This window comes from Podarcis muralis, chromosome 5 (assembly GCF_964188315.1).
Source record: "Podarcis muralis chromosome 5, rPodMur119.hap1.1, whole genome shotgun sequence".
Lineage (NCBI taxonomy): Eukaryota > Metazoa > Chordata > Lepidosauria > Squamata > Lacertidae > Podarcis > Podarcis muralis.
In genome coordinates this window covers 45730861-45872688 of record NC_135659.1, presented here as the reverse complement: position 1 = coordinate 45872688, position 141828 = coordinate 45730861, and the positions used below count along the sequence as shown (strand labels likewise).

General features: G+C 43.0%; 6 protein-coding genes across 13 annotated transcripts; 3 read left to right on the top strand and 3 right to left on the bottom strand.

Annotated features, from left to right (window-relative positions):
• Positions 1-290: 290 nt before the first annotated feature.
• SCP2 (sterol carrier protein 2) lies at positions 291-30250 on the top strand. Its single transcript, XM_028733456.2, has 16 exons — positions 291-411; positions 2252-2309; positions 3867-3938; positions 4571-4702; positions 4959-5023; positions 7044-7170; positions 7940-8003; positions 9126-9212; positions 10804-10954; positions 12193-12340; positions 16149-16256; positions 20409-20562; positions 24126-24219; positions 26578-26707; positions 28078-28157; positions 29213-30250. Exons 1-16 carry the CDS (start codon positions 355-357, stop codon positions 29306-29308), a joined length of 1623 nt encoding a protein of 540 aa, XP_028589289.2. The 5' UTR covers positions 291-354; the 3' UTR covers positions 29309-30250.
• A 4580-nt stretch (positions 30251-34830) lies between these two features.
• Positions 34831-60474, top strand: PODN (podocan). Of its 4 annotated transcripts, none has more exons than XM_028733454.2 (12): positions 34831-34976; positions 35821-35979; positions 38847-39115; positions 40199-40292; positions 42893-42957; positions 45784-45893; positions 47337-47493; positions 49147-49262; positions 50101-50758; positions 54880-55028; positions 56319-56533; positions 59797-60474. In XM_028733454.2, the coding sequence occupies exons 3-11, from the start codon at positions 38852-38854 to the stop codon at positions 56494-56496; spliced, it is 1791 nt and encodes a 596-aa protein (XP_028589287.2). In that variant the 5' UTR covers positions 34831-34976; positions 35821-35979; positions 38847-38851; the 3' UTR covers positions 56497-56533; positions 59797-60474. The 4 variants fall into 4 exon arrangements, with proteins under 4 accessions (XP_028589287.2, XP_028589288.2, XP_077784852.1 ...); XM_077928725.1 differs by having other exon boundaries at positions 34857-34976; positions 35750-35979; XM_028733455.2 differs by lacking the exon at positions 35821-35979 and having other exon boundaries at positions 34844-34976.
• A 7558-nt stretch (positions 60475-68032) lies between these two features.
• SLC1A7 (solute carrier family 1 member 7) lies at positions 68033-108365 on the bottom strand. The gene is made up of 11 exons (XM_028733452.2): positions 107881-108365; positions 106500-106579; positions 94425-94640; positions 88075-88117; positions 87674-87893; positions 81993-82092; positions 80255-80488; positions 78356-78550; positions 76409-76543; positions 72707-72806; positions 68033-71662 (listed from the first exon to the last, which is right to left on the bottom strand). Exons 1-11 carry the CDS (start codon positions 108019-108021, stop codon positions 71426-71428), a joined length of 1701 nt encoding a protein of 566 aa, XP_028589285.1. The 5' UTR covers positions 108022-108365; the 3' UTR covers positions 68033-71425.
• Positions 108366-110565: 2200 nt separating this feature from the next.
• On the top strand, positions 110566-126533 carry CPT2 (carnitine palmitoyltransferase 2). Of its 3 annotated transcripts, XM_028733446.2 has the most exons (5): positions 110566-111132; positions 113698-113778; positions 115651-115757; positions 121888-123192; positions 124379-126533. In XM_028733446.2, exons 1-5 carry the CDS (start codon positions 110957-110959, stop codon positions 124708-124710), a joined length of 2001 nt encoding a protein of 666 aa, XP_028589279.2. In that variant the 5' UTR covers positions 110566-110956; the 3' UTR covers positions 124711-126533. The 3 variants fall into 3 exon arrangements, with proteins under 3 accessions (XP_028589279.2, XP_028589281.2, XP_077784848.1); XM_028733448.2 differs by lacking the exons at positions 110566-111132; positions 113698-113778 and adding an exon at positions 118718-118967; XM_077928722.1 differs by lacking the exons at positions 110566-111132; positions 113698-113778; positions 115651-115757 and adding an exon at positions 121344-121496.
• Positions 126534-126789: 256 nt separating this feature from the next.
• On the bottom strand, positions 126790-135786 carry CZIB (CXXC motif containing zinc binding protein). Of its 3 annotated transcripts, XM_028733451.2 has the most exons (8): positions 135590-135784; positions 135408-135491; positions 134286-134342; positions 133424-133505; positions 131523-131554; positions 130462-130539; positions 128210-128275; positions 126790-127220 (listed from the first exon to the last, which is right to left on the bottom strand). In XM_028733451.2, the coding sequence occupies exons 1-8, from the start codon at positions 135593-135595 to the stop codon at positions 127143-127145; spliced, it is 483 nt and encodes a 160-aa protein (XP_028589284.2). In that variant the 5' UTR covers positions 135596-135784; the 3' UTR covers positions 126790-127142. The 3 variants fall into 3 exon arrangements, with proteins under 3 accessions (XP_028589284.2, XP_077784849.1, XP_077784850.1); XM_077928723.1 differs by lacking the exon at positions 135408-135491 and having other exon boundaries at positions 135590-135786; XM_077928724.1 differs by lacking the exon at positions 135408-135491 and having other exon boundaries at positions 135558-135784.
• A 1810-nt stretch (positions 135787-137596) lies between these two features.
• MAGOH (mago homolog, exon junction complex subunit) lies at positions 137597-141290 on the bottom strand. Its single transcript, XM_028733450.2, has 5 exons — positions 141124-141290; positions 139833-139891; positions 139043-139153; positions 138589-138671; positions 137597-137822 (listed from the first exon to the last, which is right to left on the bottom strand). The coding sequence occupies exons 1-5, from the start codon at positions 141248-141250 to the stop codon at positions 137723-137725; spliced, it is 480 nt and encodes a 159-aa protein (XP_028589283.1). The 5' UTR covers positions 141251-141290; the 3' UTR covers positions 137597-137722.
• Positions 141291-141828: the final 538 nt, after the last annotated feature.

The window sequence follows — 141828 nt, the reverse complement described above, 5'->3', positions numbered from 1 at the left end:
TAAAGTGGTGCCTCAGGTTAAGAACAGTTTCAGGTTAAGAACGGACCTCCAGAACGAATTAAGTTCTTAACCCGAGGTACCACTGTATGTGCAACCACTAATTTTCATCTTTCGTCCTGCACGATTGGTGCTTGTCGATTCAGAGAGACTGTTGCTTTAAGAGCGCGGGGGGGGGGCGGGGGGCGGGCGGAGCGATAATCTCAACGCGGCCCCGCCCCTGCCGTCGACCTTTGGCTGGAACCTCCCCCCCTTCAGTCCAACAACCCGTGCGCGAGTGCCAGGGAAGAGAAAGAGGACTCGCGCTCGTCTTGTGGGCTTGCAGTTGGGGGCGCAGGGCGATCCTGAGCAACGGCGATGGCTCCGTCCCGGTTAGGAAGGAGGGTGTTTGTGGTGGGAGTCGGCATGACTAAGGTACTGGATGGGTTGCTCTGTTGAGAAAGGAGTCGGGGGGGGGGGATGGGATGAGAGCGCTTAGAGTTGCTCCCCTTTTCAGGCTGCACCTCATTTCCATCCCTCCCAAGAAACTGCGTGGTCTGCATGGCTTCCAACCCCCTCTTTTAGCCTTGCAATAACCCTGCAAGGTAGGTGGGGTCGGCCCCGCACGGGACCCCCCCAGCAATACTAGCCACCGGCCCCTTTGATAGCTGTGTGGCTGGAAGAAATTCAACAGGTAGAGTCTTCCCAGCGCTGCCACCCCTGTCTTGGGAAAGACTAATTAAAAGGGAGGGAAATTATGACAGTGCGAGTGACAATTTTCCCCTTGCTTTCAGTTGGAAACCAGAAGGTTCACTGGAGGAAAAAGAATGCTGTGAATGTTAGTTGACAAGGCAGGGATCCACTGAAATAAATGCAAGCCGACAAACAAAGCAAGGAAAGGCTCATTGGAGGGAATGGGTATAGGTATAGGCTCTGTTGACAGGGGGCAAGGGGAAATTATGGGGAACAATAGTCAGAGTCCCCAAAAGACCAGAATGTGTATATGATAGTTGCTTATACTAAATTAACCAAATTCATACATGGCTTTTGCCACACGTATAGTGCCTGATATCCAACTAAATCATACTAAAGCCTACGCATTGTAACCCACAGAAATAAATTGACTCTATTTTAGTGGGTATGCTCTGAATATGGCTAACATTAGGGATTGTCCACTACAGTATCTGGAATGAGACATAAAACATCTCTGTCTCTCTTTGTCACTGACTTTTAATAAAGTCTGAGATACTTCTAATTTTATTTTGCTGCTTTATTGTCTGACTTGATCGTTTTCAATGCTATTTCCATGGAGTGTTTGGTGTAGGTATATATGCATGCGGGTCGGTGGGTATATATTATTTGTGCGAATTTGTTACTGTAGCTGCCTTGATGCAAAGTGGAAAAAAGTGATAGAATTACTGTAACTGCAACAATACATAAATAAATAAAACCACTTCAGAAAGATTTTATTAGAAGATTAATATGGAAGAGACTAGAGCAGGCTTCCTCAACCTCGACCCTCCAGATGTTTTTGGCCTACAACTCCCATGATCCCTCGCTAGCAGGACCAGTGGTCAGGGATGATGGGAATTGTAGTCTCAAAGCATCTGGAGGGCCGAGGTTGAAGTAGCCTGGACTAGAGACTGGATCTGAAGGGCCCCTTCTGCATGAACAGTTGAAGTTTCTGCTCACAGGCATAATATTTAGCTCCAGACCTCTCTCCTTTGCTCTAAGCATTCATATGATTCCTCATTCTAAATCTTACCTATTGGTCTGGCATGTGTCAGGCTAGCATGTAAAAAATAAGGAATGTCACAACCTCTTGGAAAATAAGTTGATAGCTTATGCAATAGCTGAGGAAGGACCTTTGGGACTGTTAGCTACTTGTGGCACAGACCTGCATTCTTGTTACGTTGTAAAGTGCCAGGTATTTTAATGGCATTACTAACTAGTGCATCAAAAGATAAACAAAAATGCTTGACAGAGAGATCCTGTCTTCCTTCTAGTACCACAATTTTTTTCTTTAGCAAAACTTCAGGAATTTTTAACATATAATTTGTTTGCACCACTATATATTGCTGAATTTGTGTAATGGCAAGTGGCTATATTAAAACATAATAAGATCTGAAAAGGCATTTACCATGTGCATGTATAGTGTGTACTTCCTTGTCCTTTCACTCTCTACAGAATTTGTGTGATTAGAAGTTATATGAGTACGGATGAGAAGAAAATAGACTTGCTTTTTTTAATTAAAAAAATTGTTTCTTTATAACAGTTTGAAAAGCCTGGGTCTCGTGAAAATTTTGATTACCCCGACATGGCTAAAGAAGCAGGTTGGTTCATCATAATGGGGTCTGGCTCACAACTTATACTGCACTGGGGGAAGGGGGCAGTGCCCTAGAGAAAACTGAGTACTTTGAGGGGTCTGGAGATAGCATGGCTCAGCTGCTGTGCCAGTACATCGCAATGCTGCTGTGAGAGCAGTTGCAACAGCCCTTGGCAAGGGGCCATAGGCCTAGGAAGGCCTATTGCTTGGCCAATTGTTGCTACCAGTTAAGGAGCTTTGCCAGGTGTGTCTGGGTGTTGTCAGGGTTTGGCAGCGTAGGATAACATCAGGGAGGTGGGGAGGATTGCCCTGGCTAGAGTAGCATAAATGTTTATGTAAAACAATCTGTTTTTTAACTTTCTTGAAAACTCACTTTAAGTGTGCGCCGGTGTCTGCAACGATGAACCCAAGTCATTAGAGTATTGGTGGGGAACCTACCCCTCCCCCAGTCCCGTGAAAGCTAGTTAGGCCTGCTAGGCCTCTGCTGCTGTTAATTTACATACTGCCCTTCACAGAACAGTTTGCAACATAAAAAATACAAATTTGGTCTGCTAAACTGTTTTGGCCAAACCACACTCAGCTGCCCTACACTTTATATCAGGTGTAGAGCAGCCGGAAGGGGGTTTGCAATCACCACTGGTCAGCTGATCAATGGCGCCTGCAAAGCCCTATGTATGACGCTTTGCAAGCGCCAACAGAGCTGATCGCTGTGGCTTGCATAGAGTTTGCAGTGCTTTGCAAGGCCCAACAATCAGTTGACCGTCAGGGTTTGCATATCACTATTTGTTGCTCTAATGATTAGACTAGAGCTTTCCAAACTTTTCATGTTTTTGGACACGCTTTTTAGACATGCGTCATGTCGCAACACAGTAGTTCAGTTTTGCTAGCAAACCGGTGGTTAAACTAACCCCTTTCCAGCCCAGGGTGTTGCTGAGGGAGCGTTCACACCACATACAGCAGCCGACACACTAATGTGCCGCGACACAGTTTGGAAAGCTCTGGATTAGACTATAACTTCAGATTTGTTTAAGAAATAAATTCATTTATTTCAAGAAAAGAAACCCTACAAGACTTGAGCATTGCAGTGTGAAAGGCCAAGGGCTGATTATAATCTGCTGCTCTGTGGGGAAACCCCTGCAAGCACTTCCCAGCTGTCTGTGAACATGCATACAGTAATAAGTGACCTGAAGTTACACAGGTGCAGCTGCCTATCTTTGGCAGTGGTTTCTGTAATTCCAACAGTTTGGCAAAACCTTTGCCAGTTACTATGGTGTTAAGTGAGCTGTATCCATATACACCTAACTCCAATGACTTGGTAACCCTATGAATGTGTTCTTTGAGGCAGTTGGGGCTATTTCAAAGAACATCAGGTACTTTATCTTGCCTGCACTGGCCTAAGTCTTGTAAAATGTAATCCATTTAGGAGTACAGAAGTGTACTTGCAATCCATTTGCTTTTTAAACGTACCTCTTGAAATGGAGTCCATCAGTGTTTTGATTTCTTATTTAAATACCCACTGAAAGATTTAGGTAAGATTTCGTAACTATTTTTTTCAAATGTTCAGGTCAGAAGGCTCTTGCTGATGCAGGTGTCCCTTATTCTTCTGTGGAGCAGGCATGTGTGGGCTATGTTTATGGTAAGTATTGCTACTGTTAAGACCTCAAGGCTTCTCTTCCTGGGCTTCATCTTCCACTCTTAATGTCTGCTTGTTAACCTAATGCATCACTGGGTTAGCAGTTTTTCGGTCCTGGCATTAACTGCTAGCTGTGGCATTTAAACTGCTCTGAGATTGGATGGTGGGGACAGGATTTGACAAATTTATATAACCATATTGGCATTTCTAAGTGTCTTGTAGGGGTAAGATTCTAGTTTTCTCAACTTCATTGCCTGGTGATAAAATAGGAAAGGCAAGAATTTTAGTTTTAAATGGCATAAAATACGTGGAAATCAATTTAACCCTATACCTTTTGATTTGTAACTGCATAGTCAGCTGATTATGAAAAGCTTGCCTGAGAAAATGTACTTGCTTATGGGCTCTTGAACACTAAATGGATGTACGGTATTGTTAAATATTAAAAACAGAATGAGTGGCCCTCTAGGGTTTTAGTCTGGAGTCTTCTCAGCCTTACCTGGAGATACCTAGGATTGAATTTTCCTGCCATAGTGCTAAGAAGTTTGGAGTACTTTAACAGCTTCAGAAGGAGGATAGAGAATGCAATGCTCCTCTGGCCAGTTGTGTGATTCTGCATCTTCTTTTTCATTATAAAGGTGATTCAACCTGTGGTCAGCGAGCCATTTATCATAGTTTGGGGCTAACGGGTATTCCTATTATGAATGTGAACAACAACTGCTCTACCGGATCAACTGCTTTGTTCATGGCCAGACAATTGGTCCAGGGAGGTGAGTTCTGTTTTAGTTCCTACTGCAAATGCATATGGACTTTGTGTTATCAGTTCCATCATTGACTATAGGAAATTTAAAAACCAGCTTTTAGCATGCTGTGGAATATTTTCAGCCAAATGTTTGAAAAGCTTGGCTGCAGGTCCAGGCCTCCTGCCTGGATTCAAGTGTATAATATAAAATAATGGGTTTTGTTTGTTGTCTTTTTAAAAAAAACACATCTAAAGTGTAAAGTATTCAATAACTTGTATTTAAGGTATGGCTAACTGTGTCCTGGCTCTTGGATTTGAGAAGATGGCAAGAGGGTCCCTTTCATCTCAAGTAAGTATCGAAGCAATTTTAATGCATTGAAACCAAAGTCAATTTTGCCTGGCATATTTGGGAAACAGATAGGATCATTCCAACTCTCCTTATTCAAATACATCATTTGCAAAATGAAGAAGGAGAAGAAGAAGAAAGTTGTGTCTGTAATGATGTACTATCTACACAAGGTATTTACATAAAAAAACATTTACTAAGAAATTAAGAGGTTTCTCAATATCCATTTCCTTTTGGCACTGGGCAAACTCACTGTAGCAGAAGGAATACAGGCAGGATTTTTCTCCACTCTTGAAACTGAATGTAATTCTGCTTGTAACCTTCACCCCACCATTTACAGCTGTGAATGCTGTAGGCCCTGCTGAGTGGTGCTTTTGTGCCAGAAGGGCAGAATAGAATTTTAAAATAAAATAAGTAAATATTGTAAGCTGCTCCCCCGAGTAGCTTTTTTGTACTTGTAAAGTGCCATACAGTACTTCGTGAAGGAACTTGACAATCATGTCATAACTACTATTTAGAAACACATTTACAAAGAGCATAACAAAGTATTGCATGTAGTGGTTCTTAACGGCAAGATGCAACATGTGGCGAAATGGGTTTGTGAGTAGTAATACTTACTATTCTAATGTTCCTTCCTATAGCATTGCCCAATCTCAGAGCCTTCTCACCGATTCCTTCAGCTTTCTTCTCATTCTCTAACAACCCTTATATTCAAAGCCACAGCTCCCCACCCCCGTCAAACGTGTGTGATATCTACCGTTTCCACAAAGCACATAGCTAAACAACGGAATTTGCCCCACAGGAGGTAGTGCTGGCCAACAATTTGGATGACTTTAAGAGAGGTTTAGAGGAATTCATGGAGGATAGGACTATCAATGGCTACTAGGCATGGTGTGCATGCTGTACCTCCGCTGTTTGAGGCGGTGTGCCTCTGAATACCAGTTGCTGGAAACCACAGAAGGGGAGAGTGATCTCGCACTCAACTCCTGCTTGTGGACCTCCAATGAGCCACTGCGGGGATGCTGGACTAGATGGGCCTTTGACCTGATCCAGAAGGGTGCTTTGTACAGTGGTACCTTGGGTTAACGGGACGCGGGTGGCGCTGTGGGTTAAACACAGAGCCTAGGACTTGCCAATAAGAAGGTCAGCGGTTCGAATCCTTGCAACGGGGTGAGCTCCCGTTGCTCGGTCCCTGCTCCTGCCAACCTAGCAGTTCGAAGGCAAGTCAAAGTGCAAGTAGATAAATAGGCACCACTCCGGTGGGAAAGTAAACGGTGTTTCCGTGCGCTGCTCTGGTTCGCCAGAAGCGGCTTTGTCATGCTGGCCACATGACCCGGAAGCTGTACGCCAGCACCCTGGGCCAATAAAGCGAGATGAGCGCCGCAACCCCAGTCGATCACGACTGGACCTTTACCTTTTCTACCTCGGGTTAAGAACTTAATTCGTTCTGGAAGTCTGTTCTTAACCTGAAACTGTTCTTAACCTGAGGTACCACTTTAGCTAATGGGGCCTCCTGCTGCCGCCGCACCATTTCTGTTCTCATCCTGAAGCAAAGTTCTTAACCCGAGGTACTATTTCTGGGTTAGTGGAGTCTGTAACATGAAGCTTCTGTAACCTGAAGCATCTGTAACCCAAGGTACCACTGTATGTGTGTGTGTAGTGAAACCTTTCATAAATCTCTTGTTCTATTCTTGAGGCCCATGCCATTTTTTAAGCAGATTTTTGTTCGTAAGGTTTTTTGGGTTTTTTAAAGGGTGAAAATTATAAATAGAGGCCACTCTACAAACCCTGAACTTGCAGGAAACTTGGGAAATTTGGTTTGTAGTGTAGTCTCATGCAGCTTGGGTGGTCCCAGTGTTTCAAGCAAATTGGTTCTGTACATTCAGAAGGAAGGCTTTGAAAATGATGCATCGAAAATGCTAGACATTGAGGGGGTTCTTGCAGTATTTTCTCCCTCTCTTGGGTGATCTTGATGTACAGGTGCTGTGGTGTGAAAAATGTACAATTTGTCTTTCAATTTCAGTTCATGGACAGGGTGAATCCCATGGACAAGCATATGGAAGTGATGATAAGCAAATACAATCTCGCAGCAGCACCAGTTGCCCCACAGCTTTTTGGAAATGCTGGCAAAGAACACATGGAGAAATACGGTATTACTTATGTTTGTCAACTATATTACCATTGCAAGAAAACACATTCAATAACCTCCTTCCTGTTTTAATTAATGATGTGTTGGATGATTGTCTGAAGACCTGTGTGTAGAAATAATTGACTCCCAGAACAGCTTTTGAGACTATACATTTTAAGGAGTTTCATACCACTTCATACAGTCATGGCTTCCTCATAAAGAATTCCAGGAAGTGTAGTTTGTGACAGGTGCTGAGAGTTGTTAGGAGATTCATATCCCTCTCACAGAGGTACAATTTTAAGAGTGGTTTAACAGTAAATCCTTCTAAGGGAACTCTGGGAATTGTAGCTCTCTGACGGAATTTGGGGTCTTCTGAGAACTCTCAGCACCCTTTAACAAACTTCAGTTCCCATAATTCTTTGGAGGAAGAAGACATGGCTGTTTAAAGTGGTATGGTACTGCTTTAAATGTATAGTATGGTCTTCCCTCCTGCAATTTTTTTCCAGTGGTAGCAACAGCAATCTTTGCTGCCTGCTATATCTTTTGCTTTTGTTCTGTTGGCTATTACTTGCTTTTCATACAATATAGCTCCTGCAAATCTGTAACTGCTAAATTAAGCACCCTGTGAGCTGGAATTGAGTCAAAAGCAGCTTCTGAGATAAGCATTTAATAGGAAGCTTTTATACTAGGTCTATGAACATTTTGAAGTATGGGGTTATAATTTATCTAAGTAATATTGTCCTTACCCCCCCCCCAAGCTTTTTGACTGGTTTGTCTCTCTCTCTCTTAAGGATCAAAACAAGAACATTTCGCAAAAATTGCATGGAAGAATCATAAACATTCAACTAACAATCCGTAAGTACACTATTTGTGCAGAATTCTGGGGAGAACATAGATTTAGGGTTCCATCCAACTCATTTCTACCTGCAGTAAGCCACTAAAATTAATGGAGCTTAAGTTAGTCCTGTCCATTAATTTCATATAGTCTATTCCAAGTATCATGAATGTTAGGTAACAATACCAAGAAAAGATTTTGCATGATAGGAAAATGTGAAACTTCAAAAGATTCCAGTTTTAAAGATAGACCAATTATCTCCACATCACTGAAAAGCATAAATTTAGGAAGTTTTTATGTATAAAAATAAAAATTAAGAAATAAAAATTATTATTATTATTATTATTATTATTATTATTATTATTATTATTGGCTAGCTATATCCCATTATAGCTAAGTTTCACAGCAGCAGCAGCAGCAGTTCAGGCCATAGCTGTCAACATTTCCCTTTTTTTAAGGGAAATTCCCTTATTCCGAATAGGATTCCTCTGAAGAAAAGGGAAAAGTTGACAGCTGTGGTTCAGGCACCCTCCACCATGCCTATATGCACCTCCAGCTGAGAGTTCCCTGCCAACGGCTATTGCTGTTGAGGGGAGAGGAAGCTGCCGCTCATCTTTTGTGCCGAGATTCAGGTTTGACCTGCTGAATTACTATGACCTTCTGGAATGTGTAACTAAGTTCTAGATTCCAAGTTTGTTTTTCCCCCTTTACCTTTCCTATCATATCTCTTTCGATTGTAGGCCATAGGGTAGGGGCCGTCTTATTTCTGATCTTGTAATGAGTTCCAGGAGCCTTTTTCCTTCCTGAAAAATACTTAAATGATGTAGAGAAGCAGTGGCACACAGTAAACAAGAGTCAGAGAACAATTAACTCAGGTGGGCCATAGCCTCCATGCATGGCTCGGGTGTGCCTATAGACTCTTGTATATGGGAGAGGGAGGAAAACTCTTTGTCCATCATGCATAATGTTATGTTGGACGAGGTGGACCTTAGCTTGATGTGCAAAGTAGTTCCTATGTTATCACACACTGTTCACACAAGGCTGTTGTATTGTAAAATAAATAAATAAAAGGTGCCAATTTCTCTGTATTGAGGAGTATTGTATTAATTGAGATGGAATTTCCCCTTGTATTTTCCCCTTAGGAATTCTCAGTTTCAAAAGGAGTACAGTTTGGATGAAGTGTTGCAGTCACGTAAAGTTTTTGATTACTTAACAATACTACAGTGTTGGTAAGAATGGCATGTTAATAGTGTTGCACCCCTCTCAACTTCTTAATCTTATTCTGCTAGTTTGTAGTATTATTTTTTGAAAATACTTTTTCTCACTGTATCTAGCCATAGATCAAAATAGGTGCTAGGTCTTCTTAAGGAAAAATATGTGATTCCTTTTATCCCTGTGCAGTTCTTTCTTTTGTTAAGGATTCAGTGCTCTCAGGAGTAATATTTCTGAGCTCCCTATGGTCTGTTAAACTGGAAATCCTGGAGATGGTACCTGGGACATTCTGTACGCAAGAAATGGGATTGATGGCTCATCTCCACATGCCGTCCCTAAGGGCCTTATCCATGCATTGCTTGTGTGTGTGGCATAAATGTATAGAGAATGGAGCAGGACACACAGCAAGCCCTTCTCCTGATGGGGCATTTCTCTCTCTTCCCCACCCTACACCTGTGCATTGTGCACGATTGTGGTAGAGAAGAAAGAGTAATGTGTGAGCTCTTGCTCATGAGTAGAGGTGCCACATGTTGGGGGCATCCAGTTGTGCAGTAAAGAGGGGGGCAGGGTGAAGGCTTATGTTATAGGGAGCCCTTCTGGTCTGCAAAGAAGTACTGATTTCCGCAACACATGAAGTGGCCCTTTCTCTGGAGATGAAAAAGGGAGCTTCTGCTTGAGCTGCCTGCCTAAATTTCAGTTCACTAACATTATGGAATGCCATTCCATTCAACTTTTCGTTGACTTAGGAAAGCTCGCTATAACATAATTGTCTTTGTCCCTGAAGCTTTTTGAAATACCGTATTTTTCGTTCTATAGGGCGCACACAACCATAGGATGCACCTAGTTTTAGAGGGGGAGAACAAGAAAAAAAAATTCTCTCCCTCTTTGCACAGCGCCCCTTCAGTGAAGCAGCAGGAGAAACGGAGCCCCTTCCATTTCTCCTCCCGCTTCGCTGAAGGGGTGCTGTGCAGAGAGGGAAAGCTGTGCAGCGCCTCTCCAGCAAAGCGAAGCCAGGAGAGCAAGAGGGATCGGTGCGCACCGATCCCTCTTGCTCTCCTGGCTTCAGCGAAAGCAACGCAAAGCCTCCGGAGCACAACGGGAGCACTCCTACTGCGCTTCGGAGGCTTCGCGTTGCTATCGCTGAAGCCATGGAGCCTGCATTTGCTCCATAAGATGCACACACATTTCCCCTTAATTTTTGGAGGGGGAAAAGTGCGTCTTATAGAGCGAAAAATACGGTAATGACTTTTATAGCACATGTATATAAAATACATTGGATTGTATCAACTAAGCCTACCCACAGTAGACCCACTGTAACCAATAAAGTTAGTTATCTGTATTGATTTCAGTGTGTCTACTTGCAGTATGATTTGGTCTTCGACAACCCCATTGCTTTGTCTTGTGTGGATTCAAGTGTGATCGCTTCTATGATCAGTTTGATCTTCAGTGATGCTGTTAATCTTCTTTGGACCAGTAATTGACTTTTCTTTTGCTCTTAATGGGTGATTCAATTTGCATTGTGAATTATAATTGCCCCTCCCCCCTCTTCTGGATGTGAAATTCAGTATATATTGATTAAGTGACTCTCAAACTCTGCATCTCTTTTAGCCCAACATCTGATGGGGCAGCAGCAGCAGTGCTGGCTAGTGAAGAGTTTGTGAGGAAGAATGGGTTGGAGTCGAGAGCCGTTGAAATTGTGGCCCAGGAGATGATGACTGATCTTCCAAGCACATTTGTAGAGAACAGCCTCATTAAAGCGGTAGGCTTGCTATTCTAACGTATGCAGTGGCACTTGCTTTCAGTTACTGTGTTCTGCATTTGAGGAGACTTAGAAGTGGCGAGAAAGGCGCTTGCAATTGGTGCACAGATAATGGTAGTCCTGGTAGCCACAAGGCACTTGCGTGTGATCTCTGCGGTAGTGGGGTTGGTTGGTTGGCATCTTTCTGTCTCGAGAGACAATGAAGTGCGTCTCCAGGGGTGAAGTCAAACTGTTGCATTTGCAGCACCCAAGTGACCTCCCCCTAGTGCATGGGTAGGCAAACTAAGGCCTGGAGGCCGGATGCGGCCCAATCGCCTTCTAAATCCGGCCCGCAGGCGGTCCAGGAATCAGCGTGTTTTTACATGAGTAGAATGTGTCCTTTTATTTAAAATGCACCTCTAGGTTATTTGTGGGGCCTGCCTGGTGTTTTTACATGAGTAGAATGTGTGCTTTTATTTAAAATGCATCTCTGGTTTATTTGTGGGGCATAGGAATTCGTTCATTCCCCCCCCCCAAAAAAATATAGTCCAGCCCCCCACAAGGTCTGAGGGACAGTGGACCAGCCCCCTGCTGAAAAAGTTTGCTGACCCCTGCCCTAGTTCATGCCTGAGCAATGTGTATGGAGGTTCTAGACAACAAGACCCCTCTCTTGGCCTTGTTGATGTGGTCCAAAGGAAAGCAGAGCTCCACCAGCTTGACTGCAGGAGTTCCATCCACCTGTCTTAGGGTTTGCACTCCGGATTTTTGTAGGCTTTACTCCTTAGCTTTTTCTTCTCTTGAAGATGTCCTGCAAGGCAGCAGAGCTTTAGGGTCAGAGTTTTCTTTTTCGTATGGCCTAGCTTCCCAGGTTGACAAGCCCCATCTGCCCCTCGCTTCCCTCTACAGCACGTGCAGAAACCACCTTCTTGTCTCGTCCGCTCAATCTACCCAAGCCTCTCTTTGCATGCAGGTGCCATTTCTAATTCACCGAGGGTTTGAGACCCACTGGCTAAAAAGAATAGTTTATTTATTGCTACATTCATATCCCATCTTTCTGCCAAGCATCTTTATGTGGCACACATGGCTTTTGCAGCATCCCTTGATTGGAAAATACTGACATTTTGTATTTGTGCAGGCCATTTATTATAATGATGGGATATGTCCTGGATTTTCAGAATTTGCGAAGCAATAACTTTGACAGGAGTTGAGCGAATAAGAACTATCAGTTCAAATACAAGTCTGTTATATTTTGTTAATAGGTTGGCTTTGATATGACAAAGGAGGCTGCAAAAAGATGTTATTCAAAAGCAGGCCTGAAACCAGAAGATGTGGACGTGATAGAACTTCATGACTGTTTCTCTGCTAATGAATTAATAACTTACGAAGCTCTGGGACTTTGTCCTGAAGGTATTCTTTAAATATTAACATTGGGCACAATCCAGCCTACAGTTTAATTCACTTAAGTCCCCAGTTAACTCCTCAAAGCTGACCTCTGCAGGAAAGGTAAGTCGACAGAAGCATACAGCCTGAGGCCCTGCCCACATGCTTCCTGAAGTTGGGCTTATTTCTCTTTCTTACTCATTTCTTTCCAGTTGTGAATAATGTGTAGCTTTAGCAATGGAGAGTATTGAGCACTGGGCTTTTCCCCAGGGTCTTTATTGAGACTAGGGAATTTTGCTTCTCTTAGTGTCTCATTTTTCCAGACTTAAATTTAGTTCTCCACATTTTGCAGCAATTAGTGACTTTTTTTTAATCCTCATTAAAATTCACCAGTATTTCAGTGCAAATCTCTCCTAATAAACCTGTTTTCTATGTTGTTTTGACTACTGTAGAAATATTTTTGCAAACGATTTCACTTAATATAATGCATTTTTGTGTTACTTTCACAGTACGTTTTTATGCACACTTTCCCTTTTTGTAACAAATGTTGCTTGGCAAACTGCATAGCAAAATTCAGAGGTGTGAATTTCAAAAGATAGCTGTGCTGCAGTTTGCATATTGTTTTGGAAAGTGAGAATTCAATAGTTGAGATTTTAAATGAGGCCTGGATCAAATTGCTCCCCCAACCCTAATTAGGACAAGTTCTATTCAACTTTTTAAAAATGCTATTTAGTTCGCAATGGCCAGTCCTCTAGCTAAGCTTGCAGAGGATACAAAATGACTCAGGATAGAAAAATCCCAAACTCTCCAGACTTGGATGAACAGGCAACAAAATGGCAAATGAGATTCTATGTAAGTAAATGCAAAGCATTGTGTACACACAGGGGCAAAAATCCTAATTTGATTTATAGCATGGATTTTGAACCTTCTGAGATAGAGGTCCACAATCTCTCGTGGGAAATCTTTGTGGGGCTGACAGGCTGCTTGCGTGGGCATCAGAAAGCAACCTTTGCAACTTACCGTATTTTTCGCTCCATAACACACGTTTTTTTCCTCCTAGAAAGTAAGGGGAAATGTCTGTGCGTGTTACGGAGCGAATGCTTCCCTCCTCCGTGGTTTCCAGCGGGAGAAGAGCCGCTGAATGGGGAGGAGAGAGGGACAGAGTGCCTGCTTCTTTAAAGGAGCAAAGCAAGAGGGGAGAGGGGAGAGGAGCCGCTTACACAAGTGTAAGCGGCTCCTGTCCGGTTGGCTCCTTTAAAGCAAGAAGGTTCTGCTTCTCTCCCTCCTCCCCACTCAGCGGCTCTTCTCCCGCTTTGCTGGAAATAGCAGGAAAGATTTTCAGCTCGCTAAGGGGGGGGGGGAGGGAGAGAAGCAGAGCCTGCTTGCTTTAAAGGAGCAAAGCGGGAGAGGAGCCGCTTACACGAGTGTAAGCGGCTCCTGTCCGGTTGGCTCCTTTAAAGCAAGCTGGCTCTCTGTATCTCTCTCCTCCCGCTTTGCTGGAAATAGCAGGAAAGATTTTCAGTCTCCTCCCGCTTTGCTTTTCAGCTCGCTAAGGGCGGGGGAGGGGGGAAGGAGGGAGAGAAGCAGAACCTGCTTGCTTTAAAGGAGCCTACCGGACAGGAGCCGCTTACACGAGTGCTCTCTGTCCCTCCAGCTGGAGGCTCTCTGTCCCTCCAGCAAAGTTTTTCAGCTCGCTAAGGAGGGAGAGAAGCAGAACCTGCTTGCTTTAAAGGAGCCTACCGGACAGGAGCCGCTTACACGAGTGCTCTCTGTCCCTCCAGCTGGAGGCTCTCTGTCCCTCCAGCAAAGTTTTTCAGCTCGCTAAGGAGGGAGAGAAGCAGAACCTGCTTGCTTTAAAGGAGCCTACCGGACAGGAGCCGCTTACACGAGTGCTCTCTGTCCCTCCAGCTGGAGGCTCTCTGTCTCTCCAGCAAAGTTTTTCAGCTCGCTAAGGGGGGGGGGGGAGGGAGAGAAGCAGCGCCTGCTCCATGCGTGTTCCTTGTCCCTTGAGTCCTTTTCCTTCCCTCCCCACTTAAAACGTGGTTACAAAGCACAGATCCACATGGATCCTCAGGATTTTTGCACTGGGTCACCCCAAATTCACCATCAGATCACATAGCATGTCCATGGCTACAGTTTGCACCAAAAAAATCACGCACCCACTGTTGCCTGGGGCTGCAGTGGTGCAAAAACATGGTTACAAACATGGATCCACATGGATCCTCAGGATTTTTGCATTGGGCTACCCCAAACTCACCGTCAGATCACATGTCTGTGGCCACAGCATGAACCACAAAAATCATACACCCGCTGTTTCGTTTAGAATATTTTTTTTCTTGTTTTCCTCCTCTAAAAACTACATGCGTGTTATGGTCGGGTGCATGTTATCGAGCGAAAAATACGGTATATGCACTGTGCTAGTATGGTGTTCAGGACAGAGTAGTGAATTTGGACTAGGGAGACACGATTAAGCATAAACACACACCTGCCATTCGCAGAATTATTCCTGCCTGTCACGTTCAATATGACCTGCACATACTTAGGTCTATGGTCAACAATCCCTTATTGTTTACCAAAAACAATTCTGAATGTTATTCCTCTTCATGCCACTAGGGGGGGGGTACGTAGTCATAATAAAGGAGAACGCTTGGAATCCAACAGAAAAGGCTACATAAGTATGATCTGCATCTATTTTTCTTAGCAAAGCTTCAAGTATCTTTTAGTCAGTGACTCATCAGTGGTTCCCCCTCCCCTTTAAGTTGGGGTGGTAGCATCCAATATGGCTCAGATATTTTCTATACATACCAATATAGAAACACCCCTTTTTTCCCCCTCTGTTGGTGGTGAGTTATCTTAAAATGGTTGGCTTTGTAATCCTCTGCCAGCCATTAATCCTTTCTCCCTGCATTCTGTGGAGTCTGTCAGTTTGGTCTTTTCAGTGTCTGGGAATTGTTGAGAAATGGCACTTCGTTCAGTGCACATGTCACTTTGTTCTCTGTGTTTTGCGTAGGTTGTTGTTGATGTGGCATATTGTATAGGCAATGCTAATCCCAGCCAAAGACCCTCAGTTTTGCATCCTTGACAAATGCCTTGTGATTGTTTTCCCCAGCGCAAAGCTGCTTTGGGAGTGGATCACCTGGAGCAGAGCCAGTTTGGACTGAAGGGATGCTGAACCTTTTTCCTGCCTCTTCCTCCTCCGTCCCAGTTTTCTCCCTGCAGGGTTTTTAATTGTGACAGGCAGGCAAAGGGTTGAGAACTTTCCCAAAGCTTCTGCTTCTCAGAAAGGCTTCCATAGACTTAGCTGTAACATTTCTCGGAAATAATATTTTTTGCTGGAAGGTTTATTTCCAAGAAGAGCTTGGTGGCAGGATCACAGGCTATATGCTTCAAATTAAAGCCATTATGCCATAGTGCCTAATGAAGTCCTCTCATCTCCCCACTATTACATTGTATTAACTGCAAGTGTCAGATTTATTGATCTTAATGCAAACTTTTGTGCCTCCTAGGATTTTTCTTAAAGCAAAAAAACCCCCCAAAAGCAAAAACGTAAGTTGCGTTAGAACAGTGAATTGAAGTGTGGCTTGACATCTGATCATATGTGTTGGACAAGTTTATGTAAGAACATAAAACGAGCCTGCTGGATCAGACCAGTGGCCCATCCAGTTCAGCGCCAGATGCTTATGGGAAGCCTGTGTGCTAAGAGAGGAGCTCAACAACTTATATTGATGAATAGGGCGAGTCTCATAATCCTTTCAACTAGATAACATCTATGTGTACCTAGGGGATTTAATTTAAGATGCACGTATTATTAATCTATCCTCTCTCTCTCTTTTAGGAGGAGCTGGTGAGCTGATTGACCGAGGAGACAATACCTATGGTGGAAAATGGGTCATAAATCCGAGTGGCGGTTTGATTTCAAAAGGGCACCCACTGGGTGCCACAGGTAACTCAATGTAATATTTTTATCTAGTGCTTTTAGTATTTGCATATGGGAAACATGTTTGTGTGTTACTTTGAGCCAGGTTTTTATTAGTCCACCTTTTACTTGATTTAGAACAGTTGCCAGTAACTACTGGATTTGCTGATCTGCCATTTTGACAAGGCTGAATTGCAGAGACTTTGTTGCCTGCCATAGTCTCCAGTTATTCCTGAACTTCAGTCCTATATTCTGTAACCTGGGAGTAAATCCCAGTGGGATTTCACTTGTGAGCAGGCATGGATCAAACTGCACTCTTAAAGCACAGGGCCGGTAAATCCTCCTTTGGGTGGAGTCCAACGTAATGCTAAGTGAAAATTCCATCAATGCAATGATTTCTGCTTCTCTAGTGGATTTGCAGAGGGGCACACATTGAGGGCAAGGAAGTCCCCTGCACAAATGGGAATCCCTGCACTGACGAGAGGCAGTAATTGAATACCAACCTTTGTTTCTCCCTCTCCTGCTTTCATGGGTACAAGCATCTGCTTCTAGTAGGGAGGCAGGTTGAGTGTCTTGCCCTGGCAACTTGTGGACCAGATGACCTCCTTTGGACTGGGAGTGCTGCACAGGCTTCTGAATTATTCAGCTTTGTTCCATGCTTTAACACTTCATAAAAGGTAAAGGGACCACTGACCATTGGGTCCAGTTGCAGACGGCTCTGGGGTTGCGGCGCTCATCTCGCTTTATTGGCCAAGGGAGCTGGCGTACAGCTTCCGGGTCATGTGGCCAACATGACTAAGCCACTTCTGGTGAACCAGAGCAGCACACGGAAACGCCATTTACCTTCCCACCAGAGCGGTACCTATTTATCTATTTGCACTTTGACGTGCTTTCAAACTGCTAGGTTGGCAGGAGCAGGGACCGAGCAACAGGAGCTCACCCCATCTTGGGGATTTGAACCGCCGACCTTCTGATCGGCAAGCCCTAGGCTCTATGGTTTATCCCACTGCGCCACCTGTGTCCCTTCATACATTAGCATTAATCCTAGCTGAGTGTCACTGAGAAATGCATCATGTCTCTTTCTGTCACAAGTCCACCCATGGAATGGCAGAGGAAAAAAACATTTCGCACATCCGTGTTTGATGTGTTCATCCTAAACAGAGACTGATCTGCTTGCCAAAATTTTAGCATTTTGAAGCTCTTGCAAACTCTTCATCAAAACTGTGATGCTTTTTAGCAGATTTAAGCTGCCATTGTTTCAGGGAGAAAATCAGACAGTGGCCCAACTAGTTCAGTATTGTCTACACTGACTGAGAAGTCCACAGCTGGTTTATTAGTAAAGCACAGCCCATAATAGGAACTCAGAATGAACTGAAACATTGCAGATAATTTGTGACTTTTTGCATGAGTTTTAGCACAATGCTGATGTTTCTCCAGTTTCCATCCTATTCACCCTATTCATGGACATCATGGATGGATAAAGTTGTGCTTATTCTAGAGTTAATCCTGTTTTAAAGATTGCTGTAAGATATGATTTGATTTTGTCTTGGAAAAACTTTCAAGACTTGGGACTCCTGTCGATTTAACTTAGATTGTTTATCATTTCTTCCACCTATTTTTGGCCTATTTTTGCAGTCATGAGCCCTGTGGAATGCTGTTCCTCAGGGTGGCTCACCAGGCACCAACACGGATATCCTTTTGGCCACAGGCAAAGATGCTGCTTTCCCCCCAGGCATTTGAGTATTTTGTTTATCTTTACAGCGGTTGGTGGGGTATATATTCATCCTTTTGAGGGCTGTCTCTTGTGGTTAGACCTGTGGTTAGACCTGAGATAGAAGGGTTGTTGTTATGGCCTGATTACTGTGCTTTGCTTTTAATTAACTTGATTTTCATATATTGCATATTTTTCTATTATTTGTAAGTTACTTTGAGACAGTGGTGTAAAGTGACTAACAACCTTAAACAGTGATAATAAAAATTGTAAAAATAATACTGGAAACTTTTTTTTTTAAGAAAGCCAAGTTCTTAAAATTTAATAGGAAGTTGTAGAAAGGTCTAAAGTAGAAATGTCAAATTTTGCTCCCCTCCCCATTACTACAATAGCTTAAATTTGGACATGGATTCTTTGGACTCTTGTGCTATAGTAGATTGCTGTCTACCTCCTCAATAAGCAATGCGGCCCTCTAATTTACTATCTGTTCTTTCAAAAGTGGTGGCAGGAATTTATCAGTTAATTTATCAGCCCTTTAAAATATTGAACCATACATTTGAACTAGTTCGTTATGATCTCTGGCATGGAACAATTTTTTTCTGTGCATCCTTACTGGGCCTCCTTGTAATCTGAACATTGAGGGCTAGAGTGTTAAGGGTGCCAAGGATTCTGCTGGTGTGCAGAAAGTTGGACTTCAGCCCTGCAGTTCTGTGCAAACAAGGGTTTGACAGAAGTTGCATGATTGTTTGGGCTGACTTCAGCATTGATCCTGGAGGGAGATCACTCTTTGGTCAGAGTGATGCAATCTCCTATGCTGTAGAAACTTTGTCACTCCACAGCTTTTTAGTGCTTAGTCTGTGTGCAGGAGGTGATCTTCCTCCACCTTCTTGAGCTAGTCTGTTGGCAACATCCTGAGAGCTAAGAGCTGCCCCCTGAGAGATGGGACGTACAGCACACAGTAGCATCTTGGCTGCTTTGTCATTATGGTTTGGTTTCTAGCCTTTATAGTCGATATCCTCCACTTGTGTAGTTGAAGGGTGGGGAACTGTGACCCTCTAGATGTTGTTGGATCCCAACTCTCATGGGAGTTGAAGTCCACTAACATCTGGAGGGCCACAGGTTTCCTATTCCTGATGTTCTAGAAAGAGATCACATCCTGGCCAGGAGTAGAGCTTGGATGTCTTCAAGAAGCGATGGCCTAGTTTGTGAGCTACTATGAGAAGGCAGACTTGCTTTGGGTGTTCTAATAATTTCATTCTGGCTCCATGGGTGGTTCTTGGAAGGCAGTTATTTTATTTCCTCATTTGTCTTGGGAGAGGTGACTGTCTTACATCCTGCAAGGCGAACTTGAAAACCTCTGGACTGACATTGGCGTAGCCTTGACTCTCTAATGGATTGCAGTGGAAATTGAGCAGGCGCTGTGACACAGAATAGGATTTAGGAGGTTAGAAGGGCTATCTGTGACACGTAGGAGGACTCTAAATGGACTGCACATATCCTAAACGTAGATCAAATTCAAGTCTTGTGTTTACAAAACAAACCTTTAAATGGGAAAATACATTGCAGCACTATTAACTGTGAAGGGGAGTACATGTTCAGCTGCTTGGCTTTTCCTGCCATTAGCAATTGATGGTGTGTTTTGCCATATAAAGGTAAAGGTAAAGGTACCCCTGCCCGTACAGGCCAGTCTTGACAGACTCTGGGGTTGTGCGCCCATCTCACTTAAGAATCCAACCTAAGGAGACTGACAGGACGTCTTAGGAAAACAATGTATTAGCTAGATTATATTCACTAGAGTTGCTTCAGTGTCATGAAAAATGCTTTCTAAAGAATACCTCAACTCCAAGCCTGCTGTGAGTCAGAAGGCTTGCTTTCTGAGGAAAACTTTTAGAGGAAACTTTAAGCCATACAGAGGCTTTATTCAGAGTCTGTTTTTTCACTGGTGGTGGTGGTGGTGGTGATTTTTATTATGCCTTCTTTTGTGGTTGTGTGTCTGAAATAAGCTGTTCTGAAATATGTGGCAAGAAGAGGCATCTATCTTAAAATTTTGAAGTTACTAAAAACTTGTTTGAAGCATTTTCTAAGACTTCCATCTGATGCACATTTAAGCTAGCAATGAAGCTCATTGAACAAAACAAGCTTACTTCTGAATAAATATGTACAGGCATGGCCTTGAGCTCCAATATTTTAATAAACAGGAAAAATATACTACGATCCAGCCTCACATGAAATTTGGGACGGCATTTTGTTTCCCAGTCACTCGGTATATATTGAAACATTTACTGTTTAAAGGCTCGTGTTAATAGCTGTTGTTTTAATGTATCTTTTAAGCATAAAGGATTCATTCTGATTGCTCAAACATTTGACCCACTTCCTTTTGCTTCCTCTCGGCTGGGCGTAATGAAACAGCATAGCATGATGCTCTTATAATACAGCTTGATCTACATTCTCTGCATTTGATGCATTAGGTCTGGCTCAGTGTGCTGAACTCTGCTGGCAACTAAGAGGAGAAGCCGGAAAGAGGCAGGTTCCCTGTGCAAAGGTTGCTTTGCAGCATAACTTGGGCCTTGGAGGTGCTGTGGTCATAACTCTGTACAGAATGGGCTTTCCTGAGGCTGCAAGGTGAGCTTTTAATTTTTGTGTGTGTGCACCCTCTTTTCCAGACCTATTATTTGTAATCTTACTCAGCTTATCTCATTTACTTTGAATATAGAATCGTATCCAGACAACTGCCATACAGAACTAAATAGTTTGAAATCCCATGTTCTGTTGCATGATATTAGTGGCTTATTTCTGCATATGTGTTCTGCTTTAATACCAAATTAATTAAACAAGGAGAAAGTTGGGGGTCCTTTTGTTTCTTTATAGCAGGCAGGATATTGCTTGTAAATACAAATCTGTGGCTCAGCATTTTATTTTTTTAGGGCTAGCTACTCTGGTTTCTTCAGCCACTGGAAACTTTAATTGTGGTTTTGGTTATGGATAGAATTGCTGTGTCTTAATCATGTTCTCTGAAGTCTGGTTCCATGTTGAAACAAGAAAACAAAAACTTAAAAGTAAACAACAGTTAAAGGAATGTGCAGAGCTGGCAGTTTCAAAACGATTTAGAAAACTAAAAACAGGCAGTGGAGACGAGGGCTATAAACTGTGCATGCTTTTTTTTTAAAAAAAATTTCTCAATACTTCTGCATACATAGTAAGGAAATTGACTTGCAAATTACTCACAGTTCACTGCCTGTGGGTTTCTATTTTATTTGGCTGCTGAGAAGATTCAAATAACATCCTAAAGGTTCCACATTAAAAGCCATTAAAATTAGATTGCAGGAAATATACCTAAGCTTCATAAATTCTTTTGTAGATTTTCTTGCCGATAGTGAAGCAAGTCACAGGTGTTTGTTGCGTACTTTTACACTGCAACCTGGATTTTCCTCCTTCTGTCTTCCAACTTGGGTTTTGTGGAGATTCAGTGGGATCTTGGAAATGTTTTTCAAGTCAAGTGAGAGCCACCCACGCTAGAAGATAAACTTCTTTAGAGACGTTTAATTCATATGAGCAAGAGTAAGAAACACTGATTGATTGCTATCAAATTAATGAAAGGTTTCTTTGAGCGGAGGCTGTTTGGGTTTGGCTGTTTCAGGGTTGTAAAGCCCTAACGTGTGGGAGTAATTGCCAATCTTCAGCTGGCCTCTCCTAAGGACTCACATTTGCACCTTTGTACACACTTCTGCACACTCACATGCACATTCATGCATGCACTCTAGTCTCCATTTTCATCTATAGATCTCTCGCTTTCAAAACTGGGTTTAACAATACTCATAACACTGGATTTGCAGCCTTTCGTTCCACAGAAGTGCTTTGCTTCTTTGCATTTTAGAACAGATGAACTTTCTCTTCAGCCCTCTGAATTGTTAGTGCTGGAATCCATACTAATAATTCTATTTATTGATTCACAAATGCTTCTCTTTTATAGCACAAATGTTGGAAGGCATGTTGGAATATAGGCTTGGCTACTCTATAGTTCATAGCAGGCTGCCTGAATAAGAACTGGCCTATGATACAAAATCAGTTCTTTTGATGCCCTATAATTTGTTTGTTTAGAAAACTTACACTCCACCCTTCTAATACATTTGCATTTTCCACCTTAACAACAATTAAAAACAAAAACAATTCCTTGAAATAAATAAAACAGCTTGGAAACGGAACCAAGCTTAGCAGATAAAAACATTCCAAAATGAGGGTTTACGGTAAATAAACAAATCTACCAGAAATCTCCTTACTACAACAGGAAAATTTTAATTTTAAAACGACACTTGACCATCTAAGGTATTCCACAGTCTGGGCAATCAGCTACCAAGGTCTACTGGAAAAGCAAGCATGGAAGGGTTAAAAGAATGGCTGGGGAGCAGTTATAAGTTGGGACTTGAAAACGAAAGATGTAGCATAGTGCCAGGATATTTCCTTGAAAGGTATGACGAAAACACTGAAAAGGTTGACCTACACATATAATGATGCTCACAGATTTGGATGGCTTTAAAAGAGGAGGAGGACAAATTTATGGTAGCTAAGGCTGTGTTCTTCCACTGTCAAAGGTAACATGCATTTGAATACCTGTTGCTAAGATTCACAGTTGTGGAGAATGCTGTTGCAGTAAGGTCCTGTTTTTAGGCTTCCCATGGTCCTCTTTTTGGCCACTGAGAGAACAGGTTCGGGCCATTAGCCTGATCTATCATGACTGCTTTTATGTTTTGAGGCCACTATCTCCACGAGTAATGTTCTGGATTTTAAATAGTCCTGGGATCATATAATTGCTGAAGGCTCTTCATCATAGCACAATATATGGTGTTTCTCACGCTGAACTAGAAAAATGAACCTTTAAACGTTTGATGCATTTAGATTGTTTCCCAACATATATAATGCAATCTATCCTAAGTTCTTGATATATTCCCCAAGGGTTTAGGATAGATTGCATTTTCTCATCACAGCAATCCACTGAGGAAGATGAGGCTCAGAGATGGTGATTTGCCAAATGTGAATTTCAGACATCTAAATCAAGTGCTTTTTCAGAAGATAAAGTCAGTTAGATTTTGCTTGTATTGTAGCTGCCTCTGGCTATCTAATTGCAAAATCATGTTGTTAGATCTTCCCTGATTATGCAGCTTGGTTATGCAACTGAAGCTGGGAGTTAATAGCGGGTAATTAGGTGAGAGGTGACTTTGTTCCAGAGTTTCATTGTACACTTGCCATAATTACTGTTTACTGTTAAAGTTACTATGCTGAGATTGATTACCTCTAGTAATTAGTCTAATCAATATGGAAAATTGGATTTCGCTTATGTGGTGTGAACAGACAGAATTGTGTGTCCCCACACCCAATATTGGTGTACAGTGGTGCCTCGCAAGATGAAATTAATCCGTTCCGTGAGTCTCTTCGTCTTGCGGTTTTTCGTCTTGCGAAGCACGGCTATTAGCGGCTTAGCGGCTATTAACGGCTTAGCGGCTTAGCGGCTTAGTGGCTATTAACGGCTTAGCGACTTTAAGAAAAAGGAAACAAACTCGCAAGCACTCGCAAAACGTTTTGTCTTGCGAAGCAAGCCCATAGGGAAATTCGTCTTGCGGAACGACTCAAAAAACGGAAAACCCTTTCGTCTAGCGAGTTTTTTGTCTTGTGAGGCATTCGTCTTGCGGGGCACCACTGTATTATTTTTTTCTCCAAAAAAGCAAAATACTCGTATTAGGGTGAAAGGAATATGCAAAATGCCTCTCTCATCTGTGTTTCTAGTGAGTGCAAGGGCAATCACTTGAGAAATACCTCCCCATCCTTCTGAATTACAAGGATGACAGAAGCTCAGTTCCTTTTAATGTCCTCTCCCCCCCCCCCAATGGCATTCTGGAGGAGTTTCAAAAACCCCAGCAGAATTTGATTATGTGACCCTTATTTGTTTGCATGTGGGCAATATTCTTAAAAATATCAATGGAGTCATGGTTACCCCCTTACCACACTTCTTAGGTCATTTTAATTGTCTACCCACTTTATCACAGAGACATCTATGGTTCTTCAATTTGAAATAGTTGAAAGAGATGACATTCCCATGCTTACACATGGGTACACAAAATACACTTTGGGGTGTGCGCTACAGTCACTCAGGCAAGTTTAACAAATCTTTATGCGACTTTCTCCCATTTCAGGAATAGGCAAATCCAAGCTATTCCCACCAGGGCAGCTGTGGATGGGTTTAAGGCAGATTTTGTCTTCAAAGAAATTGAAAAGAAACTTCAAGAGGTATGTAAAGTAAAAAAACATGTTTACGGAATAATTTTGCAAAGTTGCAGTTCATGTTTTGGCAAGGACTAATGGTAAAACATGCAAACAATTACTTTCCTTGAAACAAACTTGTTTGCCAATTATTGTTCCGGTTAGAAGTCAAATTAATAGTCAATTTGAACATTTTTATTTCCAATGATTCCTTGCCCCCTTACCCACAAAAAAGAAGGTTGTCCAAAGCAGGGCACAATTCTGTCTCCTAAGACAACAACATAGTGATTTTGTATTTAGTTAGATAATAGCTGACTGAGGCCTCTGACGTACAACTTGAACTTTACAGCTTTTTATAAAAAAATTCAGCTGTTGCAACTTGTGCAATAGCAGGCATCATACTAAAATAACCCTTTGTGGGATTGTCACTAATCAATTTTGAAAGTATAAGTTTGGGAGGTATGGGAATTGGGTTATATGTGGAGAATTCAACTTTTGCCATGGGAGGGGCCCCACATAAAAGCATTTAGCCTACCCCTGCAGGCAGCCTCTTCACACACACACACACACACACACACACACACACACACACACAGCATCTACAAAGAATCCCTCCTATTTTGCATATGCACATCCTGCTGCCATGAGAAGTATTTGACATGGTTGCATAGCTGCTGGATCCAGCTCCCCATCTTCCTACAGGCTATACGAAAGGCAGACTCCACCATGCACAAGAGCTGGGGGTAAGCTGTGTCCTCTGGCAGGCATTATGCGTTGACATAAAACCATTCTTCACATTCTTATCTGTTATCCCTATTGTACTTTCCCCCCAGAGATTAAGCTTGCAAAGTGCTATGTCAGGTATTTTGTCCATTATGAACTGGCCCTAGCAAATGGTTGCTCTGCAGATGGTAGTGAAGTTTCTCGTGGGTTCTCTAAGTTAGATTTCTCAAAACTCTAGTTAGAATTCCAGTCCTGAGGCAGCAGCTTTATATAATGGTGGAGTCGCTTCTGCATCCATAGCTCAGTTGCTTACACCAGCCAGAGTGGAAGGGCAGACAAATCCTACCAGCCTTAAAGCTGGTGCCATGAATGCGTCTGATACCATCAGGCGATGATGGCAGTGGGGCAAATGAGGATCCAGCAGATCTCGGGCTGGCTCAGCCTCTCCGCTGGGGCAAAGGGGGCTTGGATTGCAGCCTCAGCATGTCAGCAGCAATTCAAACTTAATTTCAGAGAGTTTGGTTGCTATTCTTTTTGTTCAAGCTCTGAACTCCCCTCTCCCCATAGCATATAAAAGAAAACAAGTATTAAGAGACCTCTGCGCTTAATTTCTCCTATACTTAATTTCCACTGGTTTTGTAAGAGAAGCCCAACATTTAAAGTGCCACTTTGCATTGAAAAATGCTTTAAAACACTGGCCTCAAGTTGCTGGCATGTGTCAGTGTTTCCCTAGTTAATTTTCCAATTTATCTGGGGTATGCCAGCAATCTGATATGAACAGCTTGGGGGAAAGATTACATGGATTTTCCTAGGCTTAGAATTCAAATACTGGGAAAGCCTGCGATTTTTCCAATAATAGAAGGAGGGGGAAAACACTCAATAAGCAGTGTATGTAATGCTGTTTTTTCAATCTTGGCACTTGGTAGAGCTTGTATACATTGCTTACGCCATCGCTCTGCATATCAAAAACCTGTAACGAAGAAGAAGGGTTCTAAACCAACCTTCTCCGCTTGCATTCTCTGCCTTCATTGATTTAGCCTTATTCTTGCCTGAGCATGAAATCTGGAGTTGGGAAATTAAGCAAAATAAATTGCTACCTGAGTGGTTTCAAGTTTAGCATAGAGGTCATAATCCAGATAACCAAATGATGCTTCATGTGTTGCCTCAGAGGTGAATCCTGTTACGTTCCATGGGGCTTGCTTCCTAGGGTAGGAGTAGCCCATGTGGTGCTTTCCAGATGTTGGACTGCAAATGTAATCATCTTTGCCTATTGGCCATGCTGATGGGAGTTGTAGTCCGACAACATCTGGAGGGCACCATTTTGCCTACAACTGCACTCGAAATCTGCAGGGGGTTGCACTGTCCGTCTGCATTCCCTGCTGAGGTTTTGTTTTTGAGGGGGAGGTGGGGCTAACAGCATCTCTGAAACAAGGCTTTTCAGGAGGCTTCCATGGTACAGCATGCGGTGGGGGGACGACTAGGCTGCAGTTCAAGGACACAGAAACTAAAGTCCTTCTGGGCCTTCAGACCATAAAAGAGCACATGGGGCAGTCCAAGCATGCAAACATTTAGCATGGTGTGGAAATACTTGATGCATTCTGTAAGTTGAAAATGCTGTTTGTTTTTCGTCTGTGATATATTATTGTTTCATGCTGATTGCAGGAAGGGGAACAGTATGTCAAGAAAATTGGTGGTATATTTGCCTTCAAAGTAAAAGAGGGCCCTGGAGGTAAAGAAGCAACTTGGGTAGTTGATGTGAAAAATGGTAAAGGCTGTGTGGATTTCGACTCAGGTCAGTACTGCTTTTGCCACCACAAAATATTAATATTTTATTGCAATGTAAGGTAATACTACTTTAAGTACTGTAGGTTTGGTTGCAAAATAGGAACATGTTTAATTAAAGAGTGGCACGTGAGTAACAACTGTATATTAATTGTGCAAAAATAATCATTTGAAAAGAGCCAATACTGCTGTAGGGAAAGAAATATGTACTGCATTTTTTTTATTGGACTTTGGATTGGGCCCCATTTATCAGGCGAAGATAAATGGCAACTTGCCCTTGGAAATAGATCAGTTGTGTTGCTCGAAAATGACATTGGCAAGATAGCATCTGTTCAAAGAACTCTCTGCAATCCATAAATGTTTATGCAATACATGTGGTTAAAGAGCAGCAAGAACAAGGTCTGCCTGTTCTATTAAATGCCAGTAAGGCTGCATTCCTATGTACACTTAACTAGGAAATTAATCCCATTTTGCAATCATGGAATCCTGTGGCTGATACTGCTGTTAAACTAGTAATGAAAAGGTTTGAAGCGTGTTCTGGTTACTGCTGCAGATGAAACTGATATTGACACTCCTATCTCCACAGCATTGCGAGATTTCAGTGGGTTCCAGGCACTTACCCCAGGGCCCATTTTCCCTTTGGTCTTTATGTTATATGGTTTATTTACACATATATACAACTTAGTCTAGACTGTGGGAAAACAGCACTTTCACATGCCAAAGGGCTCCTGTACCTCCCATTGCTGCAGCCTTGGATTCCAAGAAGCTCCAACCATCATTCAGTCAAACCTTGATTAATTCTAACTTTCTGAACCAAAGAGTTACAGGTGACTTGCACCCACAAACTCTGGCATCCAGAACCTATAACAATGTAATGGTTTAGACCCAGAGTGTCCCTTCAGCAAGCTCCTTCTGTTCACAGGTGAGACAGAGGCTTAGTAAGACCAAAGCCGGTTGAGTTTTGCATCCTGTTTTCCACCGTGGCCAAGCAGATGCCCATGAAAAGCTCACAAGCAGGACGTCAGGGCTTTTCAGAGCAGTTTTTCAGGATATACAGGTGTCTGCAGGGTAGTGGAGAAATATGAGAGAATTGTGTTTTTCTCCCTCCCCACTTCCTCCAGCAGGAGGGTCCCATGAGTGGAGTTTCTGGATCCAAGTCAATGACAATATTTAAATGAGTTGAATTTTACAACTTGGCTTCTGTGGCTATGAATTGGCAGTATCAGCAATGTATGAAGCTAAGAGTGACTTCCTTGATAAGGGGAGCGGATCTGCATTAAGGCTTCTCTGTTAGAAAGCAAAATAACCTTGAAATAGTCCTTTAAAAATAAATAAATTTCCTGACCGTTTTGTTTCAAGTCATCTGTCCACTTTTCACAGATAAGAAAGCTGACTGCACAATTACAATGGCTGACGCCGATTTGCTGGCTCTGATGACTGGCAAGATGAATCCGCAGACAGTAAGTGAAATTCAGAGGAAGTGCTATTATCCTTCTAGTTTAATTGTTCTGCAGGCTTATTTTATAGCAGAAAACTAATGAGAACAACCTGTGTTCCTTTTCCTCCCAAGTTCTTTAGGCTGAATGATGGTTGACTTAATTCACCACCTGTTCACATCAGAATTGCTGCAGATGGGTAAACACAGGCTATTTTCATTAAAAGTGTTTCCAAAGCATTTGGCAAAGCACTTAGCTGGCACTCACTTTTGTGCAGATGGAAATGTTCCTTTTTGAAAAGGCTTTTTTATTATTAGTTGGCTTGATTTACAACATTGTTTCTTCAGTATGAACAAACAGAAAATTCTCCTCTGAGGTCACTAATGCCAGTGATAGAACTCTGTGTGATTTCTGTCCAATAATGAAAACTGGTGGCAGTCAACATGGTGCCCTCTAGATCTTGGTGGACTTAAGTCCCATCATCCATGATTATTGGCCATGCTGGCTGGGGCTGATGGGAGTTGGAGTCCAACAACACCTGGAGGGCGCCATTTTGAACAGTGGAAGGGTTTCATCAGGTGTAGACAAACTAACAGCTTTTTCTCATTGGCTGCATTCATTCACACCTCATGGTAAGCCAAGTTTTGTTTGTGGGTTACTGATTGTGGTTTTTTTTGGAGAAGCAAACTATGAGCACTGGTTTGCATGTCAGAGTTGGCCAAGGCCTGTAACTCAATTGCAATTCAAGTGTTCAATAGTGCACCACTAGTTCACAGTAAGGGCATTGTTTATGTTCTACAATGACATGCAGAAGGGGTCATTGTGTATCTCAAAGTCATGTAGTCATCACAGATGACTATATGCAATTCTATATGCATTTGATCTTTTTCTCCTTTTTCATATATGTTGTCTGTGGAAGGTTTTGCACGCATTTAGAGAAGGCAGTCTAAAATTTAAAATATTTTATGGCAGTCTCTCAGATTACTTGGATTTGAACTCGGAAGAAGTGATCCAAGGAGGAAAAATAAGAAGCATTTACTTGGAAAATGTAATTCAATCTCTTTTTAAATTTCTTCTAGGCTTTCTTTCAAGGCAAATTGAAGATTTCTGGGAACATGGGCATGGCTATGAAGCTACAGAACCTACAGCTTCAACCAGTCAAAGCTAAACTTTGAACCACCGACTTCAAGATGCAATTTAGATGTGAACAACGTGTTTAATATATATATATATAAACTAAGCAGGAACTAGATGTTGGAAGTAGCATGGGACAGGTTTTCTGAATAGGTGTGATCAACTCTAGCTTTCCTGAGGCCTCTGTTCAATGGAAATTTTGGCACTGTGTTCCATAAATCAGCCTAAACGATCGCAAAGTGAATAAAATATCAGTGGTTGGCATAGCCTTAGACTGTTTATAATAGTTAACACCAACATGATGTATAACAAGCCCTGATTTTATCTCACCTGAAACCATTCCCCCCCAAAAAAAAATCTAAATCAAGGGATCAGCCTCCCATAAATTCTTGTGAAGTTTAAAAAGTAGGAAGATTGATAGAGAATATCACCTGTTTGGTGAAACAATTCTTAAACAATTTCATTTTTATCTTAAGAATACTTCCATAGCAGCTCAAAGAAATACTTTTTTACTTTGGCTGGGATCCAGAGAACTATTTTAGGTAGGCCCTAGGGCTTGGACATACTCAAGTGAGGTTCTTTCTTTCTTTCTTTCTTTGAGTAACAGGCACACACACATGCCTGTCATATCAGACTGCTTTTGAAACACTACCTGGTTTCGAAGGTGGTGGTATTGTGGGTGAATGCTGTAGAAACAGAACTCCAAAACTCCCATAGGTAAGGAGAACTAGTTATATTGATTTCTTTGGATCCTAGCCTTCATTGAATAGAATTTCTAAATTCCCATATGAAGGGTTGTTTTATCATATTGGAAATCAGATGGTTCGCATTAATTGCAATAACATTTAATTGTAGTGCTTTCTCCGTAACATATGCTTACAAGGGTAAAGGGTAGCACTTTTTAAGCACTTGTTTGGTTTTAACTGTGCTATACAGAGTTCTGGAAACTGATGATTCTTTAATAAATTCATATATAAATACTATTCATTTTTAAGTCATTCTGTTTGGCAGTAATGTGTTCTGATCTGAAAGCTTCCATACTAAATTTAAATCGATTCTTTAGTTTGAGCTGGTTTTTTGGGCAATTTTTATTTGATTATAACCGAGTGCACATTACATAGAAGTTGCATGGTTAAGATCAGATGACACTGGAATGTATGCAACATTTGGTTCAACAGACTGTTACTTTCGTGTTAGCATGGAAAGCCACTGCAGTGCTTTGTAGATTATGCAGGCCTCTGTGTTACAGTTCATGGAGTAGGCTGTTCAAAACTGAAACTGCATTGTAGGCCAGTGAAACGAGTTGCTTTCCCATCTATTCTGCTCTAAACAGCAGCCCAGGGTCAGAAGTCAAATGCGTCTCTTAAATGTTATTCCACATTGAAATACCTCTGGAATCCCTAAGCATTTCTACATTCTGTGCTTTAGTAATCCTCTTGCCAAAAACATTTCCCTGCTGCTGCTCTGACAGGTGTGATGTGTATATATATCCTTTTTTAAATGCCTTTGTGTTGTATAATTATGAGAATCTTGGAAAAAGAGAAACTGTACTCAGTAGTAGACTATATATTATGGTAAATTGGAAACAGATGTGTATCAACAGAATATGTGAGCATCCTGTTTGAGCAGAAAAATACCTGTCTTCATGTTAGGTAGCGAATGTAATGGACTCAGGAACCAGCTGTTTAGCATAGTTTAAATTGTATTTTTAGGCACCTGATAGCCATGTTCCATCTAAAGACACATGAACTTGAGACTAGGAAATGATTGAGTCTCCTCCTCTGTAATTTAATGGAAACATGGCTGGTTTTGTCACACAAATTCATATGTTATGATTCTGGCATCTGTATATCAGTGCAGAACTTGGTGTGACAAAAGTAAGTAAGAAGTAAGACCATGGCTGTAGGATGCTGCTTAATGCATTACAGAACTAAGATGGCCATTTTTCTTAGGTTAAATTTGACCACACATTTTTGACCCTGGTAAATAACAATGGTGTCTTTATACCAACTGAAGTCAGATTCACATGAAGCTTGTGCCTCACATCTTTATTTCATTTTCTAGCCTCCTAAAATGATAATAGTGATGGGAACCCAACATGATGAAGTTCATGTGCCTCTAAGCGCAAGCTTCAGGTTCCAAAATTTTAAGCTAGCAAAAGATCATTTTGATAATAATTTAACTTATAATTCAGTACAGCCCGCTCCTGCTTGGATTTTCTGTTATGCTCTGGTGGAATTAAAATTTGCTTAACTTGATATCCCCTTTAAATTATTATGAGATAGAGTTGAATACATGGGTATTATCAGCATAATTCTAGATTCTTTAAAAAAATATAGCTCTACCCTACCCTCTGGCATAGCTGCTTCCACGCAGCTAGCAAAGTACTAAAACATTAGTATTAATTTGCATCCTTGGGTGTCTTCCCTATAAAGAATGGTGTGAAACAGGGCTATGTTCTCAGCTCAACTCTTTATGTTCTTCTCCCTGTTGCTCTCCTATGTCTTCAGCTTGACTGAAGATGATGTGTACCTCTATTCTGTTAAACCTGGTATGTCCTCCATTCCAAGACAAAAGTGTGGAGACAAAAGTGTGGCGGGTTCTTGTCCAAGAGATGTTGTTTACAGATCATGCAGCCTTGACAGAAGGAAGCTCCAAGGAGGTGCATCAACTGTTTTGCCCAAGCCTGCATGGAGTTCAGCCTCACCATCAGCCTGACAAAGATGAACATTCTGGGTCAGGATGTCACCAGCACTCCATGCATTATCATGGATGACCACACATTTGAGATTTTGTTGTCCTGGGCTCCACCAGGACACCAACCTCTCCATCGATACTGAGTTGGACAAGCATACTGGATAGGCAGCTACAGCAATGGCTTGCCTCTCCAGAAGGGTATGGGAGAATGTGATGCCAATATCCAAAACCAAGATGAAGGTCTACCATACTTCCATGTTGAGCACACTGATTTATGGAAGTGAAATGTCGGGAGCTTACTCTTAGCAATGCCTCAATGCCTTTCATATGCACTGCATCAGGAAGATTTTGGGCATCACAGGGTCTCAAACAAAGATACCCTTTCCCAAGCCGACATTCCCACCATGTTATCCGATGTCAGCTCAGACACAATACTGTACTGTACTTTGCAGTGAAAGCAGCCAATGTGGTTGGGCAACAGTGATTAAGTAGTAAGAGACTAAATATGAAGGTGTATGTACAGGCTTTGAGGTGCTTGGAATCTCTGAAGAGCAGACTGAAGCTCTTGACAATCTAAACCTATGTTCACATTAAGCAGAGAAAACGTAAGGAACCACTCACTGAGGTGCTTTCTACCTATATATTTTGAGAGGAAGAAACTGCATTTAAAGCTGGTAGAGCTTTTTTTTTTTAATTCTGGCAAAACAAATTCTTGTAGATTTTTCTGATGGGGAGACCTTACTATGTCAAAGTCTAAAAGCTTCAATTATAAGCTTTCTTTTCCTTTCAACATGTATGCTGATATGGTCACCAATATTTGAGTAAAAGAATCTTTTTAGTGAAAAGCTATTCTTTCTGGTTGTGATAAAAGTGCCAACTTGGGTGTTAAAGCTACTCATTCAACAGGGACAAGTAAGATTTCCACATGTGGAAGACAAACACTGAAAACAAATCCCATGTAGTCTGGAACCAATTTGTGTAATCCTTCACAAACACAAACAGATGTGCCACTTGTCCAGGCGGCACTAGAGTTTAGCTTGAAGTCTCTGTAACTTGTGAAAAGTGGCAGCTTAAAATGCTGGACACCTTTGGCCTTGGTTGCGCCACAGCTTGGCATTCTGTTCTAAAGGTGTTGTAAAGGTGGTCAGTGTTGGTACAACGACTGTGGTAGAAGACCCATTCTCAGCCTCAGAAAAATACCATTATTCAATCTGCCAAATAACCATCTTCCTCTCTTAATCCTATGTGGTAGAGACTTATGCACAGCAACCGATTATTGCCCACTTCACACATTAGGAAAGACTAATTCTTTGCCTAACACATTTTTTGCAGCTCTGTAATGTGTCTTCCTTCCACACAATAAATCAGATGTAGTCATTTGCCCAGGAACTCAGCCAATTCCACACTAGCGCACTTCAAGCATTCTGCAATCCGTTGGAAGAGAGGTTTCAGAGCCCATTTGGTACTTCTTGAGGTAGTGATATCGTCCCTGTTATAAACTTGTAAGACCTGTTGCCATGGAAGAAGCAAAAGTATGCAGCACAGAATTGTAATGGGCAAAAAACTTCAAACACTTTATGTATGCAAAATGAGAGGTGTGTTTCAAAAACAAAAAAACCCAAGTAAACTAGGTGCTGTTGACTCAAAACTGACCGTCAAAATACAGTGGAACCTCTGTTTTCGAACTTAATCTGTTCTGAAAGACAGTTCAACTTCCGAAACGTAAACTGAAAACTCAATACGGAAGCCTCAATACAATAGGGAAACTTAAAACAGAAGCTGTGGCGCAAGTATGGCTTCAGAAAATCGTTCAAAAACTGGAGCAGTTCTGCGTTTTCGGCATTCAAAAGCTGAAACGTTTGACTAAGGAGATGTTCAACAACCAAGGTTCCACAGTATTAAATAATGGATGTAGGAAGCAGATAGAAATTTTGCTGTTCAAAATAAGGACAGTAGAATCCCAGAATAATCTTTATACCCTTTAAAGCCTGGGCTAGAACTTTGTGTAAGATGAGATGCTTAAAGGAGGAAGCAAGGCTGGCCCACAACATTTTACTGCCTGAGGTAAAACAGAAATCATATAATGGCCCTGCCACCACTCCTTCCACACTTACATTATGCTCCTCGCTTTCTAGGCACAGGTCTGAGCACACACACCCCCAGCGCTTTCCCCACAAAAGCCTGCTCTTTAATGCTAAATCGGAACAAATGGCAATTCAGGTTTCCCAAAGTAAGTGCTCAGATGCAGCACTTTGCACCATGGACCTGTGCCTAGAAACATAGCACAAAATAAAGTATGGATGAGCCCTTAGTTTGCCCATATTGAGGTGTGGGCAAGAGGAAGCTTAAAAATGCTGCTTGGGTTCAAAAAGTTTGAGAAATGCTTTTAAAGCAAATGCCAACTGAGGGCATCTTTTTCATGCACTAGTATGATTAAGTCAGGTGTGGGGAACTGGCTAAGGCTATACTATTCCAAATGTTTCCCTGTTTTGATTTAAGGCAGTGATGGCCCAACTTGGCCCTCCAGCTGTTTTGGGACTACAATTCCCATCATCCCTGACCACTGGTCCTGTTAGCTAGGGATGATGGGAGTTGTAGTCCCAAAACATCTGGAGGGCCGAGTTTGGCCATCACTGATTTAAGGCCTCCAAACTCACCATACATACTGTGTGTGTGTGTGTTTTCTGATACTGCTGTTGCATGTGTGGTCCTGAGGTCATAGAGTTCAGAATAAACCTTAGATCTGAGTCAGTTTGCACCAAGCAGCCAGTTTGCTTTATACAAATATGCACTTCCCTCACACCAGCTTTTGGGAATAGCTTAATGGTCCAGAGGTGGATCCATTCCAGTTAAAGTAAGCCAAGATTTTGGGGGTGGGGAAGGTGGAGGGAGAGGAAACAATAAGACTTTAGTCTGAGCAAATGCTCATGTGAATTGGGAAAGGAAGACTGAGGAATTTTTGATGCCCAGCAAGAACCCAAAGGGGAGTGGTTTCCTGCAGGCTTCTCACAGGTATGTTAAGGTTACAAAAGGGGAAATTATTTGTAGTGCATGGTGTCTTTTAATGCATGCCATTTCTGTGAAAGAAATTTCTTTCCCATTTAAATTTGCATGGTCTCTGGAAGTGCTGCTGTGACTGCGGCTCACAAATCATGTTACGTTACAGAGAAAACGTAGCTCTCCCATGGAAAAAATGACAATGTGGAGATAGTGCTTGCTGCTGATTATGGTATCCCAAAGAAAAAGTGGCAGAAACAGGATTGGAGGGAAATGTCTCACTGAGGGGAATCCCAAGTTGCCTGAAGTCTCACATAATAAAGACCTGTCAGTATACTGAAAACCCAAAGGAAAGGGATAGGAATGAATGAATGACATCTGTTCCCTTTTTAAAATTCAAAAACAAAGAGAAAGTATTGCGACACCTTAAAAACTAGCAAGAATATTATTTTATTCAGGCAACCCAAGTTGGGTAGCCACCAAAATGTAGAATCCAGAATTTGTCAGGCAAAAATGTCAAACAGGAGGCAGGACTGTCGAGAAAACACACACACTTTTAAACCCTTTGCTCTGTCTGCCTCATGTATAGATTACTGCTCCTTCTCCTTTACCTTGTTATTCCTGTGAGTTGTGCTGATAAAAAGTGACTGGAAGTTTAATCTTTGTCCAAGCCACTGAATACATACAGCTATTAATTTCTCCCTCCTCTTCTGCCTCCTGCCCCCTCTTCCACTCTCTTCTCTTACATTTTCCCATATGGTGACTTTGGAAAATTCCTCTCTGCATAGGAAAGGACAGGAAATTCTCTTTGGGAGAGAGAGTTGCCTATTCCTCTCTCCCCCCCCCTCTCCCTTTCTAGTTCTGCTGATCACATCTGGAAAGGATCTGACTTGGGAAAGGGGGAAAGTGTTCGGCGCTTCGAGTGTGTAATTGACATGGCATGAGCAAGCGGAGCCTTTGGGGGGGCAACAAGAGAAACGCTTTTCTCCAGACACTCATCACCACCAGCTAAACAGAGGTGAGTTTTTGTTTTCTGCACTTTTTACTCTCTGACAATAGCATGACAACTTGGAGGGCAGAGAACAGCTTCTTTGGTTTTTTGTTTTTGCCGCGGCTGCTTGAAAACTCATTATGCACACCTAAACATGCATAACCTGCTAATTGGAGGGTGTAACAGTGCCTCACAGCAAGAGAGCCACAGGCACTGTGCATGTCTAATTGCTTTTTCTGGAAAACAACCCCTGAACCTTCCAAGCACTGCTGGGCACATAATTCACCACCGGTGCTGCAGATGCAGGGCTTTGGGAGGCAGAGATGCTATTCTGGACCTCAAAACAAAACCAGTATGTTCTGGCTTCTTAAGCAGAAGAAACTTTATACATCTCTCTCGCTGTACTTTGCTGAGACAGGCGCAGGATTTGAGCCAAACTTTGGTGGGCTCTCTGCAGAGACTTGGGAGATGAAGCCAAAGTGAGACAACAAACCTAGGATAAGTTTATGTAACAACTTAAAGAGGAGGGGGGAAACCCATCTTAAGGCTTTCTTCAAACTGCAAAAGAAATCAGAATAGCTTGCTGGGTTTGTCAGTCTTGCCAGCAGATGTTTTTTTTATCCCAAGTGTCTTTCTTTGGTACCGGAGTAGTGACTGCTACAAAAGCTCAAGACAGATGGATGTCAGTGGCATGGGTTCCTTCTAGCTTCATAGTGGAGTGGACCAGGCAAAACTCTGCCAAAAGGAAAATTGAATAATCTTTGTATGACTTTATACTCCAATAAAGCACACCTGAGGTCAAATGAGATGCTCCCACTTTGAAGTGAGTGCAATTGCCATTAAATACTCATCTGACACATTCAGAAATTTACAAATTTGCTGCAGCATACACAGCATGTCAGGAAGATATGCAGTAGTGGGTGTTGCAGTCCCAGAAAAGGAAGTCATTTAAGGTTTGATGATAGAAACTGGATTGTGGACAACAAACAGCTTGGATCTGGTTCGTGAAACTTAGCCAGAACAAAATCCTCCTCTTTGGGGATATTCTGCAGACAATGGTTTAACTATTTGCTCTGTCACATGCTTACTGAGTTGTTATGGGCAAAAGCCTCTCTCTCTCTCTCTCTGAAAATGGAGAAAACAATAAACAGGGAAGTAACATGCAATTGTTTTGGTGGCATAGAATCACAGAATTGGAAGGGACCCTGAGGGTCCTCTAGTCCAACCCCCTGCAATGCAGGAATCTCAATTAAAACATATGTGACAGATGGCCATCTGTTGCACATGGTTATATAAAGTTACAAGCTGAATTACAGTAAGCCATGAGAATCAGAAGGTTGTATGAAAGGACTTACAGAAGAGCTGGGTTTTAAGGAAGGATTGGAAAGAAACGAGAGGCACCACCACCCAGGTGTTGGAACAGGAGGAGCTAAGTTTGCAGGCAGCAGGGATGTATTAGGAATGTCAGTGAAAAAGAAAGATAATGCAGTGGTGTAGAGGCAAGGGCAAGGAGTTTGTGCTGGACCTGGGAACAGACAGGATGTTATTGTAACGATTTAAGGAGTTGGGGACACGTGGCCAGAGTAATGAGAGGTGAATGATTTTGGGAACCAAGTGCAGGATACAGGTGAAGGGACCAAGGTGAGGCAATGCAAGACCAAATATAAGGATGCAGTAGCCTAGTCAAGAAAGATGCAGATCAGAGTGATTGCAAGGGAACAGATAGGATGCAATGCTGCAACAGGTGATGCAGCACAACAAAAGCGGGTTTAGGGCAGCGTGACTGGTTCTGCCACACTGGGCTCTGAGCCTAGGGGGCGCTGCAGGGTGTTGCTATGATGTGGATTGAGCAGAACGGAAGGTGAGGGGGTGCGTTCCGAATTTTAGCCTTACACAGGGTACTGCTGAAATTTGAAAGACCAAAGTCTGTTGCTGCAACACGCCGTGTCTGTGGCTTGAGTATAGAGAACAAAGGCAACAGGTCCGTTCAACTGGGTGGATGGCAACTTTGTCAATTGATAAGGAAAGAATACAAGGAGAAGAGAAAATGGAAAGAAATGTGAGAATTTCAGTCTTGGACATACTGAGCTTCAAATGAGGAGGGTGTCAGTTGTCAAATCCTAGTGTTGCAGCTATAAGAAAACCTGCAGCTGTCAACATTTTACCTTTTGCACAGCTGCTAAGGTAAAGAAGCTTTTGTTTTTTCTTTCTGGTGACCCCACTTGGGAAAGGAAGAAAGCTAAGCATCTTCTTGTATTTGCAAATCGTCCTATGTCGACCTGTGACTTAGCACCAGGTTGGAGAATCTTTTCAGCCCAGCCCTGAGGTCCCCAACTCCTGACGGCATCTGCAAAGCTGAACTGAGAAGGGAGATCCAAGCAAAGGTTGAAGTCCTGCTTGGATCAGCTAGACTGGAGTTCCCATTCCAAAACTCCTAAACTCCAGAGTGTCACCATGGTTTGGTAGCTCCTCCGTGGAAAGAATCTCAGTGGGGCTTGCATTTGGTGTCAAATTTCAAAAGCATTAAATACAAGCTCCACTTGCCAAGGGACAATCAGAAGTGCATTTTAAGACTTCTGACTGTTTCTTTGCAGGTGCAGTTGTATGTTGTCATATATGGGGGTGTGTGGAGTGGGCATGGCTTGGTGAAATGGCCTCACAGGCCAAATCAGAACCCACCGACCCCCAGGCATGATGGAGCCAATGGACTGGAGGTCCCTTTCCAGTGACTTAGCAATTAAGCCACACTTCCAAGCATTTAATCTTCAGGGTCTGGTAGTAAATGAATTGTCAGATGTCCATATTCCTTTGTGCCATTGTAGAGGTTCAAGCCTACCTTTAAAAAGAGCTGCTATTAACTGATCCCCAACTCACTGATGTTTCCTTGATTTCAGTGGAAATGTACTTAAAGTTCGGGTCCCTGTTCCCTGTGCTATGGCTCTTGGCACTTAGCTCCAGCAGGATTCAAGCTCGGAAGAATGCAGACAGCAATGAGTTCCCAGAAGATTCATCGGAACTAATCGACCCAGAACGTAATTCCTTGGCTCCAGATTGTCCTAAAAAATGCACTTGCAGTCCAGAAGGAATTGTGGATTGTGGAGGATTTTCACTGAAAGAATTTCCCATAGATGTACCAGAACTGACAAGCCACCTTTCCTTACAGGTATTGTAAAACTAAACATGGACTGCAAACTGTTTGTGGGATCAGGCCCACAGTTTTCTTGTAGCTGTTCATAATGATGTTTGTACAATACAGGGCCTAAAGCAAAGGTATCAAGTCTGGCTAAGGGAAAAGGTATTATGAAAATATTGATTTGTGGCCTATTTGTGGAAGAGTGCAGTGTGAGCTAAGGCATTCTTAGCTTATTGTACTAGTCATACAGGGTGCTTCCAGATAGCTTGTTTACTACACATTCATCCTGGTTTGTTTGCAGGGAGACTAGATGACAGCTATTTAATGAACATTCATTCTGACTTATTTGCAGGAGGTTAGATAATGCAGCATCAAAGCAAGTGCTATCAGACATTTCCCAGTGTATTTTCCCATCACTTTTATAGTCGCAAAAAGTCCAATCTTTTGGGGAGACGGGGTTGCTGTGCAAGTCCTCCACATCCTCAATTTAACGTCATGTGAGTGTTGCTGTTGTCAGGCTGCAGGATTCAGTCTGGAAGTGCCCCTAGACACAGCTATATTATCAGTGAGGATGCAAAATTCTGCACAAACATACGTTGTAAAATTCAGTAATCTTCCACATCCACTATGGCCTACATCCAAAGAACTGCACGACTTGTCTGCATGCTTAAGGAATGTTTGGGCTTACATAATAGCCACCCACAACCTTCTTTTTGAGCTGAAGGGGGTTTTCAAAGCAGTTTGAAATAGGACGTGAGTGTTTGCACTTCAAAAAGAAAATACTCGTTTTTTAAAAAATCAGCTGGGCAAGTCCAAGTTCTTGGGTGCCTCTAAAGCAGCTCTTTGATTCTGGCCCATATGATTTGCCTGGTTCTGTCTTGTGCTCTCTCTCTCTGTGCATGTGTCTGCTGCAGCACAAGCAAAAGCTTGTGCTCCAAAGCAGCTGCATCAGCAGGACAGAAGGCTGAACAGCTCCATCCCACCAGCCCATTTTAGAGAGAAGCGATCCTGCCATTCAAATCCAGGTGAAGATTCTCGGAAGCGCCCTTTCGTTTCAATGGGGAATGTTCCCATGTGCCTCGAGGTCCTGATAAATCTTTTCACTTCTTTCAGAACAATCAGATAGAAGAAATCTTTCCAGAGGAGCTGGCACGTCTTTACAGGCTAGAAACACTCAACTTGCAAAATAATAGACTCACTTCCAAAGGTAAGCTGCAAAAATCCAGACTGGCCTCTTAACTCCTGATTCACTGTCTTTCATTGGACTAGGAGGAATGTTGATGCTTGCCAATGACTAACACTGCATATCACCCACTAGGAGGAGTGAAATGTAATTTGATCCCCTCTTTCCTTGGCTTAAAGTAACTCTTGATAGTATTGTAAAGTCCTAATTTCCGGAACTTTATAAGTTTGGTGCAGGTGCTATCCACATGCATGATATGTAAAAGAGCTACGTACATACAGATATACAGAGAGAAGAGGGTGGGAAAGACAGAATGAAGGCAAACACTCTTGTGCATACTCAGAACTTGGTTATATCTGGGGAGGGACGCAGGTGGTGCTGTAGTGTAAACCACCAAGCCTCTAGGGCTTGCTGATTGTAAGGTCGGCAGTTCGAATCCCTGCAACATGTTGAGCTCCCATTGCTCTGTCCCTGCTCCTGCCAACCTAGCAGTTTGAAAGCATACCAGCGTGAGAATATAAATAGGTGCTGCTGCGACAGAAAGGTAAATGGCATTTCAGTGCACTCTGACACTCATCACGGTGACCTGTTGCACGGGAAAGCTGTCTGTGGACAAACGCCAGCCCCCTTGGCCTGAAAGCGGACATGAGTGCTTCACCCCATAGTCAGATTCGACTGGACTTAACTGTCCAGGGGTCCTTTACCTTTACCTTTACCTATAGCTGGGGATGAAGATTGAAGGGATGTGGGTCACATAGAAGAAGTGGGTTTTGAGGAGGGGTTTGACGTGGGGAGAGAGATAGCACGTGCAGGGACTGTGGAGTTGTTTAAGGTAGGCAGAAGGCGGTTTGGGAACCTCTGGTAAGATCTCATTGAGACAAAATGAGGCAATTGCCTCAGGCAACGGGTGTCTGTGGATTTGTATTCCCAGCCTCCCTCCCCCTCCCCCACTGGCCTTGCCAGACAGCTACTGCCTGCCTGCACAGCTACTCACACTGTATATATGTAGTTCTGCAGAGCCATTCCCTGCTTTTCCCCTCTCTGCCACCACCATGGCCCCCACTTGCTCACCTCTTCCCCTCATTAACTGCTTTGCTGCTACTAATTTAGCAGTGGCAGCATTGACCATACCTCTGCTCCCACTCCTGTTTGTCTTACTCTGAGGAAGGGCCAGGAAGGGATTATTTAGAGAAGGTGTTCTCAGAGTGAGGCTGAGCGGAGGAAGAGCCAGAGGCAATAGCATGGCCTCTGGTGCCAGCTCATTAGTGGTGGCAAAACAATTAACAAGGAAGCTGGGAAAGGAGCAGAGAGGGATGCTAGTGGAACACTTTGTGTTGCCTTTGTCTCTGGATGATTTGCAGCAGATTGACATAATTTTCGGAGGTCACATTCACACTATGGCTTAACTCTAACCGCCCCCTTCCCCAAATTAAAAGGTAAAGGTACCCCTGCCCGTACGGGCCAGTCTTGACAGACTCTGGGGTTGTGCGCCCATCTCACTCAAGAGGCCGGGGGCCAGCGCTGTCCGCAAACACTTCCGGGTCACGTGGCCAGCGTGACAAAGCTGCATCTGGCGAGCCAGCGCAGCACACGGAAACGCCGTTTACCTTCCCGCCAGTAAGCGGTCCCTATTTATCTACCTGCACCCGGGGGTGCTTTCGAACTGCTAGGTTGGCAGGCGCTGGGACCGAGCAGTGGGAGCGCACCCCGCCGCGGGGATTCGAACTGCCGACCATACGATCGACAAGCCCTAGGCGCTGAGGCTTTTACCCTCAGCGCCACCCACGTCCCTTTCCCAAATTATGCTGCTGCAATTAAGAAATCTTGAGGAGAATCCAGGTGTGTGCTTATGTGTGTTCAAGTCTGGGACTGAAAACCAATTACCGGTAATAGTCCAAGTGTATGTTTGGAAGCACCTTGTTGCTTCCTTCTACGTGAAGGAAGCAACATTCCAAAAATTCAGTTGGTGGAGAAACTTCAGGTCTACGCTCTCAATAAAAGCCTTTTACTGGAGACCACATTTAAGAGAATAGGAGACCTTTGGTTGTCTGAGGGCAGGCATTGCCAGATAGCATGGGCTTCATGTACATGTCGGTCTTTAGAGATCCATTGAAAATGCTTCACTACAAAAAGAAAATAGTACCCTGATTATGGACACAAGTACAAATGTTAACCTACAACAGCCTACTCTGCAGACCCTTAAAGGCTAAGTCTAATCCACATCTTTTGTAACGACTTGTTTTTATTTTGGGATGCAAGCATGCTCACAGCTAGTTCTATGTGTCAAAGAGGGCTTTGGGCTTATATTAGGGGCGGGGGTGGGGTGAGCTGCATAGGAAGCTACATTTGAAACTGAGGGGGACTTTCAAAAGCAAATTGTAATCTGGAATGACCTGCTGCTCAAAACATGAAAGAAATTCTCACTGGAAATGGTGAAACCTTTGGGTGTGCCTAAAGTAGCTCTTTGGGTTCCAACTTACATAAAGATAAAAATTAAATACGAATCTGATATTTCTAGTCATTTTTTAAAGGGTAAGAATGATGATCATAGATTAAAATCCTTTAGTTGCTCATTGGCAACTCCTGAGGGGTACTAATTGTCAAAATATTCCTATTATTTGAAGGACTTCCAGAAGAAGTGTTTGACCAGCTGGAGAACTTGAATTACCTGTATCTTGCCAATAATCAGGTAAGCAAATGTGGTCTTACAAGAGCTGCTGTTGGTTATGTGTGTATGGACTGGGGACCAGGAGCCCTTTTTAGCCAAGGGCCACATTCCCTCATGGGGAACCGTGGTGGGAGCAATAGATATTTCTTTTGGACTTCTACTGTATTCACAGGATTTTACACCCACACACCCCCATCTCCACCCAGGCAAATAAGAAGAGTGATGACATTTCAAGGCCACAATCTGGGCAGGCAAGAGCACACAAGGAGCGGGTGGAGCAAAATCAATGAGGGGTATGGCATGGAGTCTGGACAGAGAGGCCCAGAAGGTCACATTTGGCCCCTGAGCTGGAGGTTCCCCACCCTTGGTTGAGATAAACACTTTACCTAGTTTCTTCGTTTAGTATTGCTTGAGGAATTCATTATTTGCATGAACTGACTGATCCCAGAGAGACTAATGTGTGGATCTATGTCGCAATGCAATTCTTGGCTCGAAAAACATATAAAACTTATGAAATGCCCATTCAGAACAAAATACATTTGGAAATGAATATTTTGTGAGACAATATGTTGAAAAATACTTATTTAAATGTGCATGTTTTAAAGTTAGAAATGCAGATGAATTAAGAAACAAGACAGAACGGACTTATGAAAAAGCACCTGTGAAACTGACATGAGTTGAAAGAGACTGAATCATCCCTTTCTTCGTAACTAAAGAGTAGTTTGACAGTGGCTTGCTTTTCAACTGTATTAGAGTTGAAAAGCTTAGAGTGTTAGAACTTTAAAGATGCAGTTGGGACCGTGACGTGCTACAGACAGACAGCAGTAAACAGTTTCATGGTGTTCCATAGCTGTGGCCCTTGAAACTTCCATTTTCCACAGCACCGACTGTATTGGTGTAGCAGTAGCTGATCATTGACAATCTGAGTGGTTATCATATCAAAGGAAACTGCATTGACTCCACCAACTCTTTCAAATGAGTTTACCCTGTTGTGGGTTAGGTGCAGTATCAAACTGCTTCTCCAGTAACATCATGTCCTTTCCTCCCATTTACAGCAATTTTCCATGTAACAGTTTTGGCAGTGAACAGCTGCAAAAAAAAAGAAGAACACGAGCCAGGCTGTGACTAATATTCCAGAACGTTTCTGTCCAATTCCACCCCCCCCACCCAGCTCTATGTGATAAAATGGCCATTAACCTCCCTGTTCCTGCTGCAGAAGAAAATTGTATCTGAATAATAGAAGCAAAACTTTGAATATGGTATACACATGCAAACATAGCTTGGTAGCTTTACATATTCAGAACCATGGTGAAAATACTGAGAACTAGGACACTGAAGTAAACAGTGCAGTATAGCCAAGGCCCATACTTAGCATGAGGGCAAGGATATGCTGGAGACAGGGTGCTTTCACAAGAATCATGTACTGTTATGTGCTTGGCAATTTTGACTAGAAGACCACATATAAGGCTTGATGATAATATATACCTATGCCAAACGGAAATAAAAATATCTGTAGCAGGAAATCTAAAATTCATCTGAGAAAATGTAACTTCTGAAACAGTATTAGAAGTGGGACCTGCAACAAAATGTTGCAGCGTGGAGTGTTTCTGGTTGGGATGCCAGGCAGCCTGCCATGCCCTTCTCCTGGATTCCATTTCTGTCCCAAAATGTCAACCAGCATTCTATGAAAACTGAGCATATTCAGTCTTCATTGGACTGTTTTGGGTGAATCACCCTCACCTCAGTGGTCCCCCCCCCCTTTGAAATTGCTTTTGTACTTCTGTAAACCTTGGAGCTTCACTGAACCTGTTGATACATTTTTATTTTTTTTATAGTACCACTTTGGCTATGAAAGCAAAGCATTAAAAGTTACATAAGCTGAACGTAAAAAAAAATATAGTGGGAATATTGTACGCACATTTGCAATTTGAATCTCCAGAATTTAATTTCCCAACTCATTTTTAATTTATTTATTTTTAAAGAGACAAATTCTTGGGTCTTTCCTGTTGATAATATATGTTAAAACTTAAAGCGATCCAGTTCCCCAGCCTTGTGTTATTGGCAGTGTTATTAAGTAACCACCTTGTCAAATGTAGTACGGTACTAAAATCTTAAAACTAACAGGATTCATAAGTACGAATTTTGAAAATAAACTACATTAGAAGAGCACACATTTAAATTTTCCACAAGCAAATTTGTATTAAGAGCATATTCTTTCTGAATAATTTCATTTCTTTCACAATATGTCTTTCCTCTGTTCTGTACAATGCTCAGCTTCCAACAGACACTAAATAAATATTGAATAATATATTCATAGTTTGTCCATTACAATCTAACATGCCTGCAGACAAGGTTACAGCTCACAAAGTAAACCCATGTCTTTCAAAGATAGCGTGAGAAGAAGTACCCTTCAGAAATTTGATGAAAACTCAGAGGGGGAGCCTGTCATATACTCTTGTTTTCTCATGAGATTTTTCCAGGAAAAGTCACTGAACTATTTCTTGAAAGGATTATAAACGTAGCATAACATTTATTTACTCTCTGAATCCACTATTTCCCCCCAGTATTAACAAAACAAAATATGTCTCAATACAAACAAAACTCCTTCCAGGGACGCTGAAACAAAAAATTAACTGTTTCCTACAGTGTTTACTTATATTTGTGAGGAAGACAGAAATCCTCATTGCTGTGAGGGAGCTTCACTTTTCGGAGATTGACCTTGTTAGGTTTCCTCATTGAAACAAATAGCCTGATAATCTTTTGTTGCAAAACTGGCAATGGTGGCGGTTTGAAGCCTTGTGTCTCAGACCACAATATCCTCTTCTGGCACCATATTTTGTTTTCCAGCTCACGGCGGCTCCGAAATGCCTCCCGAGGACCTTGATCAGTGCTGATTTTGCAGCCAATAATCTCACTAAGATTTATGAGCTCACATTCGGACAGAAGCCAAACCTGAGGTAAACAGAGGGGTTAAGAGGCAACTGTAAGAGGAAGAATGTCGCACTGCTTCTGTGGCAGATGGGAGAAAGTAATTGTTTAGTAAAAACCACTTGCGGCCTACAAATTGTAGCCAGAGGAAAAGAATTGTTTATCTTTGAAGACGAATTAATTCTGGTGGCTTCTGTTGGATGTCATTTGCATGCAAATAGCAGTTTTGCTGGAAAGTGTCTCAGAATACTGTAACAGAAATTCAGCTCATTGGTTTTGTGATCAGTTTGTCCAGGAGTAGAGATTCCCAACATCACCCCTCAAAGATTTGCTAGCAAATACTTCATAAACAAGAATAAGGAAGACTACATAGATCAGGTATGCGGCCCAGTATTTGTTGGACTGTAGCACACATCATGCCTGATCATTGGCCATGCTGGCTGAGGCTGATGGGTAGAACAACATTTGGAGGACCACAGTTTCTCTATCCAGTAATGAAGTCTGATACAGAATTCTCCTCCACAATTTATAGTTGAGGTTACCTTCTGTTTAGGGACTTTGGTTTTGGGGGGGTAAAGCTTTCTATTGGGACTGCGGCAGGAATAAAAAAACTAGGTGAGTATCAGAGCTTCAGTCTTATGTAGTCTTTAAGTTTCAGGATCTGAAGGAATAAAACCAGAGGATCATAATGAAAAGCAATGAGTGGCTCCTTAGGAGGCCTCAGGGCTCTCAGTACTCCAGCAACCAGGGTGGGTTAGTAGCCCCACATCCAAAAGGATGGCAATGGGTAGCAGTCATCAGCCTGTATTTAAGGCAAGGGCAGGCAACATGACCTGGGGGCTCAGCCCAGCCCCCCTAGGTTTCCCAATTGATCCCAAGGCTCAACAAGGTGAGGAGGAGCTCCTGATCAATAGTTGTTTTTTTTATAATATTTATTCAAGATTTTTTACATTTATCACCCAACATATATAATCCCATACCCAACAGTACAGTATACAAACACAAAAAAATAACAATAACAATACATACATAAAAGAAAAAAGAAAGAAAAAAAAGACAAAAAACAAAATTATAACATCGTATCCAAGTTCTTAATATTCATGCTTTCCTTACTTTTGGACTTCCTCACATCTTCCATTCCTGCTTTCCAGGTTTATAAAATTCTTTACAGCAAATTATCACCTTATTTTAATTTCTTATTTGTATTTTTCCCCATATTATACCTCTAATTTTAGATTTATTTTCCAAACACTTGAGTACTTAATTAGGTATAATTTCAACCAAAATAAAATTAACTTTTTCCTCCAATTTCACCTATTCTCAGGTTCTTATCAGCTAACTTACTGATGCCACATTTGTTTCACCTCCTGATCAATAGTTTTTAGAGGTCATTTTCATAAAACTTTATGAAACAAAACCAAGTAGCTATATCTGCACTCATTCCCAACTTAGTCTATTTCCATTTCCGGTAGGTCAGTGTACCTTCACAACAATAAACTGGAAGATGCTGGATTACCAGAAAGCATGTTCAATGGTTCTGATAATGTGGAGGTCTTGATCATGTCCAGCAATTTCTTAAAATACGTTCCAAAGAATTTACCATCAGCACTGTATAAACTACATCTAAAGGTAAGATGGCAATTCTATTACAGTAGTTCTTCTCCTTGGGGATGGGATTGTGCTTCTTTACATGGCAGGAAATCACACTTTGTAAATCTGATTCCTTTGAAATCACCACATGTCTATCTAGCTGTCTGTCTGTTTTTCTGTCTATCATGTTTGTGGGTTGTGCTCTCTGTCCAAGAGTATCTGAGGTATTCTGTGGCTAGGAGTGCTTATGTCCAACGTAAGCTTGTTTGCCAGCTACAGCCATTCCTGGACTGGCATAGCCTGGCCTCAGCTGTGCACAGTCTAGTGACCTGCTACTTTATGCACTTTACATGGGGCTACCCTTGAAGGCTGTCTAGAGGCTGCAGCTAGTAGCTGTCAGCTAGCGTAGAATGCAGTTGCTAAGCTGGAAAGTGGGGTACTTCAATGGAACCATGTGACACAGGTCCTGAAAGCACTGTACTGGCCAAATTCAAGGTGTCAGTACTAGCATATAAGTGGGACGCGGGTGGCGCTGTGGGTAAAACCTCAGCACCTAGGACTTGCCGATCGCATGGTGGGCGGTTCGAATCCCCGTGGCGGGGTGAGCTCCCGTCGTTCGGTCCCAGCTCCTGCCCACCTAGCAGTTCGAAAGCACCCCTAAGTGCAAGTAGATAAATAGGTACCGCTTTATAGCGGGAAGGTAAACGGCGTTTCCGTGTGCTGCGTTGGTGCAGGCTCGCCAGAGCAGCTTCGTCATGCTGGCCACGTGACCCGGAAGTGTCTCCGGACAGCGCTGGCTCCCGGCCTCTAGAGTGAGATGAGCGCACAACCCTAGAGTCTGTCAAGACTGGCCCGTATGGGCAGGGGTACCTTTACCTTTACCTTACTAGCATATAAATCATCATCATCATCATCATCATCATCATCCACAAATTGCTTGGGACCCAAGTAGCTAAAATAGCAGCTTTCCCAATACCAACCACCTCAGACCCTACAATTGGCAGAGAAGGCCTTGCTGGTAGTACCGCCACTAGAGGCTGCCCAGTTGGCGCTGACCTGTAACAGGGCCTTTTCAGTGGTGGTTCCCCAGTTGTAGAATTCCCTCCCTAGTGAGGTGCATCTGTCTCCATCGTTATTAATTTTCAGAAGAAATTTAAAAACATTTCTATTTATCCAGGAATTTGTTAGCTGCAGAAAACTGTTTTTGGCAACTCTAATATCACTGTGGGACGCGGGTGGCGCTGTGGGCAAAAGTCTCAGCGCCTAGGGCTTGCCGATCGAAAGGTCGACGGTTCGAATCCCCACGGCGGGGTGCGCTCCCGTTGCTCGGTCCCAGCGCCTGCCAACCTAGCAGTTCGAAAGCACCCCCAGGTGCAAGTAGATAAATAGGGACCGCTTACTGGCGGGAAGGTAAACGGCGTTTCTGTGTGCTGCGCTGGCTCGCCAGATGCAGCTTGTCACGCTGGCCACGTGACCCGGAAGTGTCTCCGGACAGCGCTGGCCCCCGGCCTCTTGAGTGAGATGGGCGCACAACCCTAGAGTCTGTCAAGACTGGCCCGTACGGGCAGGGGTACCTTTACCTTTTACCTTTAATATGACTGTACCACCTCAGAGATGTCCACCTTGTACTTTGAGGACTATGATGTTAGGATGAACAAATTCATGATCTACTTCCTGTGTTTCTTATGGCAGAACAACAAATTGGAGAAGATTCCTAAAGGAGCTTTTAGTGAGCTTTCAGGACTTCGAGAGCTGTATTTGCAGAACAACAAACTGACAAATGAGGGCATGGACAATGAAACCTTTTGGTGAGCATGTTGATTTTCTTTAGCGGATGTCAGCCACATGTTGCCTTACAGCTATTCTACTTTGTTAATAATTTGTCAACACATTAAGAACAATTACAACACATCCAATCTCCTATAAGCTGTGTTTTTTGTGGTATTATGGAATACTGCCACCTCTTCTTTCTTTGCTGCCCATGGCATCCATTTTGTGCTGGCACGCACAACATTTTTATCAATATATGAGAATTGACACTTTTTTTTAATACCCAAAACAGGGCTGCATATGAGAATAACTTTCCCTCTATTTTTGTTAGGCACTGCGATTGAATTGACTCTCTGAAAATAACTGTTCATTTTCTGAGCTAATGCAAAGCTTGGGAAATAATCCCACACTCTATGCTTCCAAGCACCCAGATTCAAACTCTGATTTTGTTTCCTAGTTTAGAGTTGACGATTAAACCACAGTTTTCTGACTGGGATATAAAGGGAAACTGTGGCATATGGAGGTCTTTCATTAGATCCTATGAGTAGTTAGAGGAGGGAGCATAAATGTTTTTGCAGAACACTTAAGTTCAAATCAAAAGCTACTAAGTTATTAAGTTAGGCTATAAAGTGGAGGTGGAACATGTGGGGCTGATGGAACCCAACAATCAGCTAATCTTGCTTCTGATATTGTTAGACCCCATCTTACATCAACCCCAGCAAGCTTGCCTAAAATTAAAAGGTCAAGGATGATGAGAGATGGAGCCCAGCAACAGCTGGAAGGGCACAAGTTTCTCACCCCACTTTATAGATTTCCATTCATTTTTTTAAAAAAAGTTTAACTAAGAACATTCATTTCACCCCTTTTTCTTCCAAGGAAACTTTCGAGCCTCGAGTACCTGGATTTGTCCAGCAATAACCTTTCCCAGATCCCAAGTGGCTTACCTCGAAACATCGTCCTTCTCCACCTAGAGAAGAATGCAATTAAGTCAATAGGCAGGGATGTCTTGACCCAGATCAAGAACCTGGAATACCTTCTGCTTCACAATAACAAGTTGAAGGCCTGGGGGATCCACCCTCAGGCTTTCCATGGCCTGAAGAAGTTACACACAGTCCACTTGTACAACAACCAGCTGGAAAAGATCCCCAGTGGGCTGCCCAGACGGGTTAAAACTCTTATGATTCTTCACAACCAGATATCGGAAATTAACAGAAATGATTTTGCTACCACTTATTTTATGGAGGAGCTAAACCTTAGTTACAATAAGATCACCAGCTCACAGATTCATCGGGAGGCTTTCCGTAAGCTGAGGCTACTGAAATCTTTGGATCTTTCAGGCAATAATCTCAATACCATGCCTTACGGCTTCCCAAAGAACCTGCTAAGCCTGAAACTGAAAGTGAACGAGATCAGCTCTATTCCCAGGCGCACGTTATCTGGGATGTCAAAGCTGCAGGAGCTGTATTTGAGCAACAACAAATTGAAAGTTGGTTCAATATACAGTGGGTCGTGGCAGGATCTCACCAGTCTCAAGGTACAAGCATGTCACTGATATTGTGCGACTATTTCATTTAGACATAAACACAGAATAAAGTCAATACATCAGCAAAGAAATCCAACTTCCGTAATTGAAATAGATTTTGCAAACAGAAGGAATTATGCAAGTATACTTACTATGAAAAGAAAAGGAAGTAGAATGTTGTGTTATTTCACCACAGAATCTGGAAGCTTGGGGCAAGATCGAAGGGCAGTACATAAAGGCAAAGGGGGGGGCATAGGTGTGTTGTGTTGAGACGCCAAAAAAAGGATGGCAAGAATTATAAAGAGACAAACAGTTGGTGTTGTACAATAGCATTTCAAAGAGAGATTTTCAAGGCCTCCAGTTTGTTTTATAAGACTAGCAATTATATGATTAACAGTACATGCAAATGAGTTCAGTTTTCAAGTGTAATAATTTAAATTTGAAATTGGTTTGAGGTAATGAACTTCATTTGCAGAAGTACAGTTTTCAGCTAAGATTGTGAATCTCTGGATCAGGGTGAACATTGTATGTAAAACTCAAGGAAGTGGAAGCAGGGAACTGGGAAATATTTATCTCCTCTGATCTGAAGATTGGTCCAAATGGGCTAGTTACAGATGTAAGAAATTCTACCAGGATGGCATAGTATTGGTGCAGAAAAGCTATATGTTTTGGAAGTTGGTTTTCAGATGGGATGTCATTCCATCAAAAACAGAAACAAGAGTGGAAATCCCCACAGTTTGCATGTTCATTAGAGGTTAGGAACAGAAATCACGTAAGTGAATATGAGCAGTCTTCAGTGTCATTGGGTTTTTCTGTACACAAATGTTACGTACATAATTGCATTATTTGCTGTATTGTGTTTGACATTTCCCTTCCAATGAAATGCATTTAAATTAATTATATAATTAATTTCCTAAGTTTCGGCCACAGCAGATAGTGAAACTAATAATAGCATAGATTTTAGTGAAAGCTGAACTGTAGTGCAAAGGAAACAGTGCTGACTGCAATGAACCCAGGATGGGATGGAAGTCACTGCCTCCTTATATCTCTACTTTTCACTCAGATGACAAGCCTGTAGAGCTGTTTCCAGATATGAAAAGAAGAAAAATATCAGAAGTTTTCTCAGGAAAAGGTGTCTTCAGAGATATTTAAGCTCAGCTCTAGAACCTACTAGTTTCCTGAGACAGGATGGTCAATGGAAGACTCCAGCATCTGCACAGATTTCTTATGTTGCTCTTCCATAAAGATCTATTGAGAAGGTCCTGCTGGCATAAAGTTTAGAGAACTAGGGTTAAATGAAAATACATTCTTGGTGGCTGCTTCACAGCCATTAAACTCTCCTGGAGACCCCCCAGATTCTGAACCTGAGCTTTCTGGGGGAAGCATTGCAAACCCTTGTCACTAAGTATAGCTTTCTGTAACTTTGGTTAAAACGGTAGAGAGGAGGGCATATGTTAAAATGGCTCTCACACTAGGCTCTATAGTTCATTAAAACACACACACACACACAAAACTTTGTGGTCTTGCCATCTATATAAAAAAGTTAGTGGTTATTGAAGACACAGATTATTACACTGCCCCACCCCGCCCCACCCCTGCCAGATGAGACAGGTGAGAAACAGTAAGTTAATGAATATGGGTTTAGGTGTCAACCATGGGTTTTATTGTTATTTATTTTGCCTTTTAAACAACTCTGCTTTTCTTGGCTCCAGTTGGGACCAAAAAGCAAAAGTGCTCAAGTGGCATATTTAGCCAGAAACTGGCTGAACTAGTTTTTCATAGAAAGATGTTTTTGCGTGATTTCCAGCTCTGTTTCTCCAAAGCCAAATATATTGAGTAATCTTTGTGTGAGAGCTTGAACTTCTGGCTGCTTCTCCAGTCTGCTGATTCCAGTCTGGAATGTTCTTCAGAAAGGCAGAATCCTTTCATTATATAAATTTAATATTTAGCTCATTTTATTTTGAGTAAGGCCCTGTAGGAATTGGGGGGAATTGGAGCACTGCCTTTTGCAGAGCTTTGCTTTGCCTATACCCATAGGATTTTTTTTGGGGGGGGGGGGAATTGTTTGTTTAATAAATTTCTGAGAAGACAGACAATGACACTGTTTAAAGAATGACGCTTGTTCTAAGAACAGGAGCAATTTAAGCCCCCAAAGATCTGCTCACTTGACACTTTCCCAGATTGAGGGTGGATTTTTCATGATCACAATCATTTAACATCACCAGTCCTGAAAAAAACCAGCCTGGGAGGAATTCAGCATTGCTCTATGTGTAAATCATTATGTCAGCGCAAACATTTCAGCTTGCTAGGTGGAATTATCTCCCCATGGGCTGTTCCTTTTTTCGTATTAATATATACATAAACACACACACACACATTGGATATTCATTTAATTCCTGATGTTCATCGTAAATTTTATATTAACTTGAACCTTGCATAGCCTATGATGTAAGTTAATTGGAGTTGAATTACCATACGATCAATGTTAATGTTGGCTAATGGCTAACTTCATCACCTCAACAGTCAATCAATGAGGCAGAAGTTAAAGTGAATACACATTTCAGCTGTACCCACTTAGCAGACAGTTAAGATCAAACTTTGACGGTGGTGGTAGCTGACTAAAAATATAAGCAAAGATGTAATCATGTTAACAATAGTCTAAAAATAAAAATAAATCTGATATTGAGACAATCTGCAGGAAGTCACTGAAAGCAAGACCACTTCACAAAGATAGCAAGTAAGCAAACTCTGGGCTGGTTGAGTCCTCAGCCCACTTGTAGCACATTTCTCCACCACCCCTACACCTCACAGAGCTGCAATTCCTTTCCCTCCCCCCCCCCCACCTTAGCAAACTACAGTTCCCAGGATTCTTCAGGGGAAGTCATGGACTTTAAATGTATGGTGTATACGCAGACTTAGACTTACTTGCAAGTAAAGAAGTGTTTTCTTCTATAATAACATGTGTTTCTCTGTAAAAATGCTTCATGCAAGTATATGAATTGTGCTCTTCATGAACGACCTCACTGGCCCAGGCTGGAGAGGTTACTGTGAGACAGCTCACTCAGGAGGTTAGTACAGTGATACCTCAGGTAAAGAACTTAATTCGTTCTGGAGGTCTGTTCTTAACCTGAACCACCACTTTAGCTAATGGGGCCTCCCGCTGCCGCCGTGCTGCTACTGCACAATTTCTGTTCTCATCCTGAAGCAAAGTTCTTAACCGGAGGTACTATTTCTGGGTTAGCGGAGTCTGTAACTTGAAGCGTCTGTAACCTGAGGTACCACTGTATCTGTGTTTGGAGAATATTCAAGTTTTTGCCTGGGGGAAAGCCCTCCAAGTCCACAGTAGGAGCAAACAAGCTTCAAATGCATAATTTGAAGTCACAAGTCACTAGGCCATTCTCTTCCCCGTGCCCTACTCACGTGTCCAGAATTCTGAGAATTCTCAGAATTCTGAGCATCAAATGCCAAACACTGTGGTGTGTGCTGCAGATTCAACAGCAGCTGCAGCTGTTACTGTTCAGCTGGCCAGGCTGTCAGAACAAAGCTACAGGAAATGGGCCAAGAGGAAGAAAGCTGATGCAGAGGCAACCAAGGAGGGAAGCTGGGACTGCTGCTCACTTGTTGCTATGGCCACACTTCAATACAAATGTCCAACATTAGGTGGGCCAAAAGGAAGGGTAATTGACTAGGAGGAGAGACCTGAAAGAATGGTTTACAAGGCACAGGAGAACAGGCAATACAGCGGTACCCCGGGTTACATACACTTCAGGTTACATATGCTTCAGGTTACAGACTCCGCTAACCCAGAAATATTACCTTGGGTTAAGAACTTTGCTTCAGGATGAGAACAGAAATTGTGCTCCTGTGGCATGGCAGCAGCAGGAGGCCCCATTCGCTAAAGTGGTGCTTCAGGTTAAGAACAGTTTTAGGTTAAGAACAGACCTCTGGAACGAATTAAGTACTTAACCCGAGGTACCACTGTAATCCAAAGGACCAGAGAAGGTGAAAGCAAGGGCCAAAGGAAACAAAGCTCAACATTTTTGTACAGTATAATCAATCTAGCCCATTTCAAAGCAAACTGATTTCCATTAATTACTTCCAACTAATGTTGTGCTGTCTGTTTTTCCTTTCAGATATTAGACATAGCTGGCAATCAGCTGACTTCTATTCCATCTGATTTGCCAGAATCTCTAGAGTATCTGTACCTCCAGAACAACAAGATTACCACAGTGCCAGAGAATGCCTTTGAATCCACACCCAACATAAAGGGAATTTATCTCAGGTTTGTAGTCCAGAAGAAAGGTTCCCTTGCCTGACCGAGATGCATCCAGTCAAGGGCAAGGCTGAGAAAACTCTTCTTTGGAACACCTAAAGTGTTTAGACAGGCCTGGTGGGATTTGTTGCATGTTAAGTTGAACAACGGAATACCACCCACTCAGTGCTGTATCTAAAATTGCCATTAAGAGTCTCCTCAGTTTTATAAGCGGTTGATTATATGGCATGAGGAGATGCAATTCAAGAAGTCCCAAAGCCCTCTTGGTCATGCAGAACCTAGCTGTGTGATTGTTGAATTCTGGCCTTAGCCCTTTGCAGGTAACCAGGGTACAAATGACCAATGATCCAAACGTTCAGATTACTTTTGCTAATCCAGATGTGAACATAAGGAGAGTTCTACTGGATCAGACCAAAAGTCGATCTAGCCCAGCATTGTGCTTTCACAAGTGGCCAACTAGATGCCTATGGGAAGCCTATAAGCAGAACATGAGCATGATAACATTCTCCGAATCATAGGTAAAGGTAAAGGGACCCCTGACCATTAGGTCCAGTCATGACCGACTCTGGGGTTGTGGCACTCATCTCACTTTATTGGCCGAGGGAGCTGGCGTACAGCTTCCGGATCATGTGGCCAGCATGACTAAGCCACTTCTGGCAAACTGGAGCAGGGCACAGAAACACTGTTTTCCTTCCCGCCGGAGGGGTACCTATTTATCTACTTGCACTTTGACGTGCTTTCGAACTGCTAGGTTGGCAGGAGCAGGGACCAGGCAGGGACCAAGCTCACCCCATCGCGGGGATTCGAACCACTGACCTTCTGATCGGCAAGTCCTAGGCTCTGTGGTTTAACCCACAGCGTCACCTGTGTCCCTAATCATGTTCTGCAGCAACTGGTATCCAGATGCATTCTGAATTATGACTAGTTAACCAAGTTGGGAGCCATCACTAAATTTTGTGAAAGTGAGTTCCATCATTTAGCTATGCAGTCCTTAAGGAAATACTTCATTTTGTCTGTCTAGGAGATTAGATGGATTGTCTCTATCAGGGCTGTCCAGAAGGTAGATCAGGATCTACTGGTAGATCTTTGGGTTAATAACAGTTTGATTATGATGGAACAACCTCCCCCCTCACTCCTCCTGCATGTGTTCTCCTATTGGTTCTCCTGACGTCCCCACAGCTAATTGAGGGGACTTGGGGGTGAGGAGAATTGTACAAACAGGAGCACTTGCACTGGCTCCTTCTAGTGGGACTACTTACTAAGTTCTAACACCAGAAACTCTCTTTTTTTATCTTCAAGGTTTAACAAGATTGCATTCAATGCAGTAAAAGAAAGCACATTCCAGAGGCTGAAACATCTACAGGTGTTGGACATAGAAGGAAACTTTGAATTCAGCGACCCTTTGAAGAATAGGGATCATTCGGAGGAGGAAATGGAAGAGGAGGAGGAGGAGGAAGAACAGGAGGTCGAGGAATAATGAAGATAAACTTTGATTGAACCAAGTGTATCACATGGTAGAAAATTACTTTCAATGCTATTCTAGTTATATAGTTTACACAACCTGCTTTTCTATGGCACCCTCAGCCTGTACACAAAATAATATTTGTGACCCAATTCTGTTAGTGGTTGGGTTGACAGATACCGTATTTTTCGCACGATTGGACGCACCGGACCATAGGACGCACCTAGTTTTTTTGGGGGGGAATAAAGGAAAAAAATTTCCCCTTTATTTCCCCCCCAAAAGCAGGTCAGGGAAACCGAACCAGGTCGAGGAACAGCGGGATAGTGGCGCTGCGCCTCCCTGCTGTCCCCCAAGCTTGTGGGGCTGGCCGATGTCTGTCTGGCGGGCGGGGAGCTCTGCTTCAGGGCGCCCCACCCGCCAGGCAGCAGGCTGCTATCCGCAGCGTGGGGAGCCCTGTGGGGAACTCCTGCAAGGTTCCCCACTCTGCGGATGTATGCCTGGCGCGAGGGGCGCTCTGCTTCAGGGCGCCCCACCCGCCAGGCAGCAGGCTGCTATCCGCAGCGTGGGGAGCCTTGTTGGGAACTCCTGCAAGCCTCCCCACTCTGCGGATGTCTGCCTGGCGCGAGGGGCGCTCTGCTTCAGGGCGCCCCACCCGCCAGGCAGCAGGCTGCTATCCGCAGCGTGGGGAGCCTTGTCGGGAACTCCTGCAAGGCTCCCCACTCTGCGGATGTATGCCTGGCGCGAGGGGCGCTCTGCTTCAGGGCGCCCCACCCGCCAGGCAGCAGGCTGCTATCCGCAGCGTGGGGAGCCTTGTCGGGAACTCCTGCAAGCCTCCCCACTCTGGGGATGTCTGCCTGGCGCGAGGGGCGCTCTGCTTCAGGGCGCCCCACCCGCCAGGCAGCAGGCTGCTATCCGCAGCGTGGGGAGCCTTGTCGGGAACTCCTGCAAGCCTCCCCACTCTGCGGATGTCTGCCTGGCGCGAGGGGCGCTCTGCTTCAGGGCGCCCCACCCGCCAGGCAGCAGGCTGCTATCCGCAGCGTGGGGAGCCTTGTCGGGAACTCCTGCAAGGCTCCCCACTCTGCGGATGTATGCCTGGCGCGAGGGGCGCTCTGCTTCAGGGCGCCCCACCCGCCAGGCAGCAGGCTGCTATCCGCAGCGTGGGGAGCCCTGTGGGGAATTCCTGCAAGGCTCCCCATGCTGCGGATGTGTTCCCGAAGCGCCTGGAGCTCTGCTTTCAGGGCGCCTGGAACTCCGGGAAGCAGGCTGAGCGGAGCGCTAATCCCGAAGCCCCAAGCTTCGGGATTAGCGCGGCGCTTCGCTAGCCCTGGGAGAGCCACGCAACGTCGCGGGGCTCTCCCAGGGCTAGCGAGACCTTGCCGGCACCCAGAAGCTTGGGGCGCGCTGAGCTCCACGCGCCCCAAGCTTCGGGATTAGCGCGGCGCTTCGCTAGCCCTGGGAGAGCCACGCAACGTCGCGGGGCTCTCCCAGGGCTGGCGAGACCTTGCCGGCACCCAGAAGCTTGGGGCGCGCTGAGCTCCACGCGCCCCAAGCTTCGGGATTAGCCCGGCGCTTCGCTAGCCCTGGGAGAGCCACGCAACGTCGCGGGGCTCTCCCAGGGCTAGCGAGACCTTGCCGGCACCCAGAAGCTTGGGGCGCGCTGAGCTCCACGCGCCCCAAGCTTCGGGATTAGCGCGGCGCTTCGCTAGCCCTGGGAGAGCCACGCAACGTCGCGGGGCTCTCCCAGGGCTAGCGAGACCTTGCCGGCACCCAGAAGCTTGGGGCGCGCTGAGCTCCACGCGCCCCAAGCTTCGGGATTAGCGCGGCGCTTCGCTAGCCCTGGGAGAGCCACGCAACGTCGCGGGGCTCTCCCAGGACTAGCGAGACCTTGCCGGCACCCAGAAGCTTGGGGCGCGCTGAGCTCCACGCGCCCCAAGCTTCGGGATTAGCGCGGCGCTTCGCTAGCCCTGGGAGAGCCACGCAACGTCGAGGGGCTCTCCCAGGGCTAGCGAGACCTTGCCAGCACCCAGAAGCTTGGGGCGCGCTGAGCTCCACGCGCCCCAAGCTTCGGGATTAGCGCGGCGCTTCACTAGCCCTGGGAGAGCCACGCAACGTCGCGGGGCTCTCCCAGGGCTAGCGAGACCTTGCCGGCACCCAGAAGCTTGGGGCGTGCTGTGCTCCGCACGCCCCAAGCTTCTGGATTAGTGCAGCGGTCCGCTAGCCGTGGGAGAGCTGGGTCTCCCACGGCTAGCGGATAGCTTCCTGAAGCCTGGAGAGCGAGAGGGGTCGGTGCGCACCGACCCCTCTCACTCTCCAGGCTTCAGCGAAAGCCTGCATTCGCTCCATAGGACGCACACACATTTTCCCTTGCTTTTTGGGAGGGAAAAAGTGCGTCCTATGGTGTGAAAAATACGGTAAATATATATGAAGGTGCATGAATGTGTGTTGGTACAATGTCAGAAGTGGACACATCACCAGGTGACCAAGTGTTGCATAGGGATAGCAATATGTGCCCCAGCAGTAATGCCTAATCCCTTGTGGCTTTCTGGAATGGCACAGTTAACTCATACCTGGTGCTTGTATGTTTGCTGTAGTTACATCAGTTTTCATTCCTGATCCTGTAGCTCAGGTGTACTTTCAGTTCATAACCACTGTGGGATAGCATTATTCCTGTATGAGTGTGTCCTGGGAGCATAGAAAACAGCCTCTCTGTGGCTATCTCTATGCACTGGCCATACTTGCAACGGCACATAAAGAGGTATTTCTGTGGCTGCTGTGCAGCATAAAATGTAAGAAGCTGTTGTCTCCTGAATCAGACGAACCTTTGGTCCATCTAGCTGAGTGCTGCCTACACTGATTGGCAGCAGCTCTCCAGTGTTTTTGAAAGGAGTTTCTCTGGCATCTAGCTGGAGATGTCAGGAATTAAACCTGAGCCTTTGGGCATGCAAGTGCTCTACCACTGAGCTATATAGCCCTTTCCCAGTTTTTAACACTTCTTTTTTCCTGAGTCTGGGGATTATTTGGAAGACTTGTTTTTATTCAAGCTTTTATTTTCTTTTTGGTTTTTAAGGACATTCTTAAGTCCTTTGCTTCTGATTTCCTTGCTACTAACCACCCTGGATAACTGGATAGAGCAGGCTTTATAAAACCTAAATGAATACATTTCTGCCTTGAGTTCTGATTCTTTGCTTAGGTTCTTGACTGCATTTTGAAAGGTAGCTGCCAGCGTTATGAATTGGGATAAAAATAAATGAATAATGAACTGGGATGAGCATGCAACAAATACATGATTAAAATTTTGATTCTCATGTTTTTCAGGAACTCCTTCAGCAAAGCGGCATGCATCCCTGTGTTTATGTATCTATATATATCTGTATCTCCATAGATATACAGAGAGCAAACAGTGCAATGAATTTCATGCAGGCGGTTGGCTCATGTGATGGTGCTTGGCCAGGCCAGCTGAAGAGAGTCTGCTCATGTTGGGGGGAGATCCCCAAGTGCCACCCCATGTCTTATACTTCATCTTGTCCAAGTACTTTCTGGATCATCAGGGATTCTGGGGGAGTTTTCAAAAGCTGGCTTTTGTCCCCCTTCTGTCACTTCTCTCACAGTTTTCCTATGCAAATGAAAGTGAAACTCTTTAGAGCAAGTTCCCTCAAACAGTGTTTCTGTGTCACTGCATTTCAATGAACCACTGCGCTCAGTGATGGGAGAAGGGAGAGCATCCCGTGTGGTTTTGTTTTGTAGAACAACCTGAGGCATCTCAGAACCATCAGATGGCAATAAGACTGACTCACCACACTGGACATTTCTGTCCCCTTTTTTTGGTTCAGTTCAGTATGTATATTTGGATTAAGAAAGAAATCCTATTACGGCTGGATCCCATATATAATTTATCCCCATTCCCAAAGCCTGCAATATGCATCCACCTTTATGAAGGTTTAAAATATCAAATTATTATGTTTTGTGAAAATTAAAATATATTTTTGCCTTTGAGAGATTTGTTCCTTTGTGTGTGTGGGAGCTGGGTGGTTGCTAATATGCCTTGGACAAAGGAAATCATAGGGACATATAAAGTTAGTCCATCTAACTAACTTTATTGGTCTTCAGTTAGTGGGTCGGGACCTACCACTGCATTACAGTCTGACCTAAGGCGGGTCACAACAACACTGTACAAATATAGGATAAAGAGAAGTGGATCCTCAAGTACATTTTTGGAATGTACCTCTTCCCACTTTTTCTTTAAGAAATATTGTCTTTGATGCCTCTTCTCATTTGGGTTCTCAGCTTCTACACATGGGCACACACTGAGAAACAGTGTTTGTTGACAAATCATGTCTTACGTTAGCTTGTTCAGGTTGCCTAACAAATGGGTAGATCCACACCATCCATGCAGAGAACATTCAAAGCCCATGACTTGCCTCATAGAATCCTGGGAACTGTAATTTCCCCTTCACCAGGCAACAGTTCCCAGCAGCCTTAAGAGAACTACAGGATCCTTTGGGGAAAGTCATGTGGTATAAATGTGTGTTGAATGTGCATGTGACTATAACTGTGGAAATCTGATTTTACACTGGAGAGTTCTTTCTTTTTACAGCTCACAACCTTATTTGAAGTTCCTGTGCACAATTTCATATATATATGAAATATATATATATATTGGTGTTTCCCCTCCTTTCTTCCCAAACACAGTTTAGCTTTTTACATTTCTTGACTAGTGGATAAGCAGCACTGTTTCTGTTGGGACTTAGCAAAGAGCTTGGAACAAGAGGAGCATTTGAAATCCAGAAAGAGAAGTTTCTAACTGTAGACCAGCAGGGAAAACACCTGATAAAAATCTGTGCCAACCAACCTTGCCAATAAATCTTGACTTTAGGATGGCCAGCTACTTCCTTTCCAACCTGGGCCTCTCCAAATGATCATGTTATTGCACAATGCAAATGCAGCTGTTACTCAATTGACCAAAGGATATGGGGGGGGGGGAAGGGGGGTGTTTCTGTTGTAGGGACGCCTCTTGTTTCTTAACCCTTTAACTGTAATATTTTCTTTAGGAAATGTAATATCTGCTTGCAACTACAGAGCCACTTGCAATCTCTGAAGGGCAGGGTAGAATGTGGGTGCAAAGTTTCATTTTGATGAGTTTCAGTGATACCACCAGTGCACTATTTCAAAATTTTGATGCACATGGTCACAGATTATGGGAATTGTAGCCCAAAACATCTGGAGGACAGCATGTTAGCTGCTCCTGTGCTATATTTCAGCTCAGTAGTAAAATTCCTGCTGCTTTTTCCTTAAATTCACCAAAAAGTTCACTATGTGTGTAAGTGTGTGTGTTTGTTTAGACTTTGGGCTCCAGACAACCTCTTTATTGAGCATTCAACCTGATTTGCTTGCACAATGCTTATGTGTTGGTTAGACTCTATCTAGTCTTTATTGAGGACTGATTTTGATTTGTTTCGCAGGACAGTTATTCATCCAGCATCCATCCAGATCTGCAGGGTGTGTTCACATCTCTCTGTTAATCATTAGTTTATCTCACACATTTCACCTTCACTTGCATTTTTTTTAAAGCAAATTTGCTGAGCTAGGACAAGAGTGCTTTAATTATGCCAGCCTAAAAGTTTGACATGCACTTGAATTCTTCCTGCAAAGTACCAACATCCTGGAGACACCCATACATCGTGATAGACCTCTATGTACATCTTGTTTCTTCTCTGTGTGTCACATGTAGCCTAGATATCTTTAGCAGCCACAAAGAACACAATACACAACTTGATCCCAAAGTCCCTTAAGTTAAGCCCAGAGAAGCTGAGCTGTGGTAGTCCTAAAGCTAAGGGCCTCATTTGTAATCCCCTTTGCCAAAGGCAGCACACTTCCAGCCCTGACCATCTGCTCACAATACAGCACTGCTGCTATTAGTAGAAGAAAAATCTGTATAACAACGGATGTAAACAACCCTTTTAGCCAGGTGGGTTGGTTTTTTTGGTGTGTGTTTTTTTGTCTAATATATATTTAGATGCTCAATAATATTGTGACACCAGTACCCAATTTTATTTGTTATTTGCTCAATTTATTTAGCTGGAGTTCATCGAAATATTCCAGGGTGGCATGCATAATAAATACAAGAATAAATACAATGAAATCATATCAGTCAGATCTCACAACAGCTAAATATATCACAATATCTGATGCTAGAATACATCAAACATTCACAGATCCTTGGGTAATGAGATGTGTCTTCAGGCTCTGTCTAAAACTGAGAACTAAGGAGACCAATCAGATGTCCTGGGGGTTGGCATTCCAAAGATGGGATGCCACCACCCAGAAGACCCTGCAGTGCATCAGCCTGTGGTGAACTCCATGTATTGCTGGGGCTGCAGCAGCCTCCCACCTGGGCAGTTCTTAAGGCTTGGGTTGGTAGATATCAGGACAGGCACTCCTTCAACTATCTGAGACCCAATAACCTTAAACTGGGCCCAGGAAGCTATTGGTGCCAGTGTAGTGTGTGCAGGGTCAGTGCTACATGACTTCAAATAGCATACCACTCAGCACCCTGACAGCTGCATTCTGCAGCAGCTGCAATTTCTGAAGCATCTTCAAGGTCAGTCCCATTTAGAGCACAGGACAATAAACTAATTAGTAAAGCATGAAGCACCATGGCAAGGCTATCCTGATTCAGGAATGCTGTTGCTTGTGTCTCACTGGGTGTTGGAAAGAGGGCCTCTATGAAAGAGATGAATCCCGAAGTACTCCCAAGCTGTGTACCTGCTCTTTCATGGGGAGTGCACCCAGGACATCTTCCCTGTTCCTGGACATGAGAACCAACCATGCCTCTGTCATGTTGATGCCCCTTTGTTGACTCTCATCCAGCCCCTTTCTGCCTCTGCACTGGCCCAGCACCTGAGGAACCCCATCTGATTCTGATGACATGGAGAGATAGATGCTGGTGATGCTGCGCCCCAGGTCCTCAGATGACTTCTCTCAGTGGCTTCAAGTAGCTGTTAAGAAGCAATGGGGTGGCAAGAGGTTGAACAATGGCTGAGCAGAAGTCCTCCACTGCCACTCTCTGGAAATATCCCTGCGGGTAGGAGTGGAACCATTTCCCACTCCTGCAGATATACTCGGGGGAATACCATGGTTGATGGTATCAAAGGCTGTTGAGAGATCAATGAATAACAACATTGTACTCTTCCTGTCTCTCTCTCAATACAAGTAATAAGGGAGATCAGGGCTGTTTAAGTCCTGAAACAAGGCCTAAAGCCAGCTTGAAATGAGTCCTCTGTGGTGCCATAGTAACCTTGCTTCTGGTATGAATCTAGGCCTCTGTTTTCCTCCTCATTCTAAGCTTCAGTGCCTAGCAGCTATGGAAGAGTACACTGGGTAGAAGGCAGACATCACAGTGTACTAGGCTGGCTAGCTGGCTTCCTATACTCCCTGGAGCCAGCCACCTGACTTACTGCTACCACTAGCCCAATAGTTCTCTCCTCTGAGCAGTCCTCGCCTCCCTTGCAATCACGCCAGATGCTAGCAACTGGAGTAGTGTATTAGGCAGGTGTGTGTGGGTGTGTGTGTGTGCAAATGGTTTTATGAGAGAGTATGTTTGTCTGTTGGTATGAAAGGGTTTGTGTGTGCGTATAGCAAGTAAATATTTGTCAGGGGCTTAATTCCTTGAAGTTATGCCATGTTGTGATGACCTGTATTCTGTGGTTAAATCTCTGCAATAGGTTCACTGTCCTTTGCACACAAGAAATGCTTAGCCTACGTGTTTCTCATGTGTAAAACGAGTAAATATTATTGTTAAGAAATTAAATATTTAGATTACGTTCTAGGCAACCATTTAGTAAATAGTTTGCGATAATGTCTTCTAAATGCTTGATTCCTTAGTACTATGCTGCAAATGTGTGTGTAACACATTTGACTTCAATCCTATAAACACCAGGGAGTAAGGTCCGCTCAACTTAATGGGACTTACTTCTCAGTAGACATGCATAGGCTTGTGCTATTGATGTATAATCTGCAGGTCAGCTTCATTTGGTTGAATTGTGCTCTTTTAGTCCATGGTGGTGAGAGGACTTATAAGCATAGTCTTCAGCTTTATACCTTAGATGAACGGGTTATTTTCAGTGAGGTCTGCCCTTTGCTACTGGGCTTTCCTCCTGGATGCATAGATTCTACTGTCTTTTGACACTGCTGGGCTAAAACTCTGTGTCTTAGAAGCTTTTGATTAAAGTAATAAATAAACGTGTCTCATCTTGCATTGGCTTACAAAGACAATTAATTATTCCTTCTCTCTTTTTCTTTAAGCATACCGTTGTAAGCAGACAAGCAAGGATTAACAAGCAAAGTTGTTCATATAATTTTAACACAGGATTATCCTCCTGGGAACCACGGTGTGGAATTTTTCAGGCTTTTTATCTTTGGAGATGACTCTCTGCATTCTTGCTTGCCTTGCTCCACACCCACTTTCCTTTGTAGAAGACGCTGGGATGTGTTCTCAGGTGCACAGTCAGCACAGGTCAGGCCTGGGAGACTTCATCATTGCTCACATCAGAGATGGGGAAACTGTGGATCTTCAGGTGCTGTTGCATTTCAACTCCAGTCAGACCCAGCCAGCATGACCAGTGGTCACAGAAGATGGGAGTTGTAGTCCAACAACTTCTGGAGGCCCATAGGTTCCATATTCCAGCCCATTGTGAATTGAGATTGCTACAGCTGCAGCTTGCAGGGGAAGATTAGTAGCCTAGTGATAGGCAAGCTGTCTTTTAGCCATGCTTGTCTACCAGTCATGTTTATCAGTCATGAATCTTTGCTAAGCTTCTGAGGAACAGTGGAGTTCCCTGGAGCATGGTTTTATAAGTATTGGGTTAGTAGGTCAAAATAATGCCGCATCATTATTGGAATCGTTGTTGTCCCATAAAACGTCACTGGGAAACAGGAGAATTCTAAGTTTGAGCCGCGTGCTAGATGGCTGCCTTTAGTTCACTCAGGAATAGATGAGCAACCAGCCAGATACACTTAAAAACCGCATGAGAGGAGAAGGAAGTGAACTGTTCCTGTCTCTGTCCCCCCACCCTGACCTTCGCTCATCCTTGACCTGCCTGAAATTAGAGCAGGGAAAGAAATATCTGTGGAATAGCTATAACAACCCTTTTTTGTGCCTCAGCCTAGCTACTCCTAGAACAGGGAAGGAGTGGCTTCAATATGTGGCATGTTCTCCCTCTCTCCCTCTCTCTGTTTAACTAAAATCTGTACAGCCCACCAACACATCCACTTTAAAAAAACAAGAATGAACACTCAGAATCTCTTGACAGTTAATCAGTAGCTAATGTATGTGAAGTGACCCTGAGTTTGCACCCTTACGTAAGAATATTGAGTGCTGGGGCCCACACAGTCACCCAGCATTCTTTGGAAGAAGCCCAGAAGCCCATAGAAAGTAGGTGACCCGCTGGAATTTGGCCAGTGGTCCACTACTAAGTTGACGGCGGCCTGCTTTTGACCTTCCCCTGCTGTAGAACAAAGGAGACAAACTGTGATGTAGTCACTGACTTGTGGAAGATACATTTATTGATCCTAGACAGCATCCCAGAATGCCTGAGTTTTAACTGCAGTGCAGCTAGGATACCTTGACTTAACATGGAATTAGAAAGACAAAGGGAATTCTGGGATAATATTGGGTATTAAATAATAGTTTTCATCTCGTAAACTGAATCATGTCTATTGTTTCTTAGGCTCTCAGTACATCAAGACACAACATGCGGATCTTGAGTCAGGGGTGCAGTTCAGCTCCCAGAAAGTTAAAGAAAATTAGTAAAAATAGCATTGAAACAAATTCCTATCATGCACATACACTTGGGCGGGTCCACTCATCACTTTCCCCCAGCTACATATGCAATCTAACTGGAGAGAGGCTAGAGGGAATTTGCAACACCTAGTCTGCTGCAGGAAATATTGGAAATCTCTCAGACAGGCATTGAAAGCTGCTGCCGAATTCACTTTTATTGCTCCATTTGTAAGGCAAATGAAACTCCAGCCTAAAGTTTTCCTAATAATGAATTCTTGGAGTGTTGCATTGTCTATTTAATTGATCTGATTTCCTCTATTATTTTCTCCATTTAGTATTTCCCTCTCCTGTTTTTCCTTCCTGCGTTCTCCAAGCCTGTTTATATAAAATGTAAATTACTTTTTCAGTTTGGGGGTGGGGTTTAAGGCAGAAGGAAACAGCAGCAAACCTTGCCAATTCAAAGCTATTTCCCTTCCATTGAGCGGTATGGTATCTCCCGTACAGAATGCAGTTGTGATTTGCAGATGGTTTGCTTTATATTATCTTCTGAGCCTGCGGGGATCACATGTTTGTTGTCTCCTGGAAAACATATGAGAAGCATTTTCACCAGTACAAAGTGTCTACACATACCACTTACATAATCAACAGCTGCAGTGATATATTGCAGGAAAACGAGACCCGAGCCATATGCTTTAATGTGAGACTGAATTCACAGTTTGCCTACCTAACAGGGCCCCCTCTTCCACACTACTGAAATGGTTTCTGTTGGGTGTGCGCAAATAGAGTATAGAAGCAAATTCTGTGGCAGCCATATGTTTCAGGACTCTAACTATAGATCTCTTAAGCAGTAAACTGTGGGAAATTATAATTGTGGAGAGACATGCACCAAATCCATGTCATAAAGGAATTTTGCAGAATGGAGTGGTTTTGATTTCATACTAATAAGAGTGATATAATAAAATAATAAATGCTACTAGTATGACTAGTATAAGGACAGTTTCAGCCCAGTATGTATCTGATGAAGTGTTCTGCAGTCCACAAAAGCTTATGTCAAACAGTTTAGTCTTTAAGTGCCCAAGACTCTGCTGTCCTATGCAATGGTATCTCACAATTCAGGCAACTTTCTCTGCATCAACCAAAAAAGCTCTTGCTTATTCTAGAATGATCTGTGTCATGTCCAAGAGCGCACTCGGTTCACCTGGGCCACTGTTGGGCCTCACTACTGTCCACTGTTAACTGAGAATGTGTGTTAGAAAACATCTAGCATTCTCTTACAACTGTGCACGCCACTGGAAAATTAGTAGTTATGTACACAAATTAATTTTGTCCCCCATTAGTTATCTTCTCATTGAGGAACTCAAGGTTCCCCAGAAACACTCTGAAAACCACTTGGTATGTAACATTTAACTGTATTTGATTGTTGGCAAACAGTAGCTTTTAATATTGAACAATATTTGGTAATTATGATGCAATGGTATTAATCTGACATTATTTCATTAACATGTAATTATATGTAGTATCTGACAACTTGTTAGATTTCATATGCAAACCCTGCAAAGATCAAGACAATTGAGAGATGGCAGCATGTCCAAAGTATTCAAATTTAAATTTTCCAATAATAATAATAATAAATCCTCTTTGAGAATGCAAATTTGAAAGCTATATTCAAAATATCTAATTCAAGAGCTGTAGAACATCTTGTCAGATATCTGAAAATATTAATCTCTGTTTGAAGGTGAAAAATCATCTCATTTAAGTAGCACATAGGCAAACCTCTTCACAACGGTATGTTTATTGAAAACATTTCCCATTGAAAACACTGGTAATCAATATATGATACAATTGGTCATACTGGTTGTACAGGGAGAGTTGTTTTATAATTTAAGGATTCGAGAAATAAAGAAAACATTCTTAAAGTATCTCAACCTATATATAAAAATAAGAAGCCAGGGTCCACAGCAAATTCCCACCAATATAAAAATGTTAGGGGTGGCTTTGATGTGGCAAAGATCGTGTCATCGTTTCCTCCTTCCCCCAAAGGCCCCGTCTCTATTTCTCATCAAACGATGTGACATAAAAGTTCCTCCCTCCCTCCAATGAAGGAATAAGGCAGGGGTGGGAGACCAGCAAAACGCCAGCGTAGTGAGTGATCCATGAGAAAGTTTTTTTAAAAGAAAGGAAGGAGAAGTGAAAGAAAAGAGAACGAAAGCAGATGCAGAGAGAACTGTGAAGTCAGCTCAAAGTGAACAGAAGGGTTTAGGGAAACAATCTTCTGTGAAGGACCTCTCTTCTCCAAAGCAGGCACTGAAAAGGAGAATAGCTTCCAGTCTCAGAAGCAGGCAGCTTTCCAATCACTCAGTCACCTCTTCTTCAGAATCTGATCCTAAGTCACGGCCTACCAGATGAACCTGCTGATCCCACATCTGCTGCCCAGAGGCAGAAGAGAAAAGGGTTCCCACACTTTTAACGGTTGTGCAGAGGAGAATTTTGGCAGATGTACCTTGTCATCATGCAGGGGGCAAGAATAAAGCTATGTCACCTGCTAGGTTTCTAATACATTTTTATTCTGCCTTTCTAAGGAGCTTTAGGTGGCACACTTGGTTCCTCCCCACCTTTCTAATCTCAAGAATTTTTTTAGGCTGGGTGACACCAAATGGCCCAACCCTAGCTAGAAAGCTTCCGGAGTGAGAGGCATTTGAACCCGACTCTCCTCAGTCACAATCCTAGGGGTTGTAGACACCTAACTTTTACTCAGAAGAAACCCACTGAAATTAAGTTCAATATGGTCATTAATCTCAATGGGCCTACTCTGAGTAAAAGTCACTTGAATCCAATCCCTACATCACACTAGCTCTCAGAGTGGAATCAATTCCATCTTCTGTGCAACAAGACTATGGGAGTCTTGGCCGCCTCTAATAACCTTCTGCCAATTAGACTGAGAAATTGGCATAGCCGACTCAACAGCCACAGTCTTCCCCCATCCTTCAAGCTGCTTCGACTTCAAATGACTGCCATTCCCATTATTAGAAGCACAGGAATGTGTGGCTGGATACTTGGAATGGAGCTGAAGGTCTAGCCGTGTGTGTGTGTGTGTGTGTGTGTGTGTGTGTGTGTGTGGAGCATGGTTATTAATTCAGAAAAACAAGTTTAAGGATGGGAGTTCACAAGAACATTTACTATGGAAGTGAGGACAACGTTACAATGAAAATGTGCCAGTCATGTACACTGGATCCCAGCCTATGTTTAGTCTGCTCTCTGACCACAAGCTCTATATTAGTCAAACGATCTGGGCCATAAACGTCATGGTATATATACAGTCTATACAAAGAAGAGAACGTTACGTACTCTTCTGTAGCACCAGGTTTTGTGTGTGTGTTTGGACTCCTGCAGTCTAGATGCTGTGGATGCTGTTATAGAATGGAACAAGATTTTTTAAAACGAAGGAAAAAAGAAGAAGAGAAGCACATGCATCTGGCACTTGGAAGGCAAACATGATGGGATATTTGTAGACTAGCTTAATGCCTACCTTTGAGACCCTCTTCCAAATAACAGGTTTGTTAAAGAAACAAACAATCTTCTCATTAGTTCCAAAAAGGTAATATACATGGCAACATACACATGAAAAACTTAAAAAAGCCAAGTAACAAACATTCTGTATTGCAAAAAAAGTAAAAGAGAAAAGGATTTTGAGAATCCCTGATTTGCACAGATCCCCTTTTTTGTACTCAGTCATTACCATCACAGCCAACAGTGATATAGGAGAATGCAGCTACTGAAATGCAATGAAATTGCCATATGGCTCCTCTAGAAAACCAGCTTATTGAGTTTGCTTGCACAAAGCTTATGCAGAGGTTAGATTATAAGTGGCCTTTATTGAGTATTCATTCTGTCTTATTTGCAGGGCAGTTATACAACAATGAGTATCAGTCCTGCATTCATCCTGATTTGCTGTCACGATATTTATACATCTTCCCGTTAGTTATTTGTTCGTCCCTCACTTTTCAATACATTTCTGTCAGTTTCCAAACTGCAAAGGGTCTGATTCTTAAAAAAAAAAAAAAGGATTTGATGTGAAGTGGTCCTTTAAACCACTTTAACTGCACAAATCTAGAGTGCTTGAATTCTTCTCACAGAATAGTGAGTCAACCTGAGTACAGAGAGACTAATATTTCAACAGAATAATGGATAGCATGGAGAGTTAAATTGCAATTCAGAGTGGTTTGCTACATAATAACTTACTGGCGTGATTCACATGAACCACTGTTTCATATGACACACATGAGTCATATGAGTCTTCTCTTTCCTCCTCTGGCATGCTACAAGGAGGAGATGGGAAGCATCCCCCTCCATTTTAAATTAACCGTGGTTTGTTTTTATGTCCCAACCAGGAACTGTGGTTAGCATTCCTATCATTTATTGAAATAAGCCAGGATCAATAACCATGGTTTAAAGTTGAGTTCTTTCAGTAAACCATAGCAAACCCTAACCACAGTTTGTCAGGGATTGCATATAATGACAATCAGCAGTTGACTGAAAATGAAAGCACATGCTTATGATCTCCTTGCAGAGATCATGATCTCTGGTGGAGAGGGAAGACTCCATGAGCTGATGTTGCTATGTGCAAACATATTTAATTTTGTAAGGTTTATAATAATGACATCCCATTTCAAATGGGAAATATTATTACTTTGGCCTTTCACTAAGATAAATGTCTTTTTGATTTGTTGCCCTGTTAATTGAATGCAAAAGTTTTACTGTTTGAGGCTAATGTTAATTTTGAAGCTGTTCAGCGAAATAAAGGAATTGTGAATATTGACGTTATCTTCATGATTAGGAGGAGAGTGAGACGGTTATCTCTTATGAATCATTTTAAAGGGGTCAGAGTTCTTTTAAAGAGCATCATAAGCAGAGTCATATAAGGTTGCCTAGAGTAAACCAAAGTTGTCCACTGATCAGTTCCTTTGTACCAAAACCAACCAAGCTACTGAAAAAACCCCACACTCGTTGAAGCCTTCTTTCTTCTTCTTCACAGATGTTCACAGCTGGCCTCACAGCCGCAGTTCGCACATGGCAGTCATTCCATGTTTTCCCATTCAAGGCAAAAGGCTGTCTCCCAATTCCAGCTGCGAGGTAGTCATTAGGTTTCAAATACCTCCAGATTAACAGTTACACATTTGTCTCCAGTTCATTGATTTCAATAGTGCAGTGGTCCTTACTGCTAGATTTCTCTGTATGAGTTTCTGTCGGGTTTTCTTCTTGCTCCACTTGAACAGGTATTTGATGCTGGAATGTCTTTGATGGTTCAGGTCCATGAGGCTCATTCATGTTCTTCACACAGCCATTTCTCTGGTAAGCCATGATCTGGTGGATACTGATGGGTTTTGTTTCACAGATCAAAGGCACCTATGAATGGAACAGGGAGATTCCCATTACTATTTTAGAGATGGTAAACTATTGCATGTGGTATCATTAAAGTGTATGGAAACTTGGGGCCTTCAAAAGCTGGAGAGGAATTAAACCACACTCACTTTTGTGTGTTGTGAATTATATATTTATGGTCACAAGGGACACAGCTGTCAAAAGCCAATAGGGCATTGCCATGTTTCAAAATGGCAGGACTCACAATCCCTACAATCCAGATTGGAGCTACAAATTCAGAAATCTATGACCCTTCTGGAATTGTACCAGTTCAGATTAGGGGTGGTGGTGCATGTGCGGGTGTTCCTACACTAAAACAACAATAACTTTCTGCACATTAAAAGGCACACTATAAAGCAGGCTAGTCTAGAACTCTTCTTCCTGACATATAGTTATCCAAAAGCATAGAGTTTTGAAGTAAGGGGAATCATTTAAACACATGGGGGAGGTTCATATTTCAGTGGTTAAGCATCTGCTTTGCATGCAGAATATCCCAGGTTCAATTCCAAGTTGATTGAGTCCCATCTGAAACCCTGGAGAGCCACGGCTAGTCATTGTAGACAGTGCTAAGGTAGATGCAGCAAATGTCTGACTCAAGACAGTAAACCTGCAGCTTACGGGGGGTTATGTTCCAGGGATTGCGCCTAAAGCCAAAATCACATATGGTCAAAGCACTTTGGGGTCAATGGCAGGTGGGACTGCCAAAGCCTTTCCCCCTGGAACCCTGCCCCCTTTTATTTATGTTTTGCCATGTGCGTAAAGCTGAATGCACACAAGTTAAATGCCGGCTTAAGTTGCTGGCTTACGGTGTAACACAGCTTCCTGTATTTGCGCCATCCTCATCTGCAGTCTGAAGTGATATAGTGCAAGAAAGGCTGTTAACACGGGATGAATATAATTTAAAACACACAGTTTAGCCCTCAAACATTGATAATCCACCACACAATGTGCCTACCACTACATTCCATTTTTATTATTGTTTTGGTTGGAAGTGCAACAGTATAACTCCATGGTTAAATTTTCTCCCACCTCAGACCCATCCTTGGTGAATTCTTTTCTGCAGATGTGAGCCATGATTCCAGCAGCCAGAGCATCCCCCAGCACGTTGATCATTGTTCGGAATCTGTCTCTGTCAAAACACAGTGGGGGCATTAAGGACGCCATTTCCTTTTGTTATGCAAATGCTCACAGATTTAGACTTCTCTCTGTTATACTCCCATGCAAAATAAAAGTCCATGAATATAATCTGATATCATGCTAAAACAAGCAGTTATGGAGAATAGGAAATAAAGGCACCTACTGAGTGTAAATTCATATATCACCATATTAGACCAAATAGGGAAGCACCTTGAACTGATCTTATGATAGATTCATCCCAATTTGCTTGCAGGGAGGTGAGACAACAGTGAGTCAAAGCAAGTGTTATCCTACACATTCCAGTACATACCCTCATCACTTTCCTTATTGCAAAAAGCCTAATCTTTGGGGGATGTGGGTTTCTTCCACAAGACCTTCCAATCAACCAGAATTTTCTGGTATGTTTGTTAAAACCATTCAAAAATAGGGGCCGTCTGGAAGCATCCCATGAATGCCAAAAAAAGTAAAAGGATATCACCCCAAAAAACATTTTGTGCCTTCCAAACCTGTGATTCTATGCCATGACTGTCTGTTCTTCTGCACCTGCATTTTGTATTTAATTCCCCCATGTACTTTTTTTTCAAGGATCAAAAAAGTCATTTCAGTGTGGCAAAAACTCTTATATATTTTGTTTGCTCTCCTCTTTGTCATTCTAAATATTGGCATGCATGGTGGAATGCTAAAGCAAGAAACATGGAGCAAAATAGCATTTGGGTGGTAGATGAGTGGCTAAATTCACTCCGGATTTCCCTAAATCAACCTCCTTCCCCCAACTGACATTGCACTTCTGGTCTCTGGATTCTATTTAAATGGCACCAGAAATCTCTTGAGTGAGTTGATCTGGAATTAATTCTGTAAAGTGTGGAATCCCGTGCAGCAGCTTTAAAGAGTTTGCAAAGAAACTTCTATCAGTCCTGAAATATTAAGGACCTTTTGTGAATAATGAAGGAAGCAATCTTGAGCCAAGGATATAAAAATAAAACTGGAATGTGTTTTAAAGACAAAAACAGGAGAACAAGGAAGGAAAGTGTACTTTGTATGGTGTGTTTGTGTATGTGTGTGTGTGTTTTTTTTTAGAAGACATAAGCAGGAGGAGCCATTAAGCATGTCCAGATGGAGAGTAGAACACATTCTGATTCCACTTGGAAAAGAGAAGACACTCGGACATTTTCAGGGGCCAGGAGTGTGTTGGTTGAGCTAAAACAGGGATGAGGAAATGTGGCCCCTAATTTAATGTCCGTGGTGGTGGGGAGAGCTCAGGGAGGAGAAGGAAGGTGGGAGACAGTGGTGGCTAGTGGCCTTTAGGACCGGTGGGGCAAAAAGCAAGGATGCCAACTGTATCAGTTATAACCAATGACGGGCAGAGACTACTAGTCCTCAGTTTGTCTCCTTGCTGAGTCCTACACAAGCAAAGCTGAGACTAAGGAGGAGGAAGTTGGCAGCCAGAGCCACCTGTTGGATTGATGGTGAGAGCCAGTGTGGTGTAGTGGTTAAGAGCGGTGGACTCGTAATCTGGGGAACCGGGTTTGCGTCTCCGCTCCTCCACATGCAGCTGCTGGGTGACCTTGGGCTAGTCACACTTCTTTGAAGTCTCTCAGCCCCACTCACCTCACAGAGTGTTTGTTGTGGGGGAGGAAGGGAAAGGAGAATGTTAGCCGCTTTGAGACTCCTTAAAGTGAGTGAAAGGCGGGATATCAAATCCAAGCTCTTCTTAAGAAGGAAGCAGCTGTTGGGGAGCTGGCTGATGGCAAACCGAGGTTGGCAGAGCAGTGCTCCATTTGCCCTAAAGGACTAGCTGGTGAGAAGGGGAAAGTCGAAGGGCATCTGATGTAGACTGAGCAATGGAAGAAAGCTCTTTGCAAGTGATCAGTTCAGTTCCTCGAGTTGCTAAAGGAATAAAGTGGGAGAAGATATAGTATGTTTGGCACTGCAGTTTACATGACTCTCCATTACTAGCATTTACTATTACTGTGTGTATTAGCTCTTGGTAACATTTTTGTTTTAAAATGATATATTTCCCACTTTATTTTCTTTGCACGTAGGTTGTTTTGTAGTCATAAGATAAAACCCATTTCATTTTCACAGAGCAAAAACTGAAAGGGAAACATTTGTAAAATGCAGCTTTTAAGCTGCTTTGAACATACAAAATTGAGGTGAAAGGGCAGGTGTATTAGCTGGAACTACTCTTAGTATATTATTTGAAGCCGAGTCAAATTCATCTTGGCAGAGCTGCATTCAATCTGAAACACATCATGTGATTTCCTTATTTTTCCAATGCAAACAAGCACATCTGAAAACTCAATCACATTGGTTAATATATTGATGTGGGTCATAAAGCTGAAATCCAGGAACATCCAGATGTTTGGCTTAAAAAAGCAAAGGGTGGTCCAAGATCAGCATTGTCCAGGTTTTGATTTCTTTCTTTCTTTCTTTCTTTCTTTCTTTCTTTCTTTCTTTCTTTCTTTCTTTCTTTCTTTCTTTCATCTTAATGGAGGTTAGGTTGAACCAGAATGGTTTTCATATGTTTTTAAGTAGATATGTGTATGTGGGTGAAAACACGGATCTGCCACTGCAATGTTTAGATCTGCCCACAGTCACAGCCTGTCCCACTGTCAAAGCTGTAAGCCAAAAAAGATGTAAAGGCAGCCCTCAGCAAAGTGCTCCCAGGGAATCCCCTCCCACGTCCATGAGCCCTAGTGGCAGTGAACAGCAGCATTGCTAACTGCCATTTTAGTTTCCCATAATGCCACGGTTCTATGCCAGAGGCATTTCACTTTTTGAATTTGGCTCTTTTTCCTGTCACCGTGAGGCAACAGAAAAAGAAAGCAAATTCAACAATTGCATAATTACAGCTGAAAATGAAGAACGGCTTTATGTTGTAAAGTGCCCTGTGATCTTTGGATGAAGGGTGTTATAGAAATTTATTATTATTATTATTATTAACAACAACAGCAACAACAGGGGACATACTCAGAGTCCATTCCCATGTTTCCCTTTGCAGCTGTAGCTTGAATTCAAGCCGACGCTGCAAGTAAGAATAGCTGCGATATGAATTCTTCTTTTAATTCAAGCCAGGGTTACAAACAAAGAAATGAAGAATGAAGAGTGTACTATTCTTCCTTTGCAGGCCACAGGTTCAGTTTAATCATCTGATGTCATGTGATTGACAGGTAAGCAGCCCCACCCACCCGTCAAAGTGACCTACAGAAGGTGGCAGAGTTTTGGATCAGCCCACCATCCAGATTCAACTCCTTCCCTCTCCCCATCATAAAATCTATGATCTATTAGACCTAATTTTCAAATTCACAATCAGTATGTCTCATCAAAGGATGATTGCCATGTCTTGCTTATGGGCATCCTATGGGCATCTAGTTGGCCACTGTTAGCAATAGTGTCCTGTACTTACTACAGATCTTTGGTTTGATTCAGTCAAGCAATTCTGTGACTTTCATGACATGACCACCCTCTAATTGCACCTTTCAGCTCACAGTGTGTTGTATGTTGCTATGAATGCAGCTGTTCAATAGTCACACATTCAGTTTGGTTTGAAGATGAGAGAAAAGTCTAAAAAAACCACACCATCCAGTTACTTACAAGGCCCAGTCGACTGCAATGATTAGAGTGATATCATCTGTAGGAAGCCCCACTGATGTAAGAACGATAACCATAGTAACAAGCCCAGCTTGCGGGATTCCAGCTGCACCAATGCTGGCAGCAGTTGCTGTGATACTTTTACCAAAGAGAGAGAGAGAAGGATATTAATGATCTAACATGGAAGAACACATATTTGGAACCAACAGAGAGTTTTCCTCCATGCTTATATTTGATCCACACCTATAAGTGACTCTCATATGCTTCAATCTGAACTGAGCTGGAACAGAAGTCCATTGAATAGGCTGGATGGGTTTTTTTTTTTATGTGAATGGTGATGCACATCCCTATCTGGGGCCCACCAGAGCCATTTCATGCAACAGGCTTCACACTACTAGAGCTGGATTGGGGCCCTCCTTCACAAGAAATAATTGATGGGGAAATTTTGTGCCGCTGTCCCACCACACGAAGCTGCCAAACTCGACTTGATATTGTGTGAATACAATTAACGTGCCAGCCATGTCGCTGCCAGTTCATTTCCAGGCCTAATTCAAGGTGCTCCCCTTAGTGTTTAAAGCTCAAAATTACTTAGGCCTCAAATATTTGAAAGACTGCCTCCTTCTGTACAGCCCCCAATAATTCTCTCAAGCGACACTGTTAAAGTCAGTGGGATAACATCAGCAGAAGGTTTCTGCAGAGTCGGAATCCAGTTCCTTGTTTTCAATACACCTTACACACCTTATTACACCTTAGTGCAACTTGTGACCCACCAAGCTCGAATGCAACCAACCAACTAACCAACAAACCAACCATGTATTGTGCCATACTAATACTTGGCTGCTGCCAGACATTTGTCTGGCTGGGTTGCACACTGGGCAGTATGACATTTAGCATAGAACAAAGCAATTAATTGCAATAAAATTAATGGCAGGAATCCCCCTGCTCTTAACAATAATCCCAGTGAGCACAAGAACCGAAATGGCAAATCACAGCTACATAAAAACACAGTCTAATATAAAGCTGATTACTTTGGTTCAGTCTGAACAAAATTATGAAGGATCCAGAAATGACACAGTCATGGATTTAAATATTCAGTAGTGAGTTGTTTTGTTTTTGGTCTGATAATTCATTTACCACTACTTTACTGGAAACCTGTCTATTTTATCCCCATCCCAAACACCAGACATCCTGTGTTTAAATTACCCACTCCACAGTTTGGACTCTTAGCCATTAAGAGCTTGTGAAATTTACAGCGCTTAACTATGAAGCTAGGCTTCACCAGGTCCGCCCTTTAGCATCCCAGGATTCAGCTCTGGCACATGCAAAGTAATAAGTAAATCACAGTACGTCTTGGAGCATGAAGAGTGTCTTTCTCTAACCACTGTGTGACCACAAGCAGCCACACACTTCTGGAATTATGAGAAAGAGCTTCCAGATCAGATGTTTTAGCTCACAGGCTCATTTGATCCCTGAACTTTTTTTCATTTTAGAAATTCACAACTAGCACTTTGACTTGCTTTTGAACTGCTAGGTTGGCAGGAGCAGGGACCAAGCAACAGGAGCTCACCCTTTTGCAGGGATTCGAACCGCCAACCTTCTGATCGGCAAGTCCTAGGCTCTGTGGTTTAACCCACAGCGCCACCCACGTCCCCCTCAGTGAGGATTACTCCCAGGTAAATGTGCAGCTCTAGAATTTGATCCCATAAAAGCATCACAATGCTAACAGAGAGGCTTACCACGGGGCATCCAATCCAAACTTTCATTTCCCATAAAGCACTGTGCATTCCTAACCAATTCACAGAAATATACTCTACGTTTTCCCATATGCAATTATGAATGAGGATGCTTGGATCATGTATCAGCAGTGTGCACAGCATGCAGATTTGCAGGAAATATCTGCAAGTCAAGCTTCCTAAATATGGGACCCCCTTTGTAAACTGGTTTTTTTACCTTATGGTGATGATCTGCCCGAAGTCCAGCTCATAATTGTTTACTTGAGCAATGAAAATAGCTGCTACTGCTTCATAAAGGGCGGTCCCATCCATATTGATTGTTGCCCCCACTGGGAGCACAAATCGGGCAATCCTCCTGTCCACATGGTTATTCTCTAACAAGCACTTGAAGGTTATAGGCAGAGTGGCTGAGCTGTGGGGAAAAAGAGAGTGAAGTCAGCAAAACTATAAGGTCTGAAGTAGGGGGGCTATCTCAAACCTGCAGGTGGCACTGCCAAGATGCATCCGTAAAAAACTATAGTCCTACTGGCAGGGTCAGGACTGACTGTAGCTGTACCCAGGAGGATGAACTGGCCAACAACAGATGGCAATAAAAGTTGGTGTTCTTTCTCCCCATTCCCAAAATTCAGCTGTGCTTCCTATCTACTGTCATTACCTCTCATTGCCTTTCATTCCATTCATTTTGCATTTTTTTGTGCAGTTCAAATAACTAGCTGAAGAAGCCTTGCTGCAGGGAGTCACTCTCTGGAATGCACCAGGGAGAACAAGTCTTTCAGGATTTCTTTTGCCATCATATGAGCTGTGATGACCTAATGCCAAATGAGAAGCCAGACTGAAATGGATATAGATAATCAGCTTCTGTGAGGTGCTTAAACCTGAGCCTTAGTTCTTCTCTAATGTTACCTAAAAACACGGAGACGGAATTGAGTAGCAGCTTGTTGTCACACTTGCAGAAATAGGGGATCAGCCATTATGTGCTTTCTCTTTTTCAGGAGGCCTGGGTGCAACCCCAAACCTGCAAAGCGCCTGATATGACCTAACTCAAATGCCTCCCACACTCCATCTTAAGTCTTAGCAGCTGCAGGCACAGATGGCTTGATCAGCCATTACTGGACTTTCCGCACCCCTTTTGTAGTCTTTTTATCTTCAAGCTGACAAAGAATTCTGAGGAACTCAAAACCTTGAGCACTAATTTTTGATGTTTTGGTTGCCCTAATAAAGATATTGCTCTAATAAACAAAAACCATAGCTCTGATTTTAAAAAAATAAGACGAATGATTGCATTTTCTTTTGCCCACAATGTACTCGGGTCCAGCAGTCATCCATCTCAATATAATCAAAGCAAATGCTTCCATTATCACAACTACCTCTGCCCTACTCATGGCTGTCTTTGGAACTCTACCAGGGCATCATCAGCACCACATAACACCCCCCCCCCCAAATAGGACTTTTATCTCCAACTGGGTATTGGGATGTTCTTATAAGAAGACTACATATGCTGGCCATTTGCATTGCTGCACTATTTCTCAAACTGCAGAAGACTGCTGGTATGAGACACCTGGTTTGACCCTGATCTCTCTATTTATAGTTTGGATTATGAAGTTAATCTGTAGAGCAGCTCTTGTGTTATGGGAATGTGGGGAAGTATTGCAGGGACTGGCCACAAAGTACAACATTGGGCTTCTTGCCAGGACCCTTCTTGAGCTTCTGTTTGTCTAGTGACACCACAAAGGATGATTTCTATGGGATGGGCAGAAGATTTCCAGATCAAACCTGGCTACATACCAAAGTGGCAAGAGGAAGCCCACTGCAGATTAGTGTCCCCTATCCAAGTAATCCAGAAGGATTGCTATGGGTATTGATGCCGCTGACAGATCCAGGAAAATTCTCTGAGCAAGGCAGGGAGGAGATGGTGGGGCCGGTGGAGAAAATGCCAGTGCTGTAGTCAGATGGATTGTATATGTCACGGTCTCACAGTTTAGAATCCAGGGATTGGGAGACTTGGATTTGGGGACCCTGCAGCATGAGTGCCTTAGCGAACTGGGAGTAAGGGAGCTAGACAAAAATAAGGAGTGCAAGGTAGAATTGTGCCAGTGTTTCATTCATTACATGGTACCTGGATGATGTGGCCAGAGCAATAAGCAAGGCTTGAAGAATCCCTCTGATGAAAACAATGGGGTTCTTCTTGGTGATGAAGAAGTATGTCATTGGCAGAATAAAAAGTCCATGTACCACTAGGCCACAAACCACAGTAATAGCGTAAAAGCCTAGCTTCTTCCCGATGGCTGATGGATCATCCATTTCCAAGATCTTACCAGCAATAAGGAACACTATTCCAAATGGAAAATACCTGGGGAAGGAGACAGTGATATTCAATGTGAAAGAACACTTCCACCCAAAAACTGAAGGAACTTCACTTATGCATATGTATACAGAACTAGTTGTGTGACACAGGCCATCTATAACTACATCCCCTCTGGCCAGTTCCAGAAGTTTTTAGAGCCAAACTGCATGCGAAAAAGGAGAGTTGTGATTCGTTAGTCTCCTGATTAGTTTTTTTAACCCGAAGTGCACCCTTGGAGCATTGCAAATTTTATTTTGCATCATCATGTGGTGTATATGCTGAACCCTTCTTCCACTACAGGCCATTTTTGCAGTCCAAGTTGAGTCCCTAAGCCACTAATTTTCCTCCAGTGATGCTAGTGTGTGTGTGTGTGTTAATAGTCTCTGTGGGTGATTTTCCCTGTGGGTGAGAAAGCAACTGTAATGGTGAGCTTTGCTACAAAAACTGCCCCCAGTTAAAAGGTTAAGCATGCAGCAGAACTGGCTTACCACATTTTGAGGTAAATGAAGTAAGACACAGTATCATCTAAAAAGCCACTTGCCCCACCCACTGCAGTAGATTGTTACGCCCAAAGTCTAAAATTACTTAATTAATAGCACCATTGATGCACGCCCAACAGCTGCTGCTATAATTGAATTTGTGGTTCCCAAATAACACACTGCGGTTAAAAAAAATAAAATCAGAACCATGAGTCTCCCATATCACATGTAGTTTGGCCCATAGAACAGTGGTTGTGGCACACGATACTAACATAGCGCTTGAGTTCCTGTTAATAGGTGCTCTCTTAACAATTCTCAACACCATTAACAAACCACAGTTCCCAAGATTCTTTGAGGGAAGTCATGGCTGTTTAAAGTGGTATGATACTGCTTTAGCTATTGTCATGGACTGGCTGGATGCAGAGGAATGGTGGGAGGAATCAGGTGGGGAACCCCAAGGGAACTCCAACAGAAGAAGGCTCAGAGCTAAGGGATTGGTGGTGGGACGACAATGAGTAGTCAGAGGGAGAAGAGGGAGGAGGAGGTGTTGCAATCTGAAGAGGCAACAGGGTTTAATGCACAGGAAGAGGCCGTGGCAGACAGCAGTGCAGAGTGGAGACAGGCTGCTGAAGAGGCCAGGGAGTTTCTCCATCCTGTTGTGACCAGCTCTCCTCCCCCCTGGTCTCCCAGAACCAGCAGAGGAATGAAGAGGGCAGAGGAAAGCAACACAAGAAGAAAGGAGCCTTAGGTTGCTGGGCAAGAACCCTGGAGGAGCCTTAGGGAGCAGCAGGAAGGGGAGGACCTTCAGTCCTTGCAACTGCCTCATTGGGGCAATACCTACTGAGAAGAGTTGCTGTGATCACTAGGCCTGAGCTGTCTTCGTTTCTTTGAATAAAGAGTTAACTTCACTGACAGCGGGTGTTTTATTGCTGACCTGTGCCTGACTCCAACCACTGAAAGTTATATATTGCAGATGGGGGCCAAACTTTGACTTGCAAGTTTTATTTTTTCCTAACACTGCATTTACTTACCATACGGAAACAGCCACTATCTTCATGACAGATTCATTTAAGCACTGGCAAAAGCTAACCAAGGGAACTCCACTGTTGCCCATCCTCCCCAACATTATTCCTGCAAATAGATAAATATTGTTTCATTTTATTCACCATCATATGGATTTACATCACAGGCCACATTGCCATATAAAACTTAAGTGTGTATATCTCTCTATCTATTGTGAATTGCTGGACTCAAATTTCGGACCTAAATTCGTGGGCAGGAACTGCTTCACTCTGTTTGACAATTGTAGACTCTGACCCGCCCCCCAATATCCTATGAGTCTAATTTTCACTTCCATTCATACTATGCTAGTAGATTTATTATATAAGTATATTGATACCAACATAAAATTCTATATTTAAGTAATTGATGCTACTGTTCCAGATTTGAATTAATTAAGTTACTATATGTTTAAAATTAGCATTTATTTGGATTTTCAGTTCAAAGAATTAGAAATGTTACATATGAGCAGTGATGTCTAACTTATGAGGGGCTGCAAACCACATATGGTACCACAATAAGTTTTTCGTGCCCTCCCAAGACCCCCGGAAATTTGTCATATGTGTATTTGACTGCTGTTATAAGTTTCCCACTGCAATGCCACAATACCAAAATATGTTGTGCCCCCCAACATTTTAAAAATGTTTTAAAAATTTCTAACCTTTTTTTAACCGGTTGAAAAGAAATAATCTTAAAAACCTACTAACTCCTCCATAGGTACCCTGACATTGTGATGCCAAAGGTTGCTTTTTTTACCATGCCTACTTTGATATGTGGCACCCAAAGGATTGACCATGAATCTGTGCACCTCAACCTGAAAAACGGCAGAGGTTTCTGCAGTAATATAAGCCAGACTCTATTATTCTGAATGGAATGTAGGCTTTTCTTCATTGTACTGCCCAAAGGAAAAATACTGCTGAATCTCATCCAGAGGTAAGTTATGCTGAGTTCAATGAGATTTACTCCCAGGTAAATATGTACACAATTGCAGTGGGACTTATTTCTGCATAGGAGTAAACCTACATTGGACTTAACGGTAAACCTAGTGTGGGCATAACACTGACCCATAATACCCATTAGACACAAAATTATAACTTTGTGGTGGCTGTAAAGTGAATTTGGAAGTTTCGGTCCAGATTCTAGGTGAAAACTAGGTGAAAAAAAGCCAGCATCCTATTCCTAAACTGCACTTGCCTTTTTTTGCTTGGCAACCTTAGCAGACATAAAGGAACTATGTATGAAATCCCAGATGTCTACTTTCTACGCAGGAGAACAGACAAACAAGAACTTGACAAAGGCCAGGAACTGCTACAGGTAAAATAATTATGACTATGTACTGCTGGGTTTCCATATAGTAGGATTTAAATTTGATTTGACACTCCTGTTTATTCATTTCAATAAGCAGTCCATCTGCTACAAAGGGTTGTGGCTGGTAGCAATATGTTTTAAAAAGGCATCACAAACTATAAAAACAATAATGTGTCTGCTTTAACTATCCAAAGCACTTAATTCATTGCCCATGTTGCACCAGTGCTAGGGTTTCCATTTGTGCAACAGACCTTTCTCCTCTCTCCACGCACAACCCATACCCTCCCCAAATCTGTTCCAGGGGGTTGTTCCTAGAACAAATTTAGGGGGTTCACGGGGAAGGAGATGCGGGGAACATCCCGTTGCACAAGCAGAAATCCTTGTGGGGATGGAATGAGAGGTTTAGTGCTAGGTTGGATTCCACCCGAAGTGTCTACATTACTTCTACAGGGTGAGTCCTTTAAAAGAGTATAAGATGCCCAGGTTCAAGCTGAAGTGAGTTTCTGACAGAAGGCAAATATCATGACTAAACACCTGAAGGAGCCAAGACTGAACATGTAGCACTCCAAAGGGCATTATGACGTTGTGTTCTTGGCTAACTGCCCATGCCGTTCAGCATGGTACACAGGAGGTGCTATCATAAAGAGAATAGCTCTCTTGTGGCGTAATGTCACTGCAATCCTGAGAGGAAATGATGATTGTCTGAGGGTGGCATCTAATGCTAAGCATGCTCAGAGCAGACCCACTGAAATCAATACACTTCAGTAATTTATGTTCCTTGATTTCAGTAGGTCTACTCTGTGCGGGTGGCGCTGTGGGTTAAACCACAGAGCCTAGGACTTGCCAATCAGAAGGTCGGCGGTTCGAATCCCCATGATGGGGTGAGCTCCCGTTGCTCGGTCCCTGCTCCTGCCAACCTAGCAGTTCGAAAGCACATCAAAGTGCAAGTAGATAAATAGGTACCGCTCCGGCGGGAAGGTAAAAGGCGTTTCCGTGCGCTGCTCTGGTTCGCCACATGACCCAGAAGCTGTACGCCGGCTCCCTCGGCCAATAAAGCGAGATGAGCGCCGCAACCCCAGAGTTGGTCACGACTGGACCTAATGGTCAGGGGTCCCTTTACTTTTACCTTGCTCCGAGCAAGACTTAGTTGGATATTAACCTGAATGCTTTGGACATCCCCATTAAACAGAACGTGGTCTACCAGCTTGGTACTGTCACCTGCCTGCTGCTTAACTCACCACACCCCCTTTTCCCCCAATCTTTGGTAGAAGTCAACAGAAACTGAAGGTTTAGGGCAAGAGCTCAATGGGCACCTGACAACACAAACCTGTTCAGCAATTCATGCAACCACACCTGTGGATTTGACTACTTAGAGTGGGAGGAACAGAGTCACACTCATGGGCCACACTTCCAACCTCCACACATTCATCGGTAGGTCAGAGCAGAGCATATGGAGAAAATGCAGGGTCCCTATGTTTATGGTGAGATCCTACAGACACACATTAGTATGTGTGTAGGCTCTGAGTCTATCCTGTGGCAGCAGAGGGGAAACTAAAGAGATAATAGATCCATGATCCAGCAGCAGGAAACACAGTTAGGTCCCTTGCCAAGAACCAAGTGGGACAGTCTGAGAGGAGAAGTCCATAGATCAGTCACTGAAAAAAATGCAGGCTCCACATTCAGGGAACCATTTCAACAACAAAAAAATACTCTTGAAAATGATTTAGTGAGAGTGATTTTGGTTTTTTCTAAGTCTCGGTGAACTCTCATATCTGTCTGTACAGCAAATATATCCCAGCCAAGAACTGAGTGTCAGAGCTCACGTCTGTGCTTGTACAGCAGGTTCCAGGTCTCAGCACTAGTCCTGACTTAATGGCAAACAAGCTGATCTGCTGTCAAGATGCAGCCATTTCACAACAACACTTGCTAATCTTTGGCTCGCCATAAATTTCAAATCTGCAATATGTTTTTTGAATTATGTTGCTCTTTCCTCTTAACATAAATTTGAAGGGCACTTCAGCATTTTAATCCAGTCTGGGCTTATTATGAAATGGCAGCTTCAGGAGAACATGGATATTCCATGTTGAAAAGTGGAAATGGTCCCTGTCCATAATCTAAAGGTGGAGGGAGAAGACAGAGAAGGCAAGGCTATAGGCCACATGAAAATGAATAGCAGGCCTGGGCATATTTCTCCATGTGACAGAGATGGAAATGTCCATCTCTGTAGTTCATATTCATATCACTTCCATTCAATTTGGCCAGTGGGGGTTGGACCCTCCTCAACATCTACGTTTCATATCTCCTTTTCTTTCACCCAAGACATAAAGCGATGAATGAAAGGTTTGGGTGGATGTGAGTTCAGGGTTGGAGAAGTGATGCAGGTTCGGGGCCACCACTGGGATTGCAGCCTAAATCCACTCTACCCTTTCTCACAACTGCCCTTGTTGCAATACTCTTTGCATGTTATATTTCCCTGTCATTCACTTTTCTGAAAGAATCAGTAAGCAGGGAACAGGTGTGCACAGCCAAACTGAGCAGGGTTCAATCCTGCCCCACAATCAGCCGTGAGGCTGGCTTGGGATCCAGTGGGTTGTGGGCTAGCTTAGCCCCACACCCTCACTGCGAATGTCCTGTTTGGGGGCTTTCCACTTAACTCATCTGGTGGGGATATTGGCAGAGGGCCTCTTGCCCACCCATTCAGTGAGCAGAAGAGGGTGGTTGAACAGGAGGCCAGCTGGGCTGGCAGAACTGAGTGGAGGGAGGCCTCTGCTCAGTCCAGCAGCCCCACAAAGGCCAATGTAATGTAGGGGATGGGGGTGGACTGCAGCCTTACTCACCATTTTTCTAACTAAAAAAGGAAGAAACGTTGCAACCTTTCCTCACAGCAGAGTATTCTCCACCCCCTTGATCATTCTGATTTCCCCTTTCTGAACCTTTTCCAACTTCACAATATCCTCTTTGGAAAGGGCTAAACAGCTTTTCATTTTAGATTAATCTGCTAGCATGCTTGCTCCAGAAACTGAATTTTACTTTAGGATGCTACAAACTTTTCCTCTTTGTGAAGTTGCAGTCCAGCACATGAATCAGCCTTCAGCGTGACAATCATGTGATAATTCATGCCAGCAAGATTTATGCTTAAAATAAAATTGACATCATTTTATTGGAGCCAATGCGCTGGGGGTAAATCAAGGAGAAGAGAGTGCTCAGCTACTGAAATATTCCACTGCTCCCTGCAGGGCATTCTGTGAACTATTACACCAAAGCTCCTAATATAGGAGTGCAGTGAAAATTCACCAACAGGAAAACGTGAAGGACATTTCAAAATCTTTAGGCGCCAGGCAAAAACATTCCTCTTAAACCAGGCCTTTGGCTGATTGACATCCAATGCCCTTTTAAAATGTGTGTGGGGGGTGGTGGTGGTGGTTATTGGGTTGTTTCTGTTTTTATTTTGATTATATATTTTGTGATTTTATGTTGTGACTTTATGTTGTAACCACCCTGAGACCTGAGGGTATAGGGTGGTATACAAATGTAATAAATAATAATAATAATAACAACAACCTCACACCAACAGTCTACCATTTGATCACGATCTCTCAGCCAAACCTACCTCACAGAGATGTTGTGAGGGAGGGGAGGACAATGTATGCTGTCTTTAGCTCTTTGGAGGAAATGTGGAATATAAATGCAGTTATTAACTAATAGTAGCAAATAGTAAATCTTATTGAAAACTGGGCTTGAATTGGGTAGGGGCAGGTTGGGGGGGGGAGTTTAATACAATCCACAAGCCATTCCTCCCACTTTTAGCCAAATCATGCCCCCCTGTAGCATTTAAAATCAGTAAGTATGTAGGCAATCTCACAATGTACGGGAGACTGGTCTTCACTGTAATATGTGTTCCAAAATTTGAAATCCATAGAGTAGAACTTAGTGATGACTAACAAATCCATTTCACTTTAATGAGAATAAGTCATGACTTGGTCTGCTAAATTTTTCAGTGCAGTCCCCTAGCAAACATGAGACATCCTCCTTCAGGGGTTCCATGAAGAGATGTGGCCCTCAGGCCCCTACCCTGTCACACAAGCTCACTGGAAAAGCTCTATGAATTACAGAGGGAAGTAAAAATACCAGATGAGGAAACTACAGAGCAACGTAGGACAGGTGAAAACTGCAGCAGGCTCTTTCGCAGGTGACTGGAAGTTTGACTCCAATGCTCAACTGATCAAAGCTATTTCAAGGGGGTGCTATTGAGATGGGGAAAGAACAGAAACGGCACCAGGGGTTCCAAACAGAAAGGCTAATTCTCCTACATCAAAGGACAAGTTCACAGATTACAACCACATACCCATGGTAGCAGAGAATATTACAATCCCCAACACGTTCATGCCTTCGCTGGTGCCTGGTTCTGACTTGTAGATAACTTCGGGTGGTGGTGTGATGTCCAAGGCAAAATTCTGGATGTTGGATCCATTTTCATCCTGAACCCCGTAGATAATGATTCGGCGTGTGGTGCTTTCAGACGCAGCTTTGTTGGCTTTCACAATCGGGGTGCTTTTGGTTCGGTACTGAAAGAGCGGAAGCGCATCTCCATTACATGTAGAAGGATATTTTCTTGCTTTGAAGTTCCCTTCATGAACGGAACTTTATCAACAGATAACAGAATACCTCTAAAGATTCATTAACTCCTTGCTTATTTGAAGGGGAAATTTCCTTAGTGTTCAAACTAATAGTGGTCCAGACACTCACCTGTTTAAAAGTGGCCTCAACAAGGTTGGCAGGGAACATGTTCCTGAAAAGAGATAAGAAAGATGTTTGCCAAGGTATTAGATAAAAATTGAACTCACTGGGCCACTAATCTTTGTAAGTTACTTTCTCTTTTAGGTGGCCACTTCTGTCTGTGTGGCATTTTATTTGGGAATCAATCACATTCCAGTATTTCCCACTGTAATATCTGCAACCTGCAATATGTGGCCAAACAGGAGCTAAACGACATTCTGTTAATTGAAGCCTTACTACAGCTTCTTCAAAAGCTTTATTCCTCTGCTGTAGACACACAGAAGCATTAGAATCAAAGTGCTGGAAAAAGTCTGAAAATCATCTAGTCCTATTTCAGTAGAATCCTGCATGCCCAAACTTAGCGAGATACTACTGTCTGTCCATCTCTATTTGTTAAAATACTTATATATCACCCTTCTGGTGCAAAACTATCACTAAGAGCAGCATTCATCATTTAGACATCCCTATTTTATTAAACAACAATCAACCAAAGAGATAAGATCAGCTGTTAAAACCATAGAAACATCACCTTTCACATACAGCAAAAACCTGCTGGAATAAAATGGTTTTCAACAACTGTTGCAAAAAAATCAAAGGAAGGAGCCAGCCACATTTCACAGGGCAAAGTCTCCACAATCAGGGAGCAGACACTGAGAAGTTCCTCTCTCTTATCGCAGTCAAACATGCTTCCACCCTAGAAGGTACACAGAGAAGGTCCTCCCCTTTTGATCTTAGGAAGCAGTCAGAATGTTTTAACTCTATAGCTCTTCCACAACGATGCGACCAAATGTACAATGGAGACTCAATCAAGTCCTGGCATCTTAGGCAAACATGTCATACAGTTTTACTTACATGCACGTCTGTTCAGAAATTAGTCCCACTGAATTTTCATAAGACCATAAGAAGAGCCTGCTGGATCAGGCCAATGGCCCATCTAGTCCAGCATCCTGTTCTCACAGTGGCCAGCCAGGTGCCTGAGGGAAGCCCAAAAGCAGAACCTGAGCCAACAGCATTCTACCCGCTTGTGATTCCCAGCAACTGGCGTTCAGAGGCAGAGCTATGGTGGCCAGTCGCCATTGGTAGCCTTACCCTCCAATGGGACTTTCTCCCCATGGAGTAAATGTGCATAGGATTGCAGCCTGAGTTTTGTTCATGCATGCATGTTCATCGCATGACAACTGCTAGTTAATGTGCTGTGTCACATGTGTGGATGATGAACCATCCAAGAGCAAACAGCGCAGGCACAACAGTCTTATCATCTGAAACAGTGCAGTCTTGTCACACATTCTGCTAAGAGTCATCCAACGCTTGAGTAATCCAGAAATGGAAAAAGCAGAAAAATATATATTGTGGTATGAGTGGTAGAAAGTGTGGTGTGAATGATGTTTAGTTTCTCCCCAACATCAAGAGAATAACATCTGTGCAATTAATTACTTCTTGAGTAATAAAATACAGTGGGACCTCAGTTACAGACGCTTCAGGTTACAGACGCTTCAGGTTACAGACTCCGCTAACCCAGCAATAGTACCTCGGGTTAAGGACTTTGCTTCAGGATGAGAACAGAAATTGTGTGGTGGTGGCGCAGCGGCAGCAGGAGGCCCCATTAGCTAAAGTGGCGCCTCAGGTTAAGAACAGTTTCAGGTTAAGAACAGACCTCCGGAATGAATTAAGTTCTTCACCCGAGGTACCACTGTAATTATTTGGGGGGGGGGATGCATGAACATCTAGCTACACCTTTACAAAACCGAGAATTTTCCTTTAACTTGCCTCTCAGATGATGCTGACTTCACAGGGACAATTAGTCCCCATGAAACCTGTATTCCATCCGCACACATTAACTAATTCATGCTTGTCATGCAATTTTTGGATGCGAGGTGCTACAGACGTACAAAGGATTATTGCACTGATTAAATTAGTTTGCGATGGATAATTCATCTGGAGCAGCAGATTCCCATTGAGGATTTTCCTTCAACCTGCACTGAAGAAGAACGACACATGTGGCCCATGGCAGCTCTGAGAGCAGAAAATAAATTGAATGTGGCTTCGCTCCCTAAACCATAATTGGCAGCATTAAAATGCAACTGGGACTCCACAGGAGAAGAAATATCAGATGGTTAGTAGCTAGATTTAATGTTAGCCAAATTCGTGGAGGATTACAGCATTTTATTTCTTGATCATTCTTTATCCTGCAGGAATTACAACTGCTCCTCTTAATACAGGGATCTGGAATACTTCCACTATATTTTAAATAGATTGCTGTTTATTTCTATGGTGAAGAAACATTCTTTGAGACTAGCTTTTCTCAAGTGACCAAAAACGGATCACTTCCAGGTAAAAGGATGGCCTTCAGATGATTGCAAAATATATGAGAAAGAAAGACACCACTGTAATGTCACACCAGCAGCAGAATGTCAATTCAATAAATAAAATAAAATAAAGTAATTCATGTTGAACTGACTGACAATCAGCCTCAAGGGAAGAAATGGGGGCTTGAGAAAAAGTCACATGTTTAGGTATTGTCTGGGTTGCAGTGAAGCCCAAGATCAATAAAAAATTAAGAAGTAAAAAATATTTTTATCACACAGGTGAGGGGAAGGAAACTGGTGCATAAAACAAAACAGAGTTTTTGTTGGCTGAAATTCCAGACAAATGCCCAGTTTTAGCATGAAATATTAATTTTTTAAAATATAAAAATGTTTTGTTCCTGTTTAGTAAAGTTAGGATGATCCGCACATCTATTTCAACACTCTCCTTAGCATTGTTTGACCAATACTAAAACCTGTATATCAGATACATGATCAACTTCTGTTCCTTAGCACTTTGTAGCTCTCACACATATTGGAATACATTAGGAAACAAATTCCAGAATGATGATTCAGGATCCACAGTTGGCTATCAGGAAGCATAGGGGCAGTTTGTTAATCTGTATTGAGTAATGGTGACAATACTCTTGTGGAACAGGGTTCTATGTCATTTTAAATGTGCTTGTGGGAGAGGATTGTAGATTTGTTTTGTTTTATTATGTATTTTGTGTTCTCATTTTGTATTGTTATGTTGTGAACTGCCTTGTGATCTTTGGATGAAGGGCAATATACAAATTTTAATAATTTTTGACATTGGGAGCCGGTGTGGTGTAGTGGTTAAGAGCGGTAGTCTTGTAATCTGGTGAACCAGGTTTGCTTCCCCACTCCTCCATATGCAGCTGCTGGATGACCTTGGGCTAGTCACACTTCTCTGAAGTCTCTCAGCCCCACTCACCTCACAGAGTGTTTGTTGTGGGGGAGGAAGGGAAAGGAGAATGTTAGCCACTTTGAGACTCCTTCGGGTAGTGATAAAGTGGGATATCAAATCCAAACTCTTCTTCTTCATCATCAATGTTATTGAATAGTTTTGATGAAGCCAATGTAAATATATTGTCAAAATAATTGGTCTCATATATAATCTTGGCATCATAAATAGCAATTGCAGTTTAATGGAAAACAGTCCCAGATCTTACACTGATTGCTTGGTACTGCTCACTCTGGAGAAAATCACACATAATTTGTGATTTCATAAGCTCCAGACACTTTTTATATAATTTAGCATTCCTTTTATGACATATACAGCAAAGCCATCATTTTAAAGACAATGCTACTCACAAGCCTGGCAAATCTGGAACTATACCTGATCTGATAAAGTGGATAGTCTTTACTTGGGCTTTGTTGTTTTAGCTCGTGTGCAACTACTCATTCTACATGCCTATTTTATAGTTTTTGTTTTTCATCTTTGTTATAATTGTTCTCTTCGTTTTATATATATTATAAAATGAAATAATACAAAAGAAGCTTTACAAATAAAATGTAAAGATTATTTCAGCTTGCTAAAAAACCCCAACCAGAATAAAAATGTTTACACCAGCCGACAAAAAGGATCTGGGGAGGAGTCCATCCACTGTCCATGGACAAAGTATTCCACAAGACTGAAAAGGCTGATTTAGAGTTAGCAGGCATGTCAGCTCAGAAAACAGATCATAGCTATAAAAAAAGGTCACTCACACCTTAATTCCTTCAATATTTTAACAGATTCTAAAAGATATCTAACTGAAGGTGTCAAGTTTTATCAGCACACACCTCTGTCTTCTGCTATAGACGGTTTAAGCACAATTTCAGGTTCTGGACAAACAGGGCATTCATTGAGCTGTAGTCAACAACAACAATCTAAACCTTCTCTTGCCTTGTAAAAATAAAGACAAATTTCTGTTCAGTTTAGGATGTGTTCTTAGCCTTTGAGAGAGGAGACAAAAGTAAATTTAAAGGGACAGCTAATTAAGGGGTCTCATCGCACTTCAGCTACAATATAAGACAATTATATGTCTTTATATATCAGAGGGGAATCTGATATATTGGGGAAGAGACCATAACTCAGTAACAGAGAACATGTTTTGGACGTGGGTGGTCCCAGGTTTATTCCTCAGTACCTCCAGTTAAACAGATCGTAAGAACAGCCTTGCTGCATCACACCTAAGGCTTGTTGAGCCCACCAAACTATTATCCCAGTGGACAACTAGATGTCTTTGGGAAACCCACAAGAAAGACCTGCGACAGATGATGAGATCACGGTCAGGCAAAGGAGATACTTCTCTGAAGTCTCTCAGCCCCACTCACCTCACAGAGTGTTTGTTGTGGGGGAGGAAGGGAAAGGAGAATGTTAGCCGCTTTGAGACTCCTTCAGGTAGCGATAAAGCGGGATATTAAATCCAAACTCCATCTTCAAATAGACCCTCCTTCCAGATGTTACGTAAACAGTATGAAACCCAGTCATAAGAAAGGTTCCTATGCTACTCTGTCAGTACGAACCGGGCTTTAGTTCAGTCTTCCTCAACTTGGGGTCCCTAGATGTTGTTGGACTACAGATCCTAATAATAATAATAATAATAATAATAATAATAATAATAATTTCTTATTTGTGCCCCGCCCATCTGGCTGGGTTTCCCCAGCCACTCTGGGCGGCTTCCACAGAGACCAAAAATACACTAAAATGTCACACATTAAAAACTTCCCTGAACAGGGCTGCCTTAAGATGTCTTCTGAATGTCAGGTAGTTGTTTATCACTTTGACATCTGATGGGAGGGCGTTCCACAGGGTGAGCGCCACTACCGAGAAGGCCCTCTGCCTGGTTCCCTGTAGCTTTGCTTCTCGCAATGAAGGAACTGCCAGAAGGCCCTCGGTGCTGGACCTCAGTGTCTGGGTTGGACGATGGGGGTGGAGACACTCCTTCAGGTGTACTGGGCCGAGGCCGTTTAGAGCTCTAAAGGTCAACACCAACACTTTGAATTGTGCTCGGAAACGTACTGGGAGCCAATGTAGGTCTTTCAAGACTGGTGTTATGTGGTCTCGGCGCCCGCCCCCTGATGATGGACCGTGACATTTGGGGATGATTTGTTTACTTATTAAAAGCATTTATAATCCTCTCGTCACCCAAAGGTGCCTGAATGGAGAATACATAACTATTCAACATCAAGTATTACCACTATGCGAACGCTAGTGAAACAAATGATGGGGATTGTTTATCTGGCAACAACCCTGCTGTCCCAGGCAGCCAGCTATTGCTGTCGCTTCATATTTAGAGAGGCTTAGCCTCCTCAGCAGGAGTCCAGCTCTCAGCCAAGTTGATTTCTTCTCTGTCAGCCAAGAGACAGGCCACTTTCTCTTGCCGTACCAGACAAGGTCAACTTGGATGCCCGGGTTACAGGTTTTCATTTATTTAAAAGCGTTCCCAAACTGCTTAGTATTTTTCAAAAATCGCTAAGTGGTGTAGAACATGAAAGCAATCAACAATATTGTTAAAACAAAAGCATAACATAAAAGTAGTATAAAAGCATATGAAAACAACAGGAGTTGAGGGAATTCAAACAAATAGAAGCAGGGCCACCAGCACAATGGACCACTTCTACTTTCTCCCCATAAGTTGCAGGAAGATAATAGCTTGCTATCTTCCTTCAGCTGTTAAGACAAATGGTGGCCACAAAGAAAGAAGGGACTTCCCATTCCAGGACATCCCATTTTCCGAGTTAAGCCCAATTCACACAGGCTAAAATCCTGTATGCAAAGCAGTTACACCTGTCATTGCCAGTCATGCAGGATGTAAAAATATGCCTTGCCCCGAGCATTTTAGAATTATATTTCCTGTATTTTCAGAAACTGGTGATTATTTTGATCTACCCTATGGAGAATTCACAGACTTCAAAATGTATCTTAAATTGCTATCAGTCTTCCCCACAAAGTTACAGGATGCGTAAGATTTTACCTTTCATAAAAGCAGTAAGAATGAATGTAGTTACCGAATTAAGTCCAGCAAGGCGTCTGCAGAGCTCATGATTGGCTTCCCACTTTCCTCCGTGTTCTCCTTCTGGGCTGCCCCACCAGGATGGATAATGGAGACCATAATGATTCCCACAATAACAGCCACGAAAGTGGTCCAAAGGTAGTACGTGACTGTTATGATGCCTAATCGACTAGATGTCTTCGCATCGAGGGCTGCTAGCCCAGACATTAAGCTGTTGAAAGAAGAGACAAGATACGTGTTACCCTGTCCACATGTTTTCTGAATGAGATCTATTGCTCTAGGCTGTGAGAAGAAATGGACATGGTAAAGATATATCTCAGATGCTAGTTAACTTAGACTGACAGTCCTGAAAGCAGATCAGGATTTGTACACAGTAAGTCATAAATGCAAAACTCATCCTTAAAAAAAAAAAAGAAAATAGGCTGCATCTTTTTAAAAAAAGTATTCTAATAACATAAATATTATTAGAAAAAATGCAATTATTAATTTATGTTGCTCCCCAGTTTTCTGCATTTTTCTTCTATTACAGATTGAGTAGTGGGGCTTGGGATGCTATTTCTTTTCAAATGTGGGCTGATACGAATACAGATGTACAGATGACTACAGCCCCTTCCCAACTCAAACATACATTGGCACATATCTAAAAGAAGCACCACCTTGTGCAATATGACCTAAATCACAGGTAAGTTTGAAATATTGCTATTTTTGCATCTCTCTAATTCCTATAATTTCTGTAAGCTATAAGACCTCAGATCAGGCCAACGCGATAATGTGATTGTGTACACAAACTCAGCCCAGAATTAATATTTTTCTGGGAACGCAGTGAGGCAACACCGTACAGGTTTACATGGAAGTAGGATAGGAAACTGGAATGTACACTTCCAGCACTTGGCTTTTAATCCATGTTCGCATAAAGTTGCCTGAAATGGATTTATATCCTGTGCTTTGTCATAAAAGACTACTGAATGATGCACCCTTTCTTAAACCATTTGGAGTCCTAATTTCTCTCTAGACAAGGTTTGAACACCTTTGCACAGGGTAAAGACACCCCTGCCCTGCCCACCAATACTGGTGTCTACACAAACAGAAACAAATCTGACACTAATGAAGCCATGCTGATGTGAACATCTGGGGTGGGCAGAGAGGGGGATATTAGAAACTTGCAAGGTGTGGGATATTGAAAGGAGCACCACTCAACCTTCCTTTTACAGGTATATGCAAAAATATGAATGGGTGGCAGGAAACAGCAGCATGATTTTGTAAGATATGTAACAAAGCTTCCAGGGCGGGGCTGTCTTCTAAAGATTTCAACATTATTTATTAACAATAACCAAACAAACTAGCAAACATTCTTAATTTATTCTAGACACCAACATTTCCCCAAACATGACAAATGTCATTTGATGAATTTGTCTAGACTAGAGGTCAGGCTGAAAGGCAGCTTAACCTTTATAACAAATTTGGTGAAAACATAGTGGTAGGATTAAGCCATCAGGTTCCACTCATCCAGTAAATTAATTAAGAAAATGCACTGCTTAACTGCTTGCCAATCTTTAATCCTGCAGGTTTTGTTTTCAGTTCGATGCATTGGGGGCAGGGGGCAGGGGGCGGGGGCGGGGACAGAGGGAACAGATTTTTAGCTGCATTGTATTGTATTTTCACCCTCTGCCCTAGAATTCCTCTCCTTTAATCCCCAGGTACTGGAGGGGAACTTGTGATTAATTCACAGTTATATTTTAACTGCTGTGTTCAAACGTGGTGAATGCTATTAGATGCAAGTTAAAGAGATACCTTCTTAAGAGATGGCATTTGTCAGTTTTTTTTTTAATGAAAATTGCAAATTGCTGTTTACTCAAATGCATTAAAAACATTAGCAGACGTATTGTTATTTTTTTTACATTTATTGGCATAAGTTTAAAAAGTGAAATAATAAAAGTCATCCAAATATATTAATAAGCCAAATGCATACAATATATACAAGACTAGATTGTATCTCTCAATTAAAGAGATAAAAGGAAGAGATAAAAAGCAAAAGGATCAAGGCCTTGGAAGCAAATTTGTTAGGTGGTCAGAGTGTTCCTGCAACATTATTTTTTTTTGAAGTCACTATAAACCCTTTCCAGGAAGTCTGTTTAAAATATTTAACTTCTGAGAACATCTGCATTATAATCCGGCCTGCCAGGCTACTCTGAAAGAAAGTAAATCACAATGAGGTTGTTTTGTGCCATAATGACATCAGTGAAAATAAGCAGAATGTCTATTCAGTGAAACTATGCAGTATACGTGAGTCCATCAATGCAGCTTTTTTTTTTCCAGTTTCACTGTGATCCCAGTAGCATTTCATGTCACTTATTTTCTCCCAATGCAACATCCACTTGCAAAGTCTTCCTGTTTCTGCATGAAGGTATTTGTTTTACCGTCAGATTGCCAGGATATGAACACCATGCAATCTAGAGTGACTTTACTACAATCACATGGTCATAATGCTGAAGTAATAAGGAGCTGTTAACTTACTCAACAAGTGGCTAATCCTGGAAACTGTAGTTTTTTTAAGGCAGCTGGGAATTGGAGCTCTTGGGGGATAAACTACAATTCCCAGGATTCTTTGGGGGCAGGGATGTGCTTTAAAGGTATGGCATGTACACAGTCTTACAAGAGGACAGGTTCTGCCCTAATGGAATAGGTAAAGGGTAAAGAGACCCCTGACCATTAATTCCAGTCGCAGCCGACTCTGGGGTTGCGGTGCTCATCTTGCTTTAATGGCTGAGGAGGCCGGCATTTGTCCGCAGACAGCTTCTGGGTCATGTGGCCAGCATGACTAAGCCTCTTCTGGCAAACCAGAGCAGCGCATGGAAATGCCGTTTACCTTCCGGCTGGAGTGGTACCTATTTATCTACTTGCACTTGTCGTGCTTTCGAACTGCTAGGTTGGAAGGAGCAGGGACCGAGCAATGGGAACTCACCCTGTTGCGGGGATTCGAACCACTGACCTTCTGATCGGCAAGCCCTAGGCTCTGTGGTTTAGACCACAGTGCAACCAAAAGACATAGCAGAGAGACAACAGAGGAAGCGGAGGGAAATGGAGACAGGGATTTCTTCTGTCTCTTTTTTAGCCCATGGCGGTACTACTGTTCTAGTCTCAGAAAAGGAAAAGAAAGACAGAAATAAATTTTCACATGATATCCCACCACCATGGGAACTCCAGAGATAGACTTTCTGATGAGTTAAATTTGGATATAATTCACCCCAAACACTAAAACAATTAAGAAAATGTAGAAAATGTTTCACTTTGACCTATCAGATTCATAAGAACTTAAGTAGAGCCCTGCTGGATCCAGCTAAAGGCCCCTCAAGTCTAGCATCCTCTCCTCGTTCTGGTCAACTAGATATTAATGGAAAGTCCAGAAACAGGACATGATCGCAACAACATTCTCCCCCCTTTTGATTCCCAGCAATTGGTATTCCAAGGCAAACTACCTCTGAAGTTACAACATAGCTATTATGGAAGAGAGTCATGGGTAGACTTATCCTCCACAATTTGCAAAGAACATTAAGGTAGAGGAAAATGATGACCAGTTCAGATATTAATCTAACAAAAGGTGCAGCATGACCTGCCACATCTCTCACATATTTACAGCAGCTTGGTTACAGATGATGCTTGATCACCAATCATGGTATGGTCTAGAGTTAGTGTCCATTCATATATTAGCTCCAAGGTGACAAATCCTAGAGGGGTCTAATAATGAGATTGCCCAGTCTTTGGAGCATGTTCATTAATAAGATCATCATCTGTAATAAGATTACTCTGTCACCAGATAATGTAGTGAGAAGAGTTAGAATTGTAAGGGGCAAGTCCACAAAAGTAATTAACTGTTTAGAAGCAGTTAATTAGGGGTGCCTCCTGAAAGGGTGGAGAGTCAAACTAAGGCTAAATGCTGCTAATCTAAATGCAGAATTCTGTAAATAAAGATGCATAACCCAGGAATAGCAAACCAAAATTTAAAAACAACGCAACGCAAGGTGGGGGGGGGGGAGGTATTTCTCTCTGTGGATGTATGCATGTACCGTATTTTTCACTCCATAAGACACACTTTTTCCCTCCTAAAAAGTAAGGGGAAATGTGTGCGTGTCTTATGGAGTGAATGCAGGGGGGAGGCAGGCAGGAAAAGCCCCCAAGAGCCGCACAAAAGCTCTGCGCGGCTCTTGCGGACTTTTCCTCAGGAGGGAGAAGGGACGCGGCCAGTCAGTCCCTTTATCCTCCTCGTAGAAAAGCCCGCAGGAGCCGCATGCTCCTTAAAGGGTGCGCGGCTCCTGTGGGCTTTTGTGGGAGGTGGGGGAATTGCCATAGCCACGCACAGCCTCTCCCGGCCGGAGAGGTTGCGTGCGGCTAAAGAGGAAGCCAGGACAGTGAGCGGGATCCCGCTGGCTTTGCTCTTTGGGGCTGGGGAGGGGGAACCCGGGCTTCCCCTGGCAGCCCTGAGAAGCTCTGGGGGAAGCTTTGATTTCCCCCTCTAAAAACTAGGTGCGCCTTATGGTCAGGTGTGCCTTATGGAGTGAAAAATACGCTATATACAGTATGGCCTAATAAAGACAGATGGCTTACAATGAATAACAAAGTAGTAAATCTACTTGCCAAAGATGACAATTAAGGCTACTGCATATACAGGCATCCTTGTTTTGTGTGGGGGTTATGTTCTGGACACCACCACCCTGCATGCGTCAGCAGTGCCCGTGTAAAACATTCTGCCCTGGCACACCCTTTTAGTGACCTTTTCAGGTCACTTTCGGGTTTGGCACCACATGCACAATCGCATGTCAATCAGACACGTGTATATCGGTCGTTGTCTGTAATGCATAGTGCTAAGACCACATTCACGTTATACATCTAAAATGCTATGGTATCACTTTTAACAGCCATAACTTCCCCCCAAAGAATTCTGAGAGCTGTCATTTGCTAAAGAGGGTTGAGAGTCCCCCTCACAGGGGTACAGTTCCCAGAATTCCCTGTGAAGAGGAATATATTACTGAACCATTCTGGGAATTGTAGCTGTGATGGGAATAGGTATCTCTAACAACTATCAGCACCCTGAACAAACCACAGGTCCCAGAAATCTCTGAGGGAAGCCATGACTGTTTAAAAGATACCATAGCGCTTTAAATGTATGGTGTGAATGTGGTCTTACAAGAGAGTTCATAGCAACACATATAGAAAAGGAAACGTGTGTTAAATTAAACTCAACTCTATTGTCACATATTCACACTTGGCTTCAAGTATCTGTTGACATGTGATGGAAAAAGAGCCCAATCTGCATATACATCAGCCTTAATAAAGGCATCTCCTGGCTATTCCTGGTCTACTGCTTTGACAATGACAGCTGGCAATACTTTCGAATTGGTGACAGAATGATAATGGACCATCTACTTGTCTGTTCCATTCAGCTAAAAGGTTGTTGGAACATGGCAGATATATCGTTACCTCCTGCTCTGGAAACCATTTTCAGGTGCTGACGTGAACACAGCCATCATTCTTGCTTTTCTCACATTATTTCTGAATGTGACAATAAAACTGGCCAAATGATTCACAAAGTTGAGCTCCTGCACTTTTAAGATTAAAGTGAGTTTATTTATAAATTGCAGTTGTTTTAATCCGCATGGCTCTCTGCTTAAATAACTGTCAGTCTCTTTCTGAATGGGGTTAGCCTCAAATGCCATAAACCCTGGGAAAGGGAAACATAAGGAGCTGACTGCAAAGCCCATTCATCTCATGCCTCTCTCTCTTGCTCTCTTCCTCCTCCATCAGAAGCCATCTGGATATTGCTTTGAAATAGATGGATTATGGATACAGTTGTCAAAGGGGATTAGTGTGATTAGAAAGGCATTAATCTTGTCAAGAAGTAATGGTCAAGTATTAACCACCAGCGCAGTCGCTAGAAGATGCTTGTTTGTTTTCATTCATTCACCTCCCGGTCATGTTCTCATTTCCTAATTGCTTGCTATGGAAAAGCCCTTCCTAAGTAAGAGGTTACTAGCGAGGTTCCCCTTTGTCAACAACATTAGTGATGATTAAATGTAGCATGATTATCATTGGCAGAACAGAAACACCAGCTTCCCTGGTTTGCTACTGCAAGGTCATTTTTTAAGGTCTCGGGGAGGGGAGAGAAGGATGTATTTCATCTCTGGATCATAACCAATTCATATAAAACAGGAGTGGGGAACATGAAGTTCTCTGGACTCCAGCTCCCATAAGCCAGCATGGCTAAGGGCTGATGTTCCCCCTCTGACAAACAGAAAGAGTTTGTAGGAAATGCCTTTATTTTTCTAAAGACACTTTATTCTCAGGCCAGTTCAAATATAAACATACCCGCAAAACATTTTACAAAATGTGGCAAGCCTGTATTATACTAGTACACATGTTAGCGGCTTTGGACACGGAGGAAAAAATGTTACTCTTCGCATATGGTTGAAGGAAGCAATCCAAGCTTATGTACAACAGAAATACAACTCCCCCTATTATGAGCATGTAATTTGCAAATCTGCAAATATGAAAAGCCCACAAGAGGTATGCTGGGACAGAACAAGTGCATATCAGAGGAACTTACGGTCTTCAAATAAAAACATCTTGAAAGTCCCAGGCCACAGAGAGGTTAGGCTGGCCTCAACTAGAGCCAGGGCTTTTTCGGCTGTGGCTCCGATCTGGTGGAACGCTCTGTCACAAGAGACTAGGGCCCTGCGGGACTTGACATCTTTCCGCAGGGCCTGCAAGACGGAGCTGTTCTGCCAGGCCTTTGGTCGGGTTTCAGTCTGACTCCCTCTCCCCTTTCATAAGAACTTGCATGAAAGTGGCCTCCCAATTTTTCTCACAGGCCCATATAAGTTCAGCACAAACAGTTGGGCCTGGTGAACATTTAAGGTCCCCAACCCTAATCTGCAGGTTGCCATCCGATTGGATTTTATTCTGATCCTGATCTGATTTGAGGATGTATTTTAATTGATTATCTGATTTTATGTTAATGTATTATACATTTGATGTTAGCCGCTCTGAGCCCGGCTTTGGCTGGGGAGGGCGGGATATAAATAAAATTTATTTTTATTTTTATTATTATTATATCAGTGCTGTAAAACATTACAGAAAGATGCTTAAGGTGGTGGAGTGTTTTCCTAACTAAACACACATTTTGCTTAACTTGGGGAATCTGAGCAGAAATACAGAGGATTATCACCATCACAGCATTATGGCCCATCTTGTAAAAGAAGATTGCTTTGAATTTAGCTATCTAGAATTAGAGAAGTAGAGACGTCACCTTGCCAACAAAGGTCCGTATAGTTAAAGCCATGGTTTTCCCAGTAGTGATGTATGGAAGTGAGAGCTGGACCATAAAGAAGGCTGATTGCCGAAGAATTGATGCTTTTGAATTATGGTGCTGGAGAAGACTCTTGAGAGTCCCATGGACTGCAAGAAGATCAAACGCATCCATTCTTAAGGAAATCAGCCCTGAGTGCTCACTGGAAGGACAGATCGTGAAGCTGAGGCTCCAGTACTTTGGCCACCTCATGAGAAGAGAAAGACTCCCTGGAGAAGACACTGATGCTGGGAAAGATGGAGGGCACAAGGAGAAGGGGGCGACAGAGGACGAGATGGTTGGATAGTGTTTTCGAGGTTACCAGCATGAGTTTGACCAAACTGCGGGAGGTAGTGGAGGACAGAGGTGCCTGGCGTGCTTGGTCCATGGGGTCACGAAGAGTCGGACACGACTAAACGACTAAACAACAACAACAACAACATCTAGAATTTGGATCAAGAAACAAAAAGCAAAATGTGGCTCTCCTCATTAGCATGTCTGTGAAGATTTCAGGCTTGTGTACTATACATATATATTAAGGATTTTATCAAAATTACAACTTCCTCTTATCCCTGGTGAGGTGTTGAAAGCTAAGGTGTGCTGGGAATGGAGAGACCTTCTTGGAGCAATGGACTGTGGCAGGGATGGCTAACTTCTGGTCTGGGGGCCTGACCCACAACCCCTCTCCCACAAATTTTCTGCCCCCTCCTTAAGACTCCACCAATTTTAAATGTTTTAAAAGTAATCTCACTGCTAGTATAAATCTCTCCACGCCTCCTTCACCCTAATGAAGATGCGCATCAGCTCTACCTCGTCAGCAGAAGATAGGAAGAAGGGGTTCTGTGCCTGCATGTCTTCTGCATGTGAAAGTGTAAGGTGTTAAACTCACTTCAGATCACACCCACAAACCCCAAGAAGGTTGGCTAAGGGTGACTCTGATCCTCAGCCTATAAAAGCTTAGCTACCAATGGACCAAGAGGAAGTAAGGTTTGCAGGATGGGACTCCTCTTACATTTAGATCTCTTCATTTACTTTGTATGTGAATAGAGTAGGTAAATTAATGATGGACCCATTACATACAGTTTGTAGTAGTGGGCTGCATGGTGGCCTCTGACCTCCTGATAGCTGAGTTGCTGTTGCTTACAAGGAGGGAGAGTGGAAGGGAACAAGGAGGCTGGCATAATACAAATGCACCATCAGGAGCACTCTGCTGGTGCATTTGCACCACACTAAACTCCCTGCCACCTTGCCCCTCCCCCTCTTCTTCCCGGTAAGCAGCAGTGACGGTGCTGTTGGGAGGTCAGGTGAGCACCACCAACACATCACACTGTCTGCTATTGCCAGTTTGGCTCCAAGTGTCTCCAATGCACAAATGTTCATTTGACCCATAACTTTATATGCAGGATTCTAACTTCCTTTATAAGTGTGTCCAAAATAATTCTAAGTGCTGTTTATTTAAAATATATAATAATAAAGATGATCATAAGTATTATTGCAGGACTGGGTAGAAGATTCATACAGTGGTACCTCGGGTTAAGTACTTAATTTGTTCCGGAGGTCCGTTCTTAACCTGAAACTGTTCTTAACCTGAAGCACCACTTTAGCTAATGGGGCCTCCCGCTGCTGCTGCGCTGCCGGAGCACGATTTCTGTTCTCATCCTGAAGCAAAGTTCTTAACGCGAGGTGCTATTTCTGGGTTAGCGGAGTCTGTAACCTGAAGCATCTGTAACCTAAAGCGTATGTAACCTGAGGTACCACTGTACTTCTTTCAGAGGTATGGTACACTGTGCAGGCTTATTTGCAAGTAAATCCCATTTATTACAGTGGATCCTACCCCCACATAAATATGCCTAGGGCTTCAGTCATTTTCTTCAAAACTACTACATTAAAATGCAGTTGTCCTGTTTAATCAGTTTTCTTTTAGGGACATGGGAAGCTGTCTTACATTGAATCAGACCATTGCTAGATGCAGGTCTGCATTTAGCAGCTGCTCTCCAGAGTTTCAGACGGGGGCATTCCCAGCCCTGCCTGCAGATGCTGGTGACTGAACCAGGGACCTTCTGCATGCAGAGCAGATGTCCAACCACTGAGCTGTGGCCCTGAAAATAGGCTATTAAATTACCAAATTGTAAATGCTGCCAATTGCATACAAGTTTTCAATGTATGCCTATTTGATAAACGTTATGAATGGAACTGCTATTAGTTCAAGAAACCTGTTTAAAAAACCCATTCTGAAGACACCAGTGCTAATCAGATGCTCATTACGAGGAAACTCATTCTAGCCATCAGGCTGTGTTTGACTGGATGCTTTCCTTGTCCTGCATTCACCTTCGGCAAAGAGCATCTTGCTCCCATGAGGTTTGAGCACATGGCAGACTATTGTCTGGGTGATGCTGACTAATCTGTTAGAAGTCTCCATCTCAGAGGAGATGGACAAAATTCTAAACTTGGCCAAGTGACATTATAACTGCAAGGAATTGTTAGATACAGATAAGGGTCTACAGAAATGCTCTTTGAAGGGTGAAAAGTATGGTATGTAGTATGGACAGTTTACATTTCATCAATGAAAATTAATGATAGCGGATGGTCTCCTGTTAGTTGAGGATCTCTCTTGAATATTCTGAATGAGACACTATCAGCGCTTAGGTGACATCCCCTCCAGCTAAGGTGAGAGGCAAAAAGGCCTTGGAGTGCCAGTCATCAGATGGAGTATCATACTTCGCATGGGCATAGCCAGGATTTTTGTTAGAGATAATAATAATAAACATCTGATGGGAGGGCGTTCCACAGGACAAGTGCCACCACCAAGAAGGCAAAACCTCAGTTTGCTATATATTTTTATTGATTTAGGTGGCAGCTGCCTCTCTTTGTCCCCCCCTTGGCTACACCCATGCATGGAAACATGCTGTGTATCTGTTATTGTTGCTGACATCTCTGTTTCAAATCTTCTGCTGAGTGTGTGCTGCACAAGTATGAAACCACTATCGTATTTGTTGATATGCAGTGGTAGTTTTCAGTAAGTGCATGCACAGGCAGGCATAGAACAATGAAATTTTGAAACTCCAATATGATGGTGACTTCAGTACTAATAGGCAGGAGTAGGAGTTAAGTTTTTTTTTTTTATAAATATTTTTTATTGCGTTTCTTTCCATAGGTTCACAAGTTCAAAAGCATACCAGAGTAAAAAACTAGAAACAAATTATAAAGATAAAATAAAATAAAAAAGAATGGATATGTGTCAAATCATCTTTCCATAATTTATCACTGTCAGTTGGACCTCCTCACATCTTCCAAGCCTTGCGTTCTTTGCAATAACAGTGTCAGCAATTTGTTAGGAGTAGGAGTTAAGTTTTTAACACGCTGCAGTGGCAGCGTGTTCAAAACTTAAGAACTTTGGACCCAAAGTTTGGAGCCATGAGAGGTGATGGACTCTCTTTCCTTAGAAGTTTTAAAGAAGAGTTTGGATGGCCATCTGTCATATATGATCTAGCTGGTGTTTCTGCATTGCAGGGGGGTTGGACTAGAATCAGTGGTTCTCAACCTGTGGGACCCCAGATGTTGTTGGACTACAACTCCTATCATCCCTGAGCTCTGGCCTTGCTAGCTAGGGGTGATGGGAGTTGTAGTTCAGCAACATCTGGGGACCCACAGGTTGAGAAAGGACTAGATGAAGGACTAGATGAAGTCCCTTCCAACTTGACAGTTCTATGATTCTATGAAAAGGACTAAAACATTCTGTACAAGACCTACTTTTTTTATGTTAGTATTCTGGAGAAGAAAGCGTGCCTTTGCAGGAAGCATCATAGAATAGGTGTGGTCTATTGTACAATTGCAATATCCACCTTAATAATAATTCATTTGTGTGGAAGGACAAAGTTTGTCGCATTTGCATTGTTATTGACAGAATTTGTTGTGACTTACATGACGTCAAGTACACCCAATATATTTCAGGATATCCTTAAATATAAGCCACACACCATAAAGCAATCAATCTTTGTCAACTACTAGGACACCATAAAAGTGATATATTATGGTTATATTATATCTATGTTATACAGCAACAGATGGGAGCTGGAACAATGTTGTTGGCCTTGTAATACATAGTGGCAAACATTATATAACATGTTTTCCTCTCAGTGTTATTACCTAAACAAGGGATTATTTAAAACAACAGCAAATTACATTTTCTATATAACAGTCTGTATTAGTTGACAATACTTGATTTAGCTTGCTAGGTGTGCATTGTATCCAAAACACATATAGGAAGGTGTTAACTATAATGCACTGCAAGCACAGGCAATGAAGCACTAACTACATTTTATGTGCAAATGCATTTATATAAGAGACCCCACCTAATATAAAACAGTCTTAGGAGAGGGAAGTGGTAGCGAGAAAGGAGACCCTGACTTTTCCTTGTCCCAAACCACTCCTCTTTCTCATTACTTCTCCCCTCCCCCCAACGTCTCAAACACATGTTTGCCTTGAGTTACAAATAATCTGATTTAGCTGTGAATTGCAACTATATTTTCTACATGTTTCTACAGTATTATCATACCCTGCTTGGTAATCCTGTGACATTTTCAGCTAAGACCATAACTTCTTGCTAAATCAATTGATCACAAATATACATGTGCCTTTAAGGGACAAGCAACTTGAAAGTTAATTTTGTTTCTTTAATTAAAGGAACAAAGTTGGGTAGATCATGCTACGGTTCGCTATCCACTAGCTTACCTTGAAACAACCAGTGGTAGAATCAACATTTTCAGCATTCTCATCAGTAACTCCCCAGGAAACTGGAAATAGCTTATTTCCTATAAAATAAGGAGGTGAATCAGTTATTTGAAGATATACACATGTATCTCTTTGTTGAACCACAGTTAAAATGTGCTGAACTCTTTACTGCTACTTTCATCTCATTTCATCGCATATCATTTCAAATGATGGAGAGACATGAAAATCAATAGGATGAGATAGCACTATGGCTTGGGGGAAAAATAACAAGGTTTCTTTCACAGTTAGATAATTCAAAATAATGAACCCAGTCTTTACTGTACTAACTTGAAAAGGTTTTCAAAAGCGATCAGATGGACGCCATGTGTTTAATATGACAATCTGAATACAGAAACGAATTTGGTCTTAAGCGCTGTTAGGAGAAATAACACTAAAGCTTCTGCCAATCAAAGACATCTGTCCATATCTCTACTAATATCACAATGACCTGAAGGATAGTTTACATTAATCAAACTTAATCCTGAAAATGAAGCGCAAAACAAGCTATAAATAAGGGTATACTTCTGGCATCAAACACTACACATGATTTTCTTTTGGCTTAATGTTTACTCTGTATGAATGACACCCCTTGGAATGAAATTCAGTTTTCAGTTACCAGTAACAAATAATTTATGTCTGGATATATAATACATTCAAAACAGCAACACAGCATTCCTATTATATGCCAAAAAAAACACACACACACAAAAAAACATTCAACAGCCTATTTCTCTCTGGCTTGTTCAATGTTTCCAGTTTATTCTGAATGGGCAAATCCGTGCTGTTAAACAGATGAATTCATCAGATTGCTCGAACAGCTGGAATGTATTTTTGAAATAATTGAATTTTGTGCCCTGATTCCAGAATAGTATTTTGGCTACAAACCAAACCAATGACCTTGAAGCGTTTCCCCTAAAACCTTATTGAAATTGTAGGGACTGCTCTGAGGTAAATGGCTAGCTGGTTTACATACTGTAAACCTGTTGCCACCAAGACAAAAGAACTTAGTTTTCATTAAAAATTAAGACACCCAAGCGTACCAGAAATGCACCTTAAAGATGTTAGGACTCATTTCTCCGGCAGTTTCTTCTCTTCCAGAATCTAACATTTTATGCTCATGTTGGTGTTAGTTGTGAGATCCTTGTGATACCTGTAGCTTTATAGTCTATATAGCCAACATATTTAAAACTCTAAAATGAGCAATTCACGTTCTTTCCTACAAGTGCACCAGACACAGATTATCATGTTCCGCACTGTGACACACTGTTTTATTTCCTATTTCGTTATGTAACAAAGACCTTTTTAAAAATACACCGCTGCAACACCTGCTTATGTCACTGACCTGCTGAGAGAGGCGTCTGGTCCTGAGGAAGAACCCAAGGAGACATCCCACTATGACGGATAACACGGAGAGAATGAGCAAACCATTTCTTTTACACACATCCTTGACCCGAGCCAGCATTGCATCCAAAGCCACTGCCATGCTGTCCTCAGTGCTCTCTGGAAGAGAATCAGCATCCCATAGAGAAAGAGACCTCACCAGCCTCTCTTGTTAGAATAGCCAGCTCTGGCTTGGTATAGATTAGATCAAAGCGTTTCTAGTGCTGCTTAGCTGACCTGCAATGTCACCTCTTCTGCCAATAGCCACCAAGCATGTAGCTGGCATTATTTCCAAATTAATACCAACAATCCTATTAGTGACTACATCAATAAGAACCTGGAAGAAGATTACCGACTCTGGAAAATTAGAACAGAGTAGAGTAGTACTTTTGAAACAAGAGTGATCTCTAAGCAAAGCAACACCCTATATGAAAAGCAAGTACAATTTGTTATAAGCTCAGTTTCAATGTTAGCTATAAACGGAACAGAAAAGTGTATGCAGCAATTCAAGCGCTGGGTGAGTAATGCTGGATTATCACAACAGGACAGACTAGGGGAACAGACTGGACTTCTTTAATCAGGTTTGCTTTTCACTATTAGTATCAGGATGAAAAGGGCAAGTGCACCTGTAAATGCATGATTTAAGACATATCCTAACCAGTAAAAATGCATATAGAGGCTACTGACAAAAACTGGCATTTGCGGTTAGTTTGGGAGAACAATAACATTAACTCAATAACCATCTTCAATTAAAGCAAGAGAAGAATTTGATTTATGAAGATTATCAGCCACAAATATGGCTCACATTTTTCAAAGGGTTTGCCTCACTTATTTAGACAATGATTACTATGGCATTTAGGGAGCCTCTCTTGTAAAAAGTATTTGCTGTTATTTTCCCCCTCCCCCACTGGTAGCCATTCAGCAGAATTATTCCAGTGGTGAGGGTTTTTTTTTTATCATCAGCCTTGATCAACAGAATATTGGAACACTCAAGATACCTGCGGGGACAAATCCCTCATCTCTGTGCTGAATTGGATGCTGTTTAATACAGTTCTTAACAAGCACACTGTCTAGTCCTGACCAAGCTGATTCAGTATCTGGTGAATGCCTTATTGCATCCTGAAAGCAGTGGTAGTGCGACCACTCTATAAGGGCACATTCTCAATTTATGTAGCAACTACAGTGGTACCTCAGGTTACAGACACTTCAGGTTACAGACTCCACTAACCCAGGAATAGTACTTTGGGTTAAGAACTTTGCTTCAGGATAAGAACAGAAATGGCACGGCGGCAGCAGGAGGCCCCATTAGCTAAAGTGGTACCTCAGGTTAAGAACAGTTTCAGGTTATGAACGGACCTCCAGAACGAATTAAGTTCTTAACCCAAGGTACCACTGTACCAGCCAGTTGCTAATATCCCCTTTTCGGAAGGGGCTCAAGAGGGACATGGTGACTTTGTTCCAGACGTTCTTGGCGGAAGCAGTTGCCTAGACCAGCCTTTCCCAAGCTTGGGTTCCTAGATGTTGTTGGACTACATCTCCTGGCAGCCTCAGCAGCATGGCCAATAGTCAGGGATTATGGTAACTGTAGTCCAGCAACTTCTGCACCTTTGCTAATCTGGGTTCAGGCTGGTGTTTGGGACTGAAGCAGCCTTGCTTGCCCTGACCAATGGATTGTTATTGTGAGAGGGACAGGGGAATGTTATTTTTTTGGTATCCTCGGATGTGACTCAGTAGGATGCGAGTTGATGTGGTTCCACTCCTACTTGCAGGTCCCCTTGCAGGGAGCGCAGGCCCTGGGTGTCCCAAAAATCACTATGGAGTATATGATGTATATGCTCATGTTGATGCACTGCCGCTATTGCAGGATGATTAAACATGGGAGAAGCTTGCTGTCCTTCTTGCACCACGGTACAAAAACATGCATATATTTTTTTTGCCCTTCCTCCTCGCCTCACTCTCACTTCAGATGCTCCAAGTAGTTTGGTTGCGTAAAATGACAAATTTTAATGTGGTTGTGGTTATTGTAACAAAATGATTTTTTCCCCGGGATGTGTGTGCTGATACAGCCCCTTATCAAGGGTGCAAAGGACCCTCGATATGCCTCTGCACATGTTTAAACATGTCACACAAGATCAATGCTTTTCAGCAGATAAGATGCTTGTGCATCACGTAGGTTTCCAAATGGTGGGGAGAATCTACAGATAAGCACATAAGAACAGCCTGCTGCATCAGGCCAAGGGCGGGAAGAGGAAACCCCAGGACTAGCGACCACCACGGATCAGAAAGGGGGATGTCGCCGCCAAGCATTGCAAGGCTCGGTGGGCGCCTTGACGGACGACGCCTGTGGATGTAGCCGGATAACGAAGGGGCCGCCGCTAGCAGAGCGCTCCTCGGAACTCTGTGGCTGCCGTCGAGCTTTTCTTATTAGCAGGAGCAGCCAGCGAGAACGGTGCTCCCCGAAAGCCTCCTGGACGCCAGCCTGGAAACTCTGGAAACTGGGAAGCAAGCTGCCAGCAGCGGCCCTTGCCCGCGGAGGGCGCGGAAACCTGCACAGCAGCTTCTTTCCTGCCCCTGACTTATGGGGCGCTGAGCGAAGTGCGCCTGAGGAGCTGCGCGCAGGGGCAGGGCGCAGCGTTGATAAGCCAAAAGGCAGGCCCTGGTGGCCGCCTCCCAGCTGAATAAACAGCGGCATCCCCTTGCGGGAGGGAGGCCACTGCTGAGAGCTGCTCCCCGTCCCTTCTCGGCAGCCCGAAGCGCCCAAAGCCTCTGCAGTTTCAGGAACTGGGAAGCTGAATGGAGGCGGAGCAAAAGGGTCTCGCGTTTGCCATGAAGCTGGCTAGGCTGAGTGTCGCGGACCACCAAGCGGTCCCTAGCCCTTTCCTCCTCCGAGGCTGCGGCCTACAGCTGCCAAGCTCCTGCTTCCTCCTCCCAGGGAGGCCTGAGCTGACTCCTCCCAGGGGCGGCGCAGGAGTTGGCTGCGGCGCGGAGGGAGGAGGTGGAGCTGGCGGCGGCCGCACCGGGAAAGTGACGAGCTCAGCATGGCGACGGCGGCGCTGCTCTTCTCTCCTTGGCCGCGCTTCTGCGGGGCGTCTGCCGCCCTGCTCCCGCCTGCCCTGGCCGGGCCGCGGAGAAACTACAGCCAGGACGGCTCCGTCTCCCAGTATTTGCACCGCAGCCTGGTGCCCACCATGCATTATCAGAAGAGCCTTCCCCGGTAAGGTGGCGCTTCCGCGGTAGGAGGGGGAGGAGAGGGCTGGGCTTGGCCTGAGGCGCCCCCGCTGCCGGCCAGGTTTCTTGGCAAGGGCGCCTCCAGAGCCAGTTTGGTTCCTGGCTCCGCCTCCTTCCTTCTGAGCAGGGCGGTGCTTTTCGGTGCTCAGCCTTGCCAAGATGGGAAGCGGAGCGCCGGTCTCTGGAGCATGTGCAGGGGGCAGAGTGGCTAAAGTGCTGGGCTAGAGCCTGGGAGAGGCCAGATTTCAAATGACCGCCCTCGGCCGCTAAGCTCGATGGGTGACCTTGAGCTAGTCACTCTCAGTCTAACCTCCCTCCCTCGCAGGGTTGTTGTGAAAATAAAATGGAGAGGAGGAGGAGGAGGAGAACAACCATGTGCACCGCCTTGAGCTCCTTGGAGGAAAGATGGGGTATAAATATAACAAATCAATGCATGCAGGGCTTTACAGGGAGACGGGAGGCAGGGCACGTTGTAATTAAGCTGGGCGTTGAAGCATTTCTAATTAGATGTTGCCAAATCCAGGACACAAGAGACCTTTATTAAGAACCCCATTAGGTGAAAAAGAGAATGCTGTAGGATCCCAGTTCTCCATCACGGTGAAGTGGGAGATGGAAGCGCTGCATTTTTGACAATCTCCCTTCAATGCGAGTCTTAAAAGGTACAGGTGTGTTTTCACATCTGGACCTTTCAGCTGTAGCCCAAGGAATACAGTTTGCCTACCCTCTGAGAGGATGTCACAAGCAGATCAGCGAGGGGGGAGGGGGACATTACCTACTGGTTGTTGGACTCTTATCATCCCTGCTAACTGACCATGCTTTCTGAGGCTGATGGGAGTTGGAGTCCAATAGCATCTGGAGGGCACAGGTATCCCACAGGTTTTTTTAATAACTCAGACAGCCACCCACTGGAGGGCTTCCTCTTTGCCTGAAAACTCCAGGTGTCTCTCCCCTTGCCCTCATAGTGCATCTAAACAAGATTGTGCCCTTTTACTCAGTGTTCAATCAGTCAGGAAGCACTATCACCCCTGGGTTACATTCATTAACTTGACATAGATAAGATCCCATGGATTGACTCACAAAATTACATTGCATGGATAGAAATGGTGCAGTGTTTCAGTGAGTACAGCAGCAAAAGGATTTGCTATGTTAATGTGATCTGGAGAACATTTCCTTATGTTAGTTCCTACCCCTTTCAAAAGCAAATTAGTTCTGGAAGAGGGCACAGTTTCATTGCCAGAGAGAAAGAGAAGTATATGTAATACAGCTGGTAATGCAAAGCCTTCTGCCTTCATTTAGGCTGAGATAAAGGTACAGTACTGTATGTAGGTGAAAGGTCAGTGCTAAAAGCAGGGCGTGATTTTCATGATTGCCATCTATATTTAAATTTACACAAATATATTAGTTCCCTCATGCTTTTTTGCATACTTTATGAGTACCAGGCGAAAACATATGGAAAAGTTTGGAGAAAATGAAATTGTTTCAGCTTGTTTGCTTTGTGTATTGTTTGCTTTGATGTACTTCTAAATAAACATATTTAGGATCACACTGTAAAGATAATAGTTACGGTATATTCATAGTGTGCCTAAGTACCAGAGAAATTCAGTGGAACCTACTTTTCTTTGGATTGTGACTAATATGTTTTAGAAGTATTTTTGTCATATAGCAGTTCCTTATAAGCAGGTAAACTTCCAAGTTACAAAAATTGGTAAAAGATCTGGAGATCTGGTGCCCCTTAAATATTAACATAAATGTAGAACCTGCAGCAAAAATTGCAGTGCTCCTGTTCAGAGTTCAGCTTTTCCAGGATAGTCCATTCCATCTCCTCCCTGAGAATGGTCAGTTTTTTGTGGCTGTTTTTTGAGCTGTAGATTCAGGTAGGTAGCCGTGTTGGTCTGACACAGTTGAAATAAAAATAAAAAATTGTCCAGTAGCACCTTATAGACCAAGTTTGTTCTGGTATAAGCTTCCGTGTGCATGCACACTTCTTTTGAGCTGTTGTTTTTGATTCCCCCTCCCGCTTAGGTTTTTCCTGCTAAAGGTTTTTTTCGGGGGAGGGGACTTTAGCAATCCTTGGTTTTCCCCAAGGCTCTGGTGAAGGTATGTTATTGGTTTGGCTACGTGAATATTGTCACTTGAAAAACAAGTTTGCTATTTGTATATACTAGGATACTGTGTATTGTACCATAAACTTTAATACAAGGTAATGAAAATTCTCTGTAGCTTTCAGAACCTTCTTTTATTTACTCTTCTAACTTCAGAGCAGCTAATTGGGATTTCAATGATAGCTATGGGAGCTGTCATCCAAAATGTCTGGAAGGTACCAGGCAAAGCCTGATCTAAAGAGAAATGGGGTCAGTGTACAAAAGGTTAATGTGTAATTAGTAAGGGATTATTGTAGACTGAGGTCCTTTCATACCTACATTTAACTTATAATACATTGCTAGGGAAAACTAGTTATTACACAGAACAGTATTATTTTTGCCTTTTCCTTTGGAATGTTTAACATGGTGTGGCCTTATATTGTTTTGCTTCTCTTCTCCTGCCTTATTAGTTTGCCTATTCCAAAACTTGAAGACACAATCAGAAGATACCTAAATGCTCAAAAGCCTCTTTTAGATGATGCCCAATTCAGGTAAGAAAAAAGAAGGAACCAAAGACAGTATATATATCAACAGTAGCAATGTTGAAGGATTATGCACCTCTGTAAGGAGGGAGTTACACAGTTTGGGGGCCACCATGGAAAGGACCTTGTCTCTCAGGCCCACCAGTACCATCAGCCTGGCAGGTGGGCATATGAGCAGAGCTTCTGAGGCAAATCTTAATGCAGTCGTACCTTGGATCCCGAACGCCTTGCAAGTCAAACGTTTTGGCTCCCAAATGCCGCAAACCCAGAAGTGAGCGTTCTGGTTTGTGAACGTTCTTTGGAACTCGAACATCTGACACAGCTTCTGATTGGCTGCAGGAACTTCCTGCAGCCAATCAGAAGCCGTGCCTTGGTTTCCAAAAGTTTTGGAAGTTGAACGGACTTCTGGAATGGATTCTGTTTGACTTCCATGGTATGACTGTATTCTAGGAGACTTGTATTGTGTTCCTGGTCTTTTAGAGGACATGGGCTCAAGCCTCTGGTGGCTTTAAAGGTCAAAATCAACACTTTGAATTGGATTCAGAAACACAACCTGCAACCAGTACGACTGGTACAGAATAGGAGTTGCATTCTGTGATTACTGTGCACCATCTAGCATCCAAGCAGCAGCATTCTGCACCAGTTGAAGTTTCTCAACTTAAAGGCAGCAGTCTGCCCACAGTTGTCTGTCCTAGATGTGAATAGTGTGTCGATTACTGAGGCAAGGTCTGATCTCTCTAGGTAAGGCAATAGATTGCATCCTCGCCTCAGTAGGAAAAAGGCGCTCCTAATCACAGATGTAACCTGTGCTTCCACAGACAGTGCCAAGTCCAGGAGAACCGCCAAACAACAAATGTAGTCGTTCAGGAGAGTTCGATCCTGTCTCTTTAGCCAGATAATTCGGCTTCCGCACCCAGAGCACAGGTGTCTTGCCTAGATACAGTTTTAACTAATTGCCCTCATCCAGTGAAAACTGTTTCCAGGTACCTATTAAGGTTTCACAGTCTCCTTGGGATTAACAGCTGAAAGAAAGAGGTAGAGCTAGCTGTCATCCACATATTGGTGACACTGCAGTCCAAACCTTTGGGTGAGTTCTCCCAGCACTTTCATATAGGTGTAAACCAGCATGGGGGACAGATTAGAACCTTGATGCCAAAGGCCAAGGGGCGCAACTTTCTGGGACTGATCCTCCATGAGGGACTGGCACCAACACAATAGTGTGCCCCCCGTGCCAACCCAGCAAGATGGCCCAGAAGGATACCATGATTGATAGTAGCGAATGCAACAGAGAGATTCAAGGGGATCAATAGAATTGCACTCCCCTCGTCCAGTTCCCAGCATGCACCACCCAGCAGGAAAACCAAGGCTGTTTCTGTCCTGAATCTGGGCTGAAAACTGTACTGAAGTGGGTTTTTTAAAAAAAAAAATATCAGTATTCTCCCAAGATTGCCTGGCTGCTCCCTGAGTGGCAGGTGTGAGCCTAGAACATCAAACCCTCCATGAAATATTAACCATTTCTGAAATGCAAGTCTTCAAACTGTAGACTTCAGTTTATCTATATCACACCAGGTTGCCTGAGCTGACAGGTATCTATGACAACATAGTAGCACAGTGCACCAGTCCAAACTAGTTCTCGTATCCTCACACATCCAGCATAGTGATTACAGAACCTTCTTCCAGTGTAGATCCAGAATGGATCAACTTCAGCCTTTGAATTAACAACAGCCTTTCCTCATTCTTAGCCAGGAGCATTTGCAACATCAAGGGTGGGGAAGGGAGGAGTCATACCAGTCCAGCCACACGGGATGTTTTCTTCTTGACTCTCAGAAAGGCATCACAATTTTACTTAATTTCTCTTTCTCTCACTCTCTCTTTTTAAAGGAAAACTGAACAACTCGCTGTCAATTTTAGGGATGGAATTGGTAGAGAATTACATGAGCAGTTGGTTGCACAAGACAAGCAAAATAAGCACACTAGTTATATTTCAGGTAAGGAAGTAATTGTGAAACCTGCTTTGCATTCTTGGTATCTGTTCCTCAAACTGCTTGCTTGAGAACAGACTAGAATCTGGCATGTTAGAGGGCGCACTCTGATCATTAACTCTTCCTGCAGCTTGCTTACTTGCATGCATCTTTTGAATGCTCAACATTTGATTCTCTGTGGCATGTCTAAATTGATGTCATTAAAAAGCTTTGTGTTGAAGGTAGTAAGTATGGAAGTTCATTCACACCTGCAAGTCACCCCGATGCTTGAGTCAGCTAAGTGATAAACAGGCATGTTTATCATTAACCTTAGTTATCATTAACCTTAGTTTCAGGTTAATGAAGCTGGATATTCTCTGATCTGAAATGTTACAATCAGTACTCCAAAACAACTGACTTATCTTTTTCCCTGAAATCGCAAGATGTCATGGAAACATCTTCACTTGGCAAGTAATGTTTACCCAGACATTCTTTAAAGTACAGACAACCAGAATCAAAGTATCAACAACATAAAGGCTGCATGGTCCCTTGATCACAGCCCCATTCATTACTTTAGGCATGTTTGGTTCTGAAGACTTCATTTTGCAGTGCAGTGTCTTGTTTCTTGGTTTACAAAGTCTAATATGGATTTCTAATCCCATAAGAATATGATGTCTTGAACTAAAACATCATTTTATGCAGAGAGAGGGAGAAGTGGTTGCATAGGCAGATTCCTGGAGCTGTGTTGATGGCTCCAGCGTTGGAACTTGAGGTCATGGCTAACTGCTAGGTCACTGTGCATGCCGAGGGCCTCAGGTTTAATCCCTGGCATCTCTAGTTAAAGGATTTCAGGTAGCACATAGGCACCACCTCTGCCTGTGACGCTGGAGAGATGCTGCTAATAGGAACAGACAGTAGTGAACTAGATGGGTCAGTGGTCTGACTTGGTATAAGACAACCTCTTGTATCTCATCTCTTGCCTTGGAAAGTGGCGATGAAGGAAATGGGAAGGAAAGCTTAACCACTACAATAAAATATCCTACCGTAAGTTGTATCCAGTGTAGTACTAAGTGAATGTTCCATCAGTGCAAGGATCTCTGCTTGTGCAATAATAATAATAATAATAATAATAATTTATTATTTATACCCCGCCCATCTGGCTGGGCCTCCCCAGCCACTCTGGGCGGCTTCCATAAAAACCAAAAATACAGTAAAATCACATGTTAAAAACTTCCCTGAACAGGGCTGCCTTAAGATGTCTTCTGAATGTCAGGTAGTTGTTTATCGCTTTGACATCTGCTGGAAGGGCGTTCCACAGGGCGGGCGCCACTACCGAGAAGGCCCTCTGCCTGGTTCCCTGTAGCTTTGCTTCTCGCAATGAGGGAACCGCCAGAAGGCCCTCGGCGCTGGACCTCAGCGTCCGGGCAGAATGATGGGGGTGGAGACGCTCCTTCAGGTATACTGGACCGAGGCCGTTTAGGGCTTTAAAGGTCAGCACCAACACTTTGAATTGTGCTCGGAAACGTACTGGGAGCCAATGCAGGTCTTTCAAGACCGGTGTTATATGGTCTCGGCGGCCGCCCCCAGTCACCAGTCTAGCTGCCGCATTCTGGATTAATTGTAGTTTCCGAGTCACCTTCAAAGGTAGCCCCACGTAGAGTGCATTGCAGTAGTCCAAGCGGGAGATAACCAGAGCATGCACCACTCTGGCGAGACAGTCCGCAGGCAGATAGGGTCTCAGCCTACGTACCAGATGGAGCTGGTAAACAGCTGCCCTGGACACAGATTTGACCTGTGCCTCCATGGACAGCTGTGAGTCCAAAATGACTCCCAGGCTGCGCACCTGGTCCTTCAGGGGCACAGTTACCCCATTCAGGACCAGGGAATCCTCCACGCCTGCCCGCCTCCTGTCCCCCAAAAACAGTACTTCTGTCTTGTCAGGATTCAATCTCAATCTGTTAGCCGCCATCCATCCTCCAACCGCCTCCAGACACTCACGCAGGACCTTCACCGCCCTCACTGGTTCTGATTTAAAAGAGAGGTAGAGCTGGGTATCATCGGCATACTGATGAACACCCAGCCCAAACCTCCTGATGATCTCTCCCAGCGGCTTCATGTAAATGTTGAAAAGCATGGGGGAGAGGACAGAACCCTGAGGCACCCCACAAGTGAGAGCCCAGGGGTCTGAACACTCATCCCCCACCACCACTTTCTGAACACGGCCCAGGAGGAAGGAGCGGAACCACTGTATGACAGTGCCCCCAGCTCCCAGCCCCTCAAGACGGTCCAGAAGGATGTTATGGTCGATGGTATCAAACGCCGCTGAGAGATCCAGCAGAACTAGGAAACAGCTCTCACCTTTGTCCCTAGCCCGCCGGAGATCATCAGCCAGTGCGACCAAGGCAGTTTCAGTCCCATGATGAGGCCTGAATCCCGACTGGAAGGGATCCAAATGGTCCGCTTCTTCCAGGCGTGCCTGGAGTTGTTCGGCAACCGCTCGCTCAATCACCTTGCCCAGGAATGGAAGATTTGAGACTGGGCGATAATTGGCCATCGTGGCCGCATCTAAAGATGGTTTTTTAAGAAGCGGTTTAATAACCGCCTCTTTCAGCGGGTCTGGGAAGGCTCCCTCACGGAGGGAAGCATTCACCACCCCACGAAGCCCATCGCCCAGTCCTTCCCGGCTAGCTTTTATAAGCCAGGATGGGCAAGGATCCAGGAGACAGGTGGTTGGTTTCACTCGTCCAAGCAGCCTGTCCACATCCTCGGAGGTAACAGATTGGAACAGTCTTCCCCTTGTGTCCCTTAAATTTGTTCTAGGGGTTCCCCGAACCTCTGGAGCAGATTTGGTGAGGGTGCAGTGTGGGTGGATGGGATGAATTAGTTGAATGCCCCCTGTGTAATTCTTAAACAGAAAGCACAATGAAGGGAAATAGTTGCTGCAGTGATCCAATGAGTGACTCAAACCACATGTAAATCTATTTCAGGGTGTCGAAGCAAGTACCACCTTTGGAGAATCCAGCTTAGTCAATACTATAAAATAGCTTGCCTTTGAGAAGGCAGGCAGGATGACAGAGAGAGAACAGCATTTCTTTTATCAAAGAACAAGAAAGATGAAAGATGCAGACAGCAAGACCAGAGAATAAAGAAAAGGAGACGGCAAATTTAATAGGACAAAAGTGATTGAGAGAGAGAGAGACAGAGGAAAGAAAGCAAGAGGATGTCTATAGTGTTTAGGTTAGTGATTTTTATTAATTTAGCCCCCAAAGGCGTGTTGGTGGAGAGCAGAAGTGTTTATGTACAGAGCAAACCTGGTACCTGTAAATTCCACCCATATTCTCCACTATTGTAATTTCTCATCAAATTAGCTCACTGACTACTGAGTGGTAGCAATTCCTGACACCCAAGATACTCTGCACTTCACATAAACAAAAGTGAAATTAGTGAGTGTGAACTGCAATACTTCCCCCCCCCCTTTTGATACTCAAGAATGTTAAAATGATGTTGAAGGTGAGCCAAATTATAAACCTTCTATTATAAATGAAGAATAAAGGGCAATATCCATGCTATAGCCATGGATCTAAAGGTTCTTCTTCTTTGGCGATCACTCGTGGCCGAGTAAGATTGTCTTCCATAAACACGGTTTTAACAATGAGTCCGTAAGTGACTGTGGAGGCCAATTCTGGACCCACACGTCCTTCCACAGTGGGGACATTGGATCCCTGGGCGGGAGTTGAAAAGGTTCTACACTGAATATGGCTGACATTCAAATGTGGGGGGTGGGGGGAATTGACACCTTAGTTCTGCTGTTGCAGTTGTCATGTGAAAGAGGAAAAAATCCTGTTCTTTTTTATTCATTTGATCTTCCTTGAAAATGAAGTAGTGCCTGACTATTCCTGCATTGCAGGGGGTTGAACTAGATGACCCGTGGGGTTCCTTCCAACTCAACAGTTCTATGATTCTAAGACATTCATCTTTTTTTTATGTGTCTGTGATGAATAGGAGAATGAAAGGTAAGGGTCTCCCTTCCTAGTAAAGAGTAAATCTAGTTGATGTTGATACAGGGATAAAGCCTCTCCTCCTCAGGGTGGGGAGGAGTTGTGAGCAGGAGCCGTTTCCCGCGTTGGCAGGGGGTGTTTCACCCCCTGCAGAGCTGCTCTGGCTGTCACGCCCCCAGGTGGCCAGCCAATCGGCTGGAGGGTTGGGGGCGGGGTTTAGCCGCTCAAATGCGGCCCGGCAGTGTGTCTCAGCCATTGTGCTGCTGCTTTTAGCCCATTAACCTTAAAAAAAAAAAGTTCACCATTTGGACCTTGGCAATGATATTTGGCTGGCCGACATCATCAGAAGCCTTAGGGATTGGTTGCAGCTGTGAGAGTATTGGCGTCTAGCCTCTTTTGGCTCAGGTGGCGGTTAGGCATTGGAATATGGTTGTGTGTTGGCGGGCAGGGTATAGCCATCGCCTACCCCTCCATTTTATGGGTATTCTGGTAAAGGAATCCGGCGGTCGTGGATCCTGTCCAACGCCCTTGCTGGTGGCTAGGGCCATGACCCCTGGTGACATAAGGGGGAGCTTTCAGTTGTATTTGCATCAACAGGCTCCTCCCACTGGTGGTTAACCCTTGATAAACTCAACCCTCCCTGAGGGGGTGGAGTCACGCTCTGTTGTTTTATCCAGTGCCTAAGCCAATACCTCTCACATGCTGTAATCAAAAAAGTTGTGGCGTTTTTTAGCCCATTAACCTAATATACCGTGTCCATGTGTCTTTCTTATCCTCAAGCGGGTGGCAGGTCCTTGAATCACAAGTGGGCATTTGCAGATGAAAGAGCAAATCATTCAAGCCTAATGGCTGCAAACAATTCAAGCCATCACCACACAACATAGAGCTGAACTATTTTGCAGTGAAGGCGTAAGTGTTCCCCAATCCCCTGAGGACTGGAACTGATGGGCAATTGTCCCCCATCGTTGCCACTCTTCTGTCATATCTCATACCATGGTTGCTTGTATATAAAACATACAGCTCATTGGTTTTATCGATACCTGTGTATGATTTTCTTAAGTACTTATTGAAGTAATTGTGTGTGTGTATGCATATGCCTGCTGTATTATTATTATTTTAAAAAAATGAAATGGCTGATAACACACACACACATATATAAACACATGAAAATTTAAAACTGAAGACCATCCACTAACGATTATGGAAATATACTTTCTAAATTGCCTGGATAAGCCTGGCACCATGGGAAACTTTTCAGCAGGCGTTTAACAGTTGAAACAGAAGGTGGCTTCTGCACCTCTGTTGGCAGAGCATTTCACAGGACTGGGTCACATCCTTACCTAAGATTTAAATTTGGCTTGGGCTTTCTCTGGAATGCTTTATGACTGAAAGAGGGCATGCTAAACACTAAAGGGAATGTTCAATTTTACATTTCCCTAGGCTTTTTGTTGTATTGCTATTTAAAAAACACCCTGCTGTAAACTTTGAATGTTACTAAACTATAAACTGAAGAATTTTCAAAGCATCAGCTTGAAAATTATTCTAATGCATTTATGTTACTGCTTGAACTGTGTTGAGTGTTGCCTTTCATCTCCCACTAAAATTTACTTTGCAGCCCCTGTATTTGTGAAGAAAAACCACAGGTTTTAAGCCAAGTGTAAAATTCAGTTACTTTAGTGGCTAGAATGAAGACAGGGATTAGACATGAAACTGTGGCTGAGGAACTGAGACTTGTTGCAGAAAAGAGGAAGAGGAAGGAACAGAAAAGGTAAAGGAAGATGGTGAGGAAAGAGCAGAAGTGGATAGGCAGGTAAACAAGTAAATGTTCTTTCTCTCTTCTCCCTCCCCTCACCCAAGACGACACAACACAATGGTATGTCAAAGAGGAGAGCAAATTGTGAATGGATCGTAGATGCAAAATTGTAGCCCTCAAGCAATAAACATAAAGGATGCATGTTAATTCCACAAAGAAGAAATCAGGGAGTGTTATATTTTGGATTGCAGGGGCTTAGAAACCTAGCGTGTTTACCATACCTCCTGGCCCACAAATTAAAAAAAGAAGGTCCCTCTCATAAACACTTGCCCACATTTCATGTTTATGAGCCTTGTTTGTCTCGTGGTCTTTGTGTTGATCTGTTCTGTCCGCCTCTCGATTTTAGGTCCCTGGTTTGACATGTACTTACGGGCACGTGAATCGGTGGTTTTGAACTTCAATCCTTTCATGGCTTTCAACCCTGACCCCAAAGCTGAATATAACGACCAGCTTGTGAGAGCGACTAACATGACTGTTTCTGCTCTGCGTTTCTTGAAGACTCTCAGGGCTGGCTTTTTAGAGCCAGAGGTTTTTCATCTCAACCCATCCAAAAGCGACACACAAGCTTTCAAAAGGTTCATTCGGTTTGTGCCTTCCTCTCTCTCGTGGTTTGGTGCCTATATGGTGAATGCCTACCCACTAGACATGTCCCAGTACTTCAGGCTTTTTAATTCCACACGGCTGCCTAAGCTCAGCAAGGACGAGCTGTTTACGGACGAAAGTAAGCGGCACTTATTAGTGCTTAGAAATGGAAACTTCTATGTGTTTGATGTTCTAGATAGAGATGGGAACATAGTGGCGCCTTCAGAAATTCAAGCACACCTAAAGTACATCATTTCCGACAGCAGCCCCGTTCCAGCCTTCCCTCTTGCTTGCTTGACTAGTGAAAACAGGGATACGTGGGCACGGCTGAGACAAGAGCTACTTGAGAATGGCAATAAGGAAGCTTTAACAAAGGTGGATTCCGCAATCTTCTGCCTGTGCCTTGATGACTTTCCGATTAAAGATCTCAACCACTTGTCCCATACCATGCTCCACGGTGATGGAGTCAACAGGTGGTATGACAAATCCTTCAACCTTATTTTGGCCAAAGACGGCACCGCAGCAGTTCACTTTGAGCACGCCTGGGGAGATGGTGTAGCTGTACTCAGATTCCAAAACGAAGTGTTTAAAGACAGCACCCAGTCGCCTGCGATTGCTCCTCCGTCTCAGCCTGCTGCGGTTGATTCTGCCACCGCTGTACAGAAGCTGAGCTTTAAATTGAACGATGCCTTGAAAGAAGGAATTACCAAGGCCAAACAGAATTTTGACGCCACTGTGAAAACGCTGACTCTGGAGGCCATTCAGTTTGAAAAAGGAGGCAAGGAGTTCCTAAAGAAGCAGAAGCTGAGTCCTGATGCTGTAACGCAACTTGCCTTCCAGGTGGCTTTTCTACGGCAATATGGCCAAACTGTTGCCACCTATGAATCTTGCAGCACAGCAGCATTCAAACACGGTCGCACTGAAACCATCCGTCCTGCCTCAGTTCATACAAAAAAGTGTTCAGAGGCTTTAGTCAGGAATCTGCCCAAGCACAGCGCCGCAGAACTGCAGCAGATGATTGCGGAGTGCTCCAAGTTCCACAACCAGCTCACAAAGGAAGCTGCTATGGGTAAGTGGCAAGGTGACTTGCGAAGCCGCCTCACTCAGTTTGTTTTTTAGCATCGGCTGCAGTCCCTCTCCCCAGTGGCTTCAGTCGAGGTAGACAATGGGTTCAGAGCAATTTTCACCTTGACGCAGAGTGTCTTGCTGGACCTTTGCATCACATTCACTCACACAGTGTGTTTGCAGAGTTAAATATATTCCCTACATTTAAATAGTGTTTTGAAAAGACTTATCCAGAATCTGACTTCATTATAGGAATATTTGAAAAATAGTTATTTGCAATATGCAAAACAGCCTTTCCAGGTACATTTTAATTTTATCCTTGTGTTACTGTAGTGAGCTGGATCTAAAGGTGCTTTTCTATTCATGACAAGGACTTGTTTCTGTAAAGGCTCCTGTAAAGGAGGTTGGGGAGTAATTACCACCAATTTCTCCATCCCATTTTCCAGGCTATTCTGAAGGGTTCCCCCCAGTCCTCTGGAGAAGATTTTCAAATGGCTGAATTTTTTTTTGGTACTCCCTTGTTTGCTTGAGTTTCTACTGCAGCCTTCTCAGCCTGGTGCCCGTTAGATGTTGTTTGATTACAACTCCCATCAGCTCCCTGAGCCAGCATGACTGATGCTCGGGTTGATGGGAGTTGTAGTCCAAAACATCTGGAGGGTACCAGGTTGGGGAAGAGTTCTCTACTGCAAGGCCTTTCAGCAAAGAAAAAGGGCAACTTTGGATAGTTTGGTTGTGGTTTTAGTATTAGTATTTGTTTGCACAAATGAGAAATATGTGCACATATTTTGGCACAATAGCGCTTTTATTTTTTTAAACCAAACAAGAGCAGCTTGTCTATAAACTTTGTGGCTTTGGAAGTGGAGTTAAGCCAGGGGTAGGCAACCTAAGGCCCATGGGCCAGATGTGGTCTAATCGCCTTCTCGATAAACCCCATGGACAGTCCAGAAATCAGCATGTTTTTACATGAGTAGAATGTGTCCTTTTATTTAAAATGCATCTCTGGGTTATTTGTGAGGCATAGGAATTCGTTCACCCCCCCCCCCCGCCCCCAATATAGTCCAGCCCACCACATGGTCTGAGGGACGGTGGCCCGGCCCATGGCTGAAAAAGGTTGCTGACCTCTGAGTTAAGCCATAAATACAGGCATTGTTCTCTGCAGTGTCATTCATTACTGCATTTTGTCTTGACAGGTCAGGGATTTGATCGACACTTGTACGGCTTGCGGCATCTGGCAGAATCCAGAGGTATTCCTCTGCCAGACTTTTACCAGGACCAAGCTTATGCCCAGATTAATCATAACATTCTCTCCACAAGCACTCTGAGCAGTCCTGCTGTGAATATGGGTGGATTTGCACCAGTGGTGCCTGATGGTTTTGGTGTTGGATATGGAGTTCATGACAACTGGATTGGATGTAATGTTTCTGCCTACCCGGCTAGGAACGTGCAAGAATTCCTCCAATGTGTATACAAGTCACTAGAGGATATTTTCAATGTTTTGGAAGGTAAACTTGGTAGCAAGTAAGACACAACAGGGCTGGTCTTCTGAAATGAATCTTCAGTTCAGAATTTCTGTACAGCACCTATTGCTTTGTAATTCCTGGGGGGGGGGGGGGTGAAGCTTTCCAGGGGAGAAAATCATGAATTTGATTCTGTATGCACAGCTCATTCTAATAATACTGATTATAAAATAATTCTGCCTTTGTGAGAACATGTCTTTGCTGACAGATACCAGAACAGTCAAAGTTTCCAGGTTGCACGAGGTATGGCATAGTCTTCGTTCCTCAAAAATAATGTATGTGGACTTACAGGACGCAGACTGTTAACTTAATATATAGCTAATGCTCTTATCGTCATTCAGATGTATCAGACCAAAGCCCATTCAATTCAGCATCTAGTTGGTATTCATAGGCCAACTGACTCCAACACTGGAGATGGCACTGCAGCCGTCATTACCAGTAGCCATTGATACCCTTATGCTTCATGAATTTGTCTAAATCCTCTCTAAAGCTATTCAAGTGAGTGCTATGGCTACATCTTAAGGTAGCAAATGTGCTATGTGAATAAGTACTTCCTTTTGTCTGTCCTGACTCTTCCAATATCCAGCTTCATTAGATGACCCCAAATTCTAGTGTTATGAGACGGTGCGTAATTTTATACACCTCTATGATGTTGTTTACCTTTCTTCTAAACTAAAAAGCTCCAAATGTTGTCACATTTCCTAATAAGTGGGTTGTTCCAGCCCAATGATAAATCTTTGTTGCTCTTTTCTGAACTTTTTCCAGCTCTACATTCTTTTTGAGGTGCACTGATGACCAGAAGTATATTTGAAGTGTAGTTACACCGTAGATTTGTATAATGGCATCATGCCATCGGCTGTTTTATTTTCAGTCCCTTTCCTAATGATCTCTAAAATGGTATGTTAGTTCAGACTCAGGGATCTGCCCTCCATCTTCAACAGTGAATACAGATGCAAAGAATTAACTCCGCTTCCTGTAATCTCTTTTTCTTCCCTTGTCTTAACAGGTTAGCTGCCTCCCTAGTCTTTTTGTTGTTGTTGTTGCTTCTAATGTATTTAAATAATTGTTTTGTCAGTCTTTGCTGGGATGGCATGCTTCTTTTTAAAATTCCCCATTGTCTGCTTGCATTTCTTTCCCCAATTTTATGTTTCTTCTGTTCATTTGAACAAGGCTTCCATTTTCAGAAACTTCTTACCTCTAACAGCTTCCTTGATTCTGTTAGTTAACTACACTGGAATACTCTCAGGCTCGGTGATATCAGTGCTATTTTTCTAGAAAAAGAGGTGCCAGAACTCACCATGAACACCTCCCTTGTCCTTTTACTGTATACAGTGGTACCTCGGGTTAAGTACTTTATTCGTTCCGGAAGTCCGTTCTTAACCTGAAGCACCACTTTAGCTAATGGGGCCTCCTGCTGCTGCCGCCGTGCCACCGGAGCACGATTTCTGTTCTCATCCTGAAGCAAAGTTCTTAACCTGAAGCACTATTTCTGGGTTAGCGGAGTCTGTAACCTGAAGCGTATGTAACCCAAGGTACCACTGTAATGGCAAATGGCACCCACCTGACAGGTGCCGGAACTGAGTTTCAGCCCTAAACGTTCCCATGTAAGAATCTAAATACATGCACATGAAATATATGTATTTAAAAAAACAGCTGCCTTATTTTTGTTGATCAAGCAGAATGTTAATCTAAAATGTGCCTTTGTTGGAAACCATTTTGCTTCAGAAGGTTTAAAGTGAAACTCAAATGTGAACTGTTAGCAATCTTCCATCAAATATTCAGATGGTTGCAGAATGTACTTTTATTATAATAAACAGTCTAAAAAATGCTGGCCTGGATAATAACATTACTTGCATGAAGTTCAACTTTCTCATCTTCCCCTCCCTTCTATAGTCATCTTGCATCCCTCACCCCAAAAGCCTCTCTAGAAGGCCTGGGGCTGCACCTGAACAATATGGAATTGTATTATTAATTAAGACTGTTTAGTCAGCTAACCTTGGAAATCTAATTAGATATATCCAATAGCTTCTTAAGATTTCAAAATACATTTCTAGGTATAAGGCACTTGCAATTATACATAAATGTGAGAGAAGCCAAGAACTTTAATGGCAATAATAGTTATTACAATAGGTGAGTGAGCATCTTTCCCACCCTCCTATGAAAGCTCTTGGGCCTTACATGAATAAACGTTAATCAAATTCTTTGAAGAGGCAATCCCAGCATTAACCTAACTGTAAGCATGATTAAAAACTAGTATATTTTTCTGCATAAATATTCTTATTTGCATTTATTCTTTAGAGTTTGGTATAATAAAAAAGCTAAGCCCACAAGTGTTGAAAAATAAATCCTGCAGAAAGTATAAGACTTTTATTCTAGGTTCTGTAAACACAATTTAAACATGGCCACGTAGAAAATGATCCCACACAAAACAAAAGCTTCAACATTTGACAAACCTATGTGTCACTTCATAGATGCCAACAGATTCCTTTATTTTTTCATCGTAGTCATTCCAGTCCTGTGGAGTTAAATACACATTACAATTTTAGAATTCTCTGCTTAGGAGTCCAGCCTGAATTTCAGGCACATTATGAACTTCCTTGCAACCCTAGTATTTTTAAAAAAAATTAGCTTCAAGTTGAACATCTTTAGCATAAGGAATCAGATTTTCTGTGTGTGAAATCCACAGTCTTACTAATAGACAGACTTGCCATCTCCCCTGGTTGAAAGGATTAAATTGATTGAGCTATTGGTGGGTCACCAGACAGACTGATCTTTGTGCCAAGAAATGGAGCTGATCCAGACACTGCTGCTCACTGCTGAGTGAAGATTTGCTGGCCTGAGTTTTCCAAGAGTTTATCTGACACCATCTAACACTACAGAGAACAACAGTGAAGTCAATCTGAATTTGTATTCCCGGGACTTGTATTTTTGCATATATTAAACACTCCAGGGCTGCACCTGTCCCTACATTATACTACCACAAAGCTGGAGTTTCTCTGGAGCTTCTCATGCCGCTCCCATGGGAGCTTTCTTTGGTACATAAATAGCAGTGTTAGAATGGTATTCTTGCTGATATTGTGATTGAGAAAGAGCTCACACACCCCTTGCCAGAAATCTTGAGGCTGCCCTGGTATCATTCCGGCTGCTATTTCTGTAATTAAAAGATGCCCTTTATTTCCGTTAACATTACATCTAGTTTGGCTGCAAGAAGGTAAAAGGAATATCGAGAACCACAAAGCCCAAAGAAGAAAGATTGCCACCTAGAACCTGTCAGATGAGAGGCTAGATTCAAAGTGATCCTGCCTTTACTTGACAGCCCTCCCCTGTTTAGCACTAAGCAAGCAGGATAATCTCTTCTGGCCCCAAAAATTTTATAGTGGTGGATACATTTAATATAAGGATGCGGGGCTAACTTTTCAAACGTAAAAAGTTTGAAAAGTCTGTTTGGGTGGGTAGAGGGGCAGGCGAGGTTATTTTAATAAGATTTTTTTTCAGAGACAGTACCTTTTCCAACAAGTTGATGTCATCAAAACGTGTGCCAGATTCTGCGCCTTCTGCAGAAAACCCAGCCTATAAACAGAGAAATCTCTTTAGAACACAGCCATATGGGGAACAATGCAGGTGGAAAGAAGCAACAAAGGAACTCTCCTGTGTGACAAAGGAGATCTACATATAACTATATAGAACTATACATTCCTGCACCAGATCTGAATTCCTGGAAACACAATGGCTGAGATGCCATCCATGGGGACAGCTGTGTGGGAAGGACCATTGCTCATTGGTTCAGCAGCTGTGTTGCATGAAGGTAGCCCCTGAAGGACCAGGTGCGCAGCGTGGGAGTCATTTTGGACTCACATCTGTCCATGGAGGCGCAGGTTAATTCTGTATCCAGGGCAGCTGTCTACCAGCTCCACCTGGTACGCAGGCTAAGACCCTACCTGCCCGCAGACTGTCTCGCCAGAGTGGTGCATGCTCTAGTTATCTCCCGCTTGGACTACTGCAACGCGCTCTACGTGGGGCTACCTTTGAAGGTGACCCGAAAACTGCAATTAATCCAGAATGCAGCAGCTAGACTGGTGACGGAGTGGCCGCCGGGACCACATAACACCGGTCCTGAGAGATCTGCATTGGCTCCCAGTACGTTTCCGAGCACAATTCAAAGTGTTGGTGCTGACCTTTAAAGCCCTAAACAGCCTCGGTCCTGTATACCTGAAGGAGTGTCTCCACCCCCATCGTTCAGCCTGGACACTGAGATCCAGCACCGAGGGCCTTCTGGCGGTTCCCTCATTGTGAGAAGTGAGATTACAGGGAACCAGACAGAGGGCCTTCTTGGTAGAGGCACCCACCCTGTGGAACACCCTCCCTTCAGATGTGAAGGATATAAGCAGCTATCCTATCTTTAAAAGACATCTGAAGGCAGCCCTGTTTAGGGACGCTTTTAATATTTAATGCTGTATTGTTTTTAACACTCAATTGGGAGCCACCTAGAGTGGCTGGGGAAGCTCAGCCAGATGGGCGGGGTATAAATAATAAATTTTATTTTATTATTATTATTATTATTATTATTATTACTACTACTACTACTACTACTACTACTTTTTTCCTGGCATGTCTAGGGAAGGCTTTGAAAACACTCCATGCTGAAACTCTGGAAGGCTCCCTGTTGATCTGTCGCAGCAAAAAGTAGACTCTTGTGGCACCTTGAAGTCTAAATCCCACATCCAACTAAGTTTTGCTCATCCTGACAACGATGAACCTAACTTAGTCTACATCTATGACTAGCACTGGATTCAGCCCTAACAGATTTACTGCAGCACAACTTAGGTGTATATTGCGCAAAGATGCTCTGTGCTACAAGAAATCTTAAGTCTTTGTATTATGTAAGATTTTATACAGAGATCCAAACACAGTATTTTGTTTAGTAGAGAACTGAAATTTTTGCTAGAGTGTCTCGAATGGGCCAGCTGCCCCCTGCTGGCTGTTAAAGGAACAAGCAGCATTCAGACATATTACAGAGGAAACAGCAATGATCAGTGTAAATAATACAATGTATAATTCCCAATACCTATACTCCCTGTTTCCTGGTAGATGCTAATAGAATGACTACCCCACCTCCTTCTGTAAATATATAGTGCTTCATCCATTTTTTTAAGCAGGCTGCCTTTGGACAATAGGAAAAAATTCAGGGCCACTGACCTTGCAAGGTTTGTGGCCTGTGCAGATATAAAACTAGAACTTATATCTATATGAACATGTGGAGTCTCCTGTGCTGATTCTCCCTTATCCAGTCTCAGAATTTCCTACCACCTGCTGTGTGCTGAAAATTTGTAGGATTTTGGGTGCCGCATAATTTCAGGATTTGCAGAATATACTGTACTGGGAGGAATTCAAGGAAGCACTAAGCAGTTTGCTCCATCAGCAGAAGCATTTATGCTTGTCTAACTGAACAATCTGCCCTCTCCTCCCCGCCCCCTTCACTCTGTTCCGGGGATTCCCCAAGCCTCTCCATTGGCAGCAGCGGGGAGTCCTGTTGCACTAGCAGAAGTCCTTGCGTGAGCTTCCACTGTTGGTGGAATCCTACCCAAGCTTGTAAATGTACCTATTGCACATATCACTTTATCAATAAAGTCTAGGAAATCACCATCTGTCTCTTGCCTCCTGGTTGTGTTACTAGGTCCCAAAGGGACTATTTACTGAAAAGCAAGTTAAATTATAATTTAGGGTTCATGATCAGCAGAACATTCATGAGAACTTGCCTGTGGTTGAAAGTCCACTGGTTCAAGGCCACGGCACTCAAACTCCACTATGGTCTTAAATGTCTCATTGTCTTCAGCCTAGGATGAAGCCAAAGTAACATCAGAGGAATAAAAATTGGCAGAACACAAAATTTCCAAAGTTATCATATCCCATAAAGATACAAAATAATGCAATGATTCTAACACTAATAGTTACTCAGGAACTTTTGTTGGTCTCCATGAATAGTTTCAATCTCCCAGGAAAAGGAGAAAAGCAAACATTCAAGTGTTACTCAAAAAGGAAAAGAAAATATACATTCTACCTTGAACACTGAAGCTCATTTTAAGCTACAGGCTGTAGTGAAATAATCAACGATCAAATATCTGTTGAATCAAGCATGCATTGAGTAGGACAAAATAATAAGAATAGGTTACATCTTCCTATCCAATGGATTTGAAATGTGTATCACTACATTTCTGTAGGGTTCTGCATGCTCAAATAATGCCTTCATGTAAAGCAGCACAAATATTTTCCCTCTCTATCCTAGAGTGGCAAAAATACAAACATTTGGGAAGGTCCTGTGATTGAATCACCTACAATGCAATTCTAAACATAGCTACTCAGAAGTAAGTTCCAAGTTCAATGGAACTTATTTCCAGGTAAGTGTTTCTAGGATCGAAGACTAAATTAATCTGCCCAATTGCCTTCCTCACACTGCAGAATTGTTCCGCATGTACAACTCTAAGGGGATCTCACTACACAAGGAAAACAAGAACACACCCGCCACTCAGCTTTCCATGAGCAGACAGAGTATCAACACAATATGAATAATTAGTATCCATCATAATTTGCTTGGTTCTCTATAGGCTGAGCTCCAACAAAATTGTCATGGAGGCTTACAATGGGGAACCATAATGCAAAGATGAATGTATACCCATATGTAAATCCAGGTACTTGTGTTTATCTCCCATTTATAGTACTAGCCACATGCAGAGAGTCATTCAAAACTGTGGCTGTGTGGATCAAGCCCAATAAGACCAGTATACCACATCCACAATAACAAAAATACAACAAAACTTACATTGTAAGGCTTCATTGTGTGACTTAAGATATCTGAAAGAAGTGGAAAATACATAGCAATGAAGCACATCTATGAAAGAACAGTGGAAATCACATTGTGTGCATCATTTCCTTTGGTATCAACCAGTTTTGAAAACCAGGTGTCTCCACTTATAAATCCAGGAAAGGAGAAAAAGTAGATGACGTGTAGCTGTGCACTCCTAACCAAGTAAGTTCTACTGAATTCTGGAAAGCGAGTTTAAGACTGCAACCTGAGCCATTTACGGTGTGCTCCTAATTCCCCCTCCTGCCAGTGAGGATGCCCACATACCCTGTAACTATAGAAGTTTTTTTAGCTAGTAAAGCAGAGTGGAGGGGCTCGTCTGCTCAATCCACCACCACTTCCTAGCCCGGCATCGGGGGAGAGACAATTGGTTTGTTCTGTTGGCTCTCCCTTTCCAAGAATGGCAAGCTTCCTAAGGGAGGGAAAAAATGGCAACAGTTTGGCAGGATGCTTGTAAATCTTAGTTTAAATGGGAAATAAAATCATTGGAATACATACACACACACACACACACACACACACACATAAATATGCATATATATATATATACACACACACACACACACACACACACACACACACACACACACACAGTGGTAGCTTGGTTTAAGAACAGCTTAGTTTATGAACAACTTGGATTAAGAACGCTGCAAACCCGTATGTAGTTGTTTCGGTTTGTGAACTTTGCCTGTTGAGTGTGTTCCATTTGTAAATTGAGTCCCACACTGCTATGGGAAAGCATGCCTTGGTTTAAGAACGCTCTGGTTTAAGAATGGACTTCCGGAACGGATTAAGTTAGTAAACCAAGGTACCACTGTATACACATAAAAACAAACAAATCCGCTTAGCTACTTCACATTTGGCCCATTCAAAAATAGAATGTGAACGAATACATGGGGGTAAAGGCTGCAATCCTATACATACTTACCTAGGAGCAAGCCCTATCGAACTCACTTCTGAGTAGACATATATAGACCTGCACTGGAACTAATGCTGAGCATTATTATGCCAAACAGTTAAGTCCTGTCTAGCTGTGCAGCACTTAGTCACTTGGGCCTTGCAGTCATTTGCTTTTTATTGTCAGTTCCAATTACACGCTCCTTCAGCATTTAACTGAGCGTTTACTATCTGTACTGCAAACATCACTGCTGGCATGCCCAGTGCCCCTTAACATGGCTGCCTGTCAGAACTAGGCAAACTTCATGGGACTTTAGCTTGTCAGGGTACAAAAAAAATGTGTGTGGATGGGAATGACACAAACTGGGTCTGGCTGTTTTCCACAGGCTGCACATGGTGTCCTTATGAGACAGCATTTCTTACCTACTTCCCCTTTGCCCCTTGGATGTCATACAATTGTGCTTGTAGCATGGCAATACTGCAATGTCTGTGAGAAAATGTTGATAATAATAATAATAATAATAATAGAAGTCCACTTGAAAAGGGGTGAGGAGCAAGGCGGAATAGAAGTGCATTCAAAAATAGGAACAAGGGAAGAATAGACAACTAGGCTCAAATACAGCATAAAGCAAATGGAACCAGCAATGCTGGAGGCAGAGATGGCACGGTAAGGATGATTTTAATAGTGACACTACACAACAGAAGTGAAAACCCTTATAAGGTTAGCCAAAATGGAATGCCACTTGTTCCAGCTTGGAATAAAGCTTGGAAAGATCGTACTCAATAGTCCCTGGCTTTGGGGGAATATTACACCCCCCAATTGTATTTTCTTAGAAGATATCCTTCTAATTTAGTATATTCTGCCCTCCATTTTGAAAATCTAACTGGGTCCCACAGCCTGCAGAGAATCAAGTCTTTGGCTTCTTTGTGCCTTTGGCATGGAGGTGCATGAATAGGCTTACCTATGGAGTTTTCTCGGGAGCACAGTTTGCATTTCTGCACCATTGTGGCGCTTCCCCTGCCTCCTTTGAGAGGGTGGCTGTCCTAAAAAAATGTCAAAGGGAGGCATCAAGATCAAGGCATTCACAGTTTAGAGAAGAGACATCAGGAAACAAAGTTATTTTCCCCAGCAATAATGGCTAATCCTAATCCTGTAAAGTGTTGGCTAAGGCTGATGGAACTGTAGTCTAAAACATCTGCAATTACCTGAGAAAATGCCTAAAAAATAACCCATTGATGTTTGTTTGTTTGTTTGTTTGAACTCCTGTCCACCTTGTACATGTAACAAAAGTCAATTTCCCTGTGTGTTGGAGGGGATGTTAAGCTTCCACATGCATGCAGTTAATTTGCAGGAGATTTTTTGAACATATAAGCTATGGGAATATATATAATGCTGTGCCAGTTGGCTTCCACAGCATCAGCTGGATGTCTATTTCACCTCATCCTCGTGTGCTCCAAAGATCTACTCTGGAGAAGACTGAAGCTGAAGGGGCAAGAAAGGAAGAGAAAGCTCTGTTGCACACATGCAAATCTATTGCTACAGCGGACCTGTAGTGTTAGATACCATCTTATATAAATGGGTAACAATTACACATTTTTTATATTTATGACCATCACACCTCCCAAGGGCTCCTTCTAGATTCAGGCTGAATCTGTTTGTTCAGACTTGTTGATTTGCCACAGAGGAAGATTTATATATAATCAGTTTTCCAGAAGTAACTTTATCATATTCCAGCATCATTTGAGTCAATAATAGATCTGTGTATGTCACACAGACAACAAACGGATAACTTAGCATGCTTGTGTTGTAGTTCTGAGACCTACCATTAATCGTAGATATTGCCATTTTTCTGAAACCTCAGCACAGTTTCCACACTTCAACTGAAAAAAGAGAAGAAAACCAGACACAAAAAAATGAGACACTTAGAGGAGTCAACAGCAGAACAGGTAAACAAAAAATAATAATGATGTTAAGATTCAAAAACAAAGGTATGCAATGGACACGAATCGCAGAAGTAGCACTCCCATGAAAAAGAAGACCACAACAACTTAAACCAACAACTTTCATATGGTCGGAAATTAGCCCAGATATAGCACAAAAGCAGTCTCACAGATTTGAGAGGCTTCCTAGAATGAATTATAGAAGGGAAATGTGCTATTGCGGTGCACAAGCACCGAATTTCCACCCTTACATTGCAGAAACGACATACAACTGCATTTGCTGCAGCTGAAGTTGGTCCAAACCTCTTAGTGTGCACTTTCACTATAATCATGACTACAATATTTATATATCAGACCACACAATCATAGGTATGATTATCCAGAAACAAGTCCCATTGAGTTTCCAACAGTAAGTGCACAGGACCCATAGGTGGGGGGGGGGGGCAGCATGAGAGTGCATTGCTTGCATATTCATTTGAAAGCATGCCAGTTGCCAAGTGCATGGCAGAAATGCTAACAAAGAGCAATAAGATGGCAAAAAAAGAACCAGTGAGATGAACATAGTACACAATGCAATGGTGACAAATTTTAGGGAAAAAATGTCTATAGCAGCAACTGTAGTGTTGGGGCTCAAGCCAAGCTATGAAACAATATCCACTGATTTAATAAAATGAATCCTAATCCCAGATGTATGGGATACTGGTTGTGGTTAATGAGGAGAGAAAGGCACTCTGCGGAGACTTACAATGTACCAAGAACCAACAAATCCCACTAACTGACGGCTTATGTCATGTAATAACATTTCCTGCCACTTTTAACACTGCTAAATTTAATGCGGTTTTAATGCTTCATTATAAACGAAGAAGAAATCCTTCGGCCAGTAAACAACATCGACGTGCACGTTAATAGCAACAGAGGAAATATTGTCATTGCAAACTAAGTGCATGGAGCGTTTGTGTGTGTGTGTGTATAGCGTGCACAGGTAACAGCCGTCGAAGGCCCTACCTTCAGATACCATCGGAAATCCTCCCCCACCGGCCGGAGATTTGTAATATTTTCCAGAGTGGCTTTGAGCTGCAGCCCGATCTTCTGCAAAGAGAAGTCACCGTGTCAGCTCATGTACTCGAGGCATTCCCAGCCCCAGCCCCAACTCACGTCGTCTTTGCACAGGTGAAGCTTTCTCTTACCCCCATGGCTTCAGGCGGCCAGAGGAAAGCCTCGGAGGCGAGCGAGCCTGCTTTCCTTCCCAAACACTTGCAGGATCACACAGGAGCTGCAGGGGCTTTGCAGAGACCCAGCGTCTCTCAGAGGGCGGGGCCGCTGTGAATCAAGCCTCACGAGACTTGATACCTTGCCGTTTTCTTGCGCCTCCCGTGTTGCCCAGCCCTATTCGTCTGTAAGCGGCGCCGAAGCTGGAACTTGCCCTTACTCAAGATGGCTGCCCCTCAGCTAAACTAGATCGTCGATCCATTAGCCAGCCTATCCTGAGGAGGCGTCCAGGGAACAAGGATGAGGTGCTTGAGATTCAATACTGCGTGAGGTGGATTACATGCCAGCGATAGCCACCCAGAGTTTAAACAGGAAAATGCCTCTGGTTTTAAAAGCACTTGCCTACACACCACCCACCACTGAACCCAATGTGTTTTGACTATAGCGATTCTGGCTTTAGGCACTATCCTTGGACAGTAATCCCAGCATAAATTGAGTGTCGCCTGTAGTTACATTTGCAGCACTTTTTATTTTTTGTAAAACAACCTTCACCCTGCAGTCCATTTCCATGTAAGATTCAAGTCTTGTTTTTATTTTTGCATTTTTTGAGGTGGAGGGTGGATGTGCATTCTTATCAAAGAATAAAAAAAACCTAGAAAATAGTCTGCAAATGAGCGAATACTTTTTGATGTTTTATAATCTACACAAACTTTAGCAGTGTTCCTGATAAATTATTGGTTTGCTTTACCAAGTGGTTGCATAGCGCTACAACTCTTAGGCATACTTGCTTTCTCAATTAGGCTTTTTTTTTTTACAGCAACATACTAACGATTCAGGATATTAGGATTTAGCCAGTTATGATAAAAGATTTCCAGCTTAAAATACTGTAGACCTAGCTACCCTGCTCGTACAGAAAATCACACTCTCCTTTCCTAGCCCTTCAGATATAATAGTCTCTGAAAAAGTGCATTCCCCAGCTAGTGGTCCCATTGCAATGAGTACAATGTGGGCAGAAGTGTTGCAGACATGTTTTGCATGGTGTACAGTATCCCCCGAGTCCCACTTCCCTAACAATACTTGTGCCATTTTTGTTAGTTTCGAAAGGGAGAGGGTGCTTTTTAAAACATAGGTAACACAGTCCAAGTGCACTTGCACCCAAGGCTGGTACAGCCGTTTTATTTTCAGTCTTCCTGCTAATGATTCCTATCACAGTATTCACCTTTTTCACAGCTGCTGTATGTACACTGGGTTGACATCTTTGAGATATCCACTACAATTACAAGGTCTTGTTCCTGGTCAGAAACCACCACTTCAGAGTCCATGGGCATATGTGCAAAATCATTTCTTTTGCCCCAGTGTGTAACACTTGCTTACACTGAATTGCACTTGCCATTTAACTGTCCATTTGCCAAATTTGGAGAGATTCTTCTGGAGCTCTCTGCAACCCCTTATTTTTTTAACCACCCTGATACCAAAGCAATTTGGTTTCAGCAGCAAACTTGACGACTTCACTGCTCATTGCTCCTGTTATGTATCAGACAAGTTTCATATCTATTTTCCTTTGGCACCTAAGAAACACCTTCTTCAACAATCTTTTAGTGGAGATTGTTATCCAATCCTTGCAAATTTCTTCTTTTTTCACTTTTCAGGAACTCTGGAGAAGGGATTCTACTCTCAGCTGTAATGTTTCAAAGCAAGTAGACACATTCATTGCAATGTATGAAACAGCTCTTCCATGTATTAATAGTGTTGGCATCCGAGAATGAGCCTCAATACTGCACAGGAATATCAAATATCTAGTCCTCATTAAAACCTCACCAAAAAGGGATAGATTAACAGATACTTAAAAATGTCCATTGTTGTGTTGCTGACCCTCCTCTTCCCTTCCCAGCAGAAATTAAGCCAGCCATACTTTAAAAAAATCTTAATGCTTTCCCCAAAGTTTAGTCTTGATAACAAACACATTTTAAATAAAAAGGAAAAAAAGCTTTTTAGCATTTATTAAATTCACTCTGTAAAAAATCTGACACACATAAAACCAATGAGAGATAAGGAATGGAAAGTGACCCCACCGAAAGAAACTTTACAGTACAAATTTAAATCCATACAATTTAAATTGGCTTAATCTTGAAGTGTAATCCAATGAGACTGAAGACGAGACACTTGAGGTCCTGGACAAGGTAGTAAAACACTCTTAGACCTTCTGGATCCCTGAAGTGCAAAAGGAAAAACAAACAGAAATAAAATATTTTTAAAATATTATGTGACCAACTCATAATCATACTTTCTTTCAGGAACTCAGTATGAGAATCTCCTAGTCACTTATCAAAATTCAAGCATCTTTTGGTAGTACAGTGGTAACTAGGTTTGCGAACTTAATCCGTTCTGGAAGTCTATTCTTAAACCGAAACCATTCTTACACCGAGGTGTGCTTTCCCTAATGAGGCCTCCCACCACCAATGCCCTTCCACCGTTCGTCTTCTGTTCTTAGACCAAGATAAAGTTTGCAAACAGGGACACTACTTCCAGTTTTGCAGAGTTCGTAAACTGAATAGTTCGTAAACAGAGATGTTCTTAAACCACTGTACTGCAAGATTTCTTTGGCTGGCTTTTAGAAGCTGGGGATAAACCAGATGGCTTTAGTAGGGCGTTTATGAAAGGTTTTGTTTGTCCTCAGGGTAGAATGAGTTAAATGAGTGAGCAAATAATGCAATGCCAAAGCTGAGACAAATTCTACATGCTGTTTTTCAGGTTTGCTAAATTATTATTACTTAAAATCAATGTTAATAACTGTATTTCCAGCTTGGCCACAAATACATGGTACAGCATTTATAAAGGCATCTTAAGCAAGACAACCGGACAGAGCTGCACTGCTTCTGCCTCACCTTCTTCCCAATCCGCTAACAAAACTAGCTTAGTGAATAGTCTTCAAAAAGAGCACTACCACGGTTGTAGCGGCTGGTCAAAGAGCACTTACTTGGACTGATTTACATCAATAAGAGAACCAATTTTTGATGTGGTAAAAGAGATGTGTTCATCACCAATTACAATTTCAAGCTCCTGGAAAAATAAATAAATAAATAAATAAATAAATAAATAATTTCAGAGCACTGTTTGAAGATCAATAATAATATGACCATTTCACACCTACCCAGACACACACACACACACACACACACACACACACACAGAGAGAGAGAGAGAGAGAGAGAAAGAAAGAGGGGAGAGATATGGACGCCTCGTTCCCACCTCCAATAACTTTTTCCCAGATGTCTTTCAAGATCTACTCCAACAAGATATTCTGTTCACTAGAAACAGATATAAGATTTCTACCCATCTGTTTACAGAAATAGCAGCTGCATGTGTAAACATTAACTTCTGTACACCTGTCAACTTAAAATATTTTTATGGGAAGCCATGAATTTGCTAACCTGCCGGCCAACTCTGTCAGGAGGCGGCCATAATGCATCATCTTCTTTCGTGATTTCACTGTCATCGATTATCCTCTTTAACTCTTCCATCACACTTTTGTGTACGTAGGCCTAGAGCAGCATGGAAATAGTAGCATTTTAACTTTAAAATAAAGTCTAGTACAGAAATAAGTGTGTGTCGTTTGCTCACTAACTTCTTGTTGAAGCATGTGTATTAATTTATTTTGATCAACAACTAAGTACATGTTTTGCTATCCACTGGAATGAGCTCAGCATATATTGGGCAAAACATCTGCAAACGATTTTATAGAGTGAATACTAGATGTAACTTTTGAGATACAGACATAGATTATTTATGACATTTTTTGCAGTTTGCAGATTTTTACTATCCAAATACATACACTTAAGATGTGTGAAGATAAAAGCTAAATTCTATTAGCTACAACTAAATATTTTGAGTCCAAGTTTCAATAATACAGCTAAAAGGGGAACATTAGATATGTAGTAAAAGACAGTAATAGGCAAATTTAATGGCTTGCATTGGATGCAGTTATATAAACTCAATACATCCACTGGTCACTCTAAATCACAAAAATACAATTAAAATACACCTGCTTAATTTGTTTTTATTAACTAAATTAATAAAAATTAAATTAAATATGCATTAATTAGATTTTAACACTTACGTTTTATCTTACATTTATATTTTAATTTGTGTTGTGAGGTACCCAGAGAACTCACACTGTAGGACACAAAAATTCTATAAATTATTTAAACACAGTCAACTTACTTCTTTTCTGATCATGACATCATTTTTATAATTGCTGTTGTTTGCATATCTCAGCTTCCCTGTTGAAAGAGATAATATGACATTCAACACTACACTACACTACACAAAGCAGCAAAGCAATACAGAACTTGGGCTTAATTTAATTCACATTTTCCCCTATAACTTGTGTCTGCAAAGTCTTGAAAGGGCTAAAGAAGGCAATGGGTTGAAAGTCAGGCCAGGGAGATAACTGTTGCCCAGTGACTTAAAAACACCTGGTTTCTGCGCCCCTTTCTGTTCAGCATCCACACATCCATACACCCTAGATACAACCAAGTTCTGCAGGCTCACAAAGACCATTACTTGCAAGTAGAGTTTGCTCCCTGCAAAGGGAAGTGTTCTGGACCACTATAAAGAGTGACTTGTTCCCTCTTCAGTCAACCAACAGGGAAGGGGTGGGGGTGTACGATCAGCTTTTCAGTGCCTTCTCAGCAGAGAGGATGCTTTTCTCTCCAATTTCCCTCTCCCTTGATCCTCTCACCATAAACTCTCAAAAGGATCTTATTCTAGCACTCCTGCACCAGCAGGAAAAGACAGCTCTCAAAAACCCTCTGTCAAAAACTGTAACTTACTTTACCCCACTGAGGGTTTCATATAATAATAATAATAATAATAATTTATTATTTATGTCTCTCCCATCTGGCTGGGCTTCCCCAGCCGCTCTGGGCAGCTTCCAACAAAATATTAAAATACAGTAATGCATCAAACATGAAAAGCTTCCCTAAACAGGGCTGCCTTCAGATGTCTTCTAAAAGTCTGGTAGTTGTTTTTCCTTTGACATCTGGTGGGAGGGCGTTCCACAGGGAGGGCGCCACTACCGAGAAGGCCCTCTGCCTGGTTCCCTGTAGCTTTGCTTCTCGCAGTGAGGGAACCACCAGAAGGCCTTCGGCGCTGGACCTCAATGTCTGGGCAGAACGAGGGAGGTGGAGACGCTCCTTCAGGTATACTGGACCGAGGCCAGCCTGCCACTAACCAACCCCTCTTGTTACTGAAATGCCGGTCTCCCCAGGAGCCACCTTCCTCTCTTCGGCTAACTTTCCTCCGACCCCATTTCCTTTTCTCAACGAGCAATACCCCCTTCCCGCCTCCCTCCACGCCAACCACCCCCCGGGGGTCTCTTCTCCCTCCTCAGGCGACAGGCCCCTTCGTCCCTCCCAGGTGCAAGGGGCTCCCTCGCTCCTCCGTCCCGCCAGGCCTCGTATCCCGGGGAGCTCCTCTCTCGCCTTCCCCAAGCGGAAACCCTGAGCCTCACCGTCAGGGCGGAACTCGAACTCGAGAAACTCGTGGCCGAACTTCCCTTTGTGCCCAACGTAATAACGCAGATAGAAGTCGCTCGCCATAGCCGCATATGCCCCACCGGCCCGCCGAGACACCAGCATGCACCGCGCACGGGAAGCTCCGTGCAAGCGAGCGCGAGAAATGTGCGTCACCGAAGGGCAGGGTTGCGCAGGCGCACACGGAGGAATCAAGGTTTTGCTTGTCGCGGGCCTCACCGCGCGGTTTATAGACCATAGAGATAGAAGTTATATAGAGTCAAACGCCACCGCTGTCAATATCTATGCTCACTTCCGACTTTAAATGCCCTGCTTTAACTTCCAATGCGAAGTGCAAAGGGCTTTCGCCATAGTGATGACGAGGGTCAAGTAGAGCGGAGCCACTAGACTCAGGCCGATGTATAGACTTACGGCTGGATTCATACGGGCTGCCTAGCTTCCGGGCTCTTTCCCCGCTTTTGCATGTTTATTGCAGGGCAAAAGAGAGTATGGGAATTCTATATCTTTTGGGGGATGAATTGTTATTAACAGCGATAAAAAGCAAATTATTATTATTATTATTATTATTATTATTATTATTATTATTATTATTATTTCAAAGCAGGATTTTAGCGTGCTGTATTTGTGAATTGCACCTCCGCCCCCTAATAAGTTATAGCAAAGGGGAGCCCCATTAAAAATAA

Excerpts from the sequence above, each read along its gene's own strand:
- SCP2 (XM_028733456.2), top strand. The coding sequence starts at position 355 with ATGGCTCCGTCCCGGTTAGGAAGGAGGGTGTTTGTGGTGGGAGTCGGC. Across the intron at positions 7,171-7,939 it reads AGAACACATGGAGAAATACG|GATCAAAACAAGAACATTTC; the intron begins GTATTACTTATG and ends CTCTCTCTTAAG. Across the intron at positions 24,220-26,577 it reads TTGAAAAGAAACTTCAAGAG|GAAGGGGAACAGTATGTCAA; the intron begins GTATGTAAAGTA and ends TGCTGATTGCAG.
- PODN (XM_028733454.2), top strand. The coding sequence starts at position 38,852 with ATGTACTTAAAGTTCGGGTCCCTGTTCCCTGTGCTATGGCTCTTGGCA. Across the intron at positions 39,116-40,198 it reads CAAGCCACCTTTCCTTACAG|AACAATCAGATAGAAGAAAT; the intron begins GTATTGTAAAAC and ends CACTTCTTTCAG. Across the intron at positions 42,958-45,783 it reads TGTATCTTGCCAATAATCAG|CTCACGGCGGCTCCGAAATG; the intron begins GTAAGCAAATGT and ends TTTGTTTTCCAG.
- SLC1A7 (XM_028733452.2), bottom strand. The coding sequence starts at position 108,021 with ATGGCAGTGGCTTTGGATGCAATGCTGGCTCGGGTCAAGGATGTGTGT. Across the intron at positions 82,093-87,673 it reads AATATTCTCTGCTACCATGG|GAATAATGTTGGGGAGGATG; the intron begins GTATGTGGTTGT and ends ATCTATTTGCAG. Across the intron at positions 76,544-78,355 it reads GGGCAGATCATCACCATAAG|TATCACAGCAACTGCTGCCA; the intron begins GTAAAAAAACCA and ends CTTTGGTAAAAG.
- CPT2 (XM_028733446.2), top strand. The coding sequence starts at position 110,957 with ATGGCGACGGCGGCGCTGCTCTTCTCTCCTTGGCCGCGCTTCTGCGGG. Across the intron at positions 115,758-121,887 it reads GCACACTAGTTATATTTCAG|GTCCCTGGTTTGACATGTAC; the intron begins GTAAGGAAGTAA and ends TCTCGATTTTAG. Across the intron at positions 123,193-124,378 it reads CACAAAGGAAGCTGCTATGG|GTCAGGGATTTGATCGACAC; the intron begins GTAAGTGGCAAG and ends TTGTCTTGACAG.
- CZIB (XM_028733451.2), bottom strand. Across the intron at positions 134,343-135,407 it reads ATTTCCGATGGTATCTGAAG|TTGAAGTGTGGAAACTGTGC; the intron begins GTAGGGCCTTCG and ends CTCTTTTTTCAG. Across the intron at positions 131,555-133,423 it reads CTCCCGAGAAAACTCCATAG|ATATCTTAAGTCACACAATG; the intron begins GTAAGCCTATTC and ends CACTTCTTTCAG.
- MAGOH (XM_028733450.2), bottom strand. The coding sequence starts at position 141,250 with ATGCTGGTGTCTCGGCGGGCCGGTGGGGCATATGCGGCTATGGCGAGC. Across the intron at positions 139,892-141,123 it reads GTTCGAGTTCCGCCCTGACG|GGAAGCTGAGATATGCAAAC; the intron begins GTGAGGCTCAGG and ends CTCTTTCAACAG. Across the intron at positions 137,823-138,588 it reads ATTGATGTAAATCAGTCCAA|GGATCCAGAAGGTCTAAGAG; the intron begins GTAAGTGCTCTT and ends TTTGCACTTCAG.